The sequence below is a fragment of the Acinonyx jubatus genome, chromosome C2, assembly GCF_027475565.1.
Source record: "Acinonyx jubatus isolate Ajub_Pintada_27869175 chromosome C2, VMU_Ajub_asm_v1.0, whole genome shotgun sequence".
NCBI lineage: Eukaryota > Metazoa > Chordata > Mammalia > Carnivora > Felidae > Acinonyx > Acinonyx jubatus.
The window spans coordinates 81776575-81914178 of NC_069384.1; the positions used below are offsets into that span (position 1 = coordinate 81776575).

At 49.0% G+C, this 137604-nt stretch overlaps 9 protein-coding genes across 17 annotated transcripts in view; 3 read left to right on the top strand and 6 right to left on the bottom strand.

The window, feature by feature from the left end:
• Positions 1 to 1645: 1645 nt before the first annotated feature.
• Positions 1646 to 3047, top strand: LOC106983789 (ubiquitin-like protein FUBI). Its single transcript, XM_053221902.1, has one exon. The coding sequence runs from the start codon at positions 2613 to 2615 to the stop codon at positions 3045 to 3047; it is 435 nt and encodes a 144-aa protein (XP_053077877.1). The 5' UTR covers positions 1646 to 2612.
• Positions 3048 to 3659: 612 nt separating this feature from the next.
• Positions 3660 to 12876, bottom strand: PSMD2 (proteasome 26S subunit ubiquitin receptor, non-ATPase 2). Its single transcript, XM_027061315.2, has 21 exons — positions 12692 to 12876; positions 12175 to 12231; positions 11657 to 11821; positions 10639 to 10760; positions 10252 to 10476; positions 9804 to 9962; positions 9503 to 9647; positions 9257 to 9317; positions 8600 to 8746; positions 8323 to 8429; positions 8001 to 8128; positions 7689 to 7776; positions 6759 to 6921; positions 6538 to 6639; positions 5973 to 6118; positions 5635 to 5718; positions 5237 to 5405; positions 5053 to 5147; positions 4712 to 4838; positions 4154 to 4272; positions 3660 to 4001 (listed from the first exon to the last, which is right to left on the bottom strand). Exons 1-21 carry the CDS (start codon positions 12824 to 12826, stop codon positions 3819 to 3821), a joined length of 2727 nt encoding a protein of 908 aa, XP_026917116.1. The 5' UTR covers positions 12827 to 12876; the 3' UTR covers positions 3660 to 3818.
• A 3491-nt stretch (positions 12877 to 16367) lies between these two features.
• ECE2 (endothelin converting enzyme 2) lies at positions 16368 to 50371 on the bottom strand. Of its 4 annotated transcripts, XM_015081986.3 has the most exons (20): positions 50086 to 50371; positions 44851 to 45134; positions 32062 to 32148; positions 31579 to 31714; positions 31159 to 31374; positions 30567 to 30691; positions 30328 to 30474; positions 30100 to 30165; positions 26073 to 26261; positions 25219 to 25361; positions 24723 to 24837; positions 23211 to 23321; positions 22016 to 22114; positions 21836 to 21913; positions 21222 to 21325; positions 20913 to 21023; positions 20720 to 20787; positions 20367 to 20557; positions 20154 to 20249; positions 18498 to 19435 (listed from the first exon to the last, which is right to left on the bottom strand). In XM_015081986.3, exons 1-20 carry the CDS (start codon positions 50279 to 50281, stop codon positions 19259 to 19261), a joined length of 2739 nt encoding a protein of 912 aa, XP_014937472.1. In that variant the 5' UTR covers positions 50282 to 50371; the 3' UTR covers positions 18498 to 19258. The 4 variants fall into 4 exon arrangements, with proteins under 4 accessions (XP_026917118.1, XP_026917117.1, XP_014937472.1 ...); XM_027061316.2 differs by lacking the exons at positions 44851 to 45134; positions 50086 to 50371 and adding an exon at positions 32419 to 32621 and having other exon boundaries at positions 16369 to 19435; XM_027061317.2 differs by lacking the exons at positions 32062 to 32148; positions 44851 to 45134; positions 50086 to 50371 and adding an exon at positions 32419 to 32621 and having other exon boundaries at positions 16368 to 19435.
• On the top strand, positions 40956 to 43388 carry CAMK2N2 (calcium/calmodulin dependent protein kinase II inhibitor 2). Its single transcript, XM_027061318.2, has 2 exons — positions 40956 to 41465; positions 42338 to 43388. Exons 1-2 carry the CDS (start codon positions 41297 to 41299, stop codon positions 42406 to 42408), a joined length of 240 nt encoding a protein of 79 aa, XP_026917119.1. The 5' UTR covers positions 40956 to 41296; the 3' UTR covers positions 42409 to 43388.
• Positions 50372 to 50999: 628 nt separating the features above from the next.
• On the top strand, positions 51000 to 56399 carry ALG3 (ALG3 alpha-1,3- mannosyltransferase). Of its 3 annotated transcripts, none has more exons than XM_053221139.1 (9): positions 51000 to 51239; positions 53187 to 53286; positions 53372 to 53519; positions 53627 to 53787; positions 54259 to 54379; positions 54810 to 55015; positions 55160 to 55235; positions 55863 to 56008; positions 56149 to 56399. In XM_053221139.1, exons 1-9 carry the CDS (start codon positions 51044 to 51046, stop codon positions 56309 to 56311), a joined length of 1317 nt encoding a protein of 438 aa, XP_053077114.1. In that variant the 5' UTR covers positions 51000 to 51043; the 3' UTR covers positions 56312 to 56399. The 3 variants fall into 3 exon arrangements, with proteins under 3 accessions (XP_053077114.1, XP_053077115.1, XP_053077116.1); XM_053221141.1 differs by having other exon boundaries at positions 51001 to 51202; XM_053221140.1 differs by lacking the exon at positions 55160 to 55235 and having other exon boundaries at positions 55866 to 56008.
• Positions 56400 to 56477: 78 nt separating this feature from the next.
• On the bottom strand, positions 56478 to 68608 carry VWA5B2 (von Willebrand factor A domain containing 5B2). Of its 4 annotated transcripts, none has more exons than XM_053221143.1 (19): positions 67456 to 68608; positions 67200 to 67370; positions 65078 to 65309; positions 64753 to 64910; positions 64096 to 64227; positions 63755 to 63879; positions 63187 to 63342; positions 62663 to 62773; positions 62376 to 62584; positions 62174 to 62285; positions 61483 to 61668; positions 60339 to 60510; positions 59932 to 60245; positions 59247 to 59436; positions 58791 to 59144; positions 57868 to 58005; positions 57697 to 57777; positions 57394 to 57617; positions 56478 to 57307 (listed from the first exon to the last, which is right to left on the bottom strand). In XM_053221143.1, exons 1-19 carry the CDS (start codon positions 67592 to 67594, stop codon positions 56759 to 56761), a joined length of 3753 nt encoding a protein of 1250 aa, XP_053077118.1. In that variant the 5' UTR covers positions 67595 to 68608; the 3' UTR covers positions 56478 to 56758. The 4 variants fall into 4 exon arrangements, with proteins under 4 accessions (XP_053077118.1, XP_053077117.1, XP_053077120.1 ...); XM_053221142.1 differs by having other exon boundaries at positions 59932 to 60248; XM_053221145.1 differs by having other exon boundaries at positions 65090 to 65309; positions 67456 to 68607.
• Positions 68609 to 97991: 29383 nt separating this feature from the next.
• On the bottom strand, positions 97992 to 109160 carry ABCF3 (ATP binding cassette subfamily F member 3). The gene is made up of 21 exons (XM_027061319.2): positions 109009 to 109160; positions 108630 to 108777; positions 108391 to 108470; positions 107834 to 107880; positions 107554 to 107651; positions 107330 to 107452; positions 106899 to 107165; positions 106501 to 106581; positions 106352 to 106411; positions 106197 to 106253; positions 106061 to 106083; positions 105903 to 105958; positions 105576 to 105776; positions 105408 to 105484; positions 104287 to 104331; positions 104076 to 104208; positions 103453 to 103541; positions 103263 to 103354; positions 102943 to 103075; positions 102706 to 102793; positions 97992 to 102614 (listed from the first exon to the last, which is right to left on the bottom strand). The coding sequence occupies exons 1-21, from the start codon at positions 109079 to 109081 to the stop codon at positions 102456 to 102458; spliced, it is 2130 nt and encodes a 709-aa protein (XP_026917120.1). The 5' UTR covers positions 109082 to 109160; the 3' UTR covers positions 97992 to 102455.
• A 1847-nt stretch (positions 109161 to 111007) lies between these two features.
• On the bottom strand, positions 111008 to 120116 carry AP2M1 (adaptor related protein complex 2 subunit mu 1). The gene is made up of 11 exons (XM_053221146.1): positions 119962 to 120116; positions 117825 to 117941; positions 115689 to 115954; positions 114907 to 114989; positions 114165 to 114300; positions 113934 to 114075; positions 113343 to 113462; positions 113105 to 113240; positions 112907 to 113004; positions 112274 to 112385; positions 111008 to 111619 (listed from the first exon to the last, which is right to left on the bottom strand). Exons 2-11 carry the CDS (start codon positions 117896 to 117898, stop codon positions 111485 to 111487), a joined length of 1302 nt encoding a protein of 433 aa, XP_053077121.1. The 5' UTR covers positions 117899 to 117941; positions 119962 to 120116; the 3' UTR covers positions 111008 to 111484.
• Positions 120117 to 121261: 1145 nt separating this feature from the next.
• DVL3 (dishevelled segment polarity protein 3) overlaps positions 121262 to 137604 on the bottom strand; it is a 16509-nt gene continuing 166 nt past the window's right edge. The window contains exons 1-16 of the mRNA XM_027061324.2: positions 137367 to 137604; positions 132016 to 132085; positions 131384 to 131505; positions 131153 to 131262; positions 130849 to 130984; positions 130574 to 130667; positions 130290 to 130359; positions 129533 to 129672; positions 129273 to 129349; positions 129090 to 129157; positions 128783 to 128932; positions 127834 to 127965; positions 127481 to 127648; positions 124271 to 124486; positions 123762 to 124172; positions 121262 to 122906 (exon numbers count right to left, since the gene is read on the bottom strand). The exon at positions 137367 to 137604 is cut by the window's right edge and continues 166 nt beyond it. Of these exons, the coding sequence (XP_026917125.1) occupies positions 122875 to 122906; positions 123762 to 124172; positions 124271 to 124486; positions 127481 to 127648; positions 127834 to 127965; positions 128783 to 128932; positions 129090 to 129157; positions 129273 to 129349; positions 129533 to 129672; positions 130290 to 130359; positions 130574 to 130667; positions 130849 to 130984; positions 131153 to 131262; positions 131384 to 131505; positions 132016 to 132085; positions 137367 to 137527 (2157 nt within the window). The 5' untranslated portion in view covers positions 137528 to 137604 and the 3' untranslated portion in view covers positions 121262 to 122874. The remainder of the gene's footprint in view (positions 122907 to 123761; positions 124173 to 124270; positions 124487 to 127480; positions 127649 to 127833; positions 127966 to 128782; positions 128933 to 129089; positions 129158 to 129272; positions 129350 to 129532; positions 129673 to 130289; positions 130360 to 130573; positions 130668 to 130848; positions 130985 to 131152; positions 131263 to 131383; positions 131506 to 132015; positions 132086 to 137366) is intronic.

Consider the following 137604-nt stretch of genomic DNA (forward strand, 5'->3'; position numbering starts at 1 on the left):
CAGCAAAGTAGACAGACACATGGCAAAGGAACTATAGTGAGAGTGAATATGTAGATCTAGTGTTCTCTGACTCGATCATGTATGACCCCTTCCTCTACTCTTCTCATTTCTCTTCCTCCCTAAGCCAACTAATAAATAAAATTCAATTACTACCTACATGCCAATCTGTTTCTAACTCAGAAACCTCTCTCTCGAACTCCAGTTAGAATAAGGTACCACCTAAAAGATATCTCCACCTAATCATCCCACAGATACCTCAAATTGTGTATGCCCAGATAGGAACTTATCATCTCTCCTTATGCAACAGAGTCCTCCACCTCAACCCCATACATGTTGGTGCCTGTGTATTCTTATTTTTTAAGATTTTTTTTAAGTTTACTGTTTTTAATTTTTTGTAATGTTTATTTATTTTTGACAGAAAGAGAGAGTGCAAGCAGGGGAGGGGCAGAGAGAGAGGGAGACACAGAATCTGAAGCAGGCTCCAGGCTCTGAGCTATCAGCACAAAGCCTGATGCAGGGCTCAAACCCACGAACGGGGAGATCATGATCTGAGCCGAAGTCGGATGCTTAACCAAGACACCCAGGCGTCCCAACTTTATTTTTGAGAGAAAGAGACAAAGAGCATAGGGGGGCTGGGGGGGACAGAGGATCCAAAGCAGGCTCTGTGATGACAGCCGAGAGCCCGATGCAGGGCTCAGACTCACAAACCATGAGATCATGACCTGAGCCGAAGTTGGAAGCTTAACTGACTGAGCCACCCAAGTGCCCCTGTGTTCTTTACCCATGAATAGCACCCAAGCTGAAAATTTGGGATTAATACTCCATTCCTTCCCATCCACATACTACCTGTAATCAGACACCAGGTCCTCTTGGTATTTGGATCAAATTCAAGTCCTATTGACTATCTTTAAAAAAATCTTTCTCCTGCCCTTCCCCATTTCTAATGCCCTATTTCAGGCATTTATTTCCTTTGCCTGGTCTCCCAGCCTTCATGGTGAGCTTTCTCACCCAGATAACTGATGATGTCACTTCCCTGCTCTCTTTCAGTGGTCTCTATTGAGAGATACTGTCAACTTCTTAACACAACAAAGCTCTTCCAAACCCGATCTGAGCTTGGGTCTCTTTACTGTATCTCCTACCACACTTTTCCTGGCCCTGTACACTTAACCAAAGCAAACTATCCATGGTTTCTGAAAATAAATAGCTTTTCCGCCTTCCTCCTTTCCCTACTCCCTTAGTTATATTCTACCCTCTTTTTTTCTGGACAAACTCCTCTTCCTCTAGGTCCCATTTACTGCAAAATTCTCCCCTGACTTACCTAGGCATTAAGGCTCCACATTAAGGATCCCAGGGTAGCTTCTTCACACTCCAGTATGGTATTGGTAACAATATATCACCTTTGTTTTCTTTTCCATTAAATAAGCTTTTTGAGGATAGGGTTTGGCTTTTTTCCCTCATGTTTGTATCCCCACAAACTAAAATAATGTCCAATGCAGAATAAAAGGCCCCATTGATATTTGTTGCTGAATGAATGACTGAAAGCGAAAGGTTAAGAGTCATTATGAAAATTTTACCCTAAAGCACAATCACTGATTTGCCAAAGAATTATCCTTTTATTTAGAGTGTTTTGCAGTTTACAAATCATTTTTTAAGTAGACTCCACACCCAACATGGGGTTCAGACTCACAACCCTGAGGTAAAGAGTTGCATGCTCCACTGAGCCAGCCAGGCACCCCTAAAAATCACTTTCTATCTTTATATCACCACCATTGCATATCAGAGAAAGCAATTACCATATTCCCATTTTACAGATAACAGAGGCTCATCAGACATGCTGATTTGCCCAGTACTACAGAAAATTCCATTAAAGGGGTATGACAGGTAGGTCTACTGACTCCCAGGTCCAGTACTTTAACTTTTAATACAGGTTTTATACAGGCTGCCAAATAGGAACAGAAAGAAGATAATAGAGACACTAATCCAAAGTTGCTACTCTCCAGCTACTCAAAACCTTGGACTACGATAGCGTCCACAAGTTTCCAAGGCTACAGAGACAGATTTGGAGTCAAACAAATTTAGATTCCCATCCTGGCTCCACCACTTACTATGTGATCTTGGATAAATTGGGTGAATCTCTTTCCAAACTTTATATCCCTCACCAAAACACGAAGATAATTCCTACCCCTTAGAGCTTTGTGAAGTATCTGAGGTATATAGAACGATTATTCTTTCAACATTTATAGACCTATTAAGTGCCAGGCACTGCTTGTAAACTAAACCTACAGAAAGTGTTGGTTAGCTAGCTATGATTATCTGGCAGGGCTATATGTTCTTCTGCACTGCATCCACAGGGGTCCGAGCCTCAACTGGCAGCATAGCTATATTCATACCAACCCCACAAAGATCAAAAGTGATTACATCCCAGGAAGGAGGCCACTCCTTTATCCCACTGCTACACTAAGAGGAAAGTCAGGGTCAAGCTTTCTTACATCCAGTTTCTGCAAAGATAGCCCAGTAGATGTGAACATGACTAAACCTCTCCAATAGAAGCCTTCCAAAAGGCACAGAGGATCACAGGAGATAAAAATGTCCCTGGCTGTTCAGTCACAGACATGCAGCTCTTTGTCTGTGCCTGGGAGCTATACACCTCAAGGTCACCAGACAGGAGACAGACGGTTGCTCAGATTAAGGCTCATGTAGCCTCTCTGGAGGGCATCGCTTCAGAAGATCAAGTCGTACTTCTGGCAGGCATGCCCCTAGAGGATGAGGCTACCCTAGATCAGTGTGGACTGAAGGCTCTGACCACCCTGGAAGTAGCTGGCCACATGCTTGGAGGTAAAGTCCATGGTCTCCTGGCCCATGTTGGGAAAGTAAGAGAGCAGACTTCCAAAGTGGTCAAACAGGAGAAAAAGAAGACAAGCCGAGCCAAGCAGTGGATGCAGTACAACCAGAGCTTAGTCAATATTGTGCCCCTCTTTGGCAAGAAGGGCCCAATGCCAAGTCTTAAATCCATTGTAATCCTGGCTTTCCCCAATAAAGCCACATAGTCCAGTCAAAAAAGAAAAAATGTATATATACATATACATACATATATATACGTATATATATGTATATATACATATATATATGTATATATACATATATATGTATGTATATATATATATATATATCCCTTTCATTTAGTAGCAGAGAAGTTAGAAAGTAAGGCCAACTCTGCTGCTTCTCAGAACAGGGATTCTTCACCCAAAGTCAGTGAATGATGGGCTTGAGGTGGATGTGCATTGGCAGGGTGGGAGTGGGGGTGGGGATGGGATACACAGCCCCTCAGAAAGTTATTTGTAACAGTTTGTATCAAAATATTATTTGTAACAGTATTAAAATGTATTAAATGTATTAAATTTTGGTATTAAAATCTTCCTAGAAGGACAATCCATTGCACTTATCTGCTTCTTAGGGGTCCATGCCCCTAAAGATGAATCACTATTTTAGGATGATTAAGAAAGAGGGGAAAAAGGCATGGAGTTTAATTTGTTCCATTCAGGGCAGCTTCCCTGCTAGCCTCGGCTCAGAGTTGCTATAAACAATGCCTTTTCACATCCACTCCCCACCCCAGTCTGGCCTCTGGCCACAACACCCCAGAAAACAGACATAGAGGGACCTCAGGGATAAAGGTCTTTATTCAACAAAGTTATCTCACTCAGTAACAAAATAACAGGAGGTACCAATTCCCCCAAAGGTCTAGAGCAGTGCACACGCCTGACAACAGGAAGCATGGCCCACTGGCCTATCAGTAGCAGCTCAGAGTCCCTGGTAGCTACTTAGAGGTCATAGTTGGGGTTCTTCCGAAGGATAACAAAACCTTCCAGAATGGGGGTGACAGGAAGAAATTCCTCAGTGGCCAATTCTGCCCGCTCCCCGTGGGCCAACAATACTGGGGTTGTGTGTGTCTGGAACCCTGTGATAGTCTTAGGCTTGCCAGCCTGGCCCACCACATCCACTGCCTGTAGGGTGAGAAAATTGAAATGGGGGTGTAGCAGATGGGAGTGTGCACATGGGAGTGCAATAACAACCCAGTGCCCATACCAGTTTCAGAGAAACAGGTACGTGTGCGTTCCCCAAGTTCTAGAGCCCTCCCGTCTGTTCAACCCCTCACCTGGCCCACACGGACAGACACCGGCAGTGGCCGCAGCTCCTCATCGAATGTAACCAGCATTCGGGGCTGCATGGCAGCCACCAGCCCATACAATACATAATGTGATTTGCCTAGGATGACTGAGGGAAGAACACAGGACAAACAGTTAGAGGCATCAAGGCAGGCCTGGCCTGAACCCTGGGACTCCACTCCAGCCCTGACTCTCTAATCCCTCAGTCGTTCAGCTGAACCAACACTCCTCCCCTCATATACCCCTACTACAAACCAGAGATGCCCCCACCTTACTCTACCACAGCCTTCAGACTTGATCATCAATTTCCCCCAGTCACTTTGGAGCAGAAACTGGGATCAGCTCTTCATCCCTGAAAACAATCTCTTTGAGCCAGATCAAAACTGTGGGAGATGAGCTCCATAAGGCCCATCACAGGCCCAAAGAACATTGGGACCCAGAATGGTACAGAGCTAATTTGGAGTCTTGCTCCTAAATTATAAGGTGGCTCTGGTAAGGGTGGAGACAGGGTCATGTGCCACTGTATGAGACTCTTGACAGGAACTCACTGTTACGGACATCCAGGAAAGAGACAAGCACAGTAAGCAGCCCCGCCACTGCCACTTGACTCATAAGCTGCCGGTCACTGTGGTAGGGACAGAGGGTGAGTGTGCCCTTCCCTAAATGTGTCAGGCCCTGGGGGAAAAAAACAACAACAACAGAGAGAGAAGTGAAGGTCACATCTGAGGAGACATCACCTAACCTGGCCATATAGAAAGACCCCAACTCATTCATACACTCCCTCCTGGCTGAACTCAAAGTCCCCTGAGGTCATTCACTACATGTCCCCCTTCCATCACCACGGATACCTCCCTTGGCACACTTTAAGGAAAACAGTTCTATTCTTTACCTGTGCCAAGCGCACCATAAAGAGGTTGTTGGGGTCCTTGGCATGATACTGGGCTAACTGGCGCAGCATTGCAGCCAGACGGGCATTATTGGTACCTGGAAATGTTAACCATTACAGAGTTGAAAAATGGGCCTCAAACATTCCCTCAAGCTACTTCTTTTTCTGACCTTTTTCTGATACTCACCACTGCCCACCATGCCCATGGCAAAAATGGAGTTGTAGGAAACTTCTGGGTCAGCATCATGGGAGAATTTGCTTAGGGTATCCAGGATGTTGAGTCGTGGATTTGAAACAGAGATTAGAGCCAATGCTAAAGGCACAGCCCGTCGGAGTGTTGGCTCCCCATATCTCAGCTGGTGATAAAAGAGAGTAACAAGAGCATCACAGAAAGCAGTACAAACTCAGTTATAGGAAGAGACTTGATAGGTAATAGAGGCCTTTATCAAATATTACAGAAAGGGCATAGCAAAAAGACTATTTCTCAACCAGGAGAAAGGAGAAAACCCATCAGCAAAGTCTCCTCTGGGGAACTCCAAGCACCAAAACCAATAGATATTCCAATCTCCTCCATGTGATACTCACCAGGTGGCCGAAGGTTCGTAATGCCATCTCTGCTCCAATCTCCTCCCCCATAGCAATAAGGGCAATCCCCAGCACAGCCACTCCCTGCAATTGAAGAGGCACCAGAATCCAGTAAGCTCAGGGAACAAAAAGCTCACCCTTGACTCAAGTCCCATGTAAGAAAAAAAAACTGTCCTGTGGGGGCACACCCTGACCCTTATGTATAGAACCCTGCTTAATGCCTGTCTCAATACACAGCACTACCCACAGGGTCTGTAAAACAAACTCAAACCCAGCTCCTCTGCACAGGTATCTTTTCTCAGAGCCTGACTCAGAGAGTGCCCAGTTGCGCACAGAACCTGATGTGCTCCCATGTCGGCAGGGGCTTCCTTCTTGTCCTTGTCCTTCTTTTCCTTCTTGTCCTTGTCTTCCTCTTTTTCCTTGGAGTCAAAGTGTTCACTACAAATGTGGAGCAGCTGCTGCACCTTCAGTACATTCCCAGAGCCTGCAGCATGGTGGTAAGGGTGAGAAAGAGTAGAAAGGAGAAGGCACCAAAGAAAAGTTTATTCCAGTAATAGAAGTTAAGAATCCAAAAGCAAACCAGAGAAAGAGGGCGCCTGGGTGGCTCAGTCAGTTAAGCCGCTGACTCTTGATTTGGGCTCATGTCGTGATCTTACGGTTGTGACTGAGCGCTACATGGGGATCAGTGCTAACAGCATGGAGCTTGCCTGGGATTCTCCCTCTCCCTCTCCCTCTCTCTCTGCTGCTCCCCTATGCACATGCGCATATTCCCTCTCTCTCAGGATAAATAAACTTAAAAATAAACAAATAAATAAATAAAGGACTACTGAGAAAGGAAAAAAAGTCTGAAAAAAGGTCCAAGAGAGAAGTGAGGAGTCACTGGAGAGGCACAAAGACACAGACCTGCATAGGCACACACATCCACTAACGTGTTGGCAAAACTGCGGAATGGCTCTGACACAACCTCCAGCGCGGCCAGGATTGCCTCAATGGCCTCACCCTTCCCTACAGGACAAATTCAAGGAGTCAAGAGGACACTTCCTTCCATCCAGCACAGCCTAACACATAAGACCTCTGCTGTATCCAGTTACTGTCAGCCTTTGCCCAGAGAGATATCCCCTCACCCAAGTGGTTGAGGCCCAGTCCAAGAGGAAGCCAACGGGCATAGGTGTCCTTGAGCTCAGTCTCTGATTTCTCCATGATGGTCTGAAGGATAGTGGAAGTAACATCTCCATTGCAGGATCCCACTGCTATCATTCCACAGGCTAGAGCTGTCACACCTGCCACCTAGAAATAGGAGAATCAGTATTATATACGTAAGTTATTAAAGTAGCTGTATACCTACCTCGATTCAAGATAGCCAATTCCTTCAGGCCACTGTAACCACACTAGGTAGTGATCCCTTTCTGATGGCATGTCAAAATAACAAGAGCAACCATTCACTGAATGTTTATGATTTATCAGCCACGTCAACTGCTCTGTAGGCTATTAACATTTAATTCTCATAACCCCATGAAACAGGTCCTACTACTGTTATTCTTTCATTGATGAAGAAAATGTAACCTAAAGAGACTCGGTAACATGTCCAAGATCACACTGCTTGTAAGCAGAGGCGGCAAGATTTGAACTGAGGTCTTTCTGACTAAAGCTATGCTTTTAGCCACCATATTAAATTTATCTATTACCAATATGACTCTCCACAACTAAGAAAACTTAAGGTTGGCCAATGACTAAAACAACGAATGAGAATCAGCCACCCCAAGCTGGATTAAGCTACTCCCCACTCTAGCCGAGTACTTCCTCATGGACCTCAAGGGCTGGAACTCAATACCAAAATGTTACCTCTTTAACCTCAACACCACCTGGGTGGAACCACCAGTTCCAAGAGATTTCATTGAAGTGACTCATATCACCCCCATAAACACGTGTGTGTGCGTGCACACTCTCACACACACACACACACACACGCACACAGTTTTCATTACTTATCACAGAGTGGTAGGACACAGAGCACCTTCCCTACCTCCCCTAAAAGTCCAACAGCCTCTCCTCACCTCCATACTAGATTTGGAATCTCCCATCACAGGGAGCAGCAGTGTTAGCACATCTTCACGATTGGAGCCAGCGTAAGCCAAGCCTAGCCTGCAAAAGCAAGGGAAAGGCAGTCCCCGACACACAACCAAGGATAGGACAAAGAAGGAACAAAAAGAGGACTGGTCATTTATTCATCATTTCAACAGTCACCAAGAGCCAAATACTCAACAGATATGGTGGTAGTCTTGGCAAAACAAAGATGAAAAGGACCCAGTTCCTGTCTTCACAAAGCTTACAGGCTAAGTACTACCAGAAAAAGCAAGAAGCCTTACCCAAAAATGGAACCAAGTCTCATAGTGTTGCTGTTGTGGAGAACATAGTCTGAGAGCAGTGCTAGTGCGGGGTCACATTCATTCCGGACTCCAGAGTTCACAATGCCACAGGCCAGAAGGGCTCCTGACTGCAAAATGCAAATAGATTCTTCACTCAGGCTACTGTACCTTCCTCACCGCAAAGGATACAACATGGACTTCATTGTAGCTTCCACCTTAACTGGAGTTGAAAACAGAGAGATCTTACCAGTGAAAGGGAGGCCTTGAGGCCCTAGAACATGGTAGGAGAATGTCCCCATTATCAGGCTATGCCCAGACCAACCTTGATGTAGTCCTCAGAGGAGTACAAGTACTTGTCAATCTGCGTGAGGCCACCATCCACATCCCACAGCAGAATCATGCCAAGGGACGCAGCTGCACTCAACATTCCTACACCAAGGAAAAATCTATCAATCTCAAAATGATCCTACCCTAAGAAAATTGTTACAAAGAGCTCTATAAAAAACTGCGCTGGGGACCCATCACATTAACACATGAAACTAGAAGGACAAAAGAAGCGACCAAAGCAAAACAAAGATAAAGTAGGCATAAAGTTATACCATGGTCTTTGTTCTTGTAAAGCCATTTGTTGCCATCATCAGTCAGCAGCTTGTCCTGACCAAAGGCTGCATTCACAAAGCCATTCACAAAAGAAGAGGCCAGGTTCATGCGGGCAGAGTCCACTTGAGAGCCACTGCCCCCAAATCCTGCACAGGAGGGAAATGGAAGGAAAGGCAGAAAGGTTTAGAGTAGCACAATAAAGGAACACAGCATGGTGGCTGGTCTCTGGCTCTGAACTGGCCCCTTAGAATCCTCTGTCTATGCCCCCAACAGTGACCTGGAGAAAAGGTTATGTAGGAACTCTTAGCTCTAAGGGATAAATACATTGGACCAAGCCACCACTCCAAATACAAGGTTCATAATTAAGAATCCTCCAGTCCTGGGGTGCCTGGGTGACTCAGCTAACCAGTTAAGCATCTGACTCTTGGTTTCGGCTCAAGTCATGATTTCACAGTTCATGAGTTTGAGCCCCACATCAGGCTCTGTGCTGACAGCATGGAGCCTGCTTGGGATTCTGTCTCCCTCTCTCTCTGCCCCTCCCTTGCTTGCTCTTTCTGTAAGAAAGAAAAAAAAAAGAAAAGAAAAGAAAAAAGAAAGAAGCATTTAAAAATAATAATAATTCTCCAGTCCTCACACACATGGAGATGGCTACTCACTGTTGTTCTCTAGATGGGTTTTATAGATGTCATCAGGCACCTTGGGCTCCATAATATCCAGCTGAAGAGAAGTCAGAGGGTCACAACTGTTCCCCCACTACTCCCCCAGCTGTCCCCTTCTGCTTTCCCACTGAATAGCAATTCTAACCAATGAGAATCTAGTTAAAGTTATAGTCAGGGAGGTGAAATGACGAGTAGAACCACAACCAAAAAAAAGCCTTGATGGAAAAGGGCAAAGGGTCTCACCTCCCGAGCTAATGCCAAGAAGTTGCTGTTGAGCTGCACATTGGACATGATCTCTGTCAGGTCCTCATACTCCTCCACATCTTCACTAAGCTCCAGAAACACCCCATGACGGCCAAGCATGAATGCCATCTGCTTCTGTACTACCCTGTGGGAGAGAGCCATCATATCAGCTCAGCCCTAGTCCACTAAGGGGACTGAAAAGCCCCTCCAGCCTTAAGCAGAAACTACAAGTCCCAGCTCTTCATACAAATGCCCCATCCATGAGCTCATGTCTTCCTTTGCCAACTTCCTCTCTACATACACGTCCTTGCAGGAGGTGAAGATATCTTCTACCAGCTCCATGTCATTGAGCATCAATGCCAATCTCAGAGCTTCAGGAAAGCGACTGAACTTTCGGAACACACCCAAAGCACAGCGCAGTAGTGCAGAATTCTCAGGCTCGGGCACATAATTCACACAGCTACAGAGACAGAAATAACAAAGGAGTCAGGAAGTTCTGGAACATTCATTTACCCCCATTTAATTCACTTATCCAAAATAAATACTAAATGCCTACTGTATACCAGGCATTATGCTACATGCTAGACTACTAAAGAGACATAAGTCTCTGTCCTCAAGAAGCTCACAGACATCAACAAATCAACAGCAGCCCGATGCTAAAGATGCTCTGAGAGAACAGAGAAATCACAACTGAGAGAGAAATACTGGGGAGGGTAGGCCTACTACCCATCCCTACCATGTTCATTTACCTGGTAAGATAGAGGCAGACCTTGGCATATGCATTCTCATCAATGTCCTTCTCCAGCATGTCTACCTGCTCAATTTCCATGAGCAGGTCACAGGCCTCGTGCTCCGCGTTGTGGGCCATGTTGTAGGGGACGATCTCCTTCACCAGGGTCAGCAGTGGCTCCCGTTGTGTCTTTTCCGCATCATCTAGTTCCTGCCACTCCTTAGCCACTTCCCCTGCGAGATGCCTATGGATAGGCCCAGACCATTAAGGGGGCACAACTTCACAGGAAGCATTTCTATGGTTCAAGGAATTCAGTATTTGGGAAACGCAATACACAGGTACTCCAAGACAGAACTCAGAATTGTGTCTCAAAACCTTTTAGATTCTCAAGAAAGAAAGGTCTTACCTCACATACTCATGACCCCATGATGCCAATTCCTCTTGGGAGCCCACCAGCCGATACTTGAGACACTCACGTTCCCCACTCATGGTCATAGCCAGAACAGAGATGATGTCAGCAGCAAAACGCTACAAAGAAACCAGTGCTTTAAAGTCAAGTCCAGGGTGAGGGTAGTGGGACATTATGGAGTCAAGGCTAAGGTCACTATCTCTCCAATTAAGTTGTAACTCTTCACCAATCTCTGTATTAGAAATTTACATACTTTATATCTAAGCTAAGGCTCAAGATAAGCCTAAGGTTAGTGTTGCTATCTCCCTTTTAAACCAACATGGCTGAAGAATGATAACAAGGAGAGAATGGAAAAAGATGGAGGCTCTAAAGTTTATTCTAGCTGCAATAATGAACTATTAAAAGGTTTTAAGAAGAAAAGATTTTCACACTCTAGAAAGACCATTGTGGCTGCTATACGAAAGACAAACTGTATAAGTCACGAACAAAAGGAAGGCAGCCAGTTAGACGGCTGCAGTTGTCTAGGTGAGAACTGAAGATTTCCTGGATTAGGGTTGTACCATTAGACAGAGAAGTGACTCAACGAGGGGTTTATTTTAGAAATAAAACAAGTGAATGTACATGGGATATGAAGCAAACAGAAAGATCAAAGTTAAATATAAGTTAAAAATAGATTATGAAGGGTGCCTCTCAGTCAGTAGAGCATGTGACTCTTGATCTCAGAGTTGTGAGTTTGAGACCCACCCTGGGCCCAGAGAGTACTCTAAAGAAAAACAACAGATCATGAAAAAGAAATCCCAAGATCCACCATAAATGACAGAAAACAGTATATTCTGAGAAGGCAATCCTCCAGTCAGCTTTTATCCCAGTAAAAAACATACTGGCATGATCAACTGTGTTCAACTAGCTCAGATCTCAGGTCCCTTAGGCTTCCTGTGACTCACCATGAGCCCCATGGTCTAGATGAAAAGGAATTCCTAAGCTAGACCTCCACCAGCTTCTGAAACCGTTTTACCTTATTCTCCCCAGGGGGCATGTTCTCATAGATTTCCTTCAGTTTGCCATAGTGTGGACGCAGAAATTTGAGAGGCTTGGGCACTGAAGTCATGGAAGTTGTGGAAGATCGGATTTGCCTCCGCAGTTCCTCGAGGGCTGGTCGGTACAGAGATGTGTCCTTCTCCTGCTCAGGAGATGTTAGGGCTCAGACAAAAAGAAGCCACATCTCTCAAGTCAAACACAGGTGTTTACCAACTCCCCTAGGAAAGTGACTGTCTTATTCATCTGTGATTCCCCAACTCCCTGCTCACCGCCTGGGACAAAAACAAATGATCCCAGTTGAGAGTCTGTAGTAAACTACACAATCTTCCAAATATCCTTTGTAATTCTCCTCTCTCACAACATCACCATAACGCTAACCCTAAACAGTCCATCTTTCCCTATACCTCACATAGAAATTGTTGCCCCAAAATGGAATGAAGCAACATGCAGCAAAGATCCAAATATGTACCCACTCGTGTCAACATCATGACTCACCCCCAGTCGTTCCACGAGCATCTCCAGTTCATCCTGAAGTTGTTTGTCCTCCTCAGACTGAAGGGTTGGGGGGAAGAAGTTCATCAAGAGAAGGAATCCCAAACACATCCTCCTCCCATTCACCCTGGGGCAGGTAGAGAGTGAACCTGCCTCCTTAGGAGGGACCAGGTGGACACGAAAAGAGAGGAGGAATGGCACTCTGGCTGGAAGGCAGGAAAGAAGGCAACCTGCCTTCTGGGCCAGGCTGCGTGAATGTAGTACTAAAAAATAGGGGTGACATGACCTCCCCGGGCCCACCTCACAAGTCGGTGGTGAGTACTGGTGACGTCGGCGAAGGCGACACAGCGCGGAATGGAGGATGAGGGGCAGAGAGGCTGAGCGCCAGGAGTCCCGAGGGTCGCCCCATCCGCCCTCTCCCAGACGCTGCAGGGCCGTTGGGAGTCGGGCCCAAGGCCTGCGGAGCCGCCGTGACTCAGCCCCGCGGCCTCCTCCGCCTGCTCCCAGGGCTGCGCCTCACCAGCTCCTGCTCTTTGTCCTTGTCGCCAGCATCCCGCCGCTCCTTGCCGCCCGGCTTCTCGTCCGCGATGCCCGGTGCCGTCGCCGGAGGCTGCTGAGGCTGCAGCGGAGCCTTATCCCGGCCACCCTCCTCCATCTCCACGGCCACTACCGGCCTGCTGCGCGCGCACCGCTCGCACCGCCCCGTTTCCCATACGGCCTTGCGCGGGTGGCCCACAGAGCTCCTCCTCCTGAGCCAGCAGGCGACCGGAAACGCCGCTACAACCCACTCACCCCCGCGGCGTGGGAGTCCCAGCCCTCGGACCCCGCCCACGGAAGTCGCCCGAAAACTACAATTTCCAGCCCCCAGCGCGTCTTAGGCGCGGCCTGGGTTTGGACCGGGAGTTTCCTGAACGCCACGCGACCGCGGTCTTCGATCCGGGCCAGCTAGCTGTGGAAGGAGCTGAACAAGTTGAGAGCCGAAGAAACCGTTCATAGGTCTCCTCATAGCTGTGTGAATAGTACACACAGTGACACCCCAGTTGGCTCCGTAGTGGGACAGACGGACGAGATTCTTCAAATCCCGCACTGTGTGAAATCTGTAATCTGTTATCTACTGCCTCCCCACACACCCACACCATGGCGGAATATTAACCTCATAACATTCTCCCCCCGGTTTAAGGAGAGTGTTCTAATATTACCTTAAGAATACGATAAATCTTAAATCCACCTGTGGAGCCATTTCGAGTAGAAATCAATAAATATAGCCCTATACTCCAATGCTAAATTCTGGAACTAAAACCAGATCAAGACAAGGTCTTTGCGCAAACTTCAGTCAGTCTTTTGGTCTTCCTCTCTCTGTTACGATTTGGAAGGCGTGCGAAGGTCACTGTTCATGTCAGGAGTGGTTTTGAATGATACATGACGTTCTCACAGCCTTTTGAATTTGGTAAGGTTATGTCCATTTTACAGAAGAAATCATATAGTAAGTAGTAGAATCAGGATTTGAATCTTGATCATTCAGTCTTCCAAGCTGGTAATTATTTCAAGCAAACCTCCATGTTTCTTCTTCTTCTTGGACCACGTGTACGCATCTAGAAGGTGAAAGAAGAGGAAGCCCCCTTCATCTGGTGGGAACACTTACCATTTGGCCTGGGGTCTTTATTCTGGGTTCTGAGGCATTAAAGAATGCAGAAAATGTTTGTTTAAAAAAAAAAAAAAAACGTCTAGCACAGTGTGGCTAGCTCTGAAAGAATGTTGGCTGAATATTTGTATAGACATAAATGTAAAGATCTGAAGCCTATTTTAAAACCTATTGCTTTCTTCACTCAGTGGTTGGATTCTGGGGATGACCTTCCATTTCCATCACCAATGACTAGCTCTGGTCTGCTGAACGAAGTTGGGCAGTCCATAGCTGTTCTGCCTAGTCTATCTGTGGCTTCAAGATGTCCATACATTGCCATGCTTTCTTCAGTCATTTGTAGACGTATTTCTCCTAAATCTCTCCTTTTTCCATGACTTCCTTCTATCCGATCTCAGATTTTGTCTTTTATACCAGTCACATCCCAACCAGTACCTTAGAGGAGATGGGGTGATACACACAAAGCACAGGCCATTAATGGCTAGTGCCTCCAGATGAAAAGTAAATGGATGTTTATTGTACTATGTTTCAACTTTTTTATAGGTTTGAAATGTTTCAAAATAAAAAGTTGCAGGGGGCAGGGGGAAGGGGGTAAGCGAACATAAGCTTTTGAGAGCAACAGACCTGGTATTTAAAACCACATTCTGCCCTTCACTAGCTGTGATACTTAGGCAAGCTCTCTAACCTCTCTTAGACAGGTTTCTGTCTCCATGAAATGTGGGTAATAAAGTATCTCCCTTGTAAGCTGTGTGTTGAAAATGAAATAAGACAATGTATATAAAGTGCCTAGCTGGGTGCCTGGCAACTGGAAAGGAGCCAATTGTCATTTTCCAACTACCTCAAATCTTCAAGACTGAAATAAACATGGTTGTCCCCTGCTCCCCACTTCCAACTACACAAGCCCCCAATCCTCTCTAGCCAAATATAAATGTCTGCCAATTATTTCCAAGGCCCCGTGATAATATTGATGGCCTGCCTCAAACTTCTTTTCCATCAAATTGCCCTCTTAGAAACACTCCTTCCTATCATTTGGCCGAACTCCCAGCCTTGTGGCCACATTGCTCTCTAATTAAGGGCATCCCATCACCTGTCCCTTCCTACCACCTTCCTTCAAACTGCATCCATAAGCCACCCATGCTACTACCCCCAAACTCATGGCTTGAGCTACAGAGCTACACATCTTGTGTATGGTTCCACTCCTTTGAAAACCATTCAACCCAAAGCATGATTTACATAACACCAGAAGTGCTCCTGGCAGGACACTGCATTGCACTGTATCCACTGGGTTGCTACATTCTTTGTGTGATAGTTCTCAAATAGATTGCATTGTGGCCCTTCTGACTTTTAATTCCCAGGACTGACAGTGGATGTTACAGCCTCCTCTTTTCATAAGCACTGTTACAACTTCCCTTCTCCGGACTCTCACCTTTCATCATGCGCCTTTCACCTGATCATCCTAAACCTTTCACCATTTCTGAACATGCCCTGCCCCTTCAAGATGATTGGCCTTTTCACATGGCTATTCTTTCTGTATAGAATGTCCTTCACTCTTTTTCAGCTAGCAATTCTCCCATCCTCTGTACTCCAGCTCAATGTTATGTAAGAAGCTTTTCCTGTTCTATTCTTCAAGTGTTTCATTTCTTGCCCCCTACCATGCTTGATACATATCTCTCTTTCTCTACATTTTGAGCTGTTAGAAGACAAGAACTGCTTCTTATTCATCTTTTGCCCCTAGCACCAACCTAATGCCTGGCTTGTGGTAAGCCTTGAGAAATATTTATTGAATGAATGAATTCATTTTGCATTCAGCTTCAGGTCATCTTTATGTAAAATAATGGCCCATTAGGAGTCTCTTTGGAGCTCAGAGCTGGGCATCAAGAAACTGTTTGGCGGGGCGCCTGGGTGGCTCAGTCGGTTAAGCGTCCAACTTCGGCTCAGATCATGATCTCACGGTTCATGGGTTCAAGCCCCATGTTGGGCTCTGTGCTGACAGCTCAGAGCCTGGAGCCTGCTTCAGATTCTGTGTCTCCATCTCTCTCTGCCCTGCTCTCTCTCTCTCTCTCTCTCTCTCTCTCTCAAAGAATAAACATTTAAAAAAATTTTTAAAAATTGTTTGGATTCTCCATTTGTGAATCATGATAGGCCCGCTGAAACTGCTTATTTTATCAGGGACTCTCTTCCAACCTAAAATTTTCAGAATGCTACCAAGTGTGAAATCATATTGTTTGGCATATGTTGCCTTATCAGGCATGAGAATTAGTCAGACTTCTCAATGGGACAGTGTAGGGTGTAGGATGTGTAGGACAGTGTAGGACAGTGTAGGATGGCCTAGCACCTTACCAACAACTGTTCTCATGTGTCCACCTGGGAGCAGTATACTTTATTTCCCCTTCCGCCTTAACACATCGGAGCATATCACAGATGCATATTCATCAATTTGTCAGGGCCACTAAGGGTGAAGATTACATCTGTTACCTGATGTTCACCTTGCCTTGCCTCTGGAACCAAGCACCTGCAGAGTGTTCAACAAACAGGTGCTACCTGGCTTAATTTCAACTCAACATGTGTTTAGGTTCCCTGCAGCTGCCTGGTTGTCTCATATGCCTGGCCCAGGGTAGCTAGATGGCATGGAAATGCACCTGCTGGTGATGGTCTGACACAGAAGTGCAGTGACATTGACCAGAAGACAGATGTTTACGCATGAGTCTAAACTCAGTCACGACCTAGAAGACTAAATGGTGGTGATTAAGAGCATCTGAGCTCCGAGTCTGACTTTAATGCAATCTGTCTTATCTGACGTTGGAAATTACCTAATTTTTTCCTTAGTTTCTCCACTTGTAAAATAGAGACAATTACAGAACCTTCTTATAAGTTGTTGTGGGAATTTAATGAGATGATTTTAAAGTACTTAGAACCAGCTTAGCAAAATAGGGACTTAGTAAATGAAAGCTGACCTTTGGCCTTTTTGCACATATGGAGCTTCACTGCCACAGTGGCCCACTAGTCAGCATCCTAAACTGGCTTCTGAAATCAGATGTAAAGGGAAGAGCTGCCAACCCTCTCTCCTCACCCATTATGATCTCTGACATTATAGATCTCATTCTCTGTGCAACATCCAAACTTCACATGTTACTTCCTAATATTTCTGAATATTTGCTAAGCCCATGAATTCGCTGCTTAAAACACTAATACTGAACTGGTCCCCACAGATCATCTCATCCAACCCACTTGTTTTACAGACTGCTAAGGAAACTGAGCCCTGAAGCAGGCATGAGCCATGCCTAGTGTCACACAGCTAAGAAGTGGCAGAGTTGGAACCAGAACCAGGTCTCCAGGCATGATGGCCCTCTTCTCTCCAATACACTTTGCTGTCTCTCCCAGAGTCCTGCTTTCAGAGACTCAGCCATGTTTTCCCTTGGTCTTAGAGATCCTGAGGCCACCGTCTTCCTTTCTGAGCAGGCAGCACCTCCAAGTAACATGACAGGGGCCCACATACAGCTCTTTATGGGGACAGGACACAGACTGTGAGGCACATGTGCCAATACCCAGGGATCAGGGCCTCAGCAGTAATCACTGCCAGAGCTTCACTTACCCTTCCAAACTCAACAGACACACCTCTGTTTAGACTTTGGAGAGCACTGAGTTTTAAAGGCAACTGTGATGATTCTTTCCACTGTCTTGCTCTGGTTCTCATTTTTCAGACAAAGAAACTGGGGCTCGTGGAGGTTAGAGGGAACAAGCTCAAGCTCCTACAGCTTTCCAAGCTTCAATTTCAATCCAGGCCTCTTTAACGGTAGTGAAGTACTGAGGGTTAGATCTGTAAAATGGAAACTGGAGCACTTATAAAATATGGTTGCTATGGGGATCAGATGAGCTCATGAAGGTGAAACCACCAGTAGAACAACCATCCCTCCTGAGGGAAGGAACCATCTTATTCATCTTTGCGTCGCCCATGCCTGGCACACCGTGGGTAATAAATGTGCTTTAAAAAAATAATAAACCCATGAATGCATAAATTAATAAATGAATGAATAAAAAATGAGGCACTTAGCAGAGGTGCCTGGAACACAAGAGGTATTCAATAAATGCTCCTTTTCCCCTCCCTTGCTCAGGAGGGTGGCAGCCAGACCCACAGTCTCTGCCTAACTCTTGGTAGGCCTTGATGGGGGTGTGTGGTGGGTAAGTGACTCTCAGGAGTACTGAGGCTATGGAGAAATGCATGTCTTCTCGGCCATAAGCAGAGACAGTGTTCTGAGCTCCAGGGAATGGCATGCTACCTTGGCCAGGGCTTTCCTCCACTGTAGGGTAAGGGCCACCCATCTTCCAAGCTGACCTTGGCCCAGTAGTTACCCAGATTCAGTGTTAGGCCTGGCTGCATGCACCAGTGGAGGGCAGTGGCAAATCCTTCCAGTGATGAAGATATGACCACCAGAGAAAGTACTCCACCCGGCCAAACTCAACTTCATTCCATTCTTTCATCCTGACTCTCTTTCTCTGTCTTCTTGGGGCTTCATATTTCCGTCCCCTGTGTCTGGCGACTGAGTAAATGAGTGTCTAGAAGAGTGCCTAGCATATAGAAGGTGCTTGATAAATGTTGGTGGAATGAGTAAATGAATAAATGAAAACAGGACTGAAGGAAGAGACAGGCTGACTGATGTCTGTCTATTTATTTGCACAGGGTCCTACAGGGCCAAGACCCCTCCCTCCCCACCCTCTCCCCTGTAAAAATAAACTCTATCTTTCTCTCTCCCTGTTCTATCTGCTTTTCTGCTTGGGCCAGGGAAGATAGTCATCCCCTAAGACTTGTGCCCCAAGACACAGGAACCAGCATCCCCTATACATACACACCACACATACTTCCCCTGAGCCCAGGGAAACCAGGATGCAGCAGGAGGGCTTGTAAAGGCCCTCAGGCTTCCACTAAGAGCTGAGTACAGTTGGTCTGTCAATGAGGGTTGGCAGGAGTATTGGGAGCAGCAGCATGAGGAACATGGGGTGGGGGACAGCCCCTGAGGGGGAGCTGAAAGGAGCTGAATCCACTCCCAAGTGGACACTGAGTGAGCCTCTGGGAGAAGCATGGGAGGCACACCACCCCAGACCCTGTGTGGTCAGAGTACAGCAGGCACAGCAGGTCCCAAGGCCACCAAGTCAAGTGATCTTAGGACCAGAAGAGGCAGACTCCTTCCTGCGGGAACTGGTGCCCCCCACCCAGGCCTCTTCCAGGCAGGGTGACATGGAAGGATGTCACAGTGAATGGTGGGGGCTCCGCTGGAGGCAGGGGTACCCCCAAAGCAGAGGCACAATGTGGTGTTTGAGGGAGGACCGGGACTCACGTCACCTGTGGTGAGGAGCTGGCATTTGACCTCTCTAAACCTGGAGCGAACATCCTTGCCCGGCGAGCTGCCCCAGGCCCTGGCAACAGCCAGCCAATTCTCCCCAGTCCCACGTCTACCACACCTCACACAGCTGCCCTGGGTTCATGGGAGAGCCGACAGGGCAGCCGAAGTGCCACAGGAAGTCACGGGAGTTGGAGAGAGTACCCAGCACGCGGAAGCGAGCAGGGCTGTGGGGGTCGGTCACCAGCCCCTCGTGAGAGCTCTCGGGTGTGCGGACTGAGCACCACACCTGCAGGCCAGGACAGACATGGGGACATATGGTGTCTAGTGCGGGCAGGGCCACAGACTTGGCTGCAGCCGAGCCATCCCGGGGACGCAAACCACCACTACCCCCAGCCTCTCTGCTCAGGAGGTCTCTGGGCCACACCCAGCATCTCAGCTATAACCCCTTGCTATCAGCACCAAAGGAAGGAAGCACGCCCTCCCTCCCAAACTCCTTGAAGGCCTTTCAGAGGCGCCCTGGACAGTGGGTTGCCCAGATTGGATGCATCCGAGGGGAAGAAGCATGGCCCCCAGAGGCTGCCTGCCGGAGTGCAAAGTACCTTCAGGAAACCCTGAGCAAGGAGACTTGCTCTGCCATTTCCTTTATTCCTGGGTAGCCCTGGATGAGCCACTTTGTCCCCAAGCTTCAGCTGCCTCCTCCACAGCCACCTCACAGGAACATGGCAGGGATCAATCCTGCTCCCTACCTGCCGCCCCTCAAGCAGGACAGCCTTGCCCTTTGAGGTCTGCAAAAGCCTGAAGAGTTCTCCTTCCTCAGGCCTCTCTGCATGCTTTCACAAGCCCCAGCTGAGAAGCTCTGGGCACCAGGCCTTCCCAGACCACCTTCCATACCCCAACTTCAGCCCTATTTCCCAGTCCCTTTCCTGCATGCCCCAGACTTCTAATGACATGCCCAGGAGGGAGTGGGAGAGGGGCAGGCTCCAGGCCTCCTAGGAGGGCAATACCTGGGCAAATCCCACAAAGAAGAGCTGGTGATTGGTGAGCCCCACAGCCGGCAACTGCTGCTCCTCCCCGTGCTTTCTCAGCCACGCTTTGTAAGCCTGGGGTCAGGCACAGGACGGGCAAGGCCATCAGGGGTAGCCCACCACCTCCACCCGCTGCCCATGTCCCCCAGGGTGGGTGAGCCTCGGCCACCAGAGGCCCACCAGGCCACTCACGTTATAGGCAGCCTTAAGTCCCCCGTTGTCAGCGATGTTCTCCCCCAGCGTCTGGCGGCCGTTGAGCCTCTCCCCATTGACCTGGTACTGGCTGTACTGCTCCTCCATGCAGGCCGTGTGATTCCGGAAGGCTGCCAGTGACTCATTCTGCCACCAGGGCCGCAGGTTCCCTTCCTTGTCATATTCGCGCCCTGAGAAGAACTAACCTTTGCACCACACCAAGACCAGAGCAGCCTTCCACCAGCCCTAGTCCACAGACTCCAGGGTCCGTGTGGCCTGCTCCCAATATCCCAAGGCCTCGCAAGAACCACCAGGAATTCTAGGCTGGAGGGGGCAACTCTGTGGGCCTCTACCTTGGTCATCAAAGGCATGTGTCAACTCATGGCCCATCACCACGCCGATGCCACCAAAGTTCAGGGCCCTGGTAGGTGAGGAATGCTGCATGAGGACATGGTAGGGGAACTTCTGGATCCCACCTCCAGCCCTGAGCTCAGCTCATCCGCAGGCCCAAGCCCCAGGACCCAGCCCCTCCTGCCTCAGACACACTTGGGGTGGTTCCGGGTGTAGAAGGGGGCCTGCAGGATGCCAGCGGGGAAGACGATCTCATTCTTGGTTGGAAGGTAGTAGGCATTCACCGTCTGGGGCGTCATGCTCCACCTGGGAGAGCAAAAGGGAGAGGCTGAGGCTCCTGACTCTCCTGATGCCCCTCCCAGCCCAGCAGCCTTGACCTATCTCCTGCAAAGACCTTGCGCCTCTGGTTGAAATGTCTTGCCACCCCCTTCCCCAGCCCTGGAAATCTCCCCTACCTCTCCTGCTGCCCCAAGCGTCTACAGCCCCCCCCCCCCCCATTCTCACTGGTCCCGGCTGGGAGGCTTGCGGAGCTGGTCAGCCATCACCTTAGCAGAGAAATTGTACAAATTCAACATGTTCTGGAAAAAGGAATCTTCAGAGACTTCATACTGTGGGAGTGGTGAGAAGCAGAAAGCAAGCAAGACAACATGTTGGAGAAGATAATAGTCCCAGTTTGGCTACTAATTAGCACCTCTCTAAGCCTCTGTTTCCTCAACTGCAAAGTAAGAGCAAAATATTTAAGAAATAAGAATCACCAATATTTACATACTACCTCCTTCTATTCTCACAACAACGCTATGAGGTAGGTACTACTAGGAACCCCATTTTACAAATGAAGACACTGAGGCCCAGAGAAGTTACATAACTTGTTCAAGGTTACCCAGTTAGGTAGAAGTAGAAACAGGATTTGTGAACACTGCATTGCACCCATCCCTGGCCTGTGGCCTGGCACAGAGCCAGCATTTGAACAATGTCAGTTGCCCATACTTGCCTCTGAAAGGAACCAAAAACCACCTCCTTCCCTCCCAGCGTTTGAGCCCCAATTACTGAGCCAAGAATAGAGCCCCCACCCCCGCTCCCCTAGATGAAATTCAGCACTGGTGAGCAGAAGTACTCACCCCGTCATAAACATCATCCAGCTCTTTGGGCTCCAGGATGAAGTCCGGGAAACCAATCATATCATAGATGGCATCTGCCTGAAGAGACTAGGTTAGGGTTTCCCTCCCCAGTCTCCCTCCAAAAAACTGTGTCCTCCATCCCCACCTGAAGATGGCGCCCCAACCCTTGCTACGGCTCACTTTCTCCTTGGCTGCCCGGCGGGTTTTCTCATCCATCCAAACCAGCTGCCCCAGGGCCTCCTCGAAGGCACTCCGGATCTCGCTGATCATCCCCTCAGCCTGCGAGGGAGCAGGCACAAGTCAGCTTCCACTCACACTGATGCGTTCTTTCTCCCTGTCCACCCTAGTGTCCCATCCCTGTCCTTCCAGGGGAGTGCCCAGACTCTCGAAATAAGGCTGAGCATCTTGGGAAGATGAAAAGGAAACACTATTTGTGAAGGTGCTGAGATGGTGGGTGGCTCTTTTTCTCATTGATCAAGAATTTTAACTGACAATAAGTTAACTGAAGAAATATAATTTAATACAGTACATTGATTTTTATCTGAAAATGAAAGGAAGGCATTAAGATCAGAAAATTTGGGAAATTAGGGGCATCCAGGTGGCTCAGTTGGTTAAGTGGCCAACTCTTGATCTTGGCTCAGGTCATGATCTCATGGTTCGTGGGATCGAGCCCTGCATCTGGCTCTGTGCTGACAGCATGGAGCCCACTTGGGATTCTCTCTCTCCCTCTCTCACTACCCCTCCCTACATGTGTGTATGTTCTCTAAATAAATAAAGAAAACTTAAAAAAGAAAAAGAAAAAAGAAAATTTGGGAAATTGAGAAAAGTTGAAGAAGAATATAGACCACTTATAACCCCATCACTCAGAGATAAGCCCTCTTAACATTTTGATTATTTACTTTGAGTGTCTTTCCCTGCCCAGGTATACACATATAACACAGAATTATATTGTGTAACATACATATATTTTGTAAGCTACTTCTTTTCACTTAACACTATATCATGAGCTTTAAGGCTGCCTTACAACCCACTCTAACCACAATCTTTCTTCCAGTCCCCTATGATTAGACATTTAAGTTGTTCTCATTTTCACCTATTATAAACCACCCTGCTTTAAGCACATTCATTATCATCTCCTAATAAATAATAAGTATTATTTTTCTAACTGGAGAGGCAACATAAACTCATTGCAGAACATTTGGAAAATACAGAGAACTTTAAAGGACAAAAAGAACCCCTCAATCCCACCACCAAAATACGTCCATTTATTGATGAATTTCCTTTCAGTTTTTCACCCCCTCTACGTACACACATGAACGAACAGTGAATTTTAACTAAAACAAGGGGTATTATTGGAAGGACCTTGAAGACTCACAATTTCCTTGCTTTGCCGGTCAAACGTGGCCTTCACAAAGAGGGAGCCCAAAGCGAAGCCAAGTGCGTCATCCGTGTTGGAGATACAGGTCTGCCACCTTGGCGTGCAGGACTGTAAGGGACAAAGAGCCAGGCCTCCCAGAGATGGCTATGCTCTCCGTCTGGGCTGCTCTCCTCTCTGTCTCTGGGGCCAGCCCTCTCAGCTCTGAACAATGAAAGCCTGGGTTTGGGGAGCTGCCGTCTCTCCCTCAGACTCCGGGGAAAATAAAGGGCAGAATGGAAAAATGTGCTAACCCCAGCAGCAAAACTGCAGGAGGAACATGTGTGCTGCCTACTCCGTGCTCAGTACTCTCCTCCTCTTAAGTTTCTAAGAGGCCCACTGGGGTCCAGAAGTTTCTTTGCTCATATCGCAGCCTTATATCCAGTCAGTCCCTCATGCAAGAAACTTGCAAAAGTCACCAGACTCCTCTATCCCCCACCCCTACATTCAGTCCATCACCAAGGCTACTACTTCTACTTCTTAGTCATCTCCCCTGTCCACCCCATTGCCACTTCCCTGCCCTACAACACTCTCACCTCCGGCCCAAGATTGCAGTCACTTCCTAACTAGACACTCTGATTTCATTCTCATCCCTCTCCCCCTCCCCTGACACTCCCCTCCATCTTCCATTTAGCTTCCAGAAAGACTACCCGATACACAAATCTAACTGGGTTATTCTTCTGCTTAAAATCATCCCATGGTTCCCCGTTACTGAAAGAATTGAGGCCTGACTTTTTTTTTTTTTTTTTTTTTTTTTTTAGGCCTGACTTCTTAATGGAGCATTCAGGTCCCTTCAGGGACTGCCCCAGGCCCACCTCACCCCCCTCAGCCCCTCAGCTGCCCCGTTTGCAAGCTCATACCAGAGCACATGCAAACCCACAATGCTCCTGGCCTCTAGGAATTTACACATGCTGTTCTTTCTGACTAGAGTGCCCTTTTCCCTTGCTCCTTTGGTGAACTACTTCAAACGTCACCTCTTCATAAAAGTCTTTTCTGATGCTGCCTTCTCCCCCAGGTAGAATGTGCTATCCCTTCCTCTGTTCTATAGCACAAAGGTCTTTCACACAGTGTGAGCACTTACCACCCCAAAATACCATGTTTGGTTACATGTCCATTTTCCCCACTTAATGGGGTATCTTGAAACTAAGAACTGCATTTATTCATCTTCTTAACCATCATTATCAAAGCTGAATGCCTCTACGTACCATGTACCGGGTAGGTGCTTCACTTACATTAACTCAGTCCTCAAGACAACCCTACAAGGTACTCCTGCTTCACACACCAGGAAATGGAGAGTCAGAGAGGCTGGGTGACATGCCCAAGGTCCCATAGGCTAAAAAATGGAGGAGTTGGGATTGACACCCAAGTCATCTTGATTCCTACTCCTGTGCTCCATACTATACCATGAGGCAAATGGTGCCTGACAGTCAGCTAGGCTGGACTGGAAGGTGGGGACAGAGTCAGAAAGCCCACCTTCTTGGTGCCATAGAGGGTCTCCAGCAGCTTCTCTTGTGCAGACTCAAAGCGGTGGTCCAGGCTCGAGGTTGTCTTCTGCACCAGGTTCCAAATCAGGTAATTGTTCAGGACACTGGCATCCAGACCAGACATAAGGGAAGGGCAGGTGGGGTACCATTTTCACCCCCAATCTGCTCCATGAATGTGCAAGCAACAGAAGTCCTGAGAGGCATATGCAGGAGCTGTCCCAGAATCTCTCTCTCTCCCCTGGGACCACACACCTGCCTGCAGAAGTCAGTTTGGAGAAGGTGTGGGAATAAAGAGCACAAATGGGCCCCCTGAAGCCTCACCCTATGGGAATAGCCTGCAGACATTCTCTTTTGATGTTTGGAAGGTCCAGGACCTTGTCAAATGCTGCTCTATGTCTGGCTGTGACAGTCCCCCATGCCCAGTCCCTGCCTGGACCTGCATGGAGCTCTGAGTCCCACCTCCCACACTCTGGGCTCCCCCCAACCTTGGCTCTGTGTGGTTGATGAGCTCTGACACCTGCTGCAAATAATCCTTTCCATACACCACCACGGGCTCAGAGTCACCCAGCTCCAGCGGTGACAGCAAGAAAGATAGAAACTCCAGCCAGTCCATGGAGGGTGCCAGGGCCTACAAGCAAAAAAAAAAAAAAAAAAAAAGTCTAAAGCCTCCTTGCCTACACTCCTGGCTTCCAGCAGACCCCTGCCCCACTGATATACTGGAGCCTGGGAGCCCTTCTCATTACCATGGCAACATCTATTAGCTGCTTGGTAGCCCCTTCCTATAATAAACCCTTTTCCAGGCCTGAGCACTCCTCAGTCTGGGAGCCCAATCAGTTATTATACAATTATTATACAAGAAAAAGCACTCTATGTAATACTCAGCGGGGGCATAGATATTCAAATATTTTCATAGCCATTGATAAAATACCACCCAGAGTCCCTACATAACTGGTCTCTCCTTCCAGAACCCTCCCCTCCCCCACCCAAAATCTCCATAATCCAACTAAAGTGTTGATTCCTGGCAACTAAAGGAGATGCTTCCAAATTTCTTCTGATTGTTTTGTGGACATCTTGTACACATTGTTATAGATTTTTAATATAATCTCTCTATGCATCCCCAGGCAACATGAAGGAGCACCAAGAGATGGCCTAGTGAGAGGTGGCCTAAAATGGACACCACTTTTCTTTCCAGGATAGTAACAGTGCAGCTGGGAAGCTCACAAAAGCGAGCAAATGAGGAACCGATTGGCTGCCTCAGAAAGATGACAGGAAGGGAAGCTGGGAGGTCTGCCCCAGGGCCTGGCCCCTCCCAGCTGTCTCTGTTCCTCCCAGGCCCCACCTGCAGCTCCGCAATGCTCATCTTATGATAGATCTTCTCCTCATCCCGCCGCTGGTCCTGGGGTACTGTGATGTTGGCCAGTTGAATCTCCAGCTCCAGCACCTGTCGCATCTGCTCCCGTGTAGAGGCTGGCCGTCCACCCAGCAGCATCCCCAGCTCCTCCATGTAGTCCAGGTAGGCAGTAAGCACCTGTCAAGGCCCTGAGTCATCCTCAGAGCCCAGCAACAGGTCCTGCGCAAGGCTGAGAGGGCCTGTTCTGGCCCCCACCTCTGTTTACCATCTCTTCTGCGGATTCTCCTCACAGAAGCTTTCTTGGACGATCCTGTTTTATTTCTGTCATACTGCTTACCAGTACCTGCTAGGATCTTGTTTATTTATTTGCATGCTTGTTGATCATTTATTTCCCAAATGAGAAGGTTAGTCCAGGAGAGCACTGTTCCAAGTTACAGCAACTTAGTCACCCTTCTACCCCTAGGGCCTAGAATGGGGCCTACCACTGAACAAATGGCCTGTAAATATTCATCCAGTAGATAGACATGCTTCCCACACTGCTCTGCCTTCTCATTTCCTAAAGCCCTTCTATTTTTCCAGCACATCAGTGACCACATGTCTTCACTTAACAACTGAGGGGACCCCATGGGGAATTTAGTCACAGTAGCTTTAATGGCCTTCCATCTCCCATCCAGCCAGGCCTCAACCTTGCTGCTTTCTCCGCTCCCCTCTAGTCTCTAAAGGGGAGAAAAGAGCAGAAAAGAAATACATATGACCACAGGTAAACACATGTATCAGACCCTGCTAGGGTTCTATAAGTGATGTGTCCTTTTTCCCTCTCACTGCAGCTCCATATAGTGGGTATTAGTTCCATTTTCCAGATGGGGAAACAAGCTTGGGAAGGTTACATGACTTGACTCATATCACAAACTAGCAGATGGCAGAATCCAAATGTGGCTCAGGCCTGACGGTTCCAGGGCCGGTGCCCCAGCACTACCCAGGCCCAGGAGGCACTTGTGTTGCTTCAGCCCCTGCTGGCACTTGAGCTGAATGAGGTAGGGACTATTTTCTCTCTTCTCCACTGTAGTCTCAGGCTCTAGCCCAGCATCTGGCACATAGTAGGTGTTCAATAAATATTTGTTGAATGAAAGGATGAGAACCTGCAAATAGACCCTCAGCACCACTCAGCACCAACTCCCTGTGACCCTCCTCCCAGGGGCCACTCCTCACTCTGGTCCTGAAGCCCCACCCTGAGCTCCCTTAATCACCAAAGGCCGTCTCCTCTTCCACTCTATTGAAAAGTTTTAAAATCCATTAAATATCCATTTAATATCCATTCCCTGCACCTCAAAATGTCTTTCTCCCACCTCTCCTCTCCCTTGCTGTGGTGTCAGAGGAAGAGATTTGAGGACCAGTCATCCCAGGTCCTGAGGGGAATGGTTGACTCAACCAGTCACCCTGACTATGCCCTGCCCCCACCCACCTCACTTACCCCTTTCTCACCCTACCTTTAGCTGAAGACTTAACCCTGAGACTTTCCTGAACCCTGATTTACTCCTAAGTTTTTATCCTATGTGAACCTTTTATGCTACAGTTTCCACTAGATGCTGGCACAGACTTCCTACTCGAGACAATCCAGCAACACACTGAGAGCCAAACTGAAGCTTTCTCCTGCCAGTTCCTGGTTGTTGTGGTTCTCTCCTGAATTCTCAAAATTCTCTCCTCTCCTGACTCAGGTGATGTCAAACCACATATCTGTTCATGCCACTCCCAATGTGGTATTTTAAAAATGTATATTAAATTATTTTGAGGGACACAGAGAGAGAGAGAGAGAACATGAGCAAGGGAGAGGCAGAGAGAGAGGGAGAGAGGGAATTCCAAGCAGGCTCCATGCTGCAACACAAAGCCCAACACGGGGTTTAATCCCACGAACCGTGAGATCATGACCTGAGCCAAAACCAAGAGTCTGACACCCCACTGACTGAGCCACCCAGATGCCCTGCCAGTCTCAGTTTTGATGAGTTTCCTTTTCCATTTCTTTTGGAATAAGTGCGAAATCTGACCCGCAGGCGTCATGCACAATATGAATCTACATACCTGACCAGAAGGCCTTGGTCCACTCCCCTCCTACCCCTCTCTGGTCCATCAATAGGTTATATGCCTCCCCACCTCACAGCCTTTGCATAAGCTTTTCCCTTTGCCTAAACCCTCTCCTTTCACTGCAGCCTGCTGTTACCCTAGGACTAGGCTGGTTCCCTGTGACGCTCAGTCTCAGAACACTGTGCTTCTCCTCTGTGACAGTCCCAGCAACTTCACACAGGAGAACTGTGCACTGAGCCACTTCCTGTCTTCTCCCCCACCTAGAGGCCAAAGGCAATGTCTTGTTGACCACATGCCAGGAGGAGGGTCTGCCTGAGGAATGCTCAGTGTTTGAAAACCAATGAAGGGACAAATGACTCTAGCAGTTGTTTTACTCCACAGCAGTCTACCTCACTGGCTGTCTTTCTCCCACTGCCCTTAAAATACAGGGATATTCTTCTGTATTCTACCTCTGCCTCTCACTTCTCCTAGGCCTTTGTGTAGGTTTTTAAGGAGATGGCCCTGAAGTCCTCGGCTCCCTCCAGCCTCATCCTGTCTCCAGGACTCCGCCCAGCTTCCACAGCTGCCTGCTGGCCTTTCCATCTAGACATCTAGACATTGTCTGGGTCCTTCACAACCACACATCTAAAACAAGTCATTCCCACTCTCTGAGTGTCTACATAAGCTTGCATCCCCCCTCCCCAAACAAGCACCATAGGAGGTAAATGCTATGATCCTCACTTTACAGATGAAGAAACAACTTCCAAGAGAATTTAATCAACTTGCACCAAGCCGCAGGGCTGGGATTAAAATCGAGGTCTGACCTCAAAGTCTGCCCTTGTCCTGTGATGTAACACTGTCTCCTTTTCCCCAACGTGCCCTGAGCTGGTTCTTCTTACAGGCACCCCTGGTTCTCCAAGGACCGCTCCATTCCACCATCACTCAGGCTTATAGACTCATCTGTCTTTATCTCTTCCTCCTTCTACTCCTTTCTCCAAACACCCAGCCACCAGAAACTCATGATTTGCACTAGGTCATGTCTCTTGCATCCTGCCCTTCTTAACATTCCCTCTGCCACTGGCCACATCAGGGCCCTTACAGACTCAGAGCCTGGAGTGCAGCTGACTCTTAACTCATCTCTAGGCTCCCTCTCTTGCATCTACTTGTCACACCTCAGCCAGACTGGCTTCCCAAAGCACTGCTCACTGTGTTGCTCCCTTCCTGCTCTGGAGCATGCAACAGCTCTCGGAGACCTATACAATGAACCCAGTGTGGCATTCCAGGTCCCCTCTGCAACTAGTTCCTACCCACCTGTCCAGCCCCTTATCTGCTCTGAGCTCCACATTTTGCCAAGCTGGACCCCTTCTCATGGTCCAAAAATGCCTTAGCCTTTCCTTCTTCAAGACTTTGTTTAAACTATTCTCATTACCCAGCATGCCCTCGCCCACTCTTAGATATTCTACAGGGCCCGGCTCAAACGCAATCTCATTAGGAAAGCTCTGACTACCTGAATCTCTTCTGAGGCCTAGAGACCCTCTTTTGAACCTGTTCTTAGCTATCTAGGTCCAAAAAGCCATCTACATTGAAAGCTTTGTGTGACAGTGGCTCTGGAGGTACATCTCAGAATTCCCCCATTGCACCTGGCACATAGTAGAGGCCTATAAAATGTTTCCCTAGAAGAATAAAGGGGAGGAAGGAAAGAAGGGAAGAGGGAAGGGAAGGGAAGAAAAAAAAGAGGGTGGGAAAGAGAGGAGGGAGGGAAGGAAGGATGGAAGGGAGGAAGGAAAAAACTGAGGGAAGAGTGAAGGGAGGAAGACGGAAGAAAGGGTAGTTGGCTCACTAGGTGACAGGACAGGTTCACCTTCCCCACTATGACCCTTGGCAAGGGGGAAAGTAAACAGGAATCAGCCCAGCTCAACAGAGGGGTGGGGTTGGGTGTTCTGGGGATGCTCCTTACTTTCTCATTGGCTGTCCTGTTTAGGTAGTAATCTCGAGAGGGGAGAAAGAGCCCAGACTGGTCCACCTGCAATAGCAAGTGAAGGGAGTAAGCCTTCCCCACACACATACCTGGACTCTTGTGCAGGGGTGGGGGGTGGGGCCACCCCAGCCTGCCTGTCATAGGGAAGGGGAGTCTGGGTCAGTCAATGGTCCATCAGTCCCTCTCAACCCTTCTCCGGAATGGTACCTGGATAACATTGCTGTTAGAACTCTTGGAGTCGGCACTGACATAGACAGTGAAGAAGGGGGTGGCTCTGTAGGTCCCTGCTACTGCCTTCAGCACTTGCATGAAGTTATCCTGCTCCCAGGACCCCGTGATGTTCCAACCACCAATCTGGGTAGAGACCATAGTGGAAACTATGGCACAGAGGCCCCCAAAGCTTATCCTCTCCCAGGACCTATCCTGACCTCCCCCAGTGGTCCTACCTTGTCGATGAGGTCTCGCAGCGGCTGGGCTCCCAGCTCCTCAATGCGCTCCACCTGCAGACAGGATAGGTAGAAGCGCTGTGTCTTCCGCTCCGCTTCGCTGCTTGAGTTGAAGGTGGTGTTTTCTGTGGGGTAGACCACATTTTTCTGTGGGGTGGTTGACAGCTATGCTATCTAGTGAGAGGGGTCCTGGGCCCTTGCTTGGTCCCTCTCCCTGCCTTGTTAAGGGGCAGTCCTCCTAATGTAGACTCAGGAAGATCATCTGAAACCGCCAAGCGTGACTTCTTCTCCCCTGTCCATGGAAACCCTCAAAGATCTCTAAGCTCCACAGACTCCCTCGTGCCTGCCACACCTCAACAGTGATCCAAGCAGAGTGAAGAGAAGAGTCCTTTCGTTATAGTCAGAGATCTGTCCCCTCAAAGCCATCTCCACCTCTCAGGAACCCCCTGCTCTCTGCATCCCCTACCCAGGAATGTTTGCAGTCACCCACTTAGTCATTCGGTCATGGACCTTTATTGAGTACCTAAATGCGAAGCCCTGTTCCAGGCATGAGTTGTACTTGGCACAATGCCTCCCTGACAGCCCCACTCACCAAGCAGGTGTTTCAGTATGGCCTGGTTCTGGTCCCAGAGGCTGTTGAAGGTGTTCCAGCGAGAACGCCCATCGGGCAGGGGATTTCTCTGAATCCAGCCTCCACAGGAAAACTGGTAAAAGTCCTCACAGGGACTCACACTACGGTCCAGAGACTCCAGGATTTTTCCAGCCACTCGAATGCAAGCCTCTGTGAGGCAGGTGCTGTGGGATGGGTCTGTGGCAGGGGACATGGTGGGGGGAAAGGGGGCTGTCGGTGGGTCTGAGAAAACAATGCTTTGGGGAAAGCCATGACAGCAAGAAGGTTGGGAGGAGAGAGAAAAGTTGGGGGAAGACTGGCCCCAACCAGAGAAAACCTTAGGGGTCCTTGAGCCAGAGCCCCCACACCAAGAGGGCTGGTGACAGGTGTGGGCCCACCTACCTCTGTGGTACTGGACCCCCAGGGCCACGAAGCAGCCCAGAAGCAGTGCACCCAGCAGTAGAGAGACAGCTGCTAAGACCAGCTCCAGTTGGGTGTGAGAGCCCAAGAGGTCTCTTGTCCTCTTCTGGAATCCCACCTGGGAACACAGGATGACAGTGAGCTACCAAGCTGCAGGTGAGGATCCAAGTTCACAGAAGTCCTCCCAAAGGGTGAAGACACGGCCAGTTTCCAGAGCCACGGAGCAAAGACGCTAAAGGGGTCAACTTTGGGCACAGGGGCAACGAGGCAGTCTGAGTTGAGCCCTGAGCCTGTTTAGTGCAACGTCATGGCTTACAATCGCCTCACCACAGTCCTAGCGCAGAGGCCAGAGATGGAGGGGAGGTGGGGGCAGGTGACCCTCCAGGGCAGCCCAAAGCTCCTGGGTCTGCCAGACGTCCTGTCAGGGCTGGGGCCTGGTGAGAAAGGGAGAACCCCCTTGCCCACCTCCACAGCGTCCGGGGAGGCCCCGCCCTCTACGGGGGTCTCAGGTGCGTCTTCCTCCCGCAGCGTGGTCCGTTTGTACTCCACCATCTGCCAGACAGTGGGGGCGCCAACCGAAGTCAGGCAGAGAGGGGTCTTTGGCCACGGCCCTGCCCCAGTGCCCCTGGCCTCTCTGCAGTGAGGGCCCCCTCTCTCCTGCCGGGCTTGCCGGCCTGGGCCCCCCACGCCCGACCCGCGGCCCCCTCTGAGACTCAGCCCTTTCACCGCCAGCCCGAGCCCCTGCCCTGCCGACGCCGCCTGCTCCCTCAGCCTCACCCCCTCCACCCAGGCCTCTCCCCGGAGCCCGGGGCTCCCACTCACGTTGCCGCCACCGCCCAGCTCCTGCAGCGCAACGTTCATGGTGGAGTCGGGGCGGGCGGCACCTTAGGGCTCCCGGCGGCTGGCCCTTGCCCAGGCCTCGGCCTCGGCTCCTGGCCCCCAGCCCTCACCGCCGCCCGCCATCAAGGCCTCTGCCGCAGCCCCTCGCTCCGCCGCTGCCGCCGCCGCCGCCGCCCCCGCCTGCCCGAGCCCCCTCCCGCTGCGGCGCCCCGCCCGAGGTGGGGGTAACGTGGGGGGAGGAGCGTGCCCGCCGCTGCCCGCTGCCCGCCGCCCGCCCTGTGCGCCGGGACCTGGACCTCGCTCGGGTGCTGGCGGCCACCCTCCAGCAACACCAGGACCCCTGTCCTCTTCAGGATCAGCCTCCCCTCTCCTAGCAACACACTCCTGCCAGCCACCCATAATTTCCATGCCTTTGACCCAGTCTCAACCCCCGGTGATATTTCTTGGCCCAATTCCTCGAACTGCAGGCCCTCCCACCCCCTTTAAACACCTTTGGGAAATTATGCTCCCGGGAGGAACATCTGTCCCCAGCGGTCCACACAGCCCCTCCTCAGCCAGCATAGGCAACGCAGAACATGGGGGTCGACCCACATTCAGAGGGTCCATACAGCATCTACCCAGAGAGCACACAGACCCAGAGTAACACAGGCAGGCACTCAGCCCAACACATGGTCCCTGCACACACTCAGTATACACACTGCACACTCACCATGTAGACCTCGATAAGGCACCCAGAGCCAGCACACAAACTACACCGTCCTTCTCTACACACACAGCACACATATACAGCACACACACAAAGTACATGGGCACCACACACACACACACACACACACACACACACACGCATAATCCACACTCTGACTCCACTCTTACATGTTGCTTCAAGACTGCACTTTTACTCCCCAAGATAATTGTTGTCATCAGATCATCTCACAAAGGGAGGGTTACAGATGGTGACAAATCGGCAGGGAAAAAAACAGCCATGTACAGATATTTAAAGAAAAGACGTGCTAACACTTCTAACTTGAGGAAAGCAAACCATTTTATTTGGGAGGTTTACAAGGAAAAAAAAAAACACCAAGCAATATTTAACTGAGAGGCAGTAGTGTGGCATCTACGCATCTGCCATCTGCCTTCCATATTGTCATTCCTTAATCAGGCCTGGCGGTGTTGCAGTCTGCTGCACTGAAGAGTGCCCAGGCTTTTTGCCACAGTTTTTTTTTTTTTTTTAAGTGCCTCATCCTCGTCCCTCTTCCCCAGCAGAGTTCATGAATTTGACGTGAGAAGACTCAGAATGGGGGCAAATCCATAATCAATTTCTCAACACTCACGTCAGTCCTCAGCTTGCTGCATAAGGTTTTAACATGGGTTGCTCTTGTGGCTGAGAAAGGGTGAATGATGAATGGATCAGGTTAAGAATGTGGACTGCTTCCTTTGGCATTTCCACCCCCTTCCCTGTCCCGCCCCACCCACCCACCCAATTGCATGTTCTCAAGTTGGAGACATAGGAGACAGTACAGTGTCATAGGTAGGATGAAGGATTCTGGATTCAGACTCAATGCCCTCACTTGTAAAACTGAAATAAGAGTAGTACCTATTTCAAAGGACAGTGTCTGGCATATAAAGGGCACTCAGTGTGTTAGCTGCTATTTTCGTGTTATTGTTGTTAAAATTCTGCAGGTAGAAATGAGAATTGCAAGGCGGGAGGAAGCCTGTCCTATTTCCCAGGCGTTAGAGTAGGTAGATGGGTTCTAAGTTGTTTAGCGGTTCCCTGTGCAAGAAGCTTTCACATCTAGCTATACTGGGGTCTGCACCAGCAAGGCCTTGGGATATCCACTCACAACAAGTTTCTGAAGTTATTCATGTTCACTCTGATGCAGCATCGCAGTGGCACTCGCCTCTTCCCCTTGTCACCTACAAGCCTGGATGAAGGGAAACATGTCAGCAGAGGCAGTCTTGGCCCGTGGGAAATTCCACCATGGCATGACTATGTGAGTGTAACCGAAGCTACAATATAAGGGCTTCTGGCAACAGGCTCGTTAGAAATAGTCCCATGCCGGGGCGCCTGGGTGGCTCAGTCGGTTGGGCGTCCGACTTCGGCTCAGGCCATGATCTCACGGTCCGTGAGTTCGAGTCCTGTGTCGGGCTCTGTGCTGACAGCTCAGAGCCTGGAGCCTGTTTCGGATTCTGTGTCTCCCTCTCTCTCTGACCCTCCCCCGTTCATGCTCTGTCTCTCTCTGTCTCAAAAATAAATAAATGTTAAAAAAAAAAAAGAAATAGTCCCATGCCTACTGCAATGCCAAAATAGAAATAGCAAGCCTATATAACACTTTAGTATATGCCAGCCACTGTTCTAGGTGCTTTACCTCTATGTACTCGTTTGCCCTTATGGCACTTATGAAGCCATTTTACAGATGAGCAGACTGAGGCATAGAAAGGCTGAGAGTCACACAACTCATAAGTAGCAGAGCTGGGATTCAAACCCAAGAAGTCTGGCTCCTTTCTGGAGAGCACTTTGGCAACATGAATCGAAAGGAGGTTATACTTCCTTCCAGCATTAGTTGCTTGTCTTCTGCCACATTTTCTCTGAAAGGGTAAGGGGAAACACATCAATTTTCAAGCCGGACAGATCTGAACTCAAATCTGGACTCAATTCTTTATCAGCTGTATCATCTTTATCAAGTGACTTGAAAGCTCTGACCCTTAATTTTATCTGTAAAATGGGAACAATCGTCAGTGTCTCATAGAGTTGCTGTGAGAATTAAATGCAGCCACGTATGAGAAAGACTGGTACCTAGTTTTACAGTGTTCTCAGTTTCAGTAGGCTTGGCCTAAATGGACATTTCCTTTCCATGCCTCTTTCGTGATTCAAGTTATTTATTAGGCTCATAACTATTCTTGACTACATGTTAAATACCCTACTCTGAGAGGTCGGAGATTGCTCTAATCTATAATTCTCTTTTCTTTCCTCTGTGTTTATCACCCTGACTCTTTTTCTTCTCTCATTCTATTGTTTTTTTCTCTTTCTCTTTTCTGCTCTTCTTTTCCTATAGGAATGATCTTTCTTTTGGTCTTTTTTTCCCTCTAAATTGATTGTGAATTGAGAGGGAATGGACAATGGCTTATGTGCTAAATTTACAAGAACAATGTAGTCATGAAGACAATAAGACACATTAATGTCCAGTGTTGACAAAAATGGGAAATATGGGCACTCTCTACATTGCTGGTGGCTTATAAATTGATAAAACTTTTTGGCAATATGAATCAAAAGATGTAAGTGTATATATATACCCTTTGAACCAGAAAGTCTTATTCTGGGAAATTGTTCTAGGAAATAATCATGGTCCATAGGATGTTTGTATCAACTAGCTTTTGCTACCTAACAACCCTCTCCAAACTTTGTGGATCAAAATAGCAAACATGTATTATTTCTTATATTCTTGCAGGTTGACTGGATGGTTGTTCAGTTCCGGTTCAGCTCAGTAAGAGCTGGATGGCCTAGCTGAATGGCCTCACTGACATGTTTGGGCCTCAGTTGGGATGACTGGGCCCTGTCTCTGTATGGTGTCTCCTTCTCCAGGAGGAAAACCCAGGCTCGTTCATATGGTGGTGTCAGGATTCCCAGCAACAAAAAATGGGGCAAGCCTCAGTATATAAACAGTTTTCAAGCCTCTGCTTATCCCACATTTGCTAATGTCCCTACACGGCAAAGCAAGTCAGATGGTCAAGCCCAGATTTAGGAAGAGAGAAACAGAATTTACTATTTGATTGGAGGAGCTACAAAATATTGGAACCATTTTTTTCCTACAACGTTTGTTCATCACAGGACTGTCTGTAATAACAACAAAAACAAACAAGAAGAGTAGAGGACAAAAAAAAATTAAAGGTCTTCTCAAATAAATCAAACATCCATACAATGGGATAACAATGCAACATTTACAAATGTCTGAAAGGAAGAGTTAATGCTATAGGGAAATGTTCTCCATATAGAATTAAGTGGGGGAGTAAAAGGGTTGCAAAATCTTATTTTTGTGAAGCAAAAAAGTATAAAGCACAGATTTTATTTATTTATTTTGTTTATTTATTTTGGGAGAGAAAGAGAGAGAGAGCGTGTGCTCAAGCAGGAGTGGCGAAGGGCAGAGAAAAAATCCCAAGCAGGCTCTGAGCTGTCAGCACAGAGCCTGAGCAGGTCTTGATCTCACCAACTGAACCATGAGATCCTGACCTGAGCCAAAATCAACTCAGTCGTTTAATTGACTGAGCCACCCAGGCACCCCTAAAAAGCACAGATTTTAAAAAAGAGATTGGAAGGACAGCAACAAAATGGTAATATATCTAATGATGAGATTACTTTTAACGTCTTCCTTATGCTTTTCTGTATACAGTTAACAATTCTACTGTCCTGCACTTACCTAAGCACTTCACATATGTTAATTTAATCTTCACAATGACCCAATAAGATAGAGTCTAGCAGTATCATTGTCTCTATTTTACAGATGAGGAACCTAAGACACAGGAAAGCTTACTAACATACCCAAAGTCACACATCAGGTAGAAGGCAGATCCTTGATTTCATTCTAAACTCCGTGCTCTTTTAACTATTATTCTTTCTTCTAAGTCAAGTGATTTGTCTGGAACCAGAGTGTGGTGTTTGGTAAATGGACTATATCATTGGTTTTAAACCTTTAAAAAAAAATCATCAAACACTTTTTCTTGCAAAAGTAATATACTCCAGAAGTAGAATAAAAAGATGAAATTCCATCTGCCAGGATCCCAGTAACATCCTCAGAGAACACCATTATTAGTAGTTTAGTATGTATCCTTCCATATCTTTCCTCTATATGCAATTACATACCTAAACACACTGTGTGTATGTGTGGGTATGCATATATGTGTGTGTATGCTTTTTCCCCATACATGAAATTATGCTCTACCCTCATTATTTGGTGACATTTGGCAGGCTTTGGAGATCTTATCATGTCAATCTACACAGATCTGCCTTATTCCTTTTTGTGACTTAATCAGTTTCTGCTAAATAGAATGAGTCCCAGAAATACCCTCATGGTATGGACTTCCTTTGACAGGCTGGGAGCAAAGGGCCCCCAGAGAGAGTTTAAGAAAGGAGAAACATAGTCATGAGAGATGTAAAAAGATGACCCAAACATATTTGTAACAGGTTGTATTTGTTTCCTAGCATTGCTGTAACAAAGTACCACAAACTGAGGGGCTTAAAACAACAGAAACTTACTGTTTCACAGTTCTGGAGGTGAAAAATCCAAAATCAAAGTCGTGGCAGGACCATACTCCCTGGGAAGGCTCTGGGAGGAACCTTTCTTGCCTCTTCCAGCTTCACCTGGCTCCCAACAATCCCTAGTGTTCCTCGGCTTGGCTCCCCTTCCTCACATAACCTTTTCCCCTGTGTGTATGTGCCTTTCTGCATCTATCCTCTTATAAAAACATCAGTGATTGGATTTAGGGCCTACCCTATTCCAGTACGACCTCATCTTAGTTTAATTAATTACATCTGCAAAGACCTTATTTCCAAATTGAAGTTTATACTCTGAGGCTCCAGGTGGACAGGAATTTTACGGGGCTTCCTATTCAACTTGCTACATAGGTCTAAAGTTTCCACCTTAATACAAGTGGCATTATTACTCAATTGACAAAAAGCATAGTATTCTGTTTAGAGCATATGGATCAAGTCCACTAGGCTTTGAGGTACTCGCAGTTGAGAAATTCAATGCACTGTCACAAAAGTCCAAACAAACTTAATTTCATATTAGTTGTGAAAACGAATTTTCATCTCATGGGTAGGGATGCAAAACTTTAGAATTTTAAGTAGAGGATCACAATTTAAAGGCCCCCTCCTCCCCCATCCACCTGGGTGGCTCAGTCAGTTAAGTGTCTGACTTCAGCTCAGGTCATATCTCATGGTTTGTGAGTTCAAGCCCCACGTCTGGCTCTGTGCTGACAGCTCAGAGCCTGGAGTCTGCTTTGGATTCTCTGTCTCCCTCTCTCTGCCCCTCCCCTGCTTGTGCTCTGTCTCTCTCTCTCTCTCATAAATAAATAAACATTAAAAAAATTAAATGATCCCCCCAACATTTTTATAACATAACTGTAGCTTATATAATGCAGTATCATTCTGATTTTGCACCTAGGTCTTTTGCTTTAATCATGACCTGGCACACACAGAAGGAACTGGAATAAGATTATTTAAGAAGGAGCTAACCAAATGAATTCCAAGGTAAATTGTTATTCCTCCAATCTTTTCGTTCTGGGGGTAGACAAGAGAATAATTTCAATTCCCCAAAAGCACTCTCATCTCATCCTTAGCAAGAACTCTTATGGTCCCTTTAGCACTTTTGGTGAAGGGAGGCTCATTACCTCCTGAGACAACCCACCTCACATAAGGACAACGATTTCATCTACAAAACTGTCCTTAGTGTAGGTTCTATCATCTCTAATGCTTCAAACTGGAACATGGAGGCTCAGAGAGATATGCATAGTATGCAAACACATGAGGAAAAGCTTAGAAGGATATATATTAAAGTTTTCACGTAACTTTGTGTTTTCCTGAAATGTTAATAGTACAGTGAATACATTTTTTTTCAGATTTTATTTTTAAGTAATCTCTACACCCAAAGTGGGGCTCTAACCTACAACCCCAAGATCAAGAGCTGCATACTCCACCAACTGAGCCATCCAGGTGCCCCAAAATGAATGTATTTTTTTAGATTAAAATAATTGAAAGAACTTTGTTTTTCATATTCAGTGTTAATGATCTATTACGTTCTGAAAACAACTCAAGATCCTATGAATGCATTTTTTTTTTTAACTATAATTATAAAGCCTTAAGTTCAAGGTCACACAGAAAGTGGCAGAGCCAGGATTGGAACCCATTGCTAGACAAATTCCAATGAGGGTAGAATTTTCTGGACTGTCTCCTAGTGACCCTGAGCTCCAGTGTCTTGTCATTCCGGGTCTCAGGGCTCCTTTCATTCAGCTGGGCCTCCACCTCCAGCTTTGGCTCTCATCCCAGAGAGCAGGATACACCTGAGGAGGACTTGATAGGGATGAGACTCCAGGTCTGGGGCCCTGAGTGAATCTTGCACAGAGGTATTCTCTGGGACTACTCCCTCCCCCAATCCTGGTCCTTGAGGGCAGCCAACATTGCATTAGACTCTGCATCCCTAGGAGTAGCTCTTGGTGAGAAGTTGTGGGAGGAAGGAGACCCAGCACCAGGCAGTTTCACTAACTGTGTGATTTGAAGGGAAGGAGGTAAAGCGCTTCGGCGACAGTGGAGACCCTTCCGCCCCGGGTATGGACAGAATGTACGGGATGATTATTACCCAGATCATTGCTGTCGTCACCTTCGCCGAGTGTGGAACCTCCCCGCCCCTCCAAGGCCAATGATTGCGCCAGAGCCCCTGCGCGCTAGCAAGCAGGTGACGCTGCCGCTGACGGCCAGCTGGGGGTAAGGGAGAGTAGAGGGGGGCCTTCGCGTCGGTGCAGCGAGAACTGCCACGTGATTCCCCGCAACGACGGCAGGCGTACCCTCTGTCCCTCCCCATCTGCCTCCGGATACCCACAGGCTGGCGCCGCGTCCTCAGGCGCTCCGGGCTTCCCCGCGTCACCTGCAGCCAGGGCGCCCCCCGCGGGCCGCCATTCATTTCCTCCTACACAGCACGCGCAGCCCTAGCCTCCAGAGCCAGGAGATCTGCGTGGCGCGGCAGGCGCTTTGAGCCCGAGTTTCGGCTTCAGCAGCAGGGTTGAGGGTCTACCCTGGTGAGCGCCCGTCGGCCCAGTAGCGAGATTCCTCCTAGAAGAGACCGAAATACACAGAGACTCAGGAGAGGCAACAGTGGCACGTAGGTACAGGGGCCAACCATGGAGACATACGAAAGGCAGAGACACTTACGAGACAGACGTAGACAGAGACCACGACACAAAGCGATACGGGGCGCAGAGACAGATACAGACACAGAGAGATAGAGGGACATATAGATAGGCAGAGATAGACACAGCAGGGCAGAAAAACACTCCAGATAAACAGTTTAAGACCTAAAGACCAACCCGACACGAACGCGCCAACGGCGGTGACAGCACTCACCCGCCCGCTTGAGCTATTCCCGAATCCGCGGGATTCTCACAGTCCAGCACTAACCAGTACGGGATCCTCCCTCCCTCTCCCGCCGCCAGCGCGTTTCCCAGGTCCCCTCTTTCAGATGCCGCCCAGGCTCCAGGCTTCTGGCCCGGACCCGCCCGCCAATTCCCAGTCCCCCTTGCTCGCCTCCCTAGGCTCCTTACCAGACCCTCCTCCCTCTCCTTGGTTTCTGGGCTCCCTCCCGCCCCCCTCCCCTCCCCAGACCCGCCTCTCCCGACCAGATCCTGCACCAGTTGGCCGGTAGGATTCGCCCAGCCGCCACTCCCGCCATTGTGCAGGACCCTCCCACTAACACTCCCTGCCCTCGTTTGAGTACTGGGCGCGCTCCTGTGGCTCCCGCCCCGCCTCTCTCCCCTGGCCGGTGCCCGCCCCACCTCCACCGCGCCCCGCCTGCCGCGCTCTGCGGCAGTCGGGCGCTCATCGTCATTCCGCTCTTGCCGCCGCCGCCACCCCCGCCCCCCGCCCCCGCCCGGTCCCCGTCACCACCTCCGCCGCCGCCGCCGCCGCCTGCCCAGCGGCCCGGGAGGCGGAGGCGCGGGGGAGGAGGCCCCGCTTGGCTCCGCAGCCCCGGATGCTGCATGACTTCATCCTTCCGCCGGCTACCCTGCTGAGCTAGGGCCGGTCCGGCAGCTAGCCCGCCGCCCGCGCCCCGCTGCAGTCCCGCGCCCGCCCCGCGCCCGCCCCGCGCCCGCCATGTCCGAGATCCTGCCCTACAGTGAGGACAAGATGGGCCGCTTCGCCGCCGACCCCGAGGGCTCCGACCTCTCGTTCAGCTGCCGCCTGCAGGACACCAACTCCTTCTTCGCGGGCAATCAAGCCAAGCGACCCCCCAAGCTGGGCCAAATCGGCCGAGCCAAGAGAGGTATGCGGCCGGGGCCCGGAGTCGCCGCTTGACCCAGAAACCCTTCGCCGGCGCCCCCCGGCTGCGGTTCCCCGCCAAGCGCCCGCAGCTCTTGCCGCAGACCAGCGCAGCCAGCCGCTCGCCGGCCAGGGTTTTGGGGGGGGGGGGTGGTGCCCCCGCTGCAGTCTTGTGTCCCTCTCTTCCCCTCTCCCGGGAACGCAGTGCCCCGGATTCGATGCTCTCCACCTCTGGAAGTAGAGTCCTGACACCCGGGCGAGGGGGAGGGGCCGGCCGGGGCATTTGGGGCTGCCTGAAGTGGGAACGTGGGGCTACGGGCCGTTTCTTCAGGATCAAACGCTGAATTGGTGGATGCTACGGAAGAACCTTCGGGTGCGAAGGGACGTCCGATTGGAGAAAGGACAGCGGGGCTGGGGATTCGGTTGTCCTCGTTGTTTGCATGGGGAGGGGGCTCTGTTGGTGCCAGGATCTTAAGAGGGCTTCAAGCGGCGAGAGGGTTAGGGTGAGGAGAGGGTTGCACCAGGCGAAAATTTTGTTTGAGAAGAGGGTCTGTTGAAGAGGGGGCTCCCACTAGCAAAAGGAAGATCAGCTCGGATGGAGGAGAGCTCAGGCGGCGGGAGGATTTGGACCGGGAGGTAGAACAACTGGCTGGAAGAGGGGGCGTTCCTGCATCGGGAGGGGAAGAGGGTCTAAGGGGACTGGGCTCGGCGGTGGGTCGAGTCGACAGAATTCGGATGGGGAGGGCACAGTGGCACGGGCGTCCGAGGGGCGTCGCTGGGCCACGGGAAGTAGCTGAGCGGGGCGCGAGGACACGGGGCCCATTCTCGCCGCCGCCCCCCGAGGCCGCGCGGCTGACGCGCTTTCTCCCTGCGCAGTGGTGATCGAGGATGACCGGATAGACGACGTGCTGAAGGGGATGGGGGAGAAGCCGCCGTCCGGAGTGTAGACGCGCCGGCTCGGGCGGCGGGCTCCGGGCCCAGCCCCGCAGCGGCCAGGAGCGCGGGCCGGCTATGCGGCTGCCGGCGCCCCCCGCCCCGGCCCAGGCGCCCGCGGGCGGGGGCTGCAGGGCCGCGTCGCCTCCGGGTTGGAGTCGCTGCCGCCGCCGCCACCTGGCACTCCGGAGCTGTCCGCTTCAGCACCACGGCGGCGGCGGTAGCGGCGGCGCGGACCGGCCTGGAGCCCGCCGCCGCGCTCATGCACTTTAGAACCTCGGGCCGCAGCCCCACCCCGCACACCGGAACGGACACAGAGACCCGCGGCCCTCGGCCCCCGACCCGCCCCCTCCCGCACGACTCCCCTGCCCCGCCCCTCTCCGGCCGGTCAGGTCCGCAGAGCCGGCTACCGGCCGGGGTCCATTCGCGTGCGCGCGCGCGCGCGCGCAGCCAGGGATGTTTGGCTGCGTATTTGCATGAGCTTCCCACCTACCTGAGCCCAGCCCTCCAGGCTGCTCTTCTCTCCCACCCCTGTCTGGCGTGACCCCAGCCTTAGCCTCTTTCTAAGGGACTTCCTCAGCACATTTGTATTTTTATATCCGACTCTTTGTTTACTGGCTCCCCTCATGGTTCATGCCCTCCCTCCCCCAGTCTCGGCCACGCTCTTCTGCGCCTGGCAGATAGGATGGGTGTTGAGTCTGAGATGGAACAAGCCCTAACATGGTAACCAACCACATGGCCAGTCTGCCCAGGCCTGACCCCAGGCGGCTCTCTGGCAGACCCCTCCTCTCAAGGTATCACCTTCCAAGGGCCCAAGTCTGATTTTACCTTGGACCCCTGCATCCTGCCCCTGGGAACCCAAGTGAGGACTGCTCTGCACCTTTGGATGACACCTGTGGCCCTGGAGATGTTTTCACCCCAGGGGTGTCCTTTGTAAATGTTTCTCCATCCTCACTGTACCAGGAGTGTGTGAATAAACACAGACCTCCCTGTGTGTGTGTGGCCACTGCTTTGGTCTGCTCAGGAGCCAGGCCAAAATGGCTCCAATCCCTTTTGGGGAGGGGGCAGATAACTTGGGAATCTCAGGTGCATGTTGCTGGTAGGGGAGGGTTGCCAAGTAAACACAGGCAGGCCAATCTGGCTTGAGGACATCTTACAATGTAGCTTCCTTTGGTAAATATACAATCTAAGCAGGATAGGACACTAGAGCTTGGGCTGGAGCTGGGATCAGAAGCATAAAGCAATCTTGATTCAAAGTCTGCAGCCTCCTGTAGATAAATCCAGGTTGAATGGGGGTCAATAATAGGCCCCAGGGATGCAGGTCTCTGAGTCTGGCTGGCATGTGGAACAGTTATGCTGAGCTTTGCCCCAGGGGATGAATCGTTGGTAGTTCAGTAGGGTAGGGGAGGAAGTTAGGGAATCCAGGAGAGATCTGAGGAACCCAAGAAGGAAACCAGAAACCTTGGATTTGGGATCTAGTTTAACATGGGCTGTATTGTTTCATGTGGGGTTGCTCCCATCAGCTCTATCTTAGGCATGGGGCCTCTGGGATTGTGAGCACCTTGAATCCAACCCTAAGCCCTAAATCAGGAATTCCAAATACTTGAAGAGCCCAGGGGAGAAAGGCAGGGAGGACTGGAGGACATGCCTCTGGCCTCACAGGTGAATGGCACTGAGGAAGTCCTCGTGATCCGAGTCCTGGAGGAAGCAGGGTGAGGTGGGAGGTCTAGCGGGTGAGAGGATCTCAGTCCCAAGGGCAAGTTGGGCTACAGTGAGTTCTTTACCCTTCTGCATGAGGTAAAGATGGAAGTGGAAGCCACTGCCATAGGTTGCATGCTTCAGGGACCAGCCATATTGGGCTTGGGCATAGTGTCTGATCCGAAAGTGGGGCGCAGCTGAGGTCAATGAGATGAACCGGCCTCCAGGGACCAACACCCGGCTCACCTGCAAGGCAGACAGAGAAGCCACGGGTGAGGAGTCCATCTCCAGGTTCTCAAAGGTTAGTATTGCCCCAGATGCCTTCCTAGGTACTACCCTATGTTCCATAGCTCAGGGCTCTCCATGGCAAGAGTGAGCCTTCTTCTCTGCCCCTACTCACTTCATGGGGGTAGGGCTATATTCTACCCAGGTAAGAGCATGGGACTGATGTCAGGTGTATGGGCACTGCTTTCCTGTCACCCTCCTAGTCTGTGTTACCCATCTGGAACCTGGCTGTTACCTCATCCCTATTGGCAGCTTAATAGCTAACCATCAGCATCTGTGAGCCTGGCCACTCCAGGCCCCTATAATCTTTACCCAGCTTAACCTTCCCTTCCTTCTGGTAACCATGGTCCTAAAAGTGAGCCATTACCAATTCCAAACTATATCTCCTTCTGACTTCTGAGTTGTTTCAACCTCCCAAAACCCCAGTCCCTCCTCCCCACCTCTTGGTCTACCCTTTCTTGTTGCTCCCTCACCTCACTCAGCACCTGGTCCACAGTGTGGACACCTTCAGAAGACACAGTCCAGGGATCTCGTTCTCCAGCTAACAGGGCATCCAGTGTGCCCTTCTCAAGCACCACATCGAAGGAGCCACTGGGGAAGTCCAAGGCCCGCACATCCATGGTCTCCCAGCGCAGGTTGGGCACATGGGCATAGCGAGCCCGCATAGCAGCCACCACCACTGATGAGTAGTCCACACTGGTCACATCAGGGAAGCCTCCAAGAAACAGCTCATAGCTCAGGGCACTGTTCCCACAGCCTAGGATAGGAAGGGGTGGAATGGGTGGCAAAAGGGCTAGGTTAGATTTGGTTCTCACTCCTGAAATTATCCATCTACTCTTGGCCCATCTTCTGTCAGCCTAAACCCTCCCATACCAAGGGAGAAGCAGCAGGGTATAAGAAAGAACACAAATTTTGGAGTCATAGTCATGCAGAACTGGGCACATATCCTGGCTCTAACATTTCTAGCTGTGTAGACTAGGGCAAGTTGTTTACATACCAGGAACTTGGATTTCCTACTGAGAAAAATGAAGATAGCAATATCTAGCCTACATGCAGGATGTGATACACTAAATTTAAAAACTAAGGGGTGCCTTGGTGGCTCAGTTGGTTAAGCATCCAACTTCGGCTTAGGTCATGATCTCACAGTTCGTGGGTTCAAGCCCTGCATCGGGCTCTGTGCTGACAACTCAGAGCATGGAGCCTGCTTCAGATTGTGTCTCCCTCTCTCTTCTCCTTCCAGGCTCACACTCTGTGTCTCTCAAATATAAACAAACATAAAAAAAAAAAACAAAAAAACCTAAAACAGCTGGAGAGTAGCTGCAGGAGCTCTGAAGCTCTGAACTTCAGAGTTCAAAGATCTAGATTCTGCTACCTCTGGTCACACAGCCATGGCAAGTCATTCAACTCTGAGCCTCAGTTTCCTCATAGACAGAATGGGGATAATACTGGCATCATTGGAACCATAACATTATTTGGATAGTGTTAGTATTATCCCAGTCCCTAACCTCTCAGAGAACCTTTGAGGATATCAGCCCTCACAGTCTGAGGATATCAGACTTCACATTAGGGGTTAGTATCCTACTTTGGTTTCCCAGGCAGAATTAACAAGTGTGGGGGAACTCGGTGGGGACACACAGTGGAGTGGATTCCTTGTAATTCCTTAATGTATTGAGCACTACATATTGGGTTCTGCAGATGAACAGGTAGCTCATGCTCTAGTGGGAGGAAAAGATGTGTATTCAGGCAACTGCCATATAATGCGAAGCGAGTTGCAATAGGGACAGTGTGCGAAAACACATAGGATGGCTCCTGTCCTCACCTCTGGTGGGTCAGCCAAGGCTTTCAGAGAAGGTGATAACCAACCAGAGTCTTGAAGAATCCTAACACTCTGGTGGGAAGTACCTGGAAAGCAGTCCCAGAGGGCAGAGTATGGTGAGAAATGGGACAGAAGTTAGAGGACAGGATGTGGACCCAAAGCATAGGTGTGACTTCCTTTGAAGGTATGTGGGCCTCTTCCAGGCCCTCTTGTGGTCAGTCTCAGCCTGAAAATGGAGCTGGATGGCAGTTCTGGTTGACCCACAGCTCTTGGGATTAGATTGCCTTTAATCCTCATTTGCCTCCCTAAGAGGATCACAGGATCAGCTGTTAGGATAGCTCTAATCTAGTAGGGTTTGGCACCTGGACAGGGCACTGAGAGGCTGCTGGCTGGTCCTCAGCTGCCCCTTCCTATGTCCCTCCTCAGGCCCTACAGCTGAGGAAGAATACTATTTTGCCTAGGAAAACCCAGTGTGTGTTTTTCCACACTGGAGCTACAAGCCCAGAGATACACTGCATGGAATCAGAGGTGAGGGTGGATGAACAAGAGACCCTAAGTCAGTTCAGGCTAAATTCCCACTGGATTCTCTGACCCACAAACTCTTCACCACCCTACATCTGACCTCATATGCCCATAGAGCTCTGCCCAACTGTGGACGAACCCAAATTTCCTTTCTTTGTCCCCCATGGTACAAGAATGGCATCTTCCAAGAGAAATTCGTCCAAGGATGAAGAGAGAACAAAACCGGACCACAAACCAAATCATACTTACAAAGCAGCGATTCCTGGTCCTGCTGCCTCAGTGATTGGAGGCTAGCAACTAAGAGAAGGGTCTTGGGAAGGCCATTGCTTTCCTGGCTGAGGCTTTAGGGAAGCAGAGCCCTGGAGAAATGCGCCACATCCAAGAACCCATCACATGGGAGCCCAGAGCTATGCGGATCCTATCCCAGCACCAAGAGACAGATGTATAAGCCAAAATACCAATTCACTAACTTATAATAGGAAAAATAACTATCATAGGGACTGAGTAGGCTGTCAATCCTGGTCAGTCCCTTTTCTCTATACAGAAAATATAAACTGAAGCCGAATTATGATCAAAAGATTCCTATAAGCACAGAGTCAAGCAAGGAGAATCAGAGTTGTGTGACACTGGCAAAGCTGGGAAAGCCATATGCCTGCATCCACCACAAAGATATTCTAGCCATGGGTAGAAGACACACAACTTTCACAATTTCTGACTCCCATTTTCAATAATAATAATAATTATAACTAACAGTCATTAAACATAGGGTTCTATGCTAAGCACTTTGTAAGAATTATCTCAGGTCATCTTCAAGGTAGCTCCGGATAGAAGATAACCATAATCACCATTACATGTTCTCAATGGGGAAAATGAGGCTGCCCAAAGCGGATAACGAACTTGATCCTAAGGTCACACAATCAGTGGTTGAGCCAGAATCCGGATACAGGACTGTCTCACACCAGAACCAGAGCTATTAAACCACTATGCTAAACTGTCTCAAGAGGTCTACTCACCTTCAGTAATGACATTCCAACTTTGCCTGTATCAGTAGGACCTTTAGGTTGTAATTCACAATGTTTTTATCAGTTTGAACAGAGTTCTAGATGCCTCTCTATGCCCATCTGTGTTGTGCAGCAAGAGAAATAGAAGCTCTGGAGTCCAATGGCTCTCTTACTTCACCACTTACTTGCTGCATGACAGTAGTAGGCACTGTCAGTGCTCTGACTAGATCCCTTTGGAGTGTTTCTAGGTCTTGGCCTATGTTCTGACAGTTTGGGTTTCTGACACTTTAGGCTGAAACTACTCTCAGGGAAACTTTGCCTATGATCCCAATCCTCCTTGGCCTTTCCCCCTTCCCTCTTCCCTCACTCTCTTATCAATTTCTCCTTTAAGCACATTCGTAATAAATGACTGGGACATGAATCCTAAGATGAGTCTTAGATTTGCTTCTAGAGAACCCAACTTGAGACAATGACCTAGAGCAAAGGTCACTAAATCTAGCTTGCCACCTGTTTTTATAAAGTTTTACTGCTATACAGCTATTATGTATCATTTACTTATGTATTGTCTGTGGCAGTACTGAGCAGCTATGACAGAAACTAAATAGCCCACAAAGCCTATGGTATTTACTACTTGGCCATTTTCAGAAAAAGTTTATCAACCCCTAACCTAGAGTAAGTCTCCTAATAATTATCACTCACTTCTATGGGTCGTCATGAGGACTAAATAATTGAAAAAGGGCCCAGCACATTCCCTAACACCTACCAGGTGCTCAACTCATGTTTGCCAAGGTGGAATGTTCCATAGGGTACTCCCAGGTTGTGGGTCCTGTTCTTAGATTTTGAGAATCTTGCCTAGAAAGTTTTCCTCTGTGATTTTGAGACTCTTCTCCCCTCTACCAAGAAAAGGCAACCTCCCAGTCAAGCAGATATTAAGGCAGTGTTATTCTGCGAATCACCAGCATGAGAATCAGCTGTGGGCCTGCTGAAACTACAGAATCCCAAGACCCACCTTAGACCATCCCCGGAATTAGAATCTCGGGGCGGGGGGGGGGGGGGTGTCAGCTTTCCAGGTGATTTTGATGGACACTAAAGCTTGAAAAACATAGATCTATGGTAATTTTATAAACAAATACAATGGTTTAAAAGCACATAACTCAAGAGAATTTTTACCTCTGGGGAAAAGGGGTTTGGGGGACCACACAGAAAACCTTAAATATACATGGGGCCTTTTATTTTGCCAGGTATTGTTCTAGATAGCTTTCATACTCAATTATCTTAAAAACCCAATAAGTAAGTACTCATTTTTTTAAGGCTGAGAAAATGAAGGTGCAGAAATGTAGGTGTTTTTTGTCCATGATTCCACAGCTTAAGATTCTATGCTTCTGTCCATGATTTCCACGGTTAAGACTACATAAGCGAAGAGTTAACTACCTCCAGGGTCCAAGTTCCTAAGCACTAAGTTATACTTCCTTTCTAGTCCTAGGAATGTTCTATTTCTCAAATTGAGTAGGGTATTACAACACAGATTATTTATATCTTACACATATACTGTATTATAGATGTCTCATATATAAGAAACATTTCACATTAATATAAACATACTTTTACAAATACCAAAATAAAAACTATAATTGGAAGGAAACCCGTTGCTCAAACTTCACTGGAACCCCCAAGGCTGGCAGTGGGAGAGAACCCTGAGGGTGCTGCTGGACCTCTCAGAGCCCGACCTTGAATCCCTGCATTTGAACGTTCGTGGTTGGAGAATCACACCAATCTTGGCTGCAATCTCCCCTCCGACCTCAGAAGGCGCTGTCCTCGTCCTCACTGCACTTGGGGGTTAGGACCAACTTTCAGTTAGGGCTCGAGAATGAAGAAAAGTCTCTAGATGACAGTGGCTTCCGGTGCCCATTGGCCCTAAAAGATAAACGCCAGGCATCGTGCTCGAGGTGCCTGAACGTGCCTTATCCGACTTGAGCTCGCAGTTCCATTTCTAGAAGTGAATTTGAAGCTCAGAACGAGTTCACAACTTATCCTAAATCATACAGCCAACTAGCGTTGGGACTTGAACTAGGTCCTCTGAGCTCTCGAGTGCTCGAGGCTGCCTCTCGAGAGACCTGGACAGGGTCCTAGAACACCTACCAAACTCAGAGAGAGACTATCTTCCTCCACGGGGCCCTTGAACCAGGAATCTCTTGACTCCCGTCGCCCTGGCTAAAGACTACCGAGATTCTGAAGGTACTGGATCTTGGCTCCCACTTGGGTGTCCTCCGAGAGGGATAAACAGACTCGAGAAAAGCGGACAGGGCCAGGCCGGGACAGGACGGGTTCAGCCAGTTCCACCTCGGCTGCGCAGCACCAGGACTACCCACCTAGCACGAGGATACGGTCTTCGGGCCGCAGCTCCGGCTCTAGGAGTGCACGGAAGGAGGAGAAGTCCCCGAACCACTCGTAAGGGGCAGAGTCAGCCGCATTCCGGTAGCGCTGGTCCCAGTACTGGACCTCACGGTACCAGCAGTTCTGCTCTGGTATCTCGGGCGGGGGTGCTGGGGCCCCTGGAGAGGCCATGCCTGCAGCTGCAGAACCGCCAGGACACACAGCCCGCACCTCTAGACTGGGCTTGGCGCCCCTATGTAGCCAATCAGGATGGTAGCATTCAGGGGGCGTGGCCCTTGTGTCTCCGCCCACCACCTGCAGTTGCTCAACATAAACACGTGGAACTTCCGTTCTCTAGTAAGCGCTCTTTGAAGAATACTCCGGGTAGGAAAAATTACAAGGTTCAGAACTTGAATCCTCCAACTGCACTGCGCCCTCACTTCTGAGAGCCAAACTCATACTAGTATCAGACTCACTCGGCTCATCACGGCTTCTTTCATTTCAGTTTGTCCAGCTCCTTCAATTATGAAGTCTGAAAGTGAATGAAAGATTCATTTCTATCCAGTTTTGAGCACCCTAAAGGCTCACAGAGGAGGCGGGAGGGGCGCGGACACAGGTCTTGTTCTCCAGGAGAGACTGGCATGAAACACAGACGAAGTGTGATGCCAAGTGGGGGAGGACACGAACAGGAATGTTGCTTTTCTGTTGCATCTATTTTAGCACCTGTGTGCCCAGAATCAAGTATGTACGGAGGAGTGAGATTGTTCCTGCACAAATGGAATGTGAAGTCCATCAGGAAAGAGGTGGAAGAAGTAAATTTTAGTGGAGTAAATAGGACACTGGAAACTGGTTAGCTATCAGTCGGTTGGGATGGCAGGCGTGGGGAGCGGAACCTAAGTGCAGAAGGGTTGGGCTTCCGGGGTGGCGGGCCAATACGAGCGACGCACCGTCAAGATGGCGGCAGGCCTACGGAAACGCGGCCGGGGAGGTCCCTTAGCTCGAACGGCGGGATCCTGCGGACAATGGCTGCGGCGCGCCTGGCAAGAGCGGCGCCTGCTGCTGCTGGAGCCGCGCTACACGCTGCTGGTGGCCGCCTGCCTCTGCCTGGCGGAGGTGGGCATCACCTTCTGGGTCATTCACAGGGTGGCATGTGAGTGCGCCGAGGAGGAGGGGAGGGTAGGGAGAGGGACCCGAACCCCCTACTTAAACTGGGACCCAGATTCGGAGCTGAAATCTAGCCCTCAAATCCAAGCAGTCTTCAATTGCAGACCGTAATTTTTACCCAGGTGCCAAGCCTGCTCCACAGAAAACCAAACCCTATCCCCTATCTTAATCCCTCCCCCATGATGGAAGGGGCGACCCTAGAGATTGGCCCTCTGCCCTGAACATACAGCCTGCCAGGTTAAGAAAATAAACCAGCCTAGAAATCAATCAAAGACTTGGGTCCGAGTTAATGTACTGCTGCTGCTTCATGCCTCTGTGGTTTTGGACATGTCCCTTCCCCTGTGGGGTCTCAATTTTCTCATCTGTTCACTTCTGAAGTCTCAAAAGTCGTTTGTCAATAATGGCAATCTGTGACCACTTGAGTCCTTTTGGTCTTATTGGGGGCTCCTTTCCAGGCTGAATCTAGATACTGGGCTGAATGAAACCTTTCTTGCTAAAGATGATTAATTCAGCACATATTTATTGAATGTTTATTACATGCTTAACACTACTAGGTGCCAAGGGTACAGTGGTGGAAAACGTAGACACATTCCCTATTTAGATGTGTGAGCTTGGACAAAAGTGAGTTAGCAAAAAATTACAGTGCATCATACTCCTTATAGTAGTAAGGGTACCATAAAGGACACAAAAGGGCACTTACATCAGACTTGAGTTAAGGAAGGCTTTCTAGAGTCCCCCTTGAAAGGTTAAGAGCTAGCCAGTTGAGGAAATAGAGAAAAGGGGAGGAGAAAGAGCACTCTAGGCAGGCAGAGCCCTGTAACTAAAACGTTCAGTCAAAAGAGAGCCGGCTTCTTTTGAGAAACTGAATGTTTTTAGAGCTGGAATAGATAGAAATCAAGTTCAGGTGGTAGTGAGAGAGGAGATTGCAGAAGTTGAGACCAGATCCTGAAGCAGTCTGTAAGTTGTGTTAAGGAGATAATTAGCATGGTGGTTAAGAATTTAGGACCTCATGGAGTTCTAATCTCATTTCTACCCTTCCTAGCTCACTGATCTTGAACGAGTCACTTAACCTCATTAATTCATAGGTTCCTCTTCTAAAAATGGGAATAATAGAGTTTGGTCTTTATTTTAAGAGCCTTGAGGAATCATTGAAGGGTTTTAAGCGAGAGATCTAACATGATTTCTATTATAGGAAGCACTTTCTGGTTGCAGGGTGGGAAATATGTTGTGGGGTGAAAGTGGAAGCTGGGAAACGAATTACGAAGTTGTTGCATCATTGAGGCTAGAAATTGTGTTCGGTCCAAATTTGAATATGTAATAACAGAAGAGGATGAGATAGTAGAGTCATGTAGGATGAAGAATAGGCAGGATTTGGTGATTGGGTGTTGGAAATAAGAAAGAAGGAAGTGTCAGATGTTACCCAGGTTTGTGACCTAGGCAGCTGGGTGGTTGATGGTGCCATTCATGGAACCTAGAAAGGGGAGCAGATTTGGAGTGGATGGTTGTGTTCAATTACAGACAAGTTGCAGATGCTTGGGTTCACCCAGAGAATGTCAGATAGGCGGTTAGATAAGAGTTGTGACAGAAGTCCCGGGAATGAGCTGGAACTCTGTGTTTTGTTTTGTTTTTTAAATTTTTTAATTGTTTATTTATTTTTTGAGAAAGACAGAGTGCAAGCTGGGGAGGGGTAAAGAGCAGGAGACACAGAATCCGAAGCAGGCTCCAGGCTCTGAGCTGTCAGCACAGAGCCCGACACGGGGCTCGAACTCACGAACCGCGAGATCATGACCTGAGCTGAAGTTGGATGCTCAACTGACTGAGCCACCCAGGCGCCCCTGGGACTCTGTTTTGATGGGTGGATGTGTGTGGGGCGGGGGGGGGGCAGACAAGTTCTGAACTTAGAAGTAACCACACCATTTCTGTCCTTTTCCAGATACAGAGATTGACTGGAAGGCCTACATGGCCCAGGTGGAGGGCGTCATCAATGGCACCTATGACTATACCCAACTGCAGGGTGACACTGGACCTCTTGTGTGAGTGGGGATAGCAGGTTCAGTGAGGACATGAGGGGCCGACTGGATACCAGGCTGAATAGCCTGAACCAGACTCCTCTTTCAGGTACCCAGCTGGCTTTGTGTACATCTTTATGGGGCTGTATTATGCCACTGGCAGGGGCACTGACATCCGCATGGCCCAGCACATCTTTGCTGTGCTCTACCTGGCCACCTTGCTGCTTGTCTTCTTGATCTACCACCAGACCTGCAAGGTGAGTCCATGCTACCAGGAACAGGCGGCCCCAGCTGGCTGTGCTGGGGAGTCGGGATGGCTCAGGGTTGGTGAGCTGACCTTGTTCTCCATTGTCTCACTTCTCAGGTACCTCCCTTCGTCTTTTTCTTCATGTGCTGTGCCTCTTACCGTGTCCACTCCATCTTTGTGCTGCGACTCTTCAATGACCCAGTGGCCATGGCGCTGCTCTTCCTCAGTATCAACCTCTTGTTGGCCCAGCGCTGGGGCTGGGGCTGCTGCTGTTTCAGGTCACCACCCCTTCCTTCTCCTCCCTCTCTTACTCTGTATTTCCATCATTTCCTCCCCCAGTTTTCTGCAGCGGAGGGAGTAAGGGAGTAACCAGACAATATATGGGTCAGTCAGGGTCCCACTAGACAAGTCTAGGATCTGTAGAAAGTCTCCACCCCACCCCTCAAGAACATATACCCTGTTCCTAGCCTCTGTTCCCTCTAGACAGCATCTGTTGTTGGAGTTGTCCCTTGCACATTCTGAATACTGTAAATAAGTATTTGCTGGCTCAGTCTGGTTATAGAGGCTTGATATCTGCTCCTTACCCTCAGTCTTCTCCCAGGCTGGTTTATCCTTTTTCCAGCAGATTTAAGGGTGGACCCCATCCCAGAGCTTAGTGGCAGGGGAGGGGAGGAGTTGCTATGTGTGTGTGGGTGGGATACATGGCCTTGGAGCTGATCTCCACCCTTCCTCCCCCCTCCCTACCCTAGCCTGGCAGTCTCTGTGAAGATGAACGTGCTACTCTTCGCCCCTGGGTTACTATTTCTTCTCCTCATGCAATTTGGCTTCCGTGGAGCCCTCCCCAAGCTGGGCATCTGTGCTGTCCTTCAGGTACCCCTTCCACCCCTTCCCCTTTCTAATGAAGAGGAGGCCATTCTCTGGCCTTCTTCCATCGTTGAGACTTCCTCAGAGCTAACAGACAGGGTTTTGGAGTTGATTTTGGACTAGGCAACTGTTACCTCTGGGCTTTACTTTTATTAGCTATAAAATAAGGGTGTTGAACTACATGGTTTCTGAGGGTCTCTCTCATTCTGCCCATTTATGACTTGGTGAATCTAAATTTAAAGCACTGTTATTACCTGCCTTCTCAGCTTCTTTGGCCCCAGACTCTGGTCTCGATGAGGAGGCTGGCTTTCCTGCTATTCCTGGTGGGAATTTGAGAACCTCTGAGACCTACACCCTCTGTCCACTCCCCTTGGTGATTAGCATGAAGGCTGGACTTGAGCCTGGGCAGCTCTGCTGATATCACACATATCCTCAGGTTGTGCTGGGCCTGCCCTTCCTTCTGGAGAACCCCATTGGCTACCTGTCCCGCTCCTTTGACCTTGGCCGCCAGTTTCTCTTCCGCTGGACAGTAAACTGGCGCTTCCTGCCTGAGGCCCTCTTCTTGCATCGTGCCTTCCACCTGGCATTGTTGGCCGCCCACCTCACCCTGCTCTTGCTCTTTGCCCTTTGCAAGTGGCACAGGTGAGAAAGGGGAGCAGTGTCACGGGTCAGGTTGGGGCAAGGAGTATAGGGCCTGCTTGGGGGAGACGTGAAGTTCATGGGGGGTGAATCTAGAGTTTGGCCTAGGATGGGGGCTTGATAAATGTTTGAATGGCTTCTCCCCAGGACGGGGGAAAGTATCCTGTCGCTGTTGAAGGATCCCTCCAAAAGGAAGGTTCCACCACAGCCCCTCACACCCAATCATATCCTTTAAATCATGGGAAGGTAAGTCTTGCCCTCTCCAGGTACAGTTGGGGTCCTGATCTGTTAGCCCTGGTGCCTGGTGACCTGGGGGAGGGAAAGGAGGTGCCAGTAATAGCCGCAGGCCCTGTTCATGGAGGAGAGCACTTTACATATTTAAGTGTATTTTATTCTTAATCTTAAATATTATTTGATTTACCATTATGAGTACTCACTCTGCCTGGTGTGCTAAGAGATTTACATACATTCTAACATGTAAAGCTCACAAGAGACTCTGAAATAGGGAGGGTTTTGTTTGTTTGTTTTATTCTCATTTTAGAGATGACAAAATCAGGGCATTGAGGAGTTTAGGTAATTTACCTAGGTCACACAGCTTGTAAGTGATGGATTTAAACTCCCTGGGCCTTATGGCCCCAGTATTACTGTCTCCACATTAGATTGAGGCACAGGCCTGGAGAAGTTAAAAAATTCGTCCAGAAGTATGCATCTCGGAATGGCAGAGCCAGGGGGCTATCTGACCCCAAAACCTTTGCCCCTTTGCTTTGGAACCTCCCTCTCCCCTCCTCCCCTCCCCCCCATCCCAATTCCTGCCCCTTCTGCTCCTGCCCTTGGCCTTGACCACTGCATACAGATCATCTCTACCCTCTTCACCTCCAACTTCATTGGCATCTGCTTCAGCCGCTCCCTCCACTACCAGTTCTACGTCTGGTATTTCCACACACTGCCCTACCTCCTGTGGGCCACGCCTGCACGCTGGCTTACACATCTGCTCAGGTACTGGCTGGGACACCCTGGGCGAGTGGGAAGGGCTAGGGAGTTCCTCATCGCAAGGCTGACTGTGGAGAGTTGGGAGCGAGCTACGGGGCTGCAGGTCTAGAAACTGGGCAAAACCTGAGCTTTTTTCTCCTCTCCAGGTTGCTGGTGCTGGGCCTCATTGAGCTCTCCTGGAACACATACCCCTCCACATCCTGCAGCTCTGCCGCCCTGCACATATGCCATGCTGTCATCCTGCTGCAGCTCTGGCTGGGCCCCCAGCCGTTCCCCAGGAGCATCCAGCACAGCAAGAAAGCCCACTGAGATCCACTTCCCTTCCCCTCCAGTCCACTCTTAGGACCCTGGATGGGGATAGACTCTATGCCTTTCCCAATAAACCTTACCAAGCCCACTGCTGTGCAGCCTACATGGAGGTGCCTACACCAAGCCGTGAGGGGCATGCACACTACAGATGAAGAACTCACTTGGGCAGTCTTAAGAGGCACTTTATTGCATAGGATTTGGGGACTGTGGCTCTCTACCCTTCCACCGCACTGCACAGAGCTCAGAGGGGAAGAGGCATGGGATGGGAGGAGTGGGAGAGAGCACAGGCAGGCACTTTCTGTGAGGGCAGGGGGGGTTCTGGGAAGGGGATGAGAAGCGGTAGGGGTCAGGTGGATACCGGCCTGCCCCTCCCAGTACCGAGAAGCCGGCCCCGGTGGCAGTGACTTGAGTGTGTTGGGCAGCGCCAGCCAGAGCAGTGGGCAGCCCTCACATGTTTGCGGGGCTGTAGCACAGCAGGTGTAGCTGCAGGTTCTGGTCCCAGTGGCGCAGCAGCAGGAAGAGACCCCGGGCTGCAGCTTTGAGGGCAGCTAGGTCAAGGCCATCAGGTAGGTGCTGGGCCCGTAGCCAACAGTCAGCTTTAGCTGCTGCCAGTTCCCACTCGCCGAAGGCAGCAGCGCAGCGGTGCTCCAGCCAGGCGAGCGCCACGGCGGTGGCCCAGGTCCGGCCCCGCAGGTCCGCACCTCCAGGCCCTTCTGCGCCCTCTGAGGCCTCAGTGTCTGAACCCCGTCCGCTGTCCACCTGGCCTGGACCCTCAGAGCCTGAGCTGGGGGACGGGCTGCAGGAGGCCGTGGCACTGTCACCCTGGCCAACACCAGGCCCCAGAAGTGCCCAGGGAGAGGAGGCCGAGGTGGGGCTGAGGCTGGCGCGGTGCGCAGCAAAGGGCGAAGCGCGGCACAGGCGCTCCCGAGGGATGTGTACTGCTGCACAGAAGGGTGCGTCTAGGCGGAAGGAGCCAGGTGCCTCCTGCAGCCGCACCTGAGGAGAGAGGAGGTGGGGGGAGAAGTGAGCTGAGACAGTGCCCTGGCCCTGGCAGCACCACCCTCCACCTCCCGAGTCCTCACCAAGGGCAAGTAGTCGTGGTCGCTGCCTTTACTGTTGCTGTCGCCAGCCTGGCCCCGGTTGGTGCTGCAGAGTCTGTGGCTGTCAGAGCCTCTGGCCCTCCCACCGCCCAGGCTGAGCCTAGAGGGAGGCTGGGGGGGCAGGCGATGAGGACTTCTGGTGACTGACTTGGAGTTGCCATTTTGGTCTGGGTTCCAGCCACCTACCACAGAGCCTCCCTGAAGTCCTGCAATGGAGCCAGTCAGTGCCAGTGGTAGTCCCTAAGCCTCGTAGCTCCCTGCCCTTGCCCCAACTTTGAGTGTTACCTTTAGCGTGGACAGCTGTAGGCAGAGGAGTTGCATCTAGTTGGCCTTGAGAGGCAGAAGTGCTTGGGGGCTCAGCTAGCTCTGTAAGGGCACAGGAGATGGGGGTAAACCAGGAGGGGGGCCAGCGAAGTGAGGGCCAGCACCTGAGAGGTCACCCAGGAGGGACTCTACCTGAGCTCCGCACCTGCAGGGCTGAGGGTAGGACCTCCCTGGTGGTAGCATCCACAGCTACGGGGCAGGTGAAGCAGGAAGGGGCAGAGCTGACCTTGCTCGTCTGAAGGGCTCGGAGCCAGGACCTCCGGGCATGGCCTGTGAAAGCAAGGAGCTGGATGCTGAACGGGAGCAGCTGCACTTCCCCCAGCCCCCTCCTAGAGGGGGCTTTAGAGAAAAATCCCAGTGTTTCCCCATTGCTTCTCCCTCTGTCCACTTTTGAACAGAGTAGAGTTCCTTCCTGGGGCCAGGTCAGACTCCCCAACTTTGGCAAGTGGTTAGGCTGAACCCTCAGCTCCTAGCAGGACTGGACCCTCCGGCCACCCAGAAATTGAACATTCTGTACAGCACCCAAAGGAAGCACTGACTGTGGTGCCTCTCCTGTCCACTCATTCAGTACTGCCCAATAGAACTTCCTGCAGTGAAGGTAGTGTTCTAGATCTGCATGATCCAGTATGGCAGCCACTAGTCACATGAGAGTGTTAAGCACTTGAAGTGTGGCTAGTGCAACTGAAAAACTGAAATTTTAACTATTTGATGTTAATATTCTTTCTGAATGGCAGATTTGTTTTTATGTTATGGGCACTGTGAGTCATTAACAAGATCACATTTCGCTCTGTGCTGGCTGCTAGGAAGCTTGCCAATTTGGGGACCCATGCTCACAAGGGCACAGAACGTCATCGAGTGCATCTTTAATATAATCTGATTCTCCACTTTCTTTTATTATTCCATTACCCTATTATTATTATTTTTGAGGTGAGTGGGCCACCTCAAATTGTGAACAAGATGAGGTATATAGTGACCAGACACATAGACCTATACTTCTGTCACTCGCTGCCCCATACAGGCTCCTTGGGTCCTGCCCAGGCCCACCAGCAACTCACCTTGGTCAGCCATGGCCTCAGCCCCTCCACGGAGAGCCAGCTGCTCATTGTCCCGGACCACGGAGGCTGCTGTCAGCCGATGGAGTGCTTGGTCCCAAGCACTTTCTCTTTGAGGGGGTGACGGAGGCAGTGAGCCATCACTAGGTCCCCATAGTGTCTCTAGCCCAACACCCACCTCCCAGCACATAGGCTGCTCCCCACACAGGGCTCGGATCACCACGTGGCAGCGTGGAGCCTGAGGAGGCAGTTCCACTGCTGGAGAGGCTGATTCCCCGTTGTGGGGCATAGCTGTGAATAAGAAGGGGGGTTCCATCAGCATGTCCCAGTCCATGGGGGCCGGGGAGAGCAGATTTCCTGGAGAGAGACAGCAATGAAGGCAGGGGAGGGGTGGTACCCTCTGCCCTACTTCTCAGGACCTCCTTGGTGTCAGAACCCAGCTCCCCATCCAACCCTTACCTGAGTCATCCAGGCCCTGTCCCAGCTGCTGCCCTGACTCAGGGCCTGGCCCATCTGGTGCTATGCCCAGAGAGGGGTGCCGGGGACGGCCAGGGACTGGGTTCACCTGGCCTGGGGGAGATGAGAGGCTCCGGCCAGCCAGAGCTGCTCTGCGTCGACGACCCAGCACCTCAGCACTCAAGGCCCCAGGCTGCACATAAGAAGTGTGGTCCACTGGTCAAGGAATGCAGAGCTCCTGGCCATCACACATGCATGGCCATGTACCCCTTTGTCTGAAACTGTGGATGGCTGCTCGCCACCTTTAGGAGCAAGGCCGAACTCAAGGCCTCCGGCCCCCTTCCCAGTGCCATCTCACTCCATGCCTGATTTCTCACTTGAGGTTGTTGTTTGTCTCTGTTTTTGTTCATGTCTTCTTCCTCTTTGCCTGGCTAACTTCTACTTATTCTTCCAGACGTGACTCTTGCTTTCCTGACTCCCTCAAACAGTGTTAGCCATCTTGATTCTGACTCTCCCCATAATACTATGTCCCTGTGTTCACCACTGTATGTCACATGGTATCATTGTAGATTTACCCATGTATCTCTTCAGCTGGACTTAATAGTAACCACGGCACAATTTATGGCATATAGCAGATGGTCAATGAACGTTTGCTGGGTACATAGAATGGAGGTGGACTGACTCTCACCTTGACTGGAGCCATTGGGGGTAGAGGCAGGGGGCAGGAGTGGGAGCCTGGAGGTTCTCCCCAGGCCAGGCTGCGGCAGCCCTGCTGAGAAGGGGGATGCAGGGGAGCAGTGCCCTCAGGGGAGCCAGGGCCCTGGGAACCAGGGGACTCGCTGCTGCCTGTGGAGCCTGGACCTGGCTCTGGGCTGGCAGAGCAGTGAGTGAGCACATACTGCTCCCGGATGTACGATGACTGGAAGATGCGGCGCCATATGGCTGTGTCAGAGGAGGGATTGGGTCCAGGGTCTGTGACTGGGTCTGTCAAAGCATCAGTACCTGCTGGGAGGCGAGAGAATGGATCCCAGCCGTGGCCCCTCCCATGGCCCACTCCTCCTCCAACACAGCCACACACTACACCCAGGTACTCACTCTGCTCTGAGTCCCCAGCAGCCCACGGGCTGGACAGCTCTGCTGACACAGTGCCTGTTCCTAACGGCTCCGAGGTGCCAGTGGGCTCAGTGCCAGGACTGGTGGCAGATGGTGCCTCCTCTGGGGATGGGAACACGGAGCCTCCCAAGCTCTGCCAGCCGGGTTCTTGGCCCTAGAGAGGGATAATCATTAGAGAAAAAACCGACTGTAGTTATATGCTACCTCTTTCCAAACAGGATTTAAGATGTCTCACCACAAAAGGCAATAAAGTTAATAAACCAGAAATGAAAGCCTAGTACTAAGGAAGGAAAAGCATACATGCTAACCATAAGGTTAATAGAGCTGCTGTGGCTGAGCTTCAGGCTTGGCCCTGAGCTTCCTGGCAGGCAGGCAAAAGGGCAAACACTCCATTATATTGCATCTTTAGTTCTTTTAGAGAAAGAAAGCTTTTCATAATAAAAATAACTATCATTTCAGGGTGCCTGGCTGGCTCAGTCAGTAGAGCATGTGACTCTTGATCTCAAGGCTGTGAGTTCAGCCCCACGTTGGGCGTGGAGCCTACTTTAGAGAACCAGCAACAACAATCATTTCTTGAACTCCTGCTATGTGTCAAGTATCCTACCAAGAGTGTGCATGTTGTGACCTCTAATTACAACAACCCTATGACAAAAATCAGTATGACGAAATGGGCTCAGAGAGGTTAAGTGACTTGCCCAATATCAAATGGTTAGAACACGCTAGAGGTGGGATCTGAGATTTCATCTAGACTATGCTCTGTCTGTTTCTGAATGTTACAGGAAATAATCCAGGTGGTTCTTTCCTTAGGGCACTGTGTGAAGAACCTAGAAAGTTTCAACAAAACCTTCACGGCAAATTCTAGAGCTGCTTTCCGTGGCTGTGTGCTTTAGTGACCTTTGGTAAAAGCCAAGGGCAACACTTTATGGGACAATTCAGTGGAAGACCTCATGAAGGGGGCAGACTACAGCCGCTTTGGGGTGCCCGGTGTGATCTCTGGGGAAGCCGAGAGTGCAGTGGAAGAGCTTGGCAGGGAGAGGCACCAGGAGTGGAAGAAGAGTTTTGAAGAGATGCAGGGACTTTAGATAGATATCCCAGGTCTACCACCCGCACCCCAGTCCAGGCCTACCCCTGGGGCACGGGACCGGAAGCCATCCACCCTGAAGAGTGAGCAGTAACCGAGCAGCTGGTCCCCAGGGTAGAGTGCTGGGATCTCCCGGGGGGTCAGCAATGCCTCCACCGCATCAGGCACAAACCAGTCCACAGAGATGTCACTCAAAGCAGGCTCCAGTGCCTTCCGGAGAGCCTGCACCAGCTGTAAGGAGTGGCCAGAAGGAAGACATGGGAGAGAGAGCTCACAGAGCAGGAGGCCCACAGAGCAGGAAGGCTACCCTTCCACTGATGCCATCTGCCCAGCCCTTAGGCTGAGGGGAGCAGGGTCAGGCTGGGGTCAAGGGAAGGATTGGGGGTAGGAACAAGCAAGGGTTTGGTCTGTCTCCTGGCCTGAGCCATGCCCTGTGGATGAGGCAAGATTCGTTGAGGATATGGCTCAGTACCAGGACAAAACAGAATGAGATTTGGGGGGTGGTCAGAGGTCATGTCCCCCACACCTTTGGCCTCCTGCAGCATGCTATAGCGTCACCAGCAGCTCCTCCCCTGATTGGCATCTCAAAGGAGGGGAGGAACTGGAATGGGGGAGGAGAAGTCCTGATCGAGGGTGCCAGGAGACCCCATGACTTGACTGGGTTCTGTTTCAGGCTCAGTGTAACTCAGGAGAAGGACTTCTAGGAGTAGGGAACAGGGCTCAGGCTCAAGCTCACCATGGGCTGCAGCCTCTCCCCAGGCCTTGGGAAGTAGGCCTGGCCCCTGCTGAGGGCAGACAGCCCCTGGAGCAGCTGGTGGCAGGCAGGCCCCAGCCCAAAGGAGAAGCACCTGATGAGGGAAGGGAAGCAGCTGTGACCTTCAGGAGCCCCTTGGGAGTGGGGGGTCAATCTTAGGCATCTAGTTCAGCCCACCCCATACCTGGCTGCCCCCCTGTGCCACCTCATGAGCTCCAGGGTTTGATGGGTAGCAGCGGCCATGGGCGAGGCAGCAGTCAGGAGGAAGAGCTGCCGAGGGCAGGCCTTGTGCTGGGGCTGCCCCATGGCCCAGTTCAGTGCAGCCAGCACATCTGGGGGACCACTCTCAGCCTGCAGGGTCTCAATGTTCTCACAGATCAGCTGCACAGTGTCCTGGAAAGAAAAGGCATGCTTTGGGCCGCACCAGGCTGATATACTCTCACTGGGCCCCAATCCCTGGACCGTACTCACATCACTGCAAGACCGGCTCTCTGGGAAGAGGGGCCGCACCGACATGCCAAACATGGCCAGGTTGATTAGCGTTTGTGGTGGCAGTGACTTCACAGCCAAAACAATGGCATCCTGGGGAGGGCCAGGGAGGACAGCATGAAACAGGTCCTGTGGGCAGTGGTAGGGATTCCAGATTGCCTGCCTTTTCCATGCTGTGTGAAAATGAGGGGCTAGAAATGGTGGTGTGGGAGAGGCCCTGCGTGTCTGAGATTGACTATGAGGGAGACCTGGAGTGTGAGGGAGACTGAGTGTGTGAGAGACCCTGGTGGGGTATGGGAACCCTTGGTTTTGGGATTAGATAACTTCATGTGCGAGAGAGGCTTTTGGAATCTGGGAGAGACACGTACGTACAAGTAAGAGAGGGATGTGTGTGTGTGTGTGTGTGCACGCACGTGTGTATCTGTCTGTGAGAGGCTGCCCCCAGCCCACCTCACACCCACTGCCCCACCCAGCCCCCAGGCCCGCCCACACCCTGCCCCACAGGCCTTGTGCACTATGCTGCTGCCATCCAGCAGGAAGAGAAGCTCCCGTGTGGCTGTGCCCAGGTTTCCAGGCTTAGAGCTCAGGTCCGGGCAGAAGCTCAGCACCAGCACGGGGTTTAACAGGATGTCCTTGTGGAAGCGTCGTTGCAGGAACCACACCTGATCATCGGAGACCCAAGTCATCCTGTGCCCTAGTGCAAACTCTTGCCTGGGCTTGCAGCAGGACCGAGCCCTCGGGCCTTTTTCTATCTAATACACTCAGAGGGAACACCTTTTTATAGTCATTCGAATAAAGGCGAGGGCAGAGGCAGGTGGCTGTCCTCTGCCTATCAGTCCTAGCTTCCATCCTTTGAGACACACCCCAGGGAGACTTGCCTGGGCCCTCCTAGGACAATACTCATCAGCCCTCTAGGATGCTGCCCTCTTAGCAGCTACTAAGAGGTCCTGCTAAAAGCCCACCCCCACCCCCACCCCTGCCACACACACACACAACTGCCCAACTGTTCCTCCTGCACAAATGCAGACAGTAGTGAGAGGTCAGTGGCCAGGCCAGGACCCCATGCAGCCATACCTGCCGGTCCCCATCACTGTCCCTTCGCTGTAGCCTCTGGAAGTCCCGGCGGGCCCTCACCTGGGCCTCATATTCTGCTGAGCTCAGGCTGCCGGCCTCTAGCATCAGGTGTGGCTGGTGGGGCTCTAAGGAAAAAGGGATATAGTTGTCAGGAAAGTCCCTGTCTCTGGACCTCAATTGCTCGGTCCCACTGTCCCAGGAGGACCCTGCAAGTCCAGCACGTCCCTCACAGATGGCTCAATCCACCTGGCTTGGGAGCCAGAAATCTATACTTGAAAAATGGTATCCAAGTGGTCCTGAAGTAGGTCAGAGCTGGCCCACTGTGTGTCCCAGTCTCTCACCACTGGGGTGCAGCAGGATCTCCAATGACCGGTCACAGTGGTGGCCCTCTGCTAATGTGACACAGATGGTGGCTGCGGAGCTGGCATGAGGTGGGGCATCTGCCCGCAGAGCATGAGAAGGGCTCTCCAGGCCTGAGGGAGGGAGAGGCAGGGAGAGATGATCACCCCACCCCAAGCCAGTACTAATGCACAAACATCACCTTCCCAGACAACAGTGGTATGGGCAAGGATCATGACTGATTCAGCTCAGCTCTTAGCGCCTAATCTAGAGGGCTGCATGGACAAGGGGAGGGATTTTGCCTGCTTTCATGAGCTGAGAGGTAGGTTCCCAGCTCTGTTTCTGGCTGATCAGTTATACAGCAGCCAGCTGATTTAGCATCCTCCCCCACCTCTTACACAAGAAAACTCCACTTCATCACTTGGACTGGTCTCAATTTAATCCCTTTCTTCCCACTGGTGAGTGGAGTGGGGTATAAATAAATGACACTGACGAACCTGGGGTGGGGGGGTGTTGTGTAGAAGTGTCCAGGGGATGCTCCTACCAAAACTGGAGGTTCCTAAGACTTAGGTCCTTGTTTTCTTTTTTTCCTGTGTTCCCCCCAGTCCTGAGCCCTGAATTATTATTTCCTAGTCAGCTATGCTAGGAGGGGCACCCACCTGCTAGCAGGCATGGCCCAGTGACCAGCATCTCGAAGGAGAAGGTGTACGGGGCAGGGCAGCGGGCAGGGCCTGAGAACACATCCGGAGGGGCCGCTGGCTCCTCCCAGGCCAGCCCTTCCTCCTGAGGGCTGCCCACCCCGAAGCAGCTGGTAGGGCTGGAAGGGAGCGCGAGGAGGGTCACGGGCCCACCACCAAGGCCCCTAGCCCCTCTGGATGAATGGCCCAGCCCTTCCCCACCCTGTCCATCCCCCAGGGCACCCTACCAAAGCCCCCTCACCCGCACTAGACCCAGAGAAGCCGAGGGAGGGACGAAGAGAATCACCATAGGCCCAACCTGTCGTCACAGAGCCCCGGAGGCCTGGGGGGCCCCGGTGGGCCTGGTGAGGCCAGTGGGGTGAGCACAGAGGGCAGAGCCACGTGCAGCACCCCATCAGGCCTTGAGGGCAACTCCCGGCTGCTGCGCAGGGTCACTGTCATGGTGCCGGCCGCGTTGATGAGGCCTGTGGGCAGCACCAGTGTGGACCGGGCCTGGGCCAGATCCAACACAAGATGACCTATGATGAGTGAGAAAAGGGGTCAGAAGGGGCTGGAAGCGGAAGAGACGGGGGAAATAGGAAATGGGAGCAGTCACTGAGTCAGGGGAGCCTAGGCAAGGGGGACTTCACAAAGTTAGAAGGACACGGGGCTAATGTGTTGGTGATGCAGAATGGAGGCATGAGCCAAATGATGGTCAAAGCACAGGTAGGATGATAGCAGTAGGATCTGGCTGGCATCAGGAAAAGGAGTAGTGACATCACTGCTATTAGAGAGCTGAGGAGAAGGGACATGTCCACACCACCCCAAGATCCTAGGGGATCCATACCCTCTGCCCTTATTCCCCTGCCTGTTTCTGCCCATTCAACCCTTGGGTATCATCTTCCTCAGGACCCTCCCTGTGGACTGACATGTCCCATAGCCTGGGACCCAGTCTGCTCACAAATCCCTTGCTCATGAACAGTCAGGGGCTCCCCACTGCCCACGAGGAGTGGCTTCAGAATTTTCTACCCAAGGGGCGTTCAGTGGCTGTAATCCGCTTGGGAGCTGGCTAGAGCACTTAAAGCTGTACTGGTATGCAAAGCACACCATTTTACATCGCCCCTAGGTTCATTTGGGGACTGGTGGAATCATGGGGGTCGCTGCTACTAAAGGAAAAATGGCCACGTGTATGCAGTGGCAGTCAAGGCCTCACATGGTCTGGCTCCAGGCTACCTTTATAGCCCTACTTGGCTTCATCTCCCCACAATAATCATTTACACATTCTTTAGAGAAATGCCTGCAGAATAAATGAAGGGAAGAAAAAGATGGAAGGAAAGAAGACAGGGAGATAAGAAGGAAAAAAGGGGCTTCTATCCCAACTAGCTAAGGCTTGGGGACAGCCTGATACAGTGGAGAGAGCACAGGATCAGGTCTTGAGTGTGACTTCTAATTCTGCCCTTGGGTAACTCTTCTGTTTTAAGGAGCTTCCGTTTTCTCATCCACGAAATGGGGGTCATAATGTGTCTCAGAGACTGTGGTGAGAAATAAATGAGATAATGTAGGCATAGCATCTGACACATAAGAGGCTGTTGTATTATTTTCACACCTATAAAAGGAGGATAGAGAACAATAGTTGCATTACATACCTCTCTGGATTCAAATGAGGTGATACCAGTGACTGGACTTTGTGAACTGTAAATTGCTATAAACACGAGGTGTTTTATTTAATTTACCATCACTGTGTACAATCTACTTCCAAACCTTTGCTTATACCATCGCCCCTACTGGAGTGCCTTTTCCCTCCTCTCCACTTCACCAGACATACTCTTCCTTTTGGTCACATGCTGGCTCCATTTCCTTCTGGAACATTCCTGGGGCCTCAGCCCACAGCTCACTCTGGCCTCTCACTGTCTGCTGGACCTACACCAACTCTCAACACCACTGGATTCTGTCTTTCTTACGGGGATGGCAAATCCCATGTGCAGGAATCAAATGAATGTCCAAATAAATAAATGAAAGGATGAAGTGCAAACCACAAAACCTAGCACAGGGATGGGCTTCCACTCCTTCACCCAGCAATCATTGAGCCTCCTTACGCCACACTCTGTGCGAGATGCTGGGGCTTAGAGGTGTCCAAAGAAAGCCCAGTCCCAGGCTCGGGAGCTAATGCTCCAGCTCGGGAGACAGACGTGTGGACCGCCTGCTGCGTCTGTCTCCCAGGCCGCGAACCTCGCGTCAGGCCTGGGTCACATTGCCCCTGCACCTGGTGCAAGTAAGGTGCCTAGTCCACGACTGTTGAATAAAGCCATGAATCAATGAATGAAAAATTAGCGGCTGGAGGGGGAGCGGGGAGGGACGGGACGCAGAGCGGGTGCAGGAATCAGAGCGGGGCTGACTTTCGGGGCGAGGCGACGGCGCCCTGCACTCACCCTGCGCGCAGCGGCGGGGCGTGGAGGCCCCCAACCCGGGGCCCAGCGCGCGGCAGCAAGCGGCCTGTGAGCGTCGCCTGCTCTGCAGCTGGAACGAGACGCGCCGTCCCGCCGCCTCCGCCTCGAAGCCCGAGACCACTTCGGCCTCCGCCAACGGGTACACAAACACGCCTGCGGTGGGGGCAGGGGGCACAGGTGACGTCGGACCTCGCCCGGCCCCCTGTCCCCGCCACCCCGAGCCCCGCCCAGGCCTCACCGTCCACCGGCTGCGGCTGCGGGTTGTGGTAGGTGAGCCGGGCCCGCAGGCTGAGACAGGGGCCGTTGGCGCAGGCCCGGACCCAGGAGTCAGTCAGGGGCAGCGGCGTCCAGCTGGAGGGGCAGTACAGGCCCGGCATGGCGCCCCTGGGGGAGGGGGCTCGATGAAGGGGTCCGCAAGGTGGGGTCACGGGCGCCAGACCCCGCCCTCCTGAAAGCCGCCGGGAAAATCGAACTCAGGCGCTGGGACGCCGGGCAGCGAGGAGCGCGGCGGGGCTGAGCCGGGGGCTCCCGCCCGGCGGACAGGTGGCGAGGGGAGGGAAGAGGGGGATCGCGTGATGGGCATCCTCGCGGGTTACCTGGGAAGCCGGGGCGGAGCGCGGCTCCGGGCTGCTCCGGGAGCCGGGGAGCGGAGGGTTAATGATTAACTGGCGCTCCAAGCGCCCAGCACTCCCGCCGCCGGCTCCTCCGGGGACGGAGGGTAGGAATGGGGGAGGGGGTCACAGCTGTTCCACCACCCGCTCCCAGGCCTCGCCGCCGCCCCCGTACCTGCCGGCCCCCCGGGGCTCCCCGCGGCTGCCAGCTGTCGGAAGTGGCGCGCGTGGCGAGATAGAAGCAGCTCTGGGTGAGGAGCAAGGGTTTAAAGGGCCAGCATCCTCCTGGGTGTCCCCAGCCCAGCGAGGGACAGCAGGGGCGGGGTGGGAGGGGGAGCAGAAGGACCGTAGTCTTTCCCTCTCCAGCGCCTCACCTGACTGGAGCGCTGAGAGGGGCTGCAGGCCGGAGTGGAGGGGGTTGGGTGGGAAGAACGAGACAGGGAAGGGACGGGAGGGGGTCTTTAGGATGCAAGACCGGGAGAGGTGTCCGGGCAGGGGGATTGCTCGGAATCCGTCTAGGGCACCCACCTCTCCCCACCCTGGCAGAACTGATCCTAGAGTGGGCGGCCCCACAGCCGAGCTGTCGGGATGTGGCAGGCAGGGTCTAGGGGTCGTCCCCCTCCCCGCGGGCAGCCCCAGCCTCACGGTCGCGTCCTCTGCGGAGTTCTGGGCGCCACAACTGGACCACGGTGGGTAGGTCCGCCTCCGCGCTTCGGGCCGCACGCAGTCCAGGCACCCTGCGCGGCACCCGCTCCAGACTCCCGCTGCGGCCGATCTGAGTCCGCGCAGGGGCGTCGGCTCTGCGGGTGCTGGTCCCGCCCCCGCTCGGGAAGGCCGCCCCTTCAGCCCGCCCCGGCCCCGCCTGCCGCTGCGGCGGGGCTGCTGCTGGCCCCTCCGCCCCCGCTTCGGGCGCGGTGCCGCCTCCGCGCAAACCCCGGCCGCTCCAGCTAGACCGGGCACCGCAGTGCGGGGACCGCGTCCCCGCCGCCGCACAGGCCCCGGCAGATGAGGGACTCAGGCCTACAAGGCCCCACCCTTTCTGTCCTTCGGGAAGTGAAACGTTCTGCAAGTGCAGCAGAGGGCTCAGTCTGCACCCCCCCCCCCCAGCACTGCAGCGACCCCAGCTATTCCAGTATCACCCCACTTCCCGCCCTGGCTAGGCTTTTCGTCAGTGCAGTGACCGTCTCTCATCACTGCAGCGAACCCAGTGCTTCATCACTGCAGGACCCCTCCCCCCGCCCCCCAAAGCCAGCCCTTTTTCTTTGCAAAGTGCTCTTTCATCTGTGCAGAAATCTGCCCCCATCCCTGCAGCTATCTTCTGCTTGCCTGATCACTTCAGTGACCACTCACTCCAAGTAGGGGTCCCCCAACACTGCAGCGAGTTCCGCCCACCCCCAAGCAGCCAACATTCCCATCGCTGCAGTACTATCTTTCCCACCTTTCCTGCGGATGCGGAGAGTAGGCAACATCAGCCCCTCAGGCTTATAACTTCCTACGACCTTCAGCTGGCCACAGTCTTGGAAATGAGGCCTTCCAGCCTGTAGCGGCTTCCCTTGGCTTGAGACTGCCCCATCGTAACAGTGACTCCCCTCACCCCGCCCCCATCACTGCAGCACCTGCAGGAGAAAATATCCCTGAGTATAAACAGGTCCCTTGTTATTGGCAGAACTTTCATGCGGCTTGACAGTGTTATGGTGCAAAAGATTAGGGAAGTCTGTAAAACCTCCCCCAGGATTCCTGAGGGAGAGTCTGGGAGCTCTGGGGACGTAATCATGTTTGGGAGTCACCCATGCAAGCTTTCTTGCAGAGGTCACACTCAGACTCTGCAAAAAGAGCTTTGAGGAGAACTGGGGGTGGTGAGGGGGTGGAAGTGGGCTTTCAAGACAGACTTAGGGTTCTTGCCCCTCCCCATTTACTCCATCCTTCTGATTCCTGTCACTATCATCATACTGACCCCACCCAGGAGGATCCCTTGCCTCCTTGAGCACTTGAGCCCTCAACCCCAACCCTTTCTCTTGCTCAAACCACTTAGTGTGGTAGAGATAGCTTGGCCTTTTCCCAGGGAACTTCAAGGGTGAAAATTCACAAGGACAATACAGGAAGCATAAACAAAATTGCAATGAAAGATCCAGCTTACAGGGAGCTCCAGCTGAGTCCCAAACTTGTTCCTTCCACACCATCTGAACTATAGTTCCATTGATTCCTCCCTTCCCTTCCCTGCTGAACCTGCCCCCTGACTCATTCTGAGTTAGGATCCCTCTTACAGGCTTAGGAGAGAAACAGTGGATGGTGAGTGGGCTGATTTGCCCTCCAGGGGACTCAGGTCTCCAGCCAGGACCAGCCTGGCCCTGAGGTCTCCATGGAAATCCAGGCAGTGGCCACCTCCCCATTGGTGTTTTTGTGCAAATGGACCAAGAGCTACATGTGATCTGCAGGCCAAACATGAAGCTGCAGAGAGTAGTCATTAGGGAGACTTAAATATACAAAAAAGGAAAAAGAGGTCCTTGTTTTAGGTTCTGAGGAGGTCTTAGATGTAAGACAGTCTCCCAGGAAGTGGTCCCTGTCAAAGATTAGACAACACATTGGTGGAAGCCAAGCTTTGCTGAGAAGCTGGACCAGCCCTGAGATCCTGCTGGAAAGCTGTCTTAGTTGAGGCAAGCTCATCAAGAAGGCAAGAGGGGTAAAGCATCCTGCAGGATAGGGCAGGACATTGAAGGCTGCTGGGAATCCCTGAGGAGGCGGATCTGTAGGGGTAGTAAGAGGGTCTCTGAGGCCCAGCTGGGAGGTGCTTTGGTAGTGGGGCTGCAGTATGACAGGCAGCTGAGGACAGGAAAGAACAGCACATTCCTGGAGGGCCCCAGAACCAGGTTCCAGGAGGTGGAGGAGGTCCTTGGCAGAGCTAAGGAATGGCCCAGAGCTTGAGTGGTCTGCCATGTGCAAGGCATAGGGGAAGGAGTAGTGGAAAGAGAACTAAAAAGGCATAGCCTCTGCCTTGAAAGGCTCCCACTTAGTGAAAAAGGCAAATACACAGTTACCGTAGATTAAGATGAGTGCTGCGTTAGAGAGATGTCCTGGATATTGTAAAGCTTTTGACAAGAAGCTTTTAGGAGAGGCACCTAACTTGGTGGTGGTGGTGGGTGGGTTGCCATTTAAGTCAAGTCCTAAGCAGGAGTTAAGCAGTGAAGGAGAAAATATTTCAGGCAGAGGAATCAGCTCATTGAAAGGTGAAAGAGCCATGGGGTGCCTGGGTGGCTCAGTCAGTTAAGCATCCTACTTCAGCTCAGGTCATGATTTCATGGTTCCTGGGTTTGAGCCCCACATCGGTCTCTGTGCTGGCAGTTCAGAGCCTGGAGCCTGCTTTGGATTCTGTGTCTCCCTCTCTCTCTGCCTCTCCCTGGCTTCTCTCTCTCTCTCTCTCTCTCTCTCTCTCTCTCAAAAATGAATAAACATTAAAAAAAATTAAAAGGTGAAAGAGCCAGAGGGACTAAGTATAAATAGGTAAGTAATTGTTTTTTCTCTTAGTTAAGATTCATCAGTCACTTACGGTAGGCCATGCACTGCACTGAGCATGGGTTCCCTCCTTTAATGATCAAAACAGCCCAAGAGATAGGTATTATTGTTATCTTACAGATGAGAAATCCCAAGATGGGACAGGGTAAGTAACTTGCTCATCATAAGCTAGTAAAGTGGTAGAGCCAGGTTGTTGAACTCAGATGGTCTGGTCTCAGAACCCTTGTTTTTAAACTACTACAATAGACAATATGGTTTTCTTGATGTTTATTTCTTGATTTATTTCTCTTTAATTTTCCCTAAATCTCTTTTTTTCAGTTTTTTTTAATTGACACACAACATTGCGTTTGTTTTAGGTATATAACATAATGATTAGATATATATTGCAAAATGATTACCACACTGAGTTTAGTTAACATCCATTTAGATTCCCTATATCTCTTAATACCCTTCCTTTTGAAAAATACTCATCAGTCTTGGCTGAACTAAAAGAAAAAAAAGGGGGGGAACCAGAAGAGAAAGGGTGTGTCCCAGTGTCATGGCAGGAAAGCCTAGTGCCAAGCCAGTGGGCAGAAGGGGGAGCTGGTGGGACCCAGGCAGGGAATGAGATGGGAAGGGGTAGTTGAAACTAGAGCCCATGTTCTCCTCACGAGCCTGTGAGAGCCCCTGGGAGTGACTCCCTCATCCTACCACAGGGCCTGGAACACAGCAGGTGCCCAATAAGTGTTGGCTGACTCAAGAGCAGTGATGATGTGAGGAAAACCACTGGCTGTTAGTCAAATTGACCCTATTTTTAAATCTGTGTGGGGCAGGAAGCCGGGCCATTGAGGTCCCTGCTCACCTTGGCCACCACCAAGCTGGCCTGCAGGGTGCTGTTTTTCCTCTGATCTGGCCTAAGAGGGAGGATTCAAACTCACCCTTCAGCTCAGGCTAACACTGCCCAGGTTGGAGCTGGAACATGTCAACAACTTTACCAAGGGTGGTGGTGATAGAAGGTGAGGACAGGGTGAACCCAAAGAGAAATGGCCTCAGAAAATGACACTCAGCCAGGTCAACCTGTTGCAAAGCACAGCTCAGTTGTCTTCTGCTTGTGGGCTGCCTCCCTGCCCTTGGGGACAGTGGTCTTATTTCCCCAAGCCTCAGAAGCATCTACACTCTCAGATTCGAGCTCTGGAAGGGTTAGGTTTAGAGAAACAGAAGACTTTTGCCTCCTTTCTGTTGCAAGCTTGATTCCTCAAATTGCAGCCTCAATTTGAAGCCCAAACTAAAAGATGGCTTAGTTCACGAATTAATTCATCCATTTATTCACTCAATAAATATTTCTTGTTGCAGCCTACTATGTGCTAGAGCTGATGCTATAGCAGGAAACAAGATAGTGGTGGATCCCACCCTCATGAAAGACATCAAACAAGTTACACAATTAATCGTTAAACTTCTTACTTGGACATAACTTCAAAACTTGTACAAAAATTGCAATAGATTTTTTTTCCTGAACTGTTTGAAAATAGGTGTACACGCTGTGCTTCTTTACCCCTAAATACTCCAATGTGTCTGTAGAACAAGGACACTCTTCCATAACCACAGAATAGTTGTCAAATTCAGGAAACTCAACTTTGAAACAATGCTACTAAACTACAGCCATATCCCAATTTCATGGATTGTTGCAAAAATGTTCTTCATAGATATTCTCCACCCCTATCCAATCCAGGATCACACATTGCATTTAGTTGATCGTTCTGTTTATAGCCTTCTTTTTCAAAAATTAGTTTCCCTTTCTTATCATTTTTTACAATACTGACTTGTTAAAAAGAGTACTAGTCAGTTGTTTTGTAGAATGTCCCTCAGTTTGGGTTTGTCTGTTGTTTTCTCGTGGTTAGATTCAGAGTATTTACTTTTTATTTATTATTTTACTTTTTAAAGTTTATTTATTTTGGGAAAGAGAGAGAGTGCAAGTGGGGGAAGGGCAGAGAGAGAGGGAGCGAGAGAATCCCAAGCAGGCTCTGCACTGTCAGTGCAGAGCCCGATGTGGAGCTTGAACTCACGAACTGTGAGAGCATGACCTGAGCCAAAATCAAGAGTCGGATGCTTAACCGACTGAGCCACCCAGGCACTCCCAGAATATTTATTTTTGCCAGAAATACTACAAGGTGATGTGGTGCCCTTCTCACTATATCACATCAGGATGTGCATATCAGTTTAGCATAATACACTCTAGTTCCATCCATGTTGTTGCAAATGGCAACATTTCATTCTTTTTGATCATCGAGTAACATTCCATTATACACACACACACACACACACACACACACACACCACATCTTCTTCTTTATCCATCAGTCGATGGATATTTGGGCTCTTTCCATACTTTGACTATTGTTGATAGCGCTGCTATAAACATTGGGGTGCATGTGTCCCTTCGAAACAGCACACCTGTATCCCTTGGATAAATACCTAGTAGTGCAATTGCTGGGTCACAGGGTAGTTCTACTTTTAATTTTTTGAGGAACCTCCCTGTTTTCCAGAGTGGCTGCACCAGTTTGCATTCCCACCTGCAGTGCAGAAAGTTCCCCTTTCTCCACATCTTGGCCAACATCTGTTATTTCCTGAGTTAATTTTAGCCATTCTGCCAGGTGTGAGGTGGTACCTCAGTGTGGTTCTGATTTGTATTTCTCTGATGGTAAGTGATGTTGAACATCTTTTCATGTGTCTGTTAGCCATGATGAACATAGGGGAAGGGAAGGAAAAATAAGATAAAAACAGAGAGGGAGGCAAACCACAAGAGACTCTCAAATACAGGGGTGCATGGGTGGCTCACTCGGTTAAGCTGGGACTTGGCTCAGGCCATGATCTTGCAGTTCATGGATTTGAGCCCCACATCCGGCTTCGTGCTGACAGTGTGGAGCCTGCTTGGGATTCTCTGTCTCCCTCTCTCTGCCCCTCCCCCATTTGTGTGCATGTGCACGTTCCCTCTCTCTCTGTCTCAAATAAATAAAACTTAAAAAAAGAGAGAGAGGGGTGCCTGGGTGGCTCAGTAGGTTAAGTGTCTGACTTTGGGTCAGGTAATGATCTCACTCACAGTCCATGAGTTCGAGCTTCGCATCGGGCTCTGTGACGACAGCTCAGAGCCTGAAACCTGCTTCTGATTCTGTCTCCCTCTCTCTCTGCCCCTCCCCCGCTCATGCTCTGTCTCTCTCTCTCTTTCAAAAATAAAATAAAAACATTAGAGAGAGAGAGAGAGAGAGAGAGAGAGACTTGTACAGAGAACAAACAGGGCTGCTGGAAGGGAGGTGGGTGGAGGTATGGGCTAAATGGGTGATGGGCATTAAGGAAGGCACTTGTTGGGATGTGCACTGGGTGTTATACGTAAGTGAATCACTGGGTTCTACTCCTGAAACTAATACTACACTGTATGTTAACTAACTTGAACTTAAATAAATAAATTTTTTACAAAGGATGTGCGTATCAGTTACGTTTACTGGTGATATTAACTTTGATCATTTGCTTAATTGGTGTATTAGGGTTTTCCAGAGAAGGAAAACCAAGAGGAGATATATCTATATCTTCTATAATGTATGTATATTTACATTTATATGACTTATTTATTATAACGAATTAGTTCACCCAATTTTGGAGGCAAGAAAGTTCAAATTTGCCCCGAGGGCTGGCAGACTGGAGACCCAGGAGAGCTGATGGTGCAGATGAAGTCTGAAGGCAGTCTGCTGGAGAATCCCCTCTTGCTGGAGAGGCTGGTCTTTTTGTTAAATTCAAGCTTTTGGATGAGGCTCACTCACGTTATGGAAGGCAGTCGAGTTACTTACAGTTCACCACTTTAAATATTAATCACATCAAAAATCATCTCCAAGTTGACACATGAAATGGTCACAAGTATTAATGTTCCAATTAATATTTTATGTCAGTTTTATTGAGGTATAATTTACATACAATAAAATTCATTTTTTATTGTGGTAAAGTACGTATAAATAAAATTTACCATTAGTGATATTTCCTACATTCACAATGTTGTGCCTCCATCACTGCTATCTAGTTCCAGAACATTTTTTATCACTCCAAAAGGAAACCCCATACCCATCAGTCACTTTCCATTTCTGCCTCCTCTCTGTCCCCGGAAACTACTAATGTGCTTTCTGCTCTCTAGACTTACCTATTCTGGATATTCCATATAAATATTTATTTATTTTTTAACATTTATTTATTATTTTTGAGAGACAGAGACAGAGTGGGAGCGGGAAAGGGGCAGAGAGAGAGAGGGAGAGAGCTCTATGAGCTGTCAGTACAGAGCCTGATGTAGGGCTTGAACCCATGAGCTGTGAGATCATGACCTGAGCTGAAGTCACTTAACCAATTGAGCCGCCCAGGCACCCCGATATTCCATATAAATAGAATCATATAATACATCGCCTTTGTGTCTGACTTCTTTCACTTAACATAATATTTCCAAGGTTCACCTATGCTGTAGCATGCATCGATCAGTCCTTCATTCCTGTTTATGGCTGAATAATATTCCATTGTAATGGTATTCATGTTTTATTCATCCAATCCTCAGTTGATGGACACTTGGGTCTTTTCCAACTTTCGGCTATTGTGAACAGAGCTGCTACAAACCTTTGTGTACAAGTTTTTGTTTGAACACCTGTTTTCTATTTTCAGTTCTTCTGGGTACATACCCAGAAGTGGATTTGCTGAGTCATATGGTAATTCCATGTTTAATTTATTGAGGTTTTTCATACCAGCTGAATAATTTTGCATTCCTACCAGCAATGTACAAAGTTTCCAGTTTCTCCACATCCTTGCCAACGCAAATCAAAACCTCAATTTATTGTGGGTTTTTTTTTTTGCTTTGTTGTTGTTGTTTGTTTGTTTGTTTAAATAGGCTTCTCCAGCGTGGAGCCCACTGTAGGGCTTGAACTCACAACCCCAAGATTAAGACCACCTAAGCTAAGATCAAGAGTCGAATGCTTAACTAACTAAACCATCTAGGCACCCCTATTGTTTTTTCCTTTTTATGGATCATGTTTTCAGTATTATGTTAAGAACTCTTCACCAAGCCCTTGATCCCAAAGATTTTCTCCTATGCTAGCTTATAAACATTGTATAGTTTTGCAGTTTTACATTTTATTTATTTTTTAATTCTTTGTTTGGGTGTGTATTTATTTTAATGATTATTTACTTTGAGAGAGACAATGTGTGCGTAAGCAGGGAAAGGGCAGAGAGAGAGGAAGAGAGAGAATCCCAAGCAGGCTCTGCATTGTCATCACAGAGCCCAACATGGGGCTCAATCTCACAGAACCATGAGATCATGAGCTGAGCCAAAATCAAGAGTCAGAAGCATAACCAACTGAGCCACCCAGGTGCCCCCAGTTATACATTTTAATCTTTGATCCATTTGAAATAACTTTTTATAAGGTGTAAGGTTTAAGTCAAGATTTTAATTTTCATTTTTGGCCTATGGATATCCAATTGCTTCTGCTTGTTAAAAAGGCTGTCTTTCCCCTGTTGAATTACTTTTGTATCTTTGTCAAAAATCAGTTGGCTCTACTTGTGTGGAGCTAATTCTGAGTTCTCTGTTCTGCTTCATTAGCCTATATGGCTGTCCCTCTAATGATACCAGTCTTGATTTTTCTAGATATATAATAAGTCATGAAATTGTGTTGACTGATTCCTCCCACTTTATTCTTATTTTCAAAGTTCTTTTAGTTATCCCAGCTCCTTTGCTTTTCCATCTAAATTTTAGAATAATCTTACCTGTATCTACAAAAAATCTTGCTGGGATATTGAGAAGAATTGCATTAAACCTGTATATCTTTGTGGGGAGAATTAACATCTTTACTATATTGACTCTCCCAATCCCAAACACAGTACGTTTCTTGATTTGTTTAGATCTCATTTATTTATAGATTTTAAAACTATAATCATGATAATGGCTGCAAGAAAGTACATGCTTCTGTACAATTGTCATGATAAGGGAACTTGACCTTATCCTGGGGGAAGGGTCAAAGATAGCTACTCTGAACATTGACACTTGAAGCAGTAAGAATTAGCTAGATAAAGAGGATGGAGGGAAGGTTCCCAGAAGGAGGTACAGTGTGTGCAGAGGCCATGAGTTGGGAGAAAGCTTGGAGCCTTACAGGGAATAAAAGAAAGTTTGTGTAGTCGGTAACCTGAATGCATGCAGGGAGTGAAGCAAGAGTCTGGAGAGGTCAGTAGTAACTGGGTTGGTTATTCAGAACCTTGTTAAGGATCTTCAAATTTGCTTGAAAACTAGTGGAAAGCCATCAGAGGGGTTTTAATCAGGGAATGATGAGATCACACAGGATTTATTTCAACTTAATCATTTAATTTTTTTGTATCTTTACTTTTTAAAATTGTGGTAAAATATACGTAACATAAAGTTTACCTTCATAACCATTTTTTAAAGGAAAGTATTTTTTAAGTTTATTTTTATTTATTTTGAGAGAGAGACAGAGAGCAAGCAGGGGAGGGGCAGAGAGAGAGGGAGACAGAATCCCAAGCAGGCTCCACACTGTCAGCGAGTCGCCTGGTAAGTGAGGAGCCCAAGTGGGGGCTCGAACTCACACTGTGAGATCATGACCTGAGCCGAAGTTGGACGTTTAACCAACTGAGCCACCAGGCACCTCTAAATATAAAAGTTTTGTAGTAGAAAAGTTTTTTATTCAACTGAAACCACAAGTGGAGAAAAAAATAAAATACAGTACATGGAACACATAACACAAGAAGGCAGAACGAAGTCATAAAATAACAAATAATTATAAATCTGTTAAACATTAAAAGATAAGGACTCTCAAAAACAAAAAAGACTCTCAAATTGAATAAAGAACAAAACCCAACAACATGTCTTTGAAAGATAAACATAAAAGTTGAAAATGAAAGGGTGAGGGGGTGCCTGGGTGGCTCAGTCGGTTGAGCATCCGACCTGGGCTCAGGTCATGATCTCATGGTTTGTGAGTTCGAGCGTGGAATCGGGCTCTGTATTGACAGCTCAGAGCCTGGAGCCCGCTTCGGATTCTGTGTCTTTCTTTGTCTCAGTCCCTCCCCTGCTCACACTCTGTCTCTCTCTCTCTCAAAAAATAAATTTAAAAAAATGAAAGAAAGAAAGAAAGAAAGAAAGAAAGAAAGAAAGGGAACGGGTGGGGATACCAGGCGGCTGCTCAGTTGGAAGCAGAAGCGCACAACTCTTGATCTCAGGGTCTGAGCTCCAGCACCATGTTGGCGGTAAGGATTACTAAAAATAAATAAATAAATAAACTTTGGAAGTGAAAAGATGAAAAAAGGTATAGCAGGAAAATATAACCTAAGGAAAGCTGGAGTACCATTTTTTTTTTTTTAGTTTATTTTTGAGAGAGAGAGAGAACGAGCAAGGGAGGGGCAGAGAGAGAGAGAGCGACACACACAGAATCCAAAGCAGGCTCCAGCCTCTGAGCTGTCAGCACAGTGGACTACCAATTTTAATATCTGACCAGTAGAATTTAAATTTTAAAACATTTATAAGGAACAAGGAAGGACACGGTATACTTATTTAAAAAAAAACAATAGAACAGCAAAATATATCTCTCGCAAATATATACGAATATGAATATGAATCTCAAAATATACTGAACAATAGCTGGTTAACCAGCAAGAAAAAAACATATAACAGAGATTTTACAACATTCTCCTTATAAACTGATAGATTTAAAAATAGAAAGGAGAGGCGCCTGGGTGGCTCAGTGGTTAAGCGTCCGACTTCGGTTCAGGTCATGATCTCGTGGTTTATGAGTTCTAACCCTGCGGTCGGGCTCTGTGCTGACAGCTCAGAGCCTGGAGCCTGCTTCAGATTCTGTGTCTCCTTCTCTCTCTGCCCCTCCCCTGCTCATGCTCTGTCTCTCTCTGTCTCTCAATAATAAGTAAGTGTTAAAAAAAATAAAAAAATAAAAAGGAGGAAGGACTATAAAAGATCTAAAATATATATATAATAAGTTTAGAGATATTTATTTATTTAACAAATACTAGATCACATTTAGTATTTGTCAGGAATGATTCTAACACTTTACAAATATTAGCTTGTTTAATCCTTACAACAATTCTAAAAGGTAGATAGTATTGTTATTATTCCCATTTATTAAGGAATCTGTGGCATGGAAATTAAATAAAGTTTGTCTGAGTTTATACTTTCATTAACCTATAGAGCAAGATTTAAAACTTGGCAGTCTGACTCCAAAGCCTATGCTCTGAACCATCATGTTCTGCTTCAGGGAACCCTCTCTTCATGTACATTCAAAAGATTTACAAATACAGGTCATGTATTAGGTCACAAAGGAAGACCAAAATTCATTCCAATGAATGGAATATCATGTTTCCTAACCACAATGCGCTACAACTAAAAACAATACAAGAATAACCTTAAAAATACCATAAATAGAGGCGTCTGGGTGGTTCAGTTGGTTGAGCATCCAACTCTTGGTTTCAGCTCAGGTCATGATCTTATGGTTTATGAGTTCAGGACCCTAGTCGGGCTTGGCACTGACAGCACAGAGCCTGCTTGGGATTCTCTTTCCCTCTCTCTCTGCCCCATCCCCGTTCATGCTCTCTCTCACTCAAAATAAATAAACTTTTAAAATAGTTAAATAAATAATTTAAAATTTTTTTCATTTTTATTTTTTTTAACGTTTTATTTATTTTTGAGACAGAGACAGAGCATGAACGGGGGAGGGGCAGAGAGAGAGGGAGACACAGAATCCGAAGCAGGCTCCAGGCTCTGAGCCATCTGCCCAGAGCCCGACGTGGGGCTCGAACTCACGGACCGCGAGATCGTGACCTGAGCCGAAGTCGGACGCTTAACCAACTGAGCCACCCAGGCGCCCCTCATTTTTATTTTTGAGAGAGACAGAGTGTGAGCAGGGGAGGGGCAGAGAGAGAGATAGACACAGAATCTGAAGCAGGCTCCAGGCTCTGAGCTGTCAGCACGGAACCCAACGCAGGGCTTGAACCCACGAACCGCGAGATCATGACCTGAGCTGAAGTTGAACACTTAACTGAGTCACCCAGGCGCCTCTTAAATAAATAATTTTAAAAATACCATAAGTAACCACTACACACCTTTTAGAATGGATAAAACCCCCACGCTGACAATTCCATATTATGCAGCCATAAAAAAGGGTAAGGTCTTGCCCTCTGTGACAATACGAATGGACCTAGCAGCTATTATGCCAAGTGAAATAAACCAGACTGAGAAAGACAAAAACCGTATGTTTCTATTCATAAGTGGAATCTAAACACACACACACACACACACACACACACACGAATAAAACAACAAAAAACAGAATCAGACATATAAATACTGAGAACAAACTGATAGTTGTCAGAGGTGAGTGGGGCATGGGGCTGGGCAAAATGGGTGAAGGGGAGAGGGAGATACAGGCTTCCATTTATGGAATGAGTAAGTCACTGGAATAAAAGGCATCGCATAAGGAATACACTGGATGATATTGTAATAGTGTGATAATGATATAATGGACAGATAGTAGCTACACTTGTGGTGAACATAGCACAATGTATAAACTTGTCAATCACTAAGTTGTATATCTGAAACTAACATTACATTGTGTGTCAACAATACTAAAACAAACAAAATGAACAACAACAACAAAAAAAAAACCTGAATTCCAATTGCTGATAGGAATGTAAAGCAAGAGGAACTGTCATTGTTGGCAAGAATGTAAAATGGTATAGCCACTTTGGAAGACAAGTTGGCAGTTTTCTTACAAAGCTAGACATAGTTTTACCCCACAGTCCAGCAATCACACTTCTAGGTATTTACTCAGCTGATCTAAAAACTAATGTCCACACAAAAACCAGCACAGAAATGTTTATAGCACCTTTATTCATAATTACCAAAACCCAAAAGCAAACAAGATGTCCTTTCAATAGGTGAACAGATGAACAAACTGTGATACATCATACAATGTAATACCATTCAGCAATAAAAAGGAATGAGCTATTAAGCAACACAAAGACAGAGACTAATTTTAAATGCATATTGCTAAGTGAAAGAAGACAGTCTGAAAGGCTACAGAGTATATGATTGCATTTGTAGGATATTTTGGCATAGGCAAAACTACAGAGTTGATATATTAGTGACTGACAGGGTTTGTGGGGGGGGGGGGTGGAGGGTGCAGTGAGGGTTGAATAGGTGAAATGCAGAGGTTTTTTTTTTCTTTTTGGAGGTGGGAACAGAGAAGTTATTTTGAAGATTTTATTTTTAATTAATCTCTACACCCAACATAGGGCTCGAACTCACAACCCTGAGATCAAGAGTTGCATGCTCCACCAACTGAGCCAGCTAGGTGGCCCTGGACCTTGAAATTATTTTGTATGATACTGTGATAGTAGATACATGACACTCTGCATCTGCCAAAACCCATAGATTTTACAGCACAGTGAACCTTAATGTATGCAAACTTTAAAAGTCATTTAGGAGATTGGGGGATCCCAGGATGAAATGAAGAATGTGACAAAGGATCTAATTGTATTACAAATGCATGAAACACCCTCACTGGAGGAGGGGAGCAGGGGAATGGTGCTAACCTAAGTTACTTTGGAAATGAAAATGAGTAGCTTAAGACTAAAGGTAAATGAATGATCCATAAGTACCATACTCTAGTTGATAAAGTTGTTTGCCTTAGAGAAATGTGTTATCAAATTTGAAAGTAGCATACATGTATACTGGTTTTGACCAATTAAGTCAATGGGTGGTGGATAGTGGGAATCAGGTTTCTTACTATTGCAGTGGGAGGTTATAGACAAGAGAGAGGAGCAAGCTAGAATGACCCATGTGGTAATGGATTAGATGGAGACATCATCTAAGTAGGAAATTGTTTAGCTTAATACAAATACAGATGGATATATATATATATATATATGTGTATATATATATGTATATATGTATATATACATGTATATATACACATATATACATATATACATGTATATATACATATATACATATATATACATACATACATACATACATATATACATATATATACATACATATATACATATATATACTACTTGTTGGTGATATAATTATCTATATCAAAAAAGAAATAGAACTGAAGGGGAGCAGAATATGCCATCCCCAAAAGGTGCCACTTTGACATGTGGATTATTTTGAACAGAAGGCAATCAAGACCCAGCAGACTCGATAAAAACTTTGACCTCTCCCTTGACTGCCTAAAAGAATTTGGGTAGGGGGCTTGGCCCAGAAAGAGAGCTATTACCAGAGAGAACTTTTTGTCAGAAAGACTTACCTACACAGCAGGGCAAAATCTGATTATCAAACATTGGCTCTTCTTTAAAAAAAAAAAAAAAGTTTATTTAGAGAGAGAGAGAGAAGGAGAGAGAGAGAGAGAGAGAGAGAGAGTATGGGGGAGTGGCAGAGAGAGAATCCCAAGCAGGGTCCCTATTGTCAGTGGAGAGCTGGACCTGGGGCTCAATCCCATGAACCATGAGATCATGACCTGAGCCAAGGTCAAGAGTCAGATGCTCAACTGACTGAGCCAACAAGGTGCCCCTGCTCATCTTATCTTCCTATGAATTACCCTCCTCCCCTTGGAGCCCCAGACCCCTATCCCATTCTTTAGCTCAGGATGGCATGTAAGCCTCAACTGCCTAACTGCCTTTGGGTCTCATATTCTTATGGACCTTCCATATGTATGAAATTAAATTTGTTTTCCTCCTATTAATTTGTCTTATGTCAGTTTAATTATTAGACCATCCAAAGAATCTAGAAGGGTAGAATGAAAAATTTTCCTCCCCAACAGAATCAACAAACTATTGCAACTGGTGAGAAAATTCAGCAAAAGGCCCAGATATAAGATCAATCTACAAAAATCAGTAACCCATCTCTACATCAGCTATAGCCAACTAAAAAACATAGCAAAAAAGATGTCTTTCACAATAATGGCAAAAACTATAAAGTGTCTAGGAATTTACTTAACCAAGACTATCTGAGACCTCTGTGAAGAAAACTTTAAAACTCAAAGGACAGAGGGGACGCCTGGGTGGCTCAGTCGGTTAAGTGTCCGACTTTGGCTCAGGTCATGATCTCGCCATTCATGAGTTCGAGCCCCGTGTCGGGCTCTGTGCTGACAGCTTGGAGCCTGGAGCCTGTTTCGGATTCTGTGTCTCCCTCTCTCTCTGGCCCTTCCTCTCTCTCTCTCTCTCTCTCAAAAAGTAAATAAACATTAAAAAAATAAATAAAACTCAAAGGACAGAGAATAGCTGTGAAAATAACTGGAAAGATATTCCACTGTCTTGGACGGAATGGCTTAATAACTAACAATATTAGTTTTCCCCCAGTTAATCTATACATTCAATGCAATCCTAATTGAAATCCATGAGGATTTTCTGAAACATTGTAAACTTACTCCACTATTCATACAGAGAAATAAATTTTCCAAACTAGTAAGTCTATATATATATATGAAGATAAAGAGTAGGGCTTACTCTACCAGGTTACAAAACCACAGTAATTAAAACAGAATGGTACTGTTTCAAGAACAAATAGGCCAATAGAGAACCTGGCCCGTGTATATAATATAAATAAGAACACAATATGCAATAAACGTGGCACCAACATTACTGAAGAAAGGATCGGTTGTTTAGTAGATAATACTAGAAAAACTGTCTCACTACATGGAAAAAGATGAAAACCATGTTCCTATAGAGCAACACATACAAGAGTGAATTCTAGATGGATTAAACTTAAATAAGAAAAACAAAGTGATACAATTATTAGAAAAATAATGTTGTAGAAAATCTCTGTCACCTAGGGGTAGTGGGCAAGAACTCAAATCCTTTAATGTTTATTTTTGAGAGAGACAGAGAGAGCTCAAGTGGGAGAGGGACAGAGAGAGAGAGGGACAGAGGGTCTGAAGCTGGCTCTGCACTGACAGCAGAGAGCCCGATGCGGGGCTCAAACTTATGAGCTGCAAAATCATGACCCAAGCTGAAGTCGGACACATAACCAACTGAGCCACCCAGGAGCCCCAGAACTCGAACCTTTTAAAAGAATAAATCATTTTTGCAAAACATTGATGATTTTGCTTGCTTGCTTGTTTTATTTATTTGTTTGTTTATTATTTATTGCTACTTATTTGAGTATAACTGACACACAGAAATTCTGTTAATTTTGGTTACATAAAAATTAAGTGTTTCGTCTCTACAAAATACTTATGAATTACAAAGAGAAAAATGCAGTTTACAGCATAGCAACCTCCAGACACCACCGTAACCAAGTAATCAAAATTAACATCACCAGTAATGGGACAAATTGACATCACATGCCTCCTGACAAGATACACTAAGAAGGTACAGCCTCAGTCCTATGATATTCCTGCCAAAAATCATAGCCTGAATCTAATCATAAGGAAACACCAGACTAACTCACATTGAGGGACTTTTCTACAAGATAATTGTCCTGTACTTTTCCAAAATGTCAAGGTCATGAAAGATAAAGACTGAAGCATTGGTCCAGATCAAAGAAGGCTAAAGAGACAGGACAATTAAACGCAATGTGTAATCCTGGATCAAAAAAAAATTTTTTTTTCTTTTTCTATAAAGGAAATTGATGGTACAACTGGCAAATTTTGGATAAACTCTATAGACAATGATATATATCAATATTTCCTGATATATCAATGTTTATTTCCTGAGTTTGAGGATGGTACTGTGGTTACATAAGGAAAGTCTTTGTTTTTAAAAAACAACATATTGGGATATTGAGAAATAAAGGAACCTCATGTTCACAACTTAGTCTCATACTATTTAGGAAAAAATTATACACACACTTACACACAAATATACACAGAATGATAAAGCAAATGTGGCAACATGGCAACATTTGGGGAATCTGGCTGAGGGGAAGAGCAGAATTCTTTGTAACATTTTGCAATGCTTCTCCAAGTCTGAAATTATTTCAAAATAAAATGTTACAAAAATTAAGGATTTCTGTTTAGCTAAGGACATTAAGGAGAAAGTTAATAGCTGGCACAATGAGAGAAAGTCTTTCCATACATATACATTTATAGGTTTACATGTTCACGAGATTATAGATGAATTTTGGAAAGATTGTCTAAGAAACTGGTAACAATGGTTTCTTTACAGAAGACAGGACTAAAATTGGAAGTGAGGGGGGTATTAACTTTGAATATACCATTGCATTCTTCAACTTGTTCCAACATTCATGTATTACCTTTATATTTTAAACATATTTTTGAAATTTGAAACAATCTCAAGTATACAGAAAATGTGAAGTACAGAACAAAGATCTTCCTCCTCCCCCTGATTTAATGTGTATTTTCTACAAAGACATTCTACATAACCACAGCACAACCATCAAATTAAGGGAATAAACTCAATACATTTCTACCATCTGATCCTCTAACTCCAATCCAGTTCTGTCTAGTGTCCCAATAACGTCCTTTATAATAAGAAGAAGAAGAAGAGGAGGAGGAGGAGGAGGAGGAGGAGGAAAGGGAAGGGGAAGAAGAAGATCCAATTCAGATCATGTGTTGCATTTTGTCAAATCTCTGTAGTCTATTCTCTCTGGAACAGTTCCTCAGTCTTTCTTTCCTTGACCAGCGTGACGCTGACATTTTGAAAAGTACAGCATATTTATTCTGTAAAAGGTCCCTCAATTTGGATTTGTCTGATGCTTCCTCATGCATGTGTTCTTCTGATTGCATCCTATTAGGTGGCATAAGATTTTGATTTTACATTACTGATGATATTGACTTTACTTGTTTAAGGTAGTGTCTGCTAGGCTTCTCTCCTGTAAAGCAACTGCTTTTCTCTTTATAATAAATAAATGTTTGGTGTGGAAGTATTTTAAAAACATGTATCTCATTCCTCACCAAACTTTTAATGTATTCATGTATTTATACATATCAGTATGTATTCCTATTTTACACAGGGGTTATAATTTCTTACTATCATTATTTACACTGATGCTGAAACCATCCCTAATTTGCCCAGTGGGAGCACGTCAAGCTGACTTGTGTCCTTCTTACATGTCCCAATTATTCCTTCATCGTCTTTGCTTTCTAGTACAAGAGTTCTAGACTCATCTTGTATCTTTTCTCCCTCAGCCCAAGAACCAGCTTTTTCACTAGGGAACTCTGGCACTTTACAGTGAAGAATGTATTTAGAAGCCAAGATTTGGACACTGGATGTGCTCATCGCAATTGGGGTGGGGCTGTCACTTCTCCAAGGCCCTCTCAATAGCCAGAGCTGGGACAGAGCTATATATTCACTTACATCTGTATTTATTTACATGTCTCTCTTTTTTTTAATGTTTATTTATTCTTGAGAGAGAGAGCATGTGCATGGGAGGGGCAGAGAGAGGGAGACACAGAATCTGAAGCAGGCTCCAGGCTCCGAGCTGTCAGCACAAAGCCTGATGGGGGGCTTGAACCCACACACCGTGATATCATGACCTGATCTGAAGTCAGATGCTTAACTGACTGAGTCACCCAGGCGCCCCTTTCCATGCTTCTTTGTATTGAAAACCATGAATTTACACCATTATCTCCAACTTTCACCCAGCATCACAATGTTGGTTCTAGTTTCCTTTTTCTTCTTCTTTTTTTGAGGTTTATTTATTTTTGAGAGAGAGAGAGAGAGAGAGAGAGAGAGCATAAGTGGGGGAGGGGCAGAGAGAGTGGAGGACAGATGATTCAAAGCGCCTCTGTGCTAACAGCAGAGAGCCCGATGGGAGACTTGGATTCACAAACCATGAGATCATGACTTGAGACTACTCAGAGGCTTAACCAGTGGAGGGACATGCGTCCCTCTTATCTTTTTTTTTTTTTAAATGTTTCTTTATTTTGAGAGAGAGAGAGAGAGGGCAAGAGGGGGAAGGACAGAGAGAAAGGGAGAGAATCCCAAGCAGGCTCCATACTCAGCGCAGATCTCCATGCAGGGCTGGATTCCAGGACCATGAGATCACCACCCGAGCTGATCTCAAGAGTCTGACGCTTAACCGACTGAGCCACCCAGGTGCCCCAAGTTTTCTCTCTTCCCGTATTGTCATCTCCTTTTCCAACTGTGAGAATCTTGCCTCATTTTCCCTAATGTATTTATTCATACTTTCAACCCCCCTATTGCCGCCTCCCTCTTCCACACCCAGAAGCCCTCCCCACTCCAACCTTGCCCAACACCCTGTCCTGGTCTTTCCCTCCTTGCCCTGCTTGGGCTCTGCTGTCCACACCAGGCTGCACTCCTACCTCCCCTGCTGCAAGTACACCATCTTTACCCTGTTGGGTCTCTGATATGCATGGATGTCCTCACCTCACTCGGGCTCTGATGCTTCACACTGGGCCATCTTCTTCCAAAGATGCCCTCCTCAGCCTGTTCAGGTTCTGACACCCTGCTCAGGCTCATTGAGGTAGACCTCATCCTAGTGTGAACAACTACATTGCTCTCCCTCACTTGATGGCTTCAGGACTGAATTGTTCAAGAAGGGAAGGGAAGGAAAGAAGAGGAGTTTTTTTAATTTTTAAAAGTGCACGAGCACATTTACAGCAATGAAACTAGTCTGTATGATACTGTAATGGTGGATATGTGTCATTATATGTTTGCCAAACCCATCGAATATACAACTCTAAGAGTGAGCCCTAATGTAAACTATGGACTTTGGGTGATAGTGACATGTCAATGTAGGTTCATAAATTGTAACGATGTACCACTCCCATAGGGGATATTAAAAATAGGGGAGGCTATGCATGTGTAGAGGCATGTGGTATATGGGAAATCTGTGTACCTTCCCCTCAATTTTGCTGTGAACCTAAAACATCTCTGAAAGATAAACATATTTTTTAACAGGTTAGAATTGTATTTCCTGCAAGAAAATTGCATGTTTATGCAGCATTATTTACAAATTATGGAAGCAGCCCAAGTGTCCATTGCTAGATGACACACAGCAATGGAATATTATTCAGCCATAAAAAGAAGGAAATCTTGCCATTTGCAACAACATGGATGGAGCTAGAGAGTATAATGCTAAGTGAGATAAGTCAATGAGAGAAAGAAAAATACCATATGATTTCACCCGTATGTGGAATTTAAGAAACAAAGAAGATGAGCAGAAGAAAAAAAGAGAGACAAATGAAGAGACAGACTCTCTTTTTTTGAACAAACTTGTAACTATAGAGAACAAACTGATGGTTACCAGAGGGGAGGTGGGGGGAGGTGTTGGGTGAAATAGGTGAAGGGGATTCAAGAGTGCACTCATCGGAAGAAAAAAAAAGAGAGAGAGAGAGAACACTTATGATGAGCCCAGAGAATTGTGGAATCACTATCTGTACACCTGAAACTAATATAACACTGTATGCTCACTACACTGGAATTAAAATAAAAAATTTAGTAAAAAAAGAACTTCACTTCTTGCAAGAAAATTGCATCTCTATGATATGTTGATTCCGTAGTATAATCGTGATTACTGAAAAATGGCTGTATGAGTAACTTGACACTTTACACTACTAATTCTGTTAGAAACCCTTTTATAAACTGCAAAGAAAATGAAGAGAAACAAAAAACTGAAACTTATCCTGTGGTAAATATCAAAGCTATCACAAAATGGCAATCAGACATTACATTCCTCTGGGTAAGAATATGCAACACACTGTAAGCATTGTCATGGGGTGAGGACAAAGCATGGCAAATTAGGGGAAGGGAGCAGGATTCATAGGGCAGGCAAAACAAAGGGGTAGAGATGAAACAAGATTAACTAATTTGAACCATGAATGATAATTATTGAAGCTGGTTAACATGAACATGGGGCTCATTATTCTGTGTCTCTAATCTTGTATGTATTTGCGATTTCTCATAATAGTTTAAAATATCTACTGCAAAATTAAAGAGAATATGTAGCATCATTTTTTTTTTTAAGTTCAAGATCAAGCCTTGACATACACAACTAATATCTCACTAGCAACCTGGGTGATCGGGATGTCCAAGTGCTCTGCCATATTCTTTCTCCCAAAGTTGCTGCACCAGCTGTTCCAACTGAAAGAACCACATACATCACCAAATCATACAAATATCCCTACGGGCCTGCTGGGGTGCAGGCCAGGAAGGCCAGTGATGTGTAGCTATGGAGATAAGAATATTCATTTCCACAAACATTTTCTAAGATTGCTATTGTCTACCTGACTCAACACTGGCCCAAGGAGGGATTCCTAGATCAATTCCTTGTCCTGCCACTTTGACACAACAGATGCTCCTCTCAAGGCAGAGAACACATTCTTCCTTGCAATGGGTTGGATGCCAAGTGCCCTCTGAATCCAGAAGGAGAACTGGGAGATTATTTAAGGAGGAAGGCGTTTTTGTAAGTAAATGGGGGGGGGGGGCTGGGTGGCTCAGTTGGCAAGCATCCAACTCTTGATTTCGGCTCAGGTCATGATCTCATGATCCGTGAGTTTGAGTCCCATGTTGGGCTCTGTGCTGATAGCAAGGAGCCTGCTTGGGATTCACTCTCCCTCTCTCTGCCCCTCTTCTGCTCTGCATGTGCACGCTCTCTCTCCCTCTCTCAAAGACAGATGTTTAAACTTGAAAAAAAATAGATAGATGATAGATAAAGTTATCTTGAGACAGATTATGCTGCCTCCATTCTTCCTTTATTGTGAATTACCCTAATCTCTTTATTTTTCTGACACTCTCTACTGTGTAGTATGTTCTACAAGTTCACCTGTTCTCTGAGTGTGGGTGGCTTTACCTTTTTTTTTTTTAAGTTTATTGATTGAGACAGAGAGAGATAGAGAGAGAAAACACACTCGCAGGAGCTGGGGAGGGGTAGAGAAGGGGGTGGGGGAGAGAATCTCAAGCAGGCTCTACACTATCAGCCCGGGACTCGATCTCACAAACCTCGAGATCATGACCTGAGCTGAAATCAAGAGTTGGATGCTCAACTGACTGAGCCACCCAGGCACCCCTAATTTTACCTTTTCTATGCAGCTCAATGCATTTTGCTGCACAAAATTTGTCTATATATCCACTGTCTCAGAAGCTTAAAATCTCCAATGCTCAATAGACTTTAGGGAATACATTACCATGACAGAGATTAAGAGCTGATATTAAAATTCCTAGCCTAATAATTTTGCTAAACAAGAATTCTCAGATACGTAGAAAAAGAAAGCTACTGTATATAATAAGAAAAAAAGTTCAGGAAAGTTAAAACAAAGTGTGAGTGACAATATTGGGGGGCAGAAAATTATAGAGGTTCTTTAACAAATGACTACAGCCTTGATACATCCTTTCAGATTCTGTAAGATTTCCTTGCTTCTTTTCCCTCTCTTGAAAGTCTTTTACACAAAAGAAAGTCTTGTCCAAATCAGTATGAATCAGGTTCTGATAATAATAGTAACCTCCATTTATTTTGTACCTAATGTATGCAAAGCTCTATATCAAGTGCTTTATACACATTACCTCATTCAATCATTATAGCTCTTTGGTGTAAATACTTTAATCCCTATACTACCAATTAAACACTCAGAGAGACAATGTGCACACAGATGTTTATTGTAGCATTTATCCATAATAGTGAAAACTTAGAAGCAACTCAAATATCCAACAAAGAAATTTTAAATAAGCTATGATACATCTGCTCGGTAGACTATTTCATAGCCATTAAAGTTTTTATTTTATTTTATTTAAAAAATGATTGTTCAATTATTTTTGAGAGGGAGAGAGAGGGAGGGGCAGAGAGAGAGGGAGACCGAGCATCCCAAGTAGGCTCCACACTGCCAGCTCAGAGCCCAATGCGGGGCTCAAACCCACGAATCTGAGATCTTGACCTGAGCCGAAACAGATTGAGCCACGCAGCTGCTCCGCCATTAAAAATTTTAATTATGAAAACTGTAATAGCAATTACAAAAAAGAAAAAGAGTTTTTGATATAGAGATAATGTTAAGTTTAAAGACAAATACAAAATAGCAAGGCTACCATGACTGTAAAAATGCAATTATATATAGTGTGTTCATGAAGAAAAATCTGGCAAGGTACAAATGAAGGCATTGTGAGTAATTTCCCCCTCTGCTTTCAAACGCCCTGCATTTGTTGTATTTATAATACAAAAGGCAGGGACTGGCCATTGGGAAGCATGAGCTGATATTGAAGAAGGGGAGCACTTCGGAGGAATACAGAAATTTGGCTGGGGTGAGCCCACTCTGCAACGGGGGAAAGTAAAACAGGGATTGGTTTCGGTTAGCCTCCTGTGTCAACTTGGCTGGGCTAGAGTACCTGGTTATTTAATCAAACACGAATCTGGGTGTGGCTGTGAAGGTGTTTTCTAGATGTGGTTAACCATCACCTGGTGCGCCTCATCCCATCAGCTGAAAAGTCTTGCAAACAAAAAACTGAGGTTTCTCAGAAAAGAAATTCTGCCTCAAGACTGCAGTGTTAGTTCCTCCCTGAGTTTCCAGCTTGCTGGCCCATCTACAGATTCCAGACTATCCAGTTTCCTCAATCATGTAAATCAATTCTTTCAGATAAATATATATATATTTATCAGCCTAACTACATCAGTGTTTTCCAGAAAAACAGAATCATTAGGATATATATAAGAAAAAATATACATATGTGTATATATATGTGTGTATATGTGTATACAATATGTGTATATATGTGTATATGTGTATACAATATATTTATGTGTATATATATGTGTGTATATGTGTATACAATATGTGTATATATGTGTATATGTGTATACAATATATATGTGTATATATATATGTGTATATGTGTATACAATATGTGTATATATGTGTATATGTGTATACAATATATATACACAATATATGTGTATATATATATATATATACACATATATATACATATATGTATATTTATATATATCCTAATGATTCTGTTTTTCTGGAAAACACTGATGTAGTTAGGCTGTTACCTGGGAAAGCAGCGGGTGTCTCTAATGAGTTTCTGCTAAGCAGCATCCCCTTCATGAATTTGCCCCTGAAGAGTCTGTTTCTAGACCTTATAGGCTAAACACTTGGTCCTCACCAAGTCTTAGAGTTGAAAAGATAACACAGTTTGCACAAGCCTAAACCTTAAAACCACAATGTCAATTGTAGTGGTTTGAAAACAAGTCCACAGATTCTTTGACACTCCTCCCTTCAAAAAAGTGGAGCCTAATCCCCTACCCTTGAGTGTGAGTGAGGTGCTTCTAAGAAATAGAATGTGCTGAAAGTGATGGTGGGTGACCTGTGGGTCATAAAAGTCATCGTGGCTTCCTCCTTGCTTTCTCCCTCGGGTGGCTTGCTCTGGGGAACCAGGCACTCAGTTGTGAGGATACTCGAGCAACTCTGGGTAGAGATCCACAAGGGGAGGAACAGAGGCCACTGCAGATATGCGAGTGGAGGTCACTCTGTGGTCAGTCAAGCCTCTAGAACCTTACAGATGAATAGAACTTGTGCTGCCTAAATGTCTATCTCTGGCTTAGCCTAAACCGTAAGAATGAGAAGCATAGGACAAACTTATTCTTAGCAATATAATAGTTATTTTTCCTGTAATACACTCATGGCTCATGTTTTTGGTCAAACTTGAGACACTTTATCATTGAAGTGCCTATAAACTTAAATAGGCCCATGTTAACGTGAAAAGAAAAAAGTGACATTCACATTACAGAGTCCAAAGAAGTCTGAAAATGCAGGGAAAGCAGTGTGTCTATTGCTTAAAGCCCTTTCTAAGTTTCCTGCAAGTTCCCAGCAGTTGGGCCCTTATGTTTTCATTCCTATGACCATGCCTGGCTCGGAACTCCTCCATCATTATTATTTTTTGTTCCACATTGCATTGATCCGGGCTCTTGCTTGATTTCAAAAAGCAAAAATACAAGCAACAACAGCAGAAATCACTTACAAAAGATTGAGATAACTGAGGGTTTTGCGTCTCAGAAATGCAAATAACTTCAAAGAATTGACCCTTGGGGGTGCCTGGGTGGCTCAGTCGTTTAAGGTCCGACTTCTGGCTCAGGGCATGAGCTCTCTGCCCATCCCCGCTCATGCTCTCTCTCTCAAAAACAAATCTAAAAAATGTTTAAAAAACAAAGAATGAACCTTCATTTTTCTTAGACGTTCTCCCCCTCCCCACCTCGCCCCCTTTGTGAAGGGCACTGGTCCTCAGGAGGTAACAGGATCGAACTCAGGACACATGCGTATCTTCTCTTGCCCTCCTTTCCCAGTGACACTCCAACTGCAATGTTCCCACTGCATTTAGCAAAGCCTTATAGTTCTGTTTTCTAGGGCTCCTCATTGAACAGAACTCACCCTCCTTAGGTGTTCTTCCCAGCCCAGGGGTGTTAATTCTCTTAATCTTTTCAGTGATCGTTTTTCTAACGTTAAAAAAATTTTTTTTAGTTTATTTATTTATTTTGAGAGAGAAAGAGCAAGCACGGAAGGGGCAGAAAAAGAGGGAGAGAGAGAATCCCAAGCAGGCTCCGCATTGTCAGCTCAGAGCCCAATGCAGGGCTTGAACCCATGAACCCATGAGATCATAACCTGGGCCGAAATCAAGCGTCAGCTGCTTAACTGAGCCACACAGGCACCCCACGTGTTTTATTTTGTTTTTGTTTTAATTTGCATGCTCTTCCAACTGAGGCGGGCTGTGGCCCTGATATTTGTAATGATCTTATGCAAATTATCCTCCCATCTCCTCCAGAGAATTGTACTGCGAGAGGTTAGAAAACTTGGCCTGAGGCACTGAGCGGATGAGTGGTGGGGCCAGGCAGCAGTTTTGGCTACATCTTCCCTAATATGCCAGCTTAGGTGAGTGAGACACTCAAGGGGTCACTTCACGAATACGGTAGCAAAACAAGGGGGGGTGGTACTGTAATCAGAACTTTGATGGCACCGGCCTCAGATGGCTCCACCTGTTCATTTCCACAGGAAAGGGTCTCCTAGTAGGAGCTCTGGGATTTGGAGCAGTCTCCAGGCCACCCTTCCGGGTGGTGCTGGGATGGCACTGTGGGTTGATACATCCCTTCTTCAGGCAGTTTGGATCAGTCTATGTCCTGTCTCTAGTCGTTTGGAAGCTGATCATTCAGGGGGCACCTGGGTTGGGCGTCCGACTTCAGCTCAGGTCATGATCTCACGGTTTGTGAGTTTGAGCCCTGCATCGGGCTCTGTGCTGACAGCTCAGAGCCTGGAGCCTGCTTCGGATTCTGTGTCTCCTTCTCTCTCTGCCCCTCCCCCACTCATGCTCTGTCTGTCTCTCAAAAATGAATAAACATTAAAAAAATAAACAGTGTTTCTTTTCTTGTGCTGGAATCAAATAAGTTGGGTTGGCAATTGTGATTATTTAAGGCTGATCAGAAACTATGACTAGTACCATATTATATTTTGATCAAATTTTAACGGGAAAATAATTAACAAATTAGATTTGTTTCATACAATCTTTTAACACATGGCAGCATGGCCCATGTGGGCTGGCAGGCTGCTCAGATGTGGGTGGCCCACCTAGGGTCCCAGGACTTACTGAGGTCACCACAGCACAGAGATGCTCCTCATCACCTCAGGTACTCAGTGCTAATGTGGTCGAGGCACCTTGCTGTGCTAGAGCGGGCAAGCTGGAGCTTTGGGCTCACCACGACCTCAGTGCAAGCCCAGCTCAGAGTCTCACGAGTGGCTAACCTCGAGCAAGGTGTCTTTAGTTTAGATTTTTTCTGGGCCTCCATTTTCTCACTAATTGAAAACAAATTTTTTTTAAGGTTTTCATTTTCAGAGACAGAGACAAAGTGTGAGTTAGGGAGGAGCAGAGAGAGAGGGAGACATAGAATCTGAAGCAGACTCCAGGGTCTGAGCTATCAGCACAGAACCCGATGCAGGGCTCAAACTCAAGGACCACGAGATCACGATGAGCTGAAGTTGGACGCTTAACCAACTGAGCCACCGAGGCGCCCCTCCACTTTCTCACTTATAAAGATAATCCATACGTCACTGGTTTGTTGTGAGGATTAAATTAGTCAATTCAGGGGCACCTGGGTGGCTCAGTCGGTTGAGCGACCGACTTCGGCTCAGGTCATGATCTCACGGTTTGTGAGTTCGAGCCCTGCGTCAGGCTCTGTGCTGACAGCTCAGAGCCTGGAGCCTGCTTCTGATTCTGCGTCTCCCTCTCTCTCTGACCCTCCCCCACTCGTGCTCTGTCTCTCTCTGCCTCAGAAATAAATAAACATTAAAAAAATTTTTTTTAAAATACATCTAAATTAGTCAATTCATGTAAGATGCTTAGAATGATATTTGGTACATCGTGTTTAGCATATTATTATTGTTAGATAAAGCCACAGTATTGAAACTCAGAAGAGACTGACATATAAACCAGAGGTCAGTTTATTAATTTGTCTTTAGAAATGCAGCTGACAAGAGGCCTGAAAATCCAACTTTCCAGTCAGTATATGCTCTCCAGGTGAGAAAGGTCACAGAAGCCAAGTCACAAGCCAAGGAATCCAGAGGAAGGTCGAATGGGATGGGGGAATTAGTGGATGAGGCTCTGGGGCCTGTGGTGTCAAGTTGTGATGGACTGGGGCATCCAGTGCCTCGATGCAAGACCTGCTAAAAAGTCAAGTTGCCAGATAGAGTCTGCCACCTGCCAGCAGGTCTGGGGACCCAGTGACAATGCTTGGTCTCTCATATTCTCTCTTCTCCATTGCAGGATCCTGGCATTCTTGATTCCAATCACATTTCATATATTGTTCCAGTCACTTATTCTTCCTTAGCTAATTGTGCCTCATTTACCTGATGGCTCTTAAATGTACCTCCAACCTAGGGCACCTGGGTGGCTTAGTCGGTTAAGTGTCCGACTATTTTGGCTCAGATCATGATCCCAGGGTCCTGGGATCAAGCCCTGTTGTTGCGCTGCATGCTGTCAGCCAGAGTCTGCTTGGGATTCTCCCTCCTCCTCTCTCTCTCCCTCTCTTTGCCCACCTCCCACTCTCTCTCTCTCTCAAAATAAACTAAAAAAAAAAAAAAAGTACCCCCAACCCTGACACCAAACCACAATGTACAATTTCTTGAATGACTTCATCTCACCCATTGTTCACTAGTTCTTACTAGTCTTATTCTAAGATAACTCTACTTCCAAGTTCTGGGTGTGCCATACTTTTGTTCTGACTGTAGTGTTCATGGAAGAGGAAGACGAAAAAATCTTTGGGGGTAAGAAGGTTGAGAATGACTATACTCAAAGGTCACTAGTACTCAAGAAAAACCTAGACTCCTCTACTGATGGAGAATCCCCAAGTTCGAACAAAGTATTGAGTGATGGAATAGATTGAATATAGAACATCCATAAAGAACAAGAGAAGCACGCGCGTGTGTGTAAGAATCTAAAGGATAAGTCTTTGCAGTGAGAGAAGAATCCAAGAGGGGGTCCCTTCTAGGTCCAAGGACACAAAGTTGGAAGTGTGGGTACCTGTCATTTTGGTTGAGGCACCATGACTAAATACAGTGGTCTTCAGCTCCAGAGCATCATAAATATTACCTCACTAAAATCAGTAAAGCAGTGAAGGTCACAACAAACACTAGTTATCATAATGGCTAACATTTATGGAACTAGTGGGCCCATGATGAGAATTTTGGTTGTATTATCTAACACAATAAACCTACAATGTAAGGACCATTATTGTTCCCATTTTATAGATCAGGAAACTGAGGCACTGAGAGGCATCATTTGCCAAGGTGACATAGCCATTCAATAATAGAATCCAGACTCAAATGCAGTTCTGATTCCAGAGCTCACACCCTAATACACAAGTTAAAACAAATCAGACCCACAGGCACTAACCCTCCTTCCAGGTTCAAATACTTTCCTAAAAGGACAGAAGGGCTCCTGACCCTGGGCATGCTCAGGAGAATGTCACCCTCTGTATAAACTGTTGTGGAACAAAGCTAAGAACAGCTGATCTGGAGAGATGAACCACATACTTTTGTTCTTGCCCTCTCTCTGCACAAAAAGAGGTATCTGAACCTAAGCAAGACCCTTAACATCTGCTTCAAGCTCCTGCTCTGTAAAATGGGAATAACTCAGCAGGAGATATTTAACACAAGGTTGGTGAGAGGATAAGACCAAAAGAGAACATTCATGAAGCATTCCTCAGTGTTAAAATGCTATAGTGTCGGTTGACAAATATTTACGTACTGTAATTTAGAGTTTCAAAGGCCTCTCTACATACAGTAAATCAGAAATCACTTCCAAACCACCCATTTATTCAACATAAAACAGAAACCTAGAATTACCGACAGGGCATGACGTATACGTATTATAATGGGCTTAAATTACATGGTGATTTCTGCCCAACCCCATGTAACTCAGCAGGGGCTAGGCATTCCTGCACCCGTGCTTTCTGATGTGCAGCTCAGCAGATGAGGGCTGTGGGGTGGCCCTTCTTGGGTGACATCTTGATGATGCCCTGAGCATTTGTGAGACTGTCTCCAGAGGAGGCTCTAGGGTGCTTGCCACATCAGCTCTCCCACAGGCTGATCCATAGCACTTTACAGTTTATAAAAATATTCAGTTTGCACAAGACCTTGTTTCTTTTTTTTGAGAGAGACAGAGAGAGAGAGAGAGAGAGAGAGACAGAGAGAGAAAACGAATGGGGGAGGGGCAGAGAGAGGGAGACAGAATCCCAAGTAGGCTCTGCACTGTCAGCACAGGGCCCAAGGAGGGGCTTAAACTCACAAACTGTGACATCATGACCTGAGCTGAAATCAAGAGTCAGAACCTTAACTGACTGAGCCATCCAAGCGTGCGCAAGACCTTGTTTCAATTAATCCTTCCAACTACCCAAAGAAGCAGGCAGGACAAAGTGCAGTAAGCCCACTGAAGGATAATTTACCCAGGAGAGGTCGACTTATCCAAGATGCCACCGGTGGAAGAGCTGGACTAACCCCAGTGCATGACTTTCCACTAAACTGTGTTTTGGGATTTCTTAACGATTCATTGAGCACCTAGCACATCGGCCACTGTGCCAGGTACACCTACTCATCGGCTTGGCCTCTGGAGAGGAGCTTGTTCAAACTTTCCCCCTCCCCTGCTCCATGCAACTAGTGAGTTTTAAGCACTGGAATTAAGAACCTGACTATTCAGTATGTCACACAGTAGAGCTAAGTGGCAGCACTGTAGCAGTTAGAGATATAGAGCCAGCCTGGCCTGAATCCCAGCCCAGACACCCACGGTCAACTGTTTCCTTATCTGTAAAACAGGGATAACAACTGTGCCAGTTCATAGGGTTTCGAGGACTGATTTAGTGCAGGTGTAGCACTTACAACGGTGCCTGTTACATAAGACTCCAATAAATATTAACTGTTACTTCCTTAGCATTGTGTTGAAAGGAGGAACAAGGGAAGGTTTAAAAACAAATATCTCTTTAACCTCTTAGTGTCTCAAAGTTCTCATTTCATTTCACTTATTTCAAGACTCAGGCCCAGAAAAAGGAGCCCTCCCTCATTTGGGCAGAGCTCCAAACCCCTTGCTAAGTCAGCATACCACCCTCCCTGGTCTCACCTCTGCCTCCATCATCTCGACTCCATGTCCTTAGGGCTGGATTTGGGTCATGGCCTCCCTGTTGGTCTTCTTGCCTCTGCTCTCTCCTCCATCATTCTCTACTTTTTCTCAATTTTCCCCAAATAGTCACTTAACAAGCATTTTAACTGAGCACCTATTAACTGGGAGGCACTGTAGTGGATGCTGTGATGGGCTACCCAGATCCCCCTTTAGGAGTGAAGAACTTGCCCCAGCTGCTGCGTATTGACGGCAGAAAGCCCTCACTTGTCAGCCCCTGAGGAGGATTGCCTCAGCTGAAGAAAACCTTTCCGAAGGTCACGCCTCGTTCTGGTAGCAGCTGGCACCTAAAGACTAATCACTCAGCAGAATAAAGGCTGAACCCATTGCCTCAGATTAGACCAACTCTGCAGGGCTATCCCAGCTCCAGAATGTGGGCTTGGCTGAGCCTTTCCTGGGCCTGCATCACTGCTCGGCTTCTCCCTCTGCTCAACTGATCTCAAGCTGCTTTCCAGGGAAGCAAACCTGTGACAGGCACAGGAGATGCAAAGATGAGCAAGCCGTGGCCTGGCCTTCAAGGATATCAAGGCAAACCAGAACTACGATCTTATCGGCATACAGCTTATAATGGGGGAAGCACACAGTGCCAATGAAGCCCACTTGGAAGAGGGCGGGGTTGAATCACCCCAGGTTTGAAAAACCCTCCCAGCCCTTCAGTTATCCAGTCTGCGGGCTCCCGCTGATGCAGTGACAGTGCTCTGATGCTGGCAGGGGTGTTGTTTGGTTTGCATCTGTGGATGGACCAGACCCAGGCCTGGGGAACAGTTCCTAGTAAGATGTTCTGTACCCAAATGACACATCAGGCTGGGGCCTGGCCAGGCAGGGTAAATGGTACCTTCTCTCCTATTCTGTGCTAACATTTACCTGGAAAGCTCAGTAAAATGTCTAGGTCTAACAAATCTCAAGACAGCAATATCACATTGGGATAAACGATTCTGTGGCTGGCATCTTTGAGGGTCATGTAGATTGGTGCAGAGACCCACTGCACCCTTGTCCACCGGCAACCAACCAGGTTGTCTGGGAAGGCACTGGTGAGTATGGTAAGGCCAGCAGAAGCGGGGAGGCCAGCATTTCAAAGAAGACCTTGCAGACTGAGGTCTTTCAACCCGGCTGGCTCTGCACTGCTTTAAAGGCCTGATGTCGGCAGGGCAGCTCCAGCATCAGTAGCTGTGGGAAGGACCAGCTTTCCAATGGCTGGGGTTAGATAGGGTCTCCACAGCATGGAAGGGCAGACTGCTGTATTGGGCCGTCTGGAGTGATCAAGGGCAGTCTTTTGGGTCACTTTCCCCTTTGCCCTGTGGAGTGGAGATGGCTGATTTTGCTGCCATTTTCCATCCCTGAAGACCACCATCTCCTGCCAACTCACCTCCCCTAACTTCCAGAAATTCACCATACACACTTATCCTGGGATCTTTCTCACCTCCTGCAATTCATTCATGCCGTCTTTCTCAAGTCCTGCAGCAATAGACTTATATTGTCATATATAAAAGCTCTTCATTCACATTTCTTTCATGGAATCATAAACTGGAAGCCAGTCTGGAGGCCATCTAGTGCTGGCTTCCCCCTCAGAGCCCTTCTCCGTAGCCTGGCAGGGCCGAACAGTCTCTGGGAACTCACTCCCAGAAAGCAGCCTATTTAAAAGTTTTCTTTCCTTTGAGCCCCAAATGGTCCACCTCTGGAGCCACTCAAGAGAAAAATTTCCTCTTTCCTCAAATAATAATAATAGTCTTTAAATCATAGACCGCTCACCCAAGAATTGCTTTCTGAGGGCTTATATGTTATGTGCTTGCCATCTAAACCTCACAACCCTATAAAGAAACCACGTAGGAAGGTGTTCAAAAAGGTTGTGATGTGCTGTGATTACCCAGCTAATACTAGTGGCCCCTTCTACTACTGGGGATGGAGCTGGGACTTGATTTCAGGCCCTACTCCAATGCCTTTGCTCTTTGTACACAAAGCCACATCCAAAGAAGCAGACTCTGTGTCACAGAACCCTTCAGTTGCATTCTCACCAACTGAGAAATTGAGGACTCCTACAGGGATTCACAAATTAGTGAGGGGTGAAGGGGCTGAGAGCCTGGCACAGAAACTACACCACACGGCCCCCAAACTGGCACACCTGCAGGCCTGAGGGTGAGGAGTGTGGTGGGGACCATGAGAAGACCCTCGTGACTTCAATGGTACACAGAAGTGGCTGGAACACCTCTGGACTTCTAAGAGGGAGGGAGGCTGAGGAGGCTGGCTGACTAGTGGCCCTTTGGCCAGCTTCCTCAGTCTACCAGCACCTGCTGTGTAGTGAACAGAGCCTTCTTGATTTCATTCTCCTTTCCTCCAAAAGAGGCTCTTTCCCCCAGCTACCTACATACCACAACAGCCTCAGGGGGCTACAAATCTTAGGTTGACCCCTGTGACTACAATTTCCCATGAAGCCAGCAAGTTCCTTCTGTTGATTCTGGTTTTTCTGTTGTCTTTGAGGAAGGCAAGGTTCCTATTTTAGTGTCTTCTAACAATTACATATAGAAGTGGAGTCCTCAAGAAACAATATTTAAAAGAGCTACTACTCTGTTAAACAACTGCTCTCCTGAGATTCCTTGATTTAAAAACAAAGTGCTGTTTCTTCCCATTCGACCCCATTCTCAATTCCCTACTTCCCAGGCCCCCCCTACATAGTTCGAAGGAAAATAAAGAACATGAAGCCACCCAAGCAAAATGGGACAAAGATAGTTTCTCGGTTTCTCTTCAGCTCCAGCCGAGGATCAGAGAAGCAAGGTGAGCCTAAGTCAGAGACCACAGGCATAAGCAGTTGACAAACCATGCTGGAGGCCAGGTTACAGAATCAGTTCACTCCTCCAAGCAGTGGGACTGAGGCAGCACAAACCAAGCCCCCTTCTGCTGCAGCTGAGCCCAGGCTATAGGGAATAGTATACCCCAGTGATGTAATACATTGCCCTTCATTCCACCAGCTCAGGCCACCCAAAGTAAGGCAGGTGATCTCTGAGCCCCAGTGGCTTTAATGACACCTCCTTCCAGAGCAAGACTGGTGCTGCCATGGACCTGGCCATGTGACTGATATAAGTGTTACAGGAAAAGCCTAAGCCTCAGAGCCCACGCCCCTTAACACTGGGCAAGTGCTGCAGCCCTGCCAATGAGCAGCAGAGATGAAGCCAGGGAGATGCAGGGGGACATTTAATTTACACAGCAGCCACTTGGGGCCCAGTCAGAGCTGGGGCAGTTGGGGGGGATCTATAACCAGAGGGCACCCCCACCCCTTCCCTTGAAGACCAGTCCTCACAGACACTTAGACGGGGTTCCCTGGGTTATACAGAGGATGCTCCAGTTAAAAGGAGATTTGGAAATAAGGCTGTCCCCAAAGTTGGGGGAAGTCCGTGGCCTGGAGATGGTTGCCTATATCGCTGCCCAGGGGTCTGAGAGACCAGTCCATATCCTGGGCACAGTCCTCGGCCTGGTGACCCTAAAGGAAGCCCTCACGGCGGAACTGTTCCTGGAGAAGGGCGCGGTACTGGTCAAACCCCCCCTCGACCCGGGTGACGCCGCCGCCTTCGCACACCCACAACTCCCGGCACACCAACCGGATGAAGCGCTCATCGTGGGATACCAATATCACACCGCCCTGAAAGAGAGGAGACCAGGAGGCACTCAGGGGGGGGCCCTAAGGGGTGATGACACTTGGGGAGGAGCAGGCAGCATGAAGGCACACTCACCCTGAAATTGTTGAGAGCACGGCCCAGAGCCTCAATCGTCTCCATATCCAGGTGGTTTGTGGGTTCATCCAGAATGTAGAAGTTGGGGCTAGAAGGCAGTACCCAGGAAGGTGGGTAGTTATTGGGGTTGGGAGAAAAATGAACCCTCTGATACGAAGGCAAGAGAAACATTTTCTACTTGGCTAGAGGGGTAGAGGGGTAGGGGGGTAGGGGGTAGAGGGGAAGGCAAGAGCTCACCAGGGCATGGTCATCTGAGCAAAGGCTACCCGACTCTTCTGGCCCCCAGACAAGCTGGCAACAGGGCGCACCGCCAGTTCTCCAGAGATGCCATACCGGCCCAGCTGGTGACGATACTCCTCCTCAGGCCGCCCTGGAATAGGCCTCACCCCATCAAGTGGATTCTTGACCCAACTTTCTCTCTTTGCCCTCCCCTCAGCCCTACCTCCAAATGCCCATGTCCTTATACTTAAACTCGGGGCTCACTGCTCATTACCCCACCCCAACATGGGCCTAGCCGTAGGGGTCACCTCCTTTCCGGACTCAAATCCCTAAGGTACCGGGAAACTTGCGTGCCAGCAGTTCCACGGCACTGACATTCAGGTCCAGCTGCTCCACGTGGTGCTGGCTGAAATAGCCAATCTTCAGATTCCTACAGGCAGAAACAAAGGTGGAAAGAGGGGATGGAAGGCAATGACCATAAACGAGTGTAGCTACAGTATATGAGCAGTTTGGAATTGGGGGCTTTACCTGTGAGCATGTCTGATGCCCCGGACAGGGGCCAGGTCCCCCATAAGCAGCTTCAGCATGGTAGACTTACCAGCACCATTCTCCCCAACCTGTAAAAAGAACCCCGAGAATGTTCAAGAGTGGACATGTGTGAGACACTGAAGGGAAGGAGATGAGAACTGGTTCTGACCAATGACTCCTTCAACAACGAAAAAAATATTAAGGAACTCTACAGAAAGATGAAAGAGCTAGTAAAGATATAAAGGGAACTGACACCTGAATACCTACTAAGTGCAGGGGATTTAATCCTGCCAATAACTGAGTGACGTAGGTGTTATCACCACTTCGTAACCAAGCTAGCAACAGGCAGAGCCAAGACCTGAAATCTGATCTCTCTTCCATGTTCCATGGTTTGAGAAAACTCAGAGCTAAGACTAGTAAGATAAAGTCTTGTTCTAAGTATTCATAAAATACCACAACCAGGCTTCCTATCTCTGCAAGGAAGTATAGCAAAGCCCTTGGCCCAGGCCAATCCCTGCTCCTGTATACCACTTCCCTTTGCAGCCAGATGATCTGGGCCAATCCACACCACGTGAAGGGGTGGCAGAGTCCCAGCTCACAGAACAGAGAAACAGCAACCATACCACACAAATGCGGGACTCGAGATCAGCAGAGACGGATAGACGGCTGAAGACGACATGCTTAGGATCATAGTAGAAATCCACCTCATCTAGTTGTAGAACTGGTGGTGAGAACTTCTCAAACCCATCAGGGAACCTGTAGGAGGTGGTGGTGAGGAACACAGAGGTGGCCAGAAACAAGAGCTCCCCACCAGCCCCTTGGCCCAGCACTCACTTCATCACCACCTCCAACTCCTTGTCCACAGGTTTGAGCTCCGGTCTGAGGAGAGAGGGGGCAGGCAAACTAAATTTATGGCTTAAAAAAATGACTTTGTTCTTACTACACAAATAATAGATGTTCAGGAAAAACCTAGAAAAAACTCGTAATTCTACCATCCAGACCCCATTCTTATTTTAGAGTACCTTCTTCCAGTTCACAATATCCCTTTCAGGAGATTTTTGGCCTTCCAGTTAATACATTGTGATAAATATTTCATGTCACAAAAACCTAAGCCTTTGATTTTAGACTTCCTTCCACCACCGGCACTTCTAGAAAGGTTGCTATTAGATTAACCCCCCAATGTTCAACGTTGTTAGTCATTAAAGAAATCCAAGTCAAAACCACAGTGAGCTGTCGCTCACACCCACTATGATGGCCAAAATTAAAAAGACAGATAATAAGTGTTGGCAAGGATGTGGAGAAATTGGAACCCTCATACATTGCTGGTAGAAATATAAAATGGTACAGCTGCTTTAGAAAACAGCTTGGCAGTTCCTCAAAAAGTTAAACATAGAATTATCTTGTAATCCAGCAATTCTACTCCGAGGCATATACCCAAGAGAATAGAAAACATATGTCCATACGAAAACTTGTACACAAATGTTTAGAGCACTGTTATTCATAAGAGCCAAAAAACAGAAACACTTCCAATACCCCTCAACTGATGAATCAATGAACAAAATGCTGTATATCCTTATAATGAAATATTACCTAGCCATTAAAAGGCAGGCAATACTGATACACGCTACAACACGAATGAACCTCAAAAACATTACGTTAAGTGAAATAAGCCAGACACAAAATGTCGCCTGTTACAGGATTTCATTTATATAAAATACCCAGAATAAGCAAATATATTAGAGACAGAAAAGAAATTAGTGGTTGCCTAGGACTGTGGGGACAACACTAATTTACAACAGCAGTGTAAAATTCTCTGCTTTCCTGTTGGAGAGGAGATTAAAGTTGGTTTCTAGAAAAGGGGAGACCTAGAATGGGAAGGCAAGGGGTACCCTGCAAAATGAGGGAAAAAATTAAGGGAATAAGAGTCAGGGCCTAATCGAGGGCACCGTACTCACAGCTTCTCCAGCATCTTGAGTTTACTCTGCACTTGAGAAGCTCTGTTGGCGTTGTAGCGAAATCGGTCAATGAAAACCTGTGGGTGGATGAGTGCAGACACTGGTCAGGCTCCCTCATCCCTGAAAACTCTAATACCCATGGGCCCCTAGCCCTGTCTGCCCCCATACCTGGATATGCTGGCGATACTGCTGTTGTGCCTCATATTCACGCTGTTGGTTGAGCAGCCGCTCTTGCTTGCTCTTGATGAAGGTCTCAAAGTCTCCCCGGTAGCCATCTAGCCGCTGGCTATGCAGGTGGATGATGTCTGTGGCTATGGCATTCAGGAAGTTGCGGTCATGGGAGACAACCAGGATTGTAGAGGGCCATGTCTGAGGGGTCACAGGATGGCAGGCCCAGTTTGGGAGGGAAATCAACTTCCAGCACCCCCCACCTCCCCACCAGTGTCTTAGAGGCAGACCTTCCTTAGACCTACTCCAGCACCTATAGCCACTCACTTGCAGGTAATTCTCCAGCCACAGGATGGCCCTTACATCCAGCATGTTTGTGGGTTCTGGAAAAGTTGGGGCGGACACATTTGGGATTGAAGGGCTAGAGAACTTGGATGCTGCCATCCTTCCTCACCCCAAAGTCAGGGTGCCCATTTTAAACTCACCATCCAACAGCAGAAGATCTGGCCTATAGAAAAGAATGCAAGCCTTGAGGTTTTAGGTCAGCAGTTCATGACCTCCCATGAACCAAGGCCAATCCTCCACAGTATCCATGGGCCCCTTCAGGCCCAGGAGACTCACCTAGCAAACAGGGCCCGGGCCAGGGCCAGTCTCATCCTCCAACCACCTGAGAACTCCCTAAAGAAACACAGATCACATCAGCTGTAGGTGTTCATTAGGACAGGTAGAGACAGAGCCAACAGTGTTCGTAACCAAGAATGGCAAGGGCCACTCACCGGGTGGGCTGCTGCTGCATTTTAGGGGTAAAGCCAAGCCCAGCAAGAATGACTGATGCCCTAGAAGTGAGGAAATTAAAGAACCCCGTTGGAACAGGTAACGAAATGGAAAGGTAAAATCTGAAGGAGGGAAGGGGAATTTTAAATACCTGGCAGGTGCCTTGTCGGCCTCAATCTCCTCCAGTTTGGCATATATTTCTGCCAACTGTGCAGCTTCTGAGCCCTCAGCCCTGGAGTGGGAATGGGAGGAAGAGCACTCAGCCTGAATGCAGGTAGTCTTGGGGGAAGGTCCTGCACCCTATGTAGCTGAAAAGCAGGTCACCGACTGCCTTGTTGCCAGGACAGGAACAGAGGACAGGAAGAACCTGCTCAAGACAGTAAGGGCAGTGGGCACTGTGGAAGGAACGGGGCTTTACAGCCCCACAGAGCCAAGTTCTAAGCTCTGCTGCTTACTAGGATGGGCATGCAAGTTATGGATTGTGGTAGTATGACAGGCACTCTGTGAAAAACTGTGGCTGCTGGTTACTACCTATTCTGGAGCCTTTACCTGCCAGTGGCAATCTGGGCGCTGAGCTCCCGCTCCCTCCGCAGAAGGTCCTCTCTCACGGTGTCACTCTCTAGCACACTCTGAAGGGCAGGGGTGTCATCTCCAGCAACCTCCTGCTCCACGTGCAGCAGGGAAATGTGGGCTGGAACCCGCAGGCTCCGAGTGGCCAACATCTTCAGGAGTGTTGTCTTCCCCAGCCCATTTCGGCCCACCAGTCCATAGCGGCGGCCCCATGCCAGGTTCACATCTGCTCCAGCCAACAGTACCCTGCAGGGGTAGCAGGAAGAAAACAAAGGGTACTGCTCTAGAAACAGGTATGCAGCAAGTTTAACAACACAAACCTAGTGTTATTTTAAGCCCCATTCCATCTGTCCAAATTCTCCTTTAATTGGAAAAAGAAAAAACGTCACCCCCCACTGCCACTCCCTCACCTATCGCCAAAAGACACATCAAAGTTCTCAATTCGAACATCATAGGATTTGTTCTTGCCAGATGATTCCAACCGACTCTCCTTTCTGCTGCCTGCCTGGCTGGCTGATGCCTCCTCCAAGACTCTTTCAAAGGAAGAAATGGATGGCTTTTAGCACTCCCAGCCACCCTTCCATCCCAATAGAGACTGCTCTATTCTCTTCTCAGCCCTTCTTACTAAACTCACAGAGGGCTGCTGGTCTTGAGTGTGTCCTTCTCTGAGCGCTTCTCCTGCTTTGCCTTCAGTCGAGCCTCAGCCTTCTCTAGCTTCTTTGCATTCACTGTCTGAAGGTCCAAACACAACCATTTCAGGCTAGGTTGTAGCCTCAGAAACAACATCTTAAGTTACCCTGCTCTCAGGGAAAGACTTTATCAGAAATTCCCCAAAAAGATACTCCAGTATTTAAAGACAGTCAATGCTCACCCTCGCTCACCCTCAGCCCCCACCCTTTCTTCCCCCTCCTCACCGAGGACTGTTCCCTCTTTAGCAGTCCTGGAAGGTTGGTGCCACAGTCTGTAAGCGATAAGAAAAGCAGTCACCTTCTCCCTGAGGGAAGGGAAACTAACATTTTGAGTAATTAATATGAATGAGACACAGACATAGACATTTAAAGAAAAGCCTTACAATCCCAGAAACAGCTGTCATCCCCCCACTTTTCAACAAAACAAAACCAAAAGACACCTTCCAGATTGACAATAGAGAGACTGAGGCAGATAAGCAACTCCTAAAAGGTCATGCACCTGGTTAGAAAAGTCACAAAATTGGGAAGTAAACCCAAGTCTGTCTAGTTACAAGGCCCATATTCTTCCTACCCTACCTAAGAGTTTGGAGACCTGTCCAATCCTACTCCCTTCATCAATGGCCTCTTTTGCCCTCAGTAAAGACATTAACTAGCTTCTACAACCTTTTCCTGTGGAAAAGGGGTACCAGGAGTCCTGGGCTCTAGGGGACAGCGGGCTGGGTAGGGGGTGAAGGCTGAGACAAGGGCAGAGGGCAGCTAGTTCAATTTTCCCTCACTCTCACCGTAGTTTTCTGTTATCTTTGACAACTGGATGGGGGCGTCTAGTAGCACCTGGCTGTTTCCCTGGGTCTGTGGCTCAGCCCTTGACGGTAGAAACAGAAAGCGCAAAATTAGGAGCTGAATAAAAAGCTCTACGACCATCAGACCTTTCTTCCCTTACATCTCGTCTCCTCACCGTCCGCCCTCCTATCACGCCCCCACCCCCCATCCTGCCCCAAGATTCCCCCGCCCTGGCACTTACAGGCGCAGAGTGTTGTACATGCGCTGGCACACAGCCCTGATGCCCGCGTCATCCTTGCTGTCCCCGGACACCTCCTGCAACAGTTCCCCCACTGCTTCCACCAGGTCATCCACAGACTCGAAGTCCGCGCTGCCGCTGTGCAAGACGCCTTAGGCCGGGCGTGGCAGGTCGAGGAAGAGAGCGGGTACGGTAGACATACAAGCAGTTTTAGCCCCCGAACCACGGCCCCAGTCCGGGCTCCAAACCCTAACCGGCTCTCGGGACAAGAGGTCACACAGAGGTGAGGCCTAGCAGCGGTCCCCGGCACTACCCGCCCTTAGTCTTTCCCCTAATGACTTCCATTTCCGATTCCCCAGCGCGTTGATTCGGTTCCGCTCACCCGTCACGTAGTCGAAGACCTGTCCGTCAATTTCAGGGAACTCGCTCCGCAGGATTTCAGCGCAAGTCGCCATGTTCCAGTAGGGCTCCCGTCCGCGCAGGCGCCGTTAGACCTCAGCCAAGACCCGCCTCCGGCCGGTCTCCCAAAAGCTCACCCCTCCTCCCAAAGCGCATGCCTAGTAGTGACGTAAGAAAAGCGCAGAGCACTCGGAATCCGGTGGACTAGGTGATCTGGGATGGAGGAACCGTGCGCAAGCGCCGCTCAGAGTCTACGCTGGAACTGCTCTCTCTGCGCTTGCGCAACGCCGTTTCCACTGAAAAACTAGCCACATGTGCGGTTCTCGCTGCCTTCTGGGAGGTGGAGCTACGGGAGGCGGCGGGGTAGGGTGCAGGGAAGCTCGAGGTTTATCTGGACTCGAGACACCGATGGTCCGGTGGGAGGGAACCTTCTGACAGACGAGGGGTTGATAATGTACGCGGGCCTCGCCCGAGTCTCTGCGTTCCCCTGAGGCGCGTCTACCGCAGCGCGCCCAGCCGGGTCCATTTTGGAGCCCACCGAGAGGTTTGCTGACTCACTCGTCCCCGAGCTTTCAGAAGTCCCTGCACAGTAATGTACAGCCCACAGGTTTTGTTCCGGTCCCCAGGTCCTGCGGGCTTCTGGTATCAGCCCGGTGGCCAGCCCGCCCAGGACCAGCACTCCGTTCTCTCACCTGACAGCTCAGCAGTACTACGCGAATTATTTTCACTCGGTCCTAACCTCACCACAGGTCACAAGCTCTCTCTCCACCAAAGGGCAAGAAAACCAGATCGACAAAAGGCTGTGCAAATTCAATGGTATTTATTCCCTACCTACACCCAAAGCGTACTGCTCTACATCAGGAAGCTCAGTAAATGACTGTAAAAAGCTACTTCCTCTCACTGATTTCCTCAGAAGTTAAGACTGTTTTCCTCAAATGATGCTGCTTTACATTTAATGTGAATATTCTTCCAACCTGGCTCTAAAATTTTCACCTAAGATCCACCATCCTTTGCCATTGCGCAGGATCAGTCCTGCTATTTGAAGTTTAAAAGTTAAGCTCCTAGAGCTAACAACCATTTTATAGGCAATAGAGGGAAAGAGGAATTTTGGGGGGGGGGGGGGGGGACTACAAACTATGCTTTCTTCAACAACACTGCAAGAGCTGACAGGGAACCTGTGGTTTATATGATTTAAAAAGCATTCACTGACCACAACGGACCTTGTTTAGATCCTGATGCAAGTTGCAAAAAAAAAAAAAAAACAAAAAACAAAAAAAAAAACAAACCACAGGACTCTTGGATTTTGAACACAGATCATGTTGATAAGAAACTGGCCATGAGTTGATAAGTTGAATGAGCGTTCATTACATATATCTTGTTACTTCTCTTTATATTTGAAATTTTCTCTAATAGATTTAAAATGGCTGAAACCAAACAAGGGAAAACTGGTGAGGGCAGGTTTGCTCTTTTATCTGCCCCAATACACCAGCAGGGTATGGAATACTCCTCTTAAGGACTAGCTTATCACAAGATTCTCTGCAGAGGGGAAGTTAGCAAGGAGGAGAATCCCTTTTACCAGCCACTCACCACTGTTTGGGAAGCCTGGGTAATTGCGAAAAGGACAGAACTGAGGTCAGTTTCTCAAGATGGTGGGAAAAAACAAATGTAAACCTTGCTTAATCTCTGCTAATTAGAAAATACCTGTCTAAAACTGGAGGTCAACTAGGGAAAGAATCTCTACCCTCAGGGAACTAGGAACAGGTGGAGCTGCTTGCCCTTGAGGTTGTGTTCTGAGAAAGGAGGCCTGGGACTGACACCAGTCAGGATAAGGGCTTGGATCACCTCAAGGGGGCCCAGAACCTTAAGAGAGCTCAGAATATAAAATTCTACTCAACTCACAGTATGCGGTGTTAAGATTTGGGAAGAGCAATCCCATCAGTTCCCCTCCCCGTGTAGCTCCGGCACCACCAACACTTAGCATCTCGGCTCTACAGAGTTTATTGGGTTTATAACTGGACAAAGTCACACGTGTACAAAATGAAGCTCACACTATCCCAAAGCAGAGTAGGGACTGAGGGCTGGGAATCCATTACTGGCCTTTGGGGGAGCTCCGAGGTGAGGGGCAGCCAACCCTCCCACTCCAGAGAGATGTGGCCACAGGGGAGGGGAGGAGAGGGAGCCCACCTGGCTTTGGTCACAGAACACAGAGCCTGGCATTGGGCCAGGGCACACAGATGGATGGTGGAGTAGGAGCCCCAGAAACCACCCTGCCCAGGGAGCCCAGGGACTGCTCCACCAGTCCCGCTCACGATGTGGTTGGTCCAGACCTAGACTCAGGGGCTGGTGCAAAGGGAAGGCAGCAAAGCAGGAGGGAGGAGACGCTGACGTGTGGTGGCCCGGGGGCACCCAGACCTGTGGAAGAAGGTGGGTGGGGAGGCAGGCTAGCTGCTACTAGGCAGCTAGCAGCGGGTCTCATAAATGCCACTGCGGCCAATGTAGCGCACCCATTTGATGACATCATGGTCGCTGTAGTTCAGCTTCGGTTCAAACACCTTCAAGTAACGCACCTTGAGGCCAGAGGGGGCGAATGGCACCTGGGCAAGGGATAGCTCCAGTTAGGAATTTGGTCTTCCTCTCACAGCTGCTCTCCTCTGGGAAGTTCTGTAGCTCTGCCCTACTTCATCTCTCTCTACTACAGGTGTTTGAATGATCGGAGTCCTGAAAGAAGCTAGGGGAAGCTTGAAGGATCTTAAAAGGTTACTAAAGAAGAAAGCATATCCAAGTGTAACTAACAATCACTTGGGTTGGAAATCAGGCCCTGCCTGTGGTAACTCGAATCAATTCCTTTAATCAGCAGGAGGCAGCAACCAAAGACCCACGCTCAATATTATGGGCTTAAAAAATAAGGTGGAGAAAATTATATGTCTAACATGTGCAAAGCAATGCCAGCCTAGTCTCCTGTGTGTAAATAAACTTTGGGTCTTATTTGGTAGTCAAACAATCTAAATTTTTCCAAAAAACTGTTTTATGACAAACTTTACAAGTCACAGATTTTTTTTGTCAGTGTGAATAGTAATTTCTAGTAAGAGGCCTGAAGGGGGAGGAAATGGGTCTTTGAATTATAAAAGTCACTTTCCCCTCTCTGGGTCTCATCTGCAGGTCACAAGGTGCAGAAGGTGACCTGGACGATCCTAAGATCTTTATTAGCATACCCTCTGCAGTGGCTCTAGGCCCCCCCCTTGCCATACCTCAAAGTTCATGGAAATGGGAGGTCGAGCCCATTTCTTCTTGTCATTGGTGGGCAGAAGCTCAATCTCTGCGCTGATCTGTGATTCCTTCATGCCTGCCATACGCTTGATCCTAGGAACAGAGGGGCAATGAGCAGCAAGTGCCCCTGATAGCTTGGAGGAGTTTCAAGGTGGATGGTGCCCTTTCTGGAGGGGTGGGGGGAACGGAACAGAGGAACTTGTGGGAAGTGCTAGGACAGGAAATGTGGTAAGGGCCCTGGCAATCACTTGCTATGGAATCTTGGGTCTGCTATTCCTTTAGCACTGTGGGCTGCAATTTCAGCCTAAATACAAAGCATGCTATCCCTTGCTATTTCAGAGATGTTACAAGGGCAAATAGGGAAATGTTGAGGCATTTTGATAACTAAATGCACGCATGCACCCAAGTGCAGGCATGTGCATACTCACACAGAAGTATATGGATGACAGCATAAGCAGAGGCTCCTGGAGAAGCAGACAGGCACCCCCCATCCTTGCAACACACACACACACACACACACACACCACACTCACACTCAAGAGGATGAAGGTAAGACTTAAGGGAGTACACCAAAGCATCTTAAGCCCTGCAGTGACCTTGTGAAGGAGACTCACTTCCACACGATGGCGTTCTCGCTGGCCTTGTATTTGGCCTTGCCCTTCATGCAGATCACCTGTACCCCGCTTGTGTTCAGTGGCGTTGGGATCCTCACCTAGAAGTGATATACCTGTCAGAGAGCTCTGTCAAGCCCTGACATCAGCTGCCTTTATCTGGAGACAGTGTTTCCTCCTCCCCAAGTCCCTTGTTCTCACCTCAATCTTCTGAGCCAGTAATGAAGGCTTGAAATTGGACTTGATAACCACCTTGACCTCCAGCTTGGTGCGTCCCACTTCCCGCACTAGCGGGATCACCCGGAAAGGAAGGATGATGTCCTTGGTGGTGCGATACCTTTAGGGGTGGGGAGTAAGATTGGCACAGCAGAGCCTGTCCTCCTCCCTCTCCCCACTCTCTGCCAGCAGCATTCCCTGCCTCCTCACACCCCAATGGTACCTCATGAGCTCAAACTCTCCATCTGGTGGGATGAAGCTAATGCTGCGTTCAGAGTCAAACTTGCTGAGTCGCACACACTGGTGGAAGGTACAGTCATCGATGGCAATTGATTGCTTCCCACTGTGAGCAGGGGCAGAAGGTCTCTTCGTTGGTACAGGAGAGTGGCAAGAGAGAGTTGGGCTGGGAATCTATCCCACCCCCAAAGGCTGCCACATCCTGAGTGAAGCTTGCAGTACAGACTGGAAAGCTACCAGAACATAGCTTTTTGACTCAGGGGTCCCTGCTGCCAATTTAGGGATGAGTGGGAGCTTTGCAAATTCACCATTTCTGGAGAACTCCGCTGCTTGGGACCCAGAGGTTTTAGGCACACTGGCCAGAAGCCATCAGTATGTTATAGAAAAATCTTAGTCCTGGGGAATCAAACAAAGGGGACTACTCTTTAAGTACGATGAGTACAATCCCCTCATCTCTCTTAAGCACAGATGTCAAGAGCTTGGAAAAATGGTATCTAGAAAGGAATCTGTGATTCACCAGACCCTGCTCAGCCCTTCGAGGTCCACCCTCTCCCACCAGCAACCCTGCCCCAGGCACCTTTTACTTGTTTCATCAGCTGTGCCTTTGCCCTGTTTCTCAATAACAATCTTGTCATTCATCCCAAACTTGCACTCGGGCATGCCACTCAGGTAGCTCTTCATCACCACCCGGCCTGACACATGGGCACTCAGCACCTGCCCTGGTGATAGATAAATGGGAACATCTGAGTCAGGATGAGGATCCTGCCCTGGTCCTGCCCCTCCAGCTTCATCTCGAGAGGGCTCTCACCCTGTGGGGACATGAGAAGGTTCACACTCTCTAGCACATCCAAGAAGAGCTCATTCCGGCGATACTTGATGCCCTCCCGCCGCCAGCCAATCTGCCCGGTCACCTGGCTGGTGATCTGGGACTGCTCTTCTTTGGTCTACGTGGGGGACAGAGACAACATAATGACTTCATTCCTCTCTACCTTCAATCATCCTGTTTCTACCCCCACTCTACCCTCATTCCCCCTGCCTTCTGGTCCCCACCCTGTAACTCATCTTCCCCATAAGCTCCATGCTGCAGGGCCTGAAGAAAACTGGAACAAAGCTGTAAAGATGGAAGCTAAGGGAACAGCTTACCTGATGCTGGAGGCCAAAGGGCCAATGTGATGCCCACAGGAAGCAGTAGGGGAGCACAGACGGGAAGAGGCAGGCAGAAAAGAAGGAGAAGGCAGCTATAAGGCCTGGATCCTAGAGGAGGGCCCACACTCTCTCCTCCTGAGGAACACCAGGCCTCCAGAGCAGCCCACACCCTCCCTTCCCTCAGTGCAGAAGGAAACTGCTTGAACTATATTCCCAGAAACAGAGATGCTGAGTTGGCTGCTCCTGGGGTGGAGGGCCACACACAGCAAAACAGGCCAGCAATCATGGCAGAGGGCTCAGGCCAGCACTTCCTGTCAGAGGTGGTGCTTGAGTCAGCCGGGACAGAGCTCAGGGGGCTTAAGGAGGATGGGCCCCACCCTGGCTGTGGCTGTACAACTGAGTACCTGGCTCTTGATACCCTGCTGAGTGATGAAGGTTTTCAGTGCTCCTGTCTCTGAATTCTGTGGATAGCCAAAGTCCAGGATCTCTGCAAAAGGAAGGGATCCATCAGCCCCTGGAAAAAGCTGAAGGTTTCTTTAGTCTAATCCCTCCCCTGGCCTGGACATAGCTGGCCAGGACAGCTCCAGAAGAGTGTGGGATCATCTACAGCACTGTCCTCTTGCTTTGTAGCATTTACTCCGGGATTTGTGCTTCATAAGAAAACATAATTAAATGTCAGTTTTTTTCACAGAGAAAATCAGCAGAAGACTCTTATAGCCAGTGAATGAGAGATCAGGAAGTGCTGAGTCCTTAGAAAACAGACAGACAGTGGGAAGGTGGAAAGACTCTGTTCCCTTAAATCATACCCTATAGAGGAAGAGAGATAATGTAACCCTAGAAGCTGGTAGTAGCTCACCCTCCTCCAGGCTCTGAGGCAGCTATTGAGATAGAAAGCTGGAAGGACAGTCAGGGAACTAAGGCCCAAACCACAAAGGTGAAAGGGAAATGTGCTTAACTGCAGGAGGCCCAGCTACCAAGCCCCACAGTTAGGTTCTTACCCCCCTGAAAGATGTTTTGGTCCTCTGCCCCCTCTCCCACCTCTACTTGCTGGCCTTCAGGGCTCAAAAGACCAAATAGTCAGAAAAGTTCAGAAGGCACTGGAGGGAACCTCACACCTGCTCCTACCTCCAGGCCAGGCCCCATCAGGTTCAGCCCCACCCTAGGCCCACCGCCCTGCCAGCCTCACCATCCAGTAGCTCATATATGAGCACAAAATTGTTCTTGATGTTCTCCTCGCTGATCTTGCCAAAGTAGGCAGCCATTACGTCACACATCTTATAGAGGAATTCGAAGACCATGGCAGCATTGACATTCTGCTTGGTGACAGCTGCCAACCAGATGTTGGACCGCTTAACATGGAAGAAACTGGTGCGAGCGATGTTGGTGACAGGGCTGCGCACCTGCTGCCGGGCGTGGATAACATTGACCCGAAAGGCATCCACTGCGTTCCTCCTGAGGGAAAAGGGTACACAGGGGCTGCTCAGCGCCCAGGCAAACCTCACTCCACAGGGATCAACCACAGCTGCTAACAACTCCCCCTTCCCTACCCCCCCCCCCCCTTCACTGCTTAAGTCTGGCATGTACTCTGAAGCCAACTGCCTAAACCACTGGGGCAGTTCCCTGTGACTCCCAGCAGAGGCACAAGGGTAGGGTCAGAGCTGGGCTAGTGTCTGAGGAAGAGAGGGAAGTCAAGTGGCAATGACAGGAGGATAGATGTAGAGTTAATAAAGTGAGATCCATCAGGCTTAAGGAGGTATGCTCCTAACTCCCAAGCTTGGCCCCAATTTCCCAGCTGCAACCTCTCTAGCTTCTCAGTAAGCTCCAGGCCCAAATGAAAGAGAGACTCTGCTTCTTTCCCAGTCTTCCCACTTGTGATTCCACCGGTTAGACAAAGTCAGCATGGCTTCAGAGAAGGCTCTGATCTACCCAGGAGAAAGGACCGAGGGGCCATGGAGCTGGGCCATTCATTCCTGTCCAGGATCCAATTCCAGGGCATGTTTGGGGAATGAAAACAGATGAAGAAAACAATGATGGGGGGGCAGGGCCCCCCACCCACCTGTGCCTGGGCGGCAGCTTGATAGGCTGCTTACCTATTGCTACGGCAGCCAATGAGATGGGATGAGAGAAATGACGCCAGCAAGAAAAGGAGAGTGACAGCAACGAGAGAGAGGATTAGACACACAACACACTGGGGGTGGGCAGCACACACCATGAGGTGGAAGCAGACAAGCAACAGGCAAGGGGTGGAGAGCATAGCAAGGCATGCAAGACAGTATGTGCCCTAGCTTAAGCAGGTCCATCCACGGCAGGAGGAGGGTGTCTATGGGTACAGCCAGCCAGGTTCAGGCAAGCCAGGCATCGCCACAACTCTAGCTCATGCCCCACCACCAGTCAGTGGACAAACAGCCACAAAGGCCAGGCCAGCCCACTAGCCAGGGAGCTGGGAGGCAAGGAGCTAAGGCGCTGCAGCAGGCCCATTCTGTAACTCTCTATCCTAAGCTCTTAGAGGAAGAAAAACAGGGCAGCGGGAACCAGAGAAGCCTAATCTCATTAGAGTTGCTGAGGCTAGGACAAGTGCCCTCACTCAGGAAAGAACAGTGGCGTGCAGGGTGAGGCAGAATGAGAAGGCAGGCTGCGCTTCCTTGTTAAGGTCTGAGGGACCCAGAACAAGAAGCTATTCCACATCTACTCTGATAGGCCAGAAAGGGCCACATGGCCTCCCTGCCTTTCCCTCAGTGACCCAGAGAGTGCTCCAGGCTTGCTCACAACCTCTCTTCCAGGGGTAGCCCAGAGGAACTGAAAATGGCTGAGTCAGCAGCCTGCCTCCTCCTGAGAAAGGGAGTGGGAGAGGATTTGGCAGCCTGGAGAGGCTTTCAAGAGAATCCAGTGAAGGCTCTCAACAAGAGAATGGCTTTTGAGAGCAAGACTTAGATGGCCTAGTACCTCTAGCCTGGCCACTAACTCCATCCCCTGGAGAAATATCTCCCTCCTCCTCAAAGGAGAAATCAATCTGTCAGGGCAAAAGTACACATCTCGAGCAACTAGGTCTGTCACTAAGGAAAGGAGAAGGCAGGAAGGGCAAAAGTTCCTAAGACTGCAGGGGCCACACTATTCCACAGGTCCTGCCTATCAGGCAGTAACTGGCTATCAGGCCAATACCACCAGACCTAATGGGAACCAGGTTGTATTAGCTGAGCTTCTAGGATGCAGCAAGGGAAGGGGGTGGCCCAAGTCAAGTCTCTGGTAGCAACAGACCTGGTCCTGCATGCTGGGGAGGAAGGATAAGGGGTGGGGGCACAGCTGGCTCAGCCAGGGGACTCACCCGATGTCATCTCGGTAGACCCGGGAGATTAGCACCTCCCCCTTGTGATTATAGATGAATAAGCCTCCTATCATGGCGGCAGCTCAGTCTCCAAGGCCCATCGCTCTGAGAACAGACCTAGGACAGGCGGAGGCAGGGTAAGGGAAGGCCTCAGAACCTCTGCCAACATCCCCAGTTGGGGCTGTGCAGGTCACTGGCTCGGCTTTTTTTCCTGACTCAACCCTCCAGAAGTGACCCTGCAGTCCTCCCAGGCATGCCCCTCCCCTTAGCCAGGCTCCAGTTCCTGTTTATCTCACACTGGAAAGGAGAAAGAAATGGAGAAGGACTTGGGCCCAGGATTCTAAGGCCATTTTGACCCTCCCTTTTCTGGGGCTGAGCCCAGAAAGCAGCCCCCTCCCCTCTCTTCACAGTGCTGAACTCAGCAAGGATCCTTTTTGGCCCCTTCCTGTGCAGACTCTCACTCAGACTGTAGCCGGTGAGTCACTGTGAAGGCCTGCCTGCGGCTGCAGGAATGGCGGTAGGAATTACCTCCACTTGGTTCAGGCCTGGGGCCCTCAGGCACAGCTTTAGGAAGACCGGGTCTCTCAGGCTCCACTACCCTTCTGAGAAGGCAGTAGGGCCTGACCTGTGGCTCTCTAATTCACAGAAATCTAAACATTCCAGGAAAGGGTGTGCAGGGTGGGGAGGAGAGAAAGGGAGGCCTTAGGCCCTGACACGGACCCAGGAGTGTGGTTCCAACCAATCCCAGGCAGTCAGATAAGCAGGCAAAAGAGCAGAGAGAAAGGCCCCAGCCCTGGCAGACTACACTTTAATGACCCAAGCTGCTTATTAGTTATTTTTAACTATCTCCCTTTTAAAAAGGGAGGCTCCCTCCCAGCTCCCAAATGCAATAAAAATAAGGGGGTGGGAATATAGGTTCATAAAACAATGAGATCGATCTGGCTGAAATTCTATGATTCCAGACCCCATGACATAACTGATTTCTGGCCTGAGTACCTATAAGCAAGGGGCAGAATATATGAATTATCCAAATTATTTGGGTCAAACTAATTTAGACTGTTTGCAAGGAGAAAAAGGGTTAATTTAGTTCTAGATTTCCTGAATTAGCTCTGGTATTAATTTTCACAGGGTGGAGGGAGTTTAGCAGAGTTTCCTAGACTGGAAAATAAAGCGGATTACTGCGGCCACCAGGGTCTCCCAAACTCAGTGAGAGGTCTCTCAAGGTGGTGGAGGACATATTCCATCCCTCAGTCCAAAGAGGCTGGGAGAAGAAATGCAAAATGGAGTTTAGAGCCCTGGGTAAAGACGCAAGTTCACACAGTGGTAGGGACCTCAGAGCACCAGGGCAGCCGAGGTGGGGCCCAGGACAGGAATGGAATAATGAGTTAAGGGGAAAGACTGGCAGAAACAGCCAGGCAGTCTACTCAGGTGAGCCTGGAGCAGCAAAAGGGATGGTGGGGGCATCTGGGGGAAGAAGTTTCCAGTGTGGCAAAGGTCAAGGCTCTGAAGAAGAAAAACAGCAGTGAGAGACTGACAGTAGTGAATAAAGGAAAGCTGGGGCGACAGAACCTGCTTTGGAGTTCAAGTGCAGTGGCATGACGGGCTGATGGGTTTTTCGCCCTGGGGAGGAAGACATCGCGGAAAAAAATATGGCTCCACGGGGGTGCGGGGGCTGTCACAGGTCTGAGAAAAAAGAGCCGCGGGGTGTCACTCAACTGGGGGGAGGGGGTGCCGCAGGGTGGGAGACTTGTCACAGTCCCAGAAGAAGCCCAAAGGGGGTGTCACAGTCCTAGGAGATGGGGGAATTGTCCTTCCGTTGAGAGGAGGCGCCAAGGGGCAGGGAGGTTGTCACGATCCCGGGGAGGGGGTCGCCGCGCGGAGTCCCCGCTCTGGAAGGATTCCAGTAAGTATCCCTCTCACGGGAGGCTCCGGACGGGTCAGGTGGAGGGCGCCGCTCCCAGCCTGTCCTGCAACCGCGCCCCAGGCGCCCCCGCCCAGCCGTCAGCTCCCTCCCGATCTGAAGGCTGAGGCCACTCCCGGGTGTGGGCAGCTTTCCGCGTAGCGTAGTGCAGGGAAGGGCAAAGCTGGGCAGCAGGGTAGGCATCCTCCCTTACCCTTGGCCAGATCCCCAGCTCACCTGGTGTCCGCGGCCCCCTTCTCAGCCTGCCCGGCCACTCTCCAGATCCCAAGATGTCCGCCCGCCCCCTGCTCGCCTGCCCGCTGCCTCGGCTTTCACTGCAGTGCCCCGGCCCCGCCCCAACCACAGTTGCGCTTGCGCGTCGGAAGACCGTGCCGACTACAAATCCCGTCAAACCTCTCCTCCTTTTTGCTTACAATTTTAAGCTTCCTAGGTTTAACAAAACTACAACGACCGACTGCCTTCGGCGGGGTAGGAGTGCCTTGGGGAGGGATAGGAGAGGCCTTATTCAGCCCTACACGAAATACACATCCCATCATACGCTGCTCCACTTCCTTCATTTTCCCCACTGAGCATTCTGGGAATTGTAGTCTGGAATCCCTCCTGTTCCTAGTTCAGTGTTTATGGAGAGCCTCTGAGGATTAATGCCATTTGTTGAAGCCCATCTGTTAAGCCTCAGATCGCTGTAGGCCTTTTCTGTCTCCGGAGTCCGAGGACTGGCTGTGTTCAATTCACACACACACACACACACACACACACACACACACACACGACTTGGCGGAAGTATTTGTCTGAATTCACTGCTTTCTAACACCACCTCTGATTCTCCCAAGATTCTTTCATCAAATATTTGTACTAGACTTGAGCCTTTTCCCAGGGATCAAGACCCAAGGAAAAGGGTAGGGAGCGAGGAGGCAAATACTTGTAAGAAACTAGCCAAAGCTTTTCAAGAATGTTTGTTCTATCCCAGCTATGCACACCTATGTGACCCCTCAAGGCCAGGACCTGTGTGCTTTCTAGTGACCGACATATATGTTGCTTAAAAAAAACGTTGGCAAGTTTAATTTAATTGGACATGGAATTTGAAATGCCCTCTCTGAAGAGTTAATCCTCACATCCAAGCTGAGAAGAAGAGACAGAGCCAACCCTCAAACATGAAAGGCCTTCTTGGCTTTCGCAGGACCTAAATAAAATCTGTTAGCTCTTCTCAACAGGGAGAGATACCCTGCTGCCTTCCCTGTAGCTGAGCCTATTATGGGAAGAAGGGCAAAAAAGGGCAAACCTGGTTGAAAACCCTATTATCCCTAGCATTGTCCTGCTAGAAGTCAGGATGTGGCAGGATGAAGATCTAGCCTCCCTCAAACCGTGGTCACAGTCTGAACCTCTTAAATGATCAAATATGGGCATTTCTAACTCTTGAACCAGCACTCAAGGCTTCACTGCTACCTTTCCAAAAGCTCTATCTTCAATACATGCCCTACCAATTTAGAGTAAATAATAATAATAATAATAATAATAATAATAATAATAGCTACCATTTATTGAGCACCTATTCTACTATGTGCCAGGCACTGTGCTAGGCACTTTTCGTACACTATCTAATTTAAATCCTCACAACAACCCTGTGAGGTAGGTATTATTATCGTCATTTTACATGAGGGAATTGAGGCTCAGAGAGATTAAATAACTCTCTTATCATGAAACCAAAAAGTAGTAGAGCTGGGATTCAAACCCAGAACAATCTGACTCCAAATCCCATGCTCCTGTGAATTAGAGTAGAGGCAGAGGGGAAAGGAAGGACCATATTCAAGAAAGATTGCTGGGGTGTAATGGATATGATATGCTGACTAGAAAGATAGGGGGAAGAATTTAAGCCCATAACTGTTCCTAGCTGGTTAGCCTACATACAGTGTGATGAAGATAACCAGGATTGGAATTCAGGAGGAACACACTTGATGGGGGAATGAGTTGAGTCCATATGGATATGTCCATGGTGATGTTCAGTGGGTGATGATACAGATCCAAAATTTAGAGGGAAGTTGGGGCTGAAGATACATGTTTTAGAATCACCAGCATATCAATGGCAATTGAGGACATCAGTATAGGTGACACCATTTGGTGAGTAAATATAGAGGAAAGAGAAGTGAACCAAAGAACACAAGGAGCACCAACATTGAAGGCATGAGCAATACTGGAGGAATTCTCAAGGGAGTTGAACATGGCAGAGTCAGAAAAGTTAAAGAAGTATAGGAGGCAGCCCTATAGTGGTGGCTACAGAAAGCCGTGGCCTGGGCTCCTGGAAGGCAGGCAAGACTAAGTCACACTTCCAGCACAGCCCTTATGCACCAAAAACTCCAGAAGTATTTGTTAAAATGTCCCTACCCTGGTTTGCCCCAAATCCTGGAGCTTAAGACTTAGTTGTACTCTTGACACCTCAGTCCTAAAAGTATGCAAGCTTAGGTGAGCCAGGAGAATTTATAGAAGAGGCTTAAAGAGATCATGATTTGTTTAAACTGTAGAATAAGGTAAAAAATAAAACCCGGCATTTTAGAGGTCCCAGAAGACCCCCCTGCCCAACCTTTACTCTGGGGTATCATGGTTATTGTGAAATAAGGGTGTTGGGGTAGGAAGTGGGGTGAGAACAGCCTGTCAGTTGTTTACGGAGTCCTCTGCTGAGCCTGACCTGAGATCCAGCTTATGGGCTTTATCCAGGTAGGAAGATGATGGGGACATGTGTGGATGGTTTGGGGAGAGGGAAGTCAGGGGACCAGCCCCACAACTTCAGAGAGAAGGTCCAGCCCTCTGAGCAGGGACCAGCCCTGAGGCTTAAGTGAACTGGCATAGACACGTGTATGTGTATGTGTTTGTGTATGTATGTGTGCGTGTGAGAGAGAAGGAGAGAGGGCGAGAGAGAGAGTGAGAGAGTGAGAAAGGGAGAGTGGGATGGGCACTCTGTGGAAAGGGGAACAGTCTCTCATACATGGGTGAGAGGCTGGAACCCTCCAACAAAGCCTAGTGACTCAACATGTTGAAGTGTGGGTTTGGGGGCTGAACATCCTTGGGAAGCCCTGAGGGGCTGCTGAAGCAGGGTTCCTGGTCTCCTCGGAGGCTGGGCCTCCCCTTGATGGGGGCTCACAGAAAGTCAAACAGCCCGAAATTCTTGGCTGCTCCAGGCCCAGGAAAAATTGAGGGAAGAAAAAAGAAAGAAAAGAAATGTTTCAGGCCCAGAGGTGAGATGAGCCTGCTGGTTAGTAGAGTTAGGGGTCGGAAGGAACCAGCACACAGGGCAGGCATGGGGGTGTGGATGTAGGGGTAGAACAGATATGTTTCCTGAAAGCCACTAGCAGCTCAGGCAACTAAGGGGGTCCTTTGGGCCTCTAGTGAAGGCCAGCACAGGCAGGGATCGTGTGGATGGTTATTATAAGTGACTATAGCTCTAGGGTGCAGGACTGGGGCAGCGATGGGGGTGGGGTGGGCAGTTAGGAAGAGGAATAAATGGAGCAAATATTTTTTGGTGTCAGTATTGTGGGGGGAAAGTCAAGAGATTGGCACACATGCTTGAGGAGATGTAGTTAATAGAGGGCTGATGTAGCTGACTGAACAGTGCAAGGTTGCTGCGGGGGGAAAAGGTGGGGAGAAGGGGGTGAGCAGGGCCTCAAGGGCACCACTGGGGTAACTCCTGAAGTGTTTGTGGGGAATAAGGAGCAGCACCAGCAAGTCAGGTCCCAGTGACACGAAGGATCCTGGCAAGTCCTAGGCAGCAGTTAGTCGAGCAGAGGGACAAGCTGGGGCTGATGGCAGGTTAGGGGCCGCAGTGGCGATCGGTGGGTGCACCCCGCCCTCGCTGCGCCCAGCGAGCAGTTAGCGCGCCTGAATTTAGTTCAATTTATTTCCCTTTCAGGTACCAGACAAAGTAAAAAAGACGGACGGATGGAGAGAGGGACGCAACCGCCCAGGGGTGGGAGTGGGATGGACGTGGGGGAGGGGTCCTGTTCACATCACATCCACAAAGAACTCACTGGGGTTTCCCATGGCCATGCGGAAGGACTGTCTGCTGGCTGTCAGTTCGGGGGGCACGGAGGCCAGGTCGCGACCCGGAGGGGCTCCTGGGGGCCCCATGGCAGCGGGCGGAGGGGGCATCATCAGCATGGGGGGACCGTAGAGAGGGGGCACGCCAGGGGGGCCGTAGCTCGGGTGCGTGTGGTGACTGCGCAGGCTGCTGGCCATTGAGTGGTGGCTGCGGTGGCTATGCTCGCTGGCGGCAGGACCTGAGCGCTCGCTGGGCGCCCGCTCCCGCGGCCCCCGCAGGCTGCTGCGGGTTGTGTGGTCCGACTCGCTGCCGCTGCCGCCAGACTTTGAGTCCCCCGCCTTCGGGTCCTTCTCCTTCCGTCGGTCACTGCCGCTACGGTTGGAGCCACTGCTCCGGCTGCCTGTAGGGGACAGGCAGGGACAGGATGGGGGATGCTCAGATCTTGCAGAAGCTTGGGGCTCATCTGTGCACCCCCCACCCCCAAGCCCCCTGCCTTACCTTCACTGTGCTGACTGCTGGCGCTGCCCCCACCATAGCTGTACCCCAGCTCTGGGAAGCCTGGGTGAGGGTTGTAGGGGTGCGGGGGCGGCGGGTACTGGTAAGGGAAAGCCATGGGCCAAGGGGCTGCCCCTGGGTGTGGCAAAGGGGCCAGCGTGTCCTGGTCAGAGGCGCCGCTGGAGCCATCGTGATCATGGAGGGACAGGTTGGCCATGTCTGCAGAGGGGAGGGGAGGGCCAGATGAGCTGGGTCATGCCCCTAGGTCAGGAGAGAAAGGTCCCCCAGTCTAGGTAGGGTGGGTACATTTGCGATGACACCAACAGCAGTGGTAGTTTGTCCCCCAAATGAGAGGAGGCATAGGTCAGAGATCTCTCACTTCTTCACACCCCCTCTGCCACCCACCTAGATGGTGGAGAGGGAGACCCTATGGACACAGCCCCAAGGAAAACCCTCCTCAGGAGGGCCCTGAGTCACCACTTCAGATGCTCAGTGCCAAATCCTTACGCTCAACTCCCAGTCTCAGGTAGGCCCCCTTCCAAGGGTTTGACAGTTTCTCCTCCTTCCTTAGTGGGCCACAAGGAGCATAACTTTTAATTGGTAATTTTCTCCTTTGTTCACTTAGATGGTAAAGGTAGGGGAATGTGGGAAGCTGAAATACCAGACAGGTATTGCATACCTGCGATTCATTAGGCACAATACAAAGCACTTCACCTCATGCAAATGTTATCACATTTTTTCCAGATGAGGAAAGTGAAGTCCAGGGAGGTTAAATGACTGGCCTGAGGTCAATCCAAATTGTAGCCAGAGCAGAAGCTAAGAGTTGCTTCCTTTCTTCTTACCTTTCCAGATGAGTCATTAGTAAGGAGTAGGGAACAGTTTGGGGAAATTTAGGTGAAATTTTGCCCTCTCCTTTCACCTACGACTAAAAAAAAGTACCCATTATAGGCCAGAAAGAACGTAGGCCTTTCAGATTCTCCCTATACAAAAGCCCTTGGCCCAGATAAATTTTCTGGTGCTGCTGGAGAAGGTGGGAAGGGCTCAGAAAGAGAACAACTTAGGTGCCTCCTCTGTGCCCTCCACTCTATTCCCAGGGAGGCCTCATTCTTCACAGCACTCATCTCAATGTATTAATGTGACCTGGTCAGGAGAGGGGGATCTGAGGGGGCTGAGGCAGTCTGTGGAGTCTACCAGCTAAGCCATCGACCTGTTAAGGCCTGCAGCTAGCACGGGGCTGGGGGTGGGGGTTGGTGAGAAGCAAGGGCCTGCCTTGGCTCATGCCCCAAGAGCTGGTGACTATTTCAGCCTCCAGGTTGTTGTCCTGAGGGGAGTTAACTGTGGACTCCTGGGGCTGGCTACCCAGGTCACCAACTCTTTCCTTTGAGTCTGCCACATTCCCAGCTGAGGAGACCTTGGCCAGTGAGAAGAAAAAGACCTCTGTTAGCATATCCCTGAACTGGGCCTCTGGGGGCCTTGGCCCATGGGTAGAAAGAAGAACCAGGAGGCCCAGGGATAGAACAACATCTCTTGAGCAAAAACCACAGCTGTCTTGAGAAGCTTTAGGTGTCCCTAGACGTTTGGGGCTAGGCCTCACTTCTGCTAATGATGGTGATAATAACCATATAGAATTGAGTCTAAGAAGCCATTAATTTTAAGGTGTACCCCAACTTTAGAGATATTGCAATGCGAAAAAAATGTTCACCTTAGAATCAATTAAATATATGAAAAATGGAGAACTTTTTTTAAGAGCACTTACAGTGGGACAAACATGGTGCTAAAAGCATTATACACATTGTCTTAACCTCAACACAGCTCTAAAATAGGTTCTACTATTACCTCCAAATTACAGATCAAGGAATTGAGACAATGAGAGGCAGTGTCACTTACTCATGTCTACATAGTCAGGGCGGAGTTAGGATTTGAACTCAGAGCTATCCAACTCTAAAACCCTATGCATCCACCACAGACTTGTGCTCTGCAGCAACAGCCTTTCTAATCCTAGAACCTAATCTGAAGCATTTTAAAAGTTAGCTTTTGGGGGCACCTGGGTGTCTCAGTCAGTTAAACATCTGACTCTCGGCTTCAGCTCAGGTCATGATCTTGCAGTTTGTGGGTTTGAGCCCCACATCGGGCTCCGCGCTGATAGTGCGGAGCCTGCTTGGGATTTTCTCTCTCCCTCTCTCTCTGCCCTTCCCCTACTTGTTCTCTCTCACTCTCTCCCAAAAGAAATAAATAAACTTAAAAAAAACAAAAATAAAAAACAACACACAAAGGTTAGCTTTTGGACTCCAGCCAGCAAGCACCCTTGGCTGACAAAAGGCTCCCTGAGGCAGAGGTGGCTGCTGGGAATGCTCCAAGTCCTGAAATGTCCTGTTTTGAGAACTCCCCTTCCTTCCCAAGGTGTGTCTATGTGCTCAGGAGGAGAAGTGGGGGGGGGGGGGGGTTCCCTGAGACCTCTCCTCCTTAAAAACCCTCACTGGCTTTGCACTCTCTCAGGATCAAGTCCAAACTGCTCAATGCAGCTTGCAGAGTCCTCTACAAGCTGGCCCTGACAGCTTTTCCAGTTTTGTCCCAAGGTCCAGCCTAGCCTCAAGGGTATGAAGAGGATGGGGATGTGGGGCCTCAGGGCAGCCCTAGGTCTTGCCCTGGTGGAACCTGCTTGATGCTTAGAGGCTGATCGGGGGCCAACAGGAGGATCTGCGTTTGACTTTGTTAAGACAATGTTTCTGCAATACCACACACCTAGGTAGCCCCAGATGGTGGTAAAAATGAGGACTCTGGAGCCAGAAAGACCTGGATCCCCAAGGCCTAACTCTGCTTCTGGCTGTGAGAATGGGTGGACTATCTAACATCTCTAAGTCTCGGTTTCCTCAGCTAAAATAGGGATAGTGATCCACCTCACCCAAGGGTGAGGAGGTGGAGGTTTTGAGGACTGAGAGTGATATGCTGCTTAGAAACAACCAGCATGGTGCCAGAAACACATCAGGCACTTAGAAAATGCCAGCCCCAAGAGGGGACGCGGAGAAGGTGAAAAGGCCTGACTTGGTTCTGCTTCTACTAGAGAGGGAGGCCTGTGTCAGGCCTTGAGTTGGGCCCCCAGCTCAGCTGCCTGCTCACGCTTTGTGTGGGTTCCCTGGAGTCTGCTGCCACATCCCTGGGCACCTCCCCACTCCCAGCCAGGAGACAGAGCAAGGAGGTGGGGAAGGCACATACTGCCACAGAGGTCACCGAAGATATAGTAGCACTGCTCGGAGAAGGTGATCTTGTTGACAGTGTGGCGGATGAAGCCGGCTTTCAGCAGGTTGCTGGCATATTTGCGGGCCTCTCGCCGGTCAGTGAAGCCTTCCACGTTGTGGTACAGCCAGTCCACCACATCTGAGCCTGGAGGCAAGGCAGCCACTTGATGGGGAGGCCCACCTGACTTGGGCTCATCTGACCTCACAAGAGCCATGAGGCTGGGGCTGGTTCTAGCTCAAAGGAGTGGCCCGAGGGCCACTTTAGCCCCCAGCCTGCCCTGCACCATCACTCCCCACCCCGGCCTTCATCCCACCATGGGGCCCTCTCACCGATGAAAGCGTTGGGGATGGTAATCTTGAGCCACATGCGGTCACGGACCTCCAGCCCAGATTCAGGGGAGGCCATGGCTTTTACGATGGCGGCCATGTCACTGTGGATGGATAGGTGGAAGTCGTCTAGGCCTAGGGGTGGGAGGCAGAATGGTGAGGCAGAAAGGGGTTATAGAGTTAGGTAGAGAAGAATTTGCATCGCAGCTCTACCATCTAATAATTGTGGACCAATGTTGGGCACATTACTGATTTCTAGGACACTCAGTTTCCTCTGTAAAAATAGGGACTTTAATATCTATTTCGAAGAGTATATCTGAAGAGAGAAATAATATAAATGAAGATGCTTAGCATAGAATATGTGTATTATAATGAAAACAGCAGTCATTTATTGAGTGCTTACTTCATGCCACATATTGTGGTTGAGGCTTCACTTATATTCTCCCATTAAACCCCCAGGAACCTGGTAGACTATGTATCATTAGTCCTGTTTTATTAGAGGAAACAGGCTCACTGGATGCTCAATACAGGTCCAGAAGCAAACACTGTTTAGTGAGGGTTAGGTGTCCACTGAAGGAAGCTGCAGTGTGAGGTAGCTAGGATGAACTCCCAGCTCCCTCTCACTTTTTTTTTTTTCATTTTTTTTTCAACGTTTTTATTTATTTTTGGGACAGAGAGAGACAGAGCATGAACGGGGGAGGGGCAGAGAGAGAGGGAGACACAGAATCGGAAACAGGCTCCAGGCTCTGAGCCATCAACCCAGAGCCTGACGCAGGGCTCGAACTCACGGACCGCGAGATCGTGACCTGGCTGAAGTTGGACGCTTAACCGACAGCGCCACCCAGGCGCCCCTCCCTCTCACTTTTAAGCAAGAGTTTCCACGTGGGCCTTCATCAGTCCCTCCCACCTTGCCCCATCTGGCTGGGCCTAGGGGGCAGGGCTGGACACTCACGTTCTGTATCAGGGATGGAGCTGGTGATGGAAGAGCTGGTGGAGGTGATGGTGCTCAGGGAGGGGCTCATGCCATAGGCAGGGAAGGTGCCGGTCATGGCTGCAGTGTGGGAGACCCAGGCGGCAGGGTCAATGGGCCGGATGGGCTCGCCTGCAGGGAGGATGAGAGGTCAGGGGCCGCCTACCCTGTCCACTGCCAGGCCCAACAGGGTAGGTATGAGGGCTCAAGGCAACACAGAAGGAAGGAGAGACAGGGGGCTCATGTATGCCAAGCACCGGCTTTAGGGCTGAGTCCCCCATCCACTTACTCCTGGGCAGTGTGAAGCAACCACGTGGACTTGGGTCCCAGCACTTGGCTACAGTCAGGGTGATGGGCCTGAAAGCAAGGATGACCCTAGTGAGGGCAGGATGTGTGGAGGCCAGACCAACCCCCTTGCTTGAGAATCAGAAATGCCTGCCCCCTCCTTCCCAACATCCCATCCCATCCGTACCCCGGTTTGTGCACAATCTCCCGCAGTACCCGGACTGCGTCGTCATTACTCATGTTCTCAAAGTTGATCTCGTTTACCTGGGAGAGAGGGCCAGGAGTGGGATAAGCAGCTGGGTTGGGGAGGTGGGTAGGGAAGCAGAGCTTGGTGGATCAGGAGGTCTTCCCCCTACCAAGAAGTGGCCTCTAAATGAGCAGGGTACAGAGGGTAGGAATATCTCCCTTCTCCCCACCCACACCGCCACGCCGGGTGGGCAGTGGTACCTGTAACAGCATATCTCCTGGCTCGATGCGTCCATCTGCAGCCACAGCCCCACCCTTCATGATAGAGCCGATGTAGATGCCTCCATCACCACGCTCGTTGCTTTGGCCCACAATGGAGATGCCCAAAAAGTTGTACTTTTCTATAGAGAGTAATAAGACCTTAAGAGGGGAACAAGGTTCCTACCTAAATTCCAAGCCCTTTATTAGTAAAGGGTGGAAAGGGATGGGAACTAACATTCATTGAACCTGAATCAGGTCCTGTGTTCAGGATGGTCAAGAATATTTCCATTTAATCCTCGTTAGTTCTGCCACAGGGACTCTTAGTCCCATTTTACAAAACAGGCAACTGAGGTTCAGAGAGCTTCAATGACTTTTCTAAGCCATTACGTGGCAGGATTCAAACTCAGGCTTAAATTCCAAGGTTGGGAATAACTATAGCCAGTTATTTCCTAAAGAGAGTGACTATGACAGACATCAGAGAGCAACAAGCAATGGCTGAAAAATGGGAAGGGGGATAAGAATCAGAAATCACTTCCTCCAGGAAGCCTTCCTTGCCATTCTCTGCTTCTACAACTCTCTGTGCTGATCTCTGTCACGGCCCTGATCATGAGATACTGAAACGATCAGTTTATGTACCAGTTTATGTTTATGAGAGAGCTCCTCGGGGGCAGGGAATGTATCTTATGCCTCTCTGACCTCCTCAAGTTTGCCCAGTGTCTGGTATATAAATGCTCAAGAGTTGTTTCACCAGACTCACCCATGTTGAGAGTGACTGTGATGATGTTGAGTGACATGGTGGAGTCCGTGATGCTGCTGAAGGACGAGGACTGGAATAGATAGAGGCCTTGAGCAGCAGGTAGGGGTCCCAAGAACTCACTGTTCCCACCTAGCTCTTCCTCAAGGGGAGCCTTCAGTACCCCCTCCCCTCTAAGGCTCTAAACCTGGCCCAATAGGAGGGGGTCTAAGGAAGCACACACCCTGGAAATGTCTGGACAGGGCTCAGTCTGCCCCCACCCATCCCTGGCATCTCAGGCCCCATACCCGCTCAATCCGCGAAACCTTCTGCTTCCTCCGCCGCCGCTTATGTCTTCTCATCAGGCGTGAGGCGCTGCTCTGCTCTGTGGAGCTGCTGAACCTGGGGGGCCCACAGTCGTTCCCCACCAGGCTGGCCCAGCCCTGCCCCACAAGAGGCACTGCAGGGCCCAAGTCCCCCACGCAAAGCCCACAGCCCTCCCAGGGTCCCAGCATCCTTAGGGGTCAGGGCTCTTGGAGGGGCGGTCACCTGCCCCATAGTACCAATGAAACCAAAGCCCCACCTGCTGGTGGAGTCATCCTCATCCGAATCAAAGAAGCTGGTGGTCTCTAACTCGCTGCTCATAAGGGTGGATGAGCTATCGTAACCCCCTGGCTCTCGCCGCCGCTCCCCCTTTGCAGTTCCATTTAGCCGGGTTGCTGCAGGGAATAGAGGCAGCTGGGTTCACAGTGTCAACGCAGGAGGGAAGGACAGACACAGGGAGGGGCTAGGGGCTGCACCGGGGCTAGGCATATCCAGAGCTCAGAACAGGGCTGAGGGCAGCTGAATGGAGGAGTGGAGAAGGTGTCTGTTTAGGGAAGACGCACTGTGTTCTGGGCCGTCCCTCCTGCGTGGCCGCTCACGCTGGGCTGACACCAAGGAGTCTGTCTCTGTGTCATTGTCCAAGTTCTCCTGGCTGCCTCCACCAGCATGAGGGCTGCAGGGAAGAGAAGACTTGGTGGGAGAGGGGGCAGGGCTGGGGGCTCCCTCCCCCAGCCCTGGGCTGAGCTGATGCGGCCCTTCCCCAAGGGCCCTCTCCACTCTGAGGTCACACTCACTGGAAGGATGGGGGCCGGGAGTCCCCAATGCCTCCTGTGCGTTCCATGGGTGGTGGCAGTTCCGATGGGTTGTCAGCACAGAAGGGAGCAGGCTCTGGGTGTGAGCCCTCAGCAGACACCAACTGATGGGGAAAGAATGGGTGGGTAGTAGGTACAGGGGCGCCAGGGAAATAGCAGATGGCTTCTGGAAGGGCATGCAGACTTGGGGAGAATGAAGCAGGGGACATGGAGGAAGAAGAGACAGGACTGTGCAAGGTCAGCTGAGGGAAGGAATGGACTCAGTGCTGCCAGCACTGATGGGGGGATGGGAGGCATGGGTTGTTGGAAGTGGCATGGGGGCAGGGAACAAGGGTCAGTGGTCCAAAAGAGAGGTTGGCTGGAATCTGAGGCAAAGTGCTTCAAAAGGCATAGGAGACATTGTCCTACAATGTCCCACATTTCCCCCTACCCCCGGCCAACTAACCTTTCACCAAGGCTACATAATCTGAGGGGAGAAACAGTTCAGGTAGAAAACTCAAGGAAGATTCAGATATTGAAGCATAAAACCACCAGCTACAATCTTAGCAATGCTTTTCCTCTGTCCAGCCACCATAGGAATATAGGAGGAGGGGGTGCTGAGGAGAGCTCCTTACCCAGGACACCACGCGGCCATTGAAGCAGGGCAGCTTGGCATTGTCGTCAGAGATTTCCTCCTTCACCACTCTGCAGGGAAAGGGTGGGGGTGTCAGAATGAGCTTTCTGGGGTGGAAATGGAAGTGTCCTCACAATCCTAACTCAGGGGGTCCTCCACCCTAACCTGGGAATCAAACCACCAGCCTAAGCCTTTCAAATGGGAGCAGAAGTGGGGGTCACCCAAGGACAGCTCTTTAGCACCACCAGGAAGACACCAGCCCTGCCCAGGCCAGCTGCTGCCCTAGAGTGTCCTCTCAGTCATCAGGTGATTGCAAATTACACCTGACAAATTGCTGTCCCCCCTAGTGTGGCCATTCCCTAAAATCTCGAAAGGGCTTTACCTAGCCCCAACATAGCTCTTTTGGGCTAGACCTATTCTTTCCCTCTGACCCTAAGCTAGGAAAAAGTACACCCTTATTTCTCTTTCCCTTCTTAGTTGGGAATCCTGACATTCTTCTGGAAGGTGTGGATGAGGAGTTTAAGGAAATTAGAAAAGAGAAGGGAAAAAGGTATTTACTGAACATCCTCCACTGCCACTATGGTAATAGCAACAAACTGCTCTCATTTACTGGGCATGTATCATGGACCAAGCACTAAGCTAAGCACTTTGCTTATTTCATTTCATTTAATACTCACTGCAATGCTGAGATAGATACAGATGGGGAAATTAAGACTTAGTAGGTTCAGAAATTCACTTACAGTCACATCACCAAGAAGAGCTGGAATTTGAATCCTGGTCAGCCTGACTCTTTAGCCTTTATTCTTACCTATTACACCATCTTATCTCCCTATAGTTAGAATGTATAATCTTCACATCACCTTCATTGTGTGGACAATATCCTCTTTTTGAGTAAAGAAATGGAGAAACATTCAGTAACTTGCCCAGGGCCACAGAGCAGAAAGACGTCAGAACTAAAATTCAACCCCAAGCTTGCCTGACTCTAAAACCCATGCTCTTCCCATGGTACTTCGCATTCTTTCCTGTACAGTGAGAGGTGATGTGGATCTGTGGTGGGTAAGGGTTGGGGAGACAGGGATGTGGGGGATGGCAGGGGTGGGATGTGTATACAGGCATGTAGTCTGGCTTGAGGGGTGCATCAAGGTGAGAAGTCAGACTATGACTACAGTTTGGGGATCCCCAGACTGTGTCAAACACCCTAGGAGTACAGAGTTGGAAAGATGCCATCAATGGCAAGAGGAAGACATGTGCCTGGGATTGTGAGCAGAGAGGGAAGATAGCAAGGAAGGAGGCTGGGAAGCCTAGTCCTTCTTTGTTCTTGGAGCAGCTTCTGCCTAGAGCTGGGAACATGCCTGGCTCCTTGTGATGCTCACATTCTTGGACTCACAGCCAAGTTTGAAGACTGAGCCTGCCCTTCTCCCTCCCATCCAGCTCTGGCTCCTACACCATTTCCAACCCCACAAAGACCCCAAGAAAGCATCACAAGTCAGGCCCATGATGCCAGAAAGCCTAGAGACAGAACATGCTGAAAAGAAGGGACATGGAAGTAGCTCAGACTCACCAGCCAGTCTGGCCATAGGGTACCCTAAACTTGCAGCCCACAAGGGGAACTGGGACTCACAGAAAATGGGGTATGTGGGCCAAATGGCAGAGACTATGACCTGCTCTGGAGAGGGTCTCCCTGTAGTGGGAAACTGCTGCTGAGTCCCCACCACTCACTCCCCCAGCAGGCCCCACCACACAGCTCCACGCTACAGATGTTTCCTCTCTTTCTAGGGGTCACCGACAGGTCGCCAAGGCTCTGCTGACTCACAAGGATCAGCTGATCTTCAGCAGCAGCCTTGGGGGACCTCAGACAAGCCTCCCCCTCACACCACGGAGATGAATGGTTCAGAGTTCCATGCCACACACACACACACACACACACACACACACACACACACACACACTCCAAGCAGAGTTGGACAAATCTGGGTTCTAATTCTGCCACTTATTAGCCCTCCTATCTCAGAAAAGTTTCTTAACTTTTCCAAGCCTTTGTCTTGTCCTGGTAAGTGGGATTTGTAAACGCCTGGCATGGTCTAGGATTACAATAAAAGCTAATTACTAACCGTGTCAATTTTTAGCAGGGTCTATTCTTTCTTTCCCACTATGTGTAAATTTCTAAGGGCAGGGACCAAACAAATCAGCCCACTTTTGTCCATTCAATTAAAAAGCCTTTGCTAAGAGCCCAGCAGGTTTTAAATCCTATGCTGGCCATTGTATAAAACCTCAAGAAGCATCAGACCAAGAGCCTGCCTTGTCCTTGGAGGTTATGGCCCAACGGACAATTCACACAAGTATATGGCAAGTGGGAAGTAGTCAGAACCACAAGAGCAGCAGATGTGTTCATTGGACAGATGTCTGTTGAGTAGGTGTCTTTGGTGTCATGTCCTGGCTAGGAGCTGGATTGGTATAAGGGTAAACAGGATAAAGTGTCATAACTTTAAAAGCTAAACCCAGAGGATGGGAAAATTTGGCCCCGGGAAGACAAGAGGAGTGTGCTCTCAGTACCAAATGCAGAGGCAAGGCAGTGTGTGACATGGAGTGGGCAGGAACATAGTGGCCCAACTTCCCATGTTGCTCCTCCCTACAGCTCAAGGCCACTCTAATATTCATCCACCATCTCCCTCAGTGGTGAAAATGTTTATTCTTCCTCCATTATCCAAGTAATTTAAGAGGGTTGGGCCTACCCTAGCTTGACAAATACTTCTGGAGACCAGATGGGAGTTGGGGAGTCCTCAGGCCTTATAAGCCAGAACCTTAGAGGCTGAGCCTGGAGAGCAGCCTTCCTCCTCTGACCCACTCTCCATCTGTCAGCAGAGGTTGCTGGCCTCTGCCCGACCCTGGTCTCATGGGGCTAGGATAAGTGGCAACCCTATCATCTCTACAGTTTGCCAAGGCTCAGCATCTCCTTTGGAGAGGATGTGTCTGTTAAACAGTGATAATAATACCTACAATTGTGTGATTAAGGTCTTAGACTTTGGAGCCAGATTCCTGATGTAAAATCAAGCTCTGCCACTTACCAGCTATGTGACCTTGGGTAAATTACTTAAGTTTTCTGTGCTCTAGTTTTTTCATGTAAAAACTAAGGATATTACTACTTATTTCATAGGGCTGTTAAGATGATTGAGTAAATAAAGATTTGAAAAGCATTTAGATCAGTGCATGTATACCAAAGTACCATAAAAAGAATTTGTTAAATACATGAAATAAATATATACTTCTCAGCTACTGGTCCTGTGACAAGACAGCCCTACCACGTCTCCTGCTCATTAATCCTTCTGGGGATAAAAACAAAACCAATCTCCTCCTTTAGCTTTGTTCTCAACTCTGTTAAAACAGTCTACTATAACATTTTGCAAACGATGGTTCAAGTACCACTAATGTATGCAAGATCACTTCAGGTGTACCTGATGAATATTTAATGCAATAGTTAAGTATTTTTTTTTAACATATTTTAGAAAGAAATACAAATAGAAAATCAGACCTGTGATTTCATATTACTGACTGGGTCAAGCTAAGAAGGAGTGAGTGGGCTGACAGTGGATTTAAAGAATAGTATTAAGTCAACAGTGAGCAGATGTAACTATGATTGTAGTTAGGCCTGGCTTGATAGCAGCCCGGGCGGAGTGGGAGGCAGCCCAGAGAGGTCTAGGTTTAGGAGGTGGGAGCTAAGCCCAGTGGGTTCAGGGGTGAGTTGGGAGTGGAGACACAGGCCTACCCTAGTCCCTTAAGGCAAATGACCCCAGCACACTGGACTCTAACTGATTTCCCCTATCCCATACCCTGTGGCAGCCTCTTGGTCTCTTCCAGCTTTGTTTTTCTCTTACCAGACCAAAGCATCTGCCCCCTCACTCTCACCCCTTGCAGATCGATCCCTCTTCAGAATCTTCCAATCAGGAGTGTCTGTCCCTGGACTAAAGCCAGACAATGATTACTACACTACGAGTACCTCACCCCAGGGTAGGAACAACAACAGAAACAGGACTGGTCAGAAGCTGCATAGCACTTCCCACTGCACAAAGCGTTCTCACACATAGGATCTCATGGGCTCATCAAACCCTGAGTTCCATGGGGAAAGGTGACAGCAAAACATGCTAGGCAGAAGAGAGAGAAGATGCTTGCTTTCCAGGGCCAGGAGGGCAGGGGTCTTGGAAGAGAAGCCAGAAATATCAACACCGGGGAAGAGAACATCTCCCCTCACTCAGCTCTGGGGCCTCAGCTCCAAAGAGCAGTGCAGGCCTCAGGCTAGGGCAGGAGAGACAGCCTTTAGGCCTAGAGGGCCCCGGGAAGGCCTTCCCTACAGGCCTCCAGGCCCAGTGCCCAGTTAGTGTGGGGCAGGCAAGCCTGGGGGCCTCCCCTTCCCCCAGTCCCCTGGGAGTTATGGGGGGGGGGGGTTGTGAGGGGATGGGCCAGGCTCCCCCTCCCAGGCCAGCTGCTACAGAACCTTCCGGCTCCAACATTCCATCCCCTCTTAAAGGGAAAGTCGCTGCTTCCAAACTCAGCCTGTCCAAAGCCCTGCAGCTGGGTGGAGAAGACCCCGCCAGAGAGGGGAAGATGAAGAACACTAAAAGACTCTTTCTGGCCCTCCCATCCAGGCTCTGAGGCCCTTTCCAAGGTCTCCCCCTTGGCCACCATCGGGAGGAAAAAGGCCCCAGTTCTGAAGGGAAATCAGTACCTAGGCTAGTGGGGACTTCTCAGGGGTCAGGCACTCTGATTCTCTGACAACACCCCACAAGGGAGGGGAGACAGCTAAATAAACATTAGGTTTGCTGACCTTAGCTTGCAGCCTTAGTCCCTGAGCCCCCCCAACTCCCCCTCCCTCCAGTTCAAAGTCCCCAGCAAAGCCCCTGGAAGCACTACTCCAAATATGGCTCTGAGCCGTGGAGCTGAAAAGATGGAGAAGGAGAAGGCCGAGTGCCAAACATCCTAAGTCTATGCTAAAAGGTGGCTCCCATGGCAGGAGGAAGGTTAGGGACTCTGGCTCTGGAATCGGGTGGAGGGGGGTGTGTGTGTAAGTGGGCCGCTGGTCTCTGAGGAGGTGAGGAGGCTCGGAACTCCGGTTGCTCTTGGGGAGTTGGTCGTCCTCCTAAACTAGGGGGGCCTAGGTCCCCCATAAGAGGCAAAAGGAGAATCCCTAAAGAGGCTGGAACTCCAGCTGAAAGAGGCGGCCCAAATGACCAAGTCGCCCCTAGAATCCTTAGTAGGGCTAGAAGCCAGTGTAGCAAGGGGAGTCCAAACTGGCTGAGTGGGCCGCGAGAAGCCGGAGGGGCCCGGGTCCCCCAGAGGTGAGGCGGGGGCCATCCTCACCCGAAATCGTCGTCCATAGACTTGAAGAAGAACTTATAGCTGGGTCGCTGCAGAACGCCCTTAAAGTCCGCCAAGGTGACGCGCTCGGCGGGCAGGGGCAGCTTCACCAGGTACGGCGTCTCCTGCCCGTCCAGGTGGTAGATGATCTTGGTCTCGCCCATGGCTCCGGCCTCGGGCCCCGGGGCCCGCGCGCGGCCTGCTCCGGCGGCCGGGCCGGGCCTTTCGGGCGGCGACGGCG

Excerpts from the sequence above, each read along its gene's own strand:
- LOC106983789 (XM_053221902.1), top strand. The coding sequence starts at position 2,613 with ATGCAGCTCTTTGTCTGTGCCTGGGAGCTATACACCTCAAGGTCACCA.
- PSMD2 (XM_027061315.2), bottom strand. The coding sequence starts at position 12,826 with ATGGAGGAGGGTGGCCGGGATAAGGCTCCGCTGCAGCCTCAGCAGCCT. Across the intron at positions 10,761-11,656 it reads TGCCCCCTGGGGAGAATAAG|CGTTTTGCTGCTGACATCAT; the intron begins GTAAAACGGTTT and ends GTTTCTTTGTAG. Across the intron at positions 6,119-6,537 it reads GGATGTGTGTGCCTATGCAG|GCTCTGGGAATGTACTGAAG; the intron begins GTCTGTGTCTTT and ends ACCATGCTGCAG.
- CAMK2N2 (XM_027061318.2), top strand. The coding sequence starts at position 41,297 with ATGTCCGAGATCCTGCCCTACAGTGAGGACAAGATGGGCCGCTTCGCC. Across the intron at positions 41,466-42,337 it reads AATCGGCCGAGCCAAGAGAG|TGGTGATCGAGGATGACCGG; the intron begins GTATGCGGCCGG and ends CTCCCTGCGCAG.
- ECE2 (XM_015081986.3), bottom strand. The coding sequence starts at position 50,281 with ATGGCCTCTCCAGGGGCCCCAGCACCCCCGCCCGAGATACCAGAGCAG. Across the intron at positions 24,838-25,218 it reads ATCAACCACACAGAGCCAAG|TGTCCTGAACAATTACCTGA; the intron begins GTTGGGGGGAGC and ends TCTGGATGCCAG. Across the intron at positions 21,914-22,015 it reads GCCGGGCAGCCAAGGAGAAA|GCAGATGCCATCTATGATAT; the intron begins GTGAGCCGTAGC and ends TAGTCTCTTCAG.
- ALG3 (XM_053221139.1), top strand. The coding sequence starts at position 51,044 with ATGGCGGCAGGCCTACGGAAACGCGGCCGGGGAGGTCCCTTAGCTCGA. Across the intron at positions 53,287-53,371 it reads GGTGACACTGGACCTCTTGT|GTACCCAGCTGGCTTTGTGT; the intron begins GTGAGTGGGGAT and ends CTCCTCTTTCAG. Across the intron at positions 55,016-55,159 it reads GCCCTTTGCAAGTGGCACAG|GACGGGGGAAAGTATCCTGT; the intron begins GTGAGAAAGGGG and ends GCTTCTCCCCAG.
- VWA5B2 (XM_053221142.1), bottom strand. The coding sequence starts at position 67,594 with ATGCCGGGCCTGTACTGCCCCTCCAGCTGGACGCCGCTGCCCCTGACT. Across the intron at positions 64,911-65,077 it reads GACGACAGGTTGGGCCTATG|CCCTACCAGCTGCTTCGGGG; the intron begins GTGATTCTCTTC and ends GCTCCCTTCCAG. Across the intron at positions 58,006-58,790 it reads TGAGGCCATGGCTGACCAAG|GCCATGCCCGGAGGTCCTGG; the intron begins GTGAGTTGCTGG and ends TTGCTTTCACAG.
- ABCF3 (XM_027061319.2), bottom strand. The coding sequence starts at position 109,081 with ATGGCGACTTGCGCTGAAATCCTGCGGAGCGAGTTCCCTGAAATTGAC. Across the intron at positions 103,542-104,075 it reads TCGAGTCCCGCATTTGTGTG|GTTGGGGAGAATGGTGCTGG; the intron begins GTATGGTTGCTG and ends TTCTTTTTACAG. Across the intron at positions 102,615-102,705 it reads GTGCTCTCAACAATTTCAGG|GGCGGTGTGATATTGGTATC; the intron begins GTGAGTGTGCCT and ends CCTCTCTTTCAG.
- AP2M1 (XM_053221146.1), bottom strand. The coding sequence starts at position 117,898 with ATGATAGGAGGCTTATTCATCTATAATCACAAGGGGGAGGTGCTAATC. Across the intron at positions 114,076-114,164 it reads CCTTCTCATGTCCCCACAGG|GGCAGGTGCTGAGTGCCCAT; the intron begins GTGAGAGCCCTC and ends ATCTATCACCAG. Across the intron at positions 111,620-112,273 it reads CCATTTCCATGAACTTTGAG|GTGCCATTCGCCCCCTCTGG; the intron begins GTATGGCAAGGG and ends TCCCTTGCCCAG.